This window comes from Hyla sarda, chromosome 13 (genome assembly GCF_029499605.1).
Source record: "Hyla sarda isolate aHylSar1 chromosome 13, aHylSar1.hap1, whole genome shotgun sequence".
NCBI lineage: Eukaryota > Metazoa > Chordata > Amphibia > Anura > Hylidae > Hyla > Hyla sarda.
The window spans coordinates 14,844,206-14,979,052 of NC_079201.1; the positions used below are offsets into that span (position 1 = coordinate 14,844,206).

Sequence of the window (134,847 nt, forward strand, 5' to 3'; positions counted from 1 at the left end):
GTCAAGGCACTCCTGGATATACAAATTGATCCCATCCTTTCCTCGTGGGGAAAAAAATCCCTTTGTCTATGACAGTAACCATGTGACCAGTGCAGCCAATCACTGGCTAACGTGGTCTCTGAGTATACCGCTGAGCACAGTGATTGGCTGTAGTAGTCAACTGGGATTTTTTTGTACAATACAGAATAATTATATATTATATATTATATACATGATAATTCTGGTGCAGCAGCCTCTTATTGTTCTCAATGGGATTCTTCTTCACTGCTTGCACTGTGAAATATTCATTCTGCAGACTTCATTTCCATCAATGGTGAAGGCGCATGTCTGCCCGATCCTAGTGCCGAAGGATTTCAGTGGCAATCGCAGCAGACAGAGTCTCCGCCCCCAGAATATCACCGGGCAGAGATTCTGTAGTGTGAATGTAGCCTAAGTCCATGTTCACAAAGCGCAATTGTTGCAAAATGTTTGCCCGGAAAATTTCCTTTCTAATTAACCACCCAAGTGGCCAATATGTTCTTGGAGAAAAGTGGTATACAGCCCACCAATGAAGAGCTTATAAACTATTACACGAAATCTCACAATTTAGGTCACTTTTATTACTCTCAGTAAGAGGCGCAATGTGCCAATATTGGGTTAAATGCTGTAATTTCATTTGTAGCTTTTTCATTGGCTTTGAAGTCCAAACGTCATCTGTCTTTCATGTTATGTTTCTTCTGGAATGATCTCAATAGTCTCCTGTAAAAGAAAATCATCCGTTTAAGGTGGACTTTATGTATTTTGCATAAGACATTTTGCGCCAAATCGACCTTGAAGTGATCGGAGCACAACGAACACAGACTGGTTCCATTGACTTTGAATAGGGTCCGTTGGGTTTCTGTCTGGAGTATGGAAAACAATTTTTTTTTTCATCAACTGGTGCCAGAAAGTAAAACAGATTTGTAAATTACTTCTATTTAAAAACTCTTAATCTTTTCCAGTAATTATCAGCTGCTGTATGCTTTATAGGAAGTTGTGTAGTTCCTCCTAGTCTGACCACAGTGCTCTCTACTGACACCTCTGTCCATGTCAGGAACTGTCTAGAGCAGGAGCAAATCCCCATAGCAAACCTCTCCTGCTCTGGACAGTTCCTGACATGGACAGAGATGTCAGCAGAGAGGAACTACAAAAAGATAAGAACTTCCTCTGGAGAATACAGCAGCTAAGTACTGGAAGGGTTAAGATTTTTAAATAGAAGTAATTTACAAATCTGTTTAACTTTCTGGCCCCAGTTGATTTATTAAAAAAAAGTTTTCCACCGGAGTACCCCTGACGTGCAGGATTCCCATAATCCAAATGGACTTTGATAATGGAGCTCAATGCGAGCTTGGCCTTTGGTAATATATTTATTGATGTTTTTTAGTTTAGTTGTATACATTTCGTATAAATTGTCGCGTAACAACGAAAGTAACACAAATCTTACCGTTTTAACTTCTACCATTGGTCCAAGATTCCAGAAAGGTATTCCTAAACGTATTCCTAAACCTGTAGAGAGAACCGTATTACGTTTTAAATGATCGGATTGTAAAGAGGTAAATACACTACAGTATAAGCCTACAAAACTTACCCTTTAAGGCACCCAAAAGTGTTCCACTGTTAAGTTTCTTTATTAATATCTCAAGGTTCTTAGTCTGGAAACATAAAAAGGTTCAAATAAATATGTAAAACTTAAAGGGGTACTCTGCCCCTAGACATCTTATCCCCTATCCAGTGGGGACCCCCATGATTTCCCTGGTGCACCCGGAGTTCGTTTAAAGCGTCGGGTACAGCGCCGGAGGTTTGTGATGTCACGGCTGTGCCCCGCTCGTGATGTCACGGCCACACACCCTCAATGCAAGTCTATGGGAGGGGGAGTGGCTGCCGTCACGCCCACTCCCGTAGACTTGCATTGAGGGGGCGTGGTCGGGGCATGGAGCGAAGTTCGCTCCGTGCACCAGATGTCTGGGGTGCCGCAGCCGAGATTTCAGGGGTCCCCAGCAGCGTGACCCCCGCGATCAGACATCTCATCCCCTATCCTTTGGATAAGATATAAGATGTCTAGGGGTGGAATACCCCTTTAATCTGGGTAAACATGTTAAAATAAAATTAGACACCAGGGGGTGTCAGGAGTGTCTTTAAAGTGTGCCTCTCACTTCATAAAATCTTTGACACGTCATAGAGATGTTGTTTTGGGTCAGTCCCCCAGCGAGTGATCAGTCCCCCAGCGATTGCTAGAATGAGTGACAAGTGTTCGGTCGTGCACTGTTTCTCCCCGCTCCATGCGCGTGCAACAGGAAACAGTCCCATAGACTTTCCATAGAAGTCCATCTTGGTGGTGATTGCTAGAATGAGAGGGAGAAGTGCTTGGATGCGCACTGCTTCATTGACAGAGCTGGGAAAGAATGATTTTAGTGCTCACTTTTTCAAGCTTTATCTAGCCAACGGTGGGGTTCTCAAAGCTGAGACCCCATTATTTTCAAGATAAAGCTGGAAGAAATAAGCTCTAAGCATGACATGTCAAAAACCACGCCCCCTTAATGCCAGTCCAGCCCTGACGACCTTTACACCCCCTCCCATAGAGTTGCATTGCGTGGGTGTAATGTCACAAGGGACGTGGCCGACCCCCGCAGCGTGAAAACAGCGTTTGGAACATTTACTTCCGAACGCTGGCCGGAGGAGTACAACTTTAAGTGACAGTGCCCATTTGAGAACTCCACCCAAGAAAGTTTGGAGATTGAATGGAGATTGGGCAGTCCTCCCATGGCAACACACTTAATGTTCTGATTGGATTTTGACTTATTCCTAAATTCGTCACTTACATCAAGATCACCAGAATGTCCAATACTGCTTTCCCAGTCGTGTATATCTGGATCTCTAAAATACAAGAAAAATGTTTGAATTACTATAACATCTAATGATTAAGGTATAAAAAAATGTAATATTTTCAGTGTCCCTCTGGGACGCCCGGTGAGGGATGTGGTTCGGTGCCATCCAGCTACATGTGCATTTTATACATTGGGTATGACTTGTAGCTAAAGGATTTATACACAGACTTAGCTAAGAACCTTCTGGAGAGAAGAAAGGAGCTTGTTTAAAGCCACCTGTCTAATGAGGGAAGGGAAGTTCAGGCAGTCCACCGTAGCTTCTCTAGTGAGAGCATGTGTTGAGACAGCCTCTCTGCTGAGAGGCCTGCAAGATAACTTCCTCAAGAGGTGGAGAGTGATCCTGCCAAAGAAGGTGGTGGAAAACAGCTTGAAAAGATACTGCCTAAAAGCCAAAACGAGCCATTTTGACCAGTGTAACACATACTGTGATTGGCCATCCCACACGTCATCTGCACTCCTTCTGGATTGCCACACCTATACTTGTTGAAACTAGTCATTGAAATTTTGATTAAAGGGGTAGTCCTCTGGAAACAATTTTTTTAATCAACTGGTGCCAGAAATTTTAACATATTTGTAAATTACTTCTATTTAAAAATCTTAATCCTTCCAGTACTTCCCAGCTTCTGTAGGCTCCACAGGAAGTTCTTTTCTTTTTGAAAAACCTTTCTGTCTGACCAAATTTCAACTAACTGAATAAGATGATAGTAGTACAAAATACTTAGATGAGGATAGTCAACAAGAACATTCTAAGGTCCACACCTACCCACATGACAGGAATTGTAACTCCAGTTTGTTATTATTTATCTCTGGATGAATTTTCACATTTGTTTCCTGGAAAAACAACAATTATGATAAAATCATGAGAGGGATTGACTCTTTTACAACTTGAGGACCTAACTGGACTTATTTTATCACTTTTCTGCATCTGGGATGTTTCAGAAGTATCATGTTGAAAGGGTATTTCTATCTGGGACATTTATAGCATTTCCATGTGACCTGCCCCTTTTTCGAGATTAAAGCAGTACTCCGCCCCTAGACATCATATTCCCTATCCAAAGGATAGGGGATAAGATGTCTGATCACGGTGGTCCCGCCGCTGGGAACCCCCGTGATCTTGGCTGTGGCACCCCAGACATCCGGTCCATGGAGCAAGCTTCGCTCCATGCTGGATTACTGGCAATGCGGGGCAGAGGCTCGTGGTTTCACGGTCATGCCCCACTTGTGAGGTCACGGCCATGCCTGATCATTGCAAGTCTATGGGAGGGGCGTGACGGCGTGATATCACGAGCGTGGCGTGGTCGTGACGTCACAAGCCTCCAGTGCTGAACCCGACGCTCTAAACGAATGTCAGGTATAGCACGGAGATCGCGGGGGTCCCCAGCGGCGGGACCCCCGCATTTAGACATCTTATCCCCATCCTTTGGATAGGGATAAGAAGGTCAACAGGGATTTATGAAACACCAAGCCCAATATTCTGAATACTATGAACATGGGGATGTGCGGCCATGTCTGGTTTTCAAAATCTGTGCTACAGTGCTCGATAGCAGAGTGCAGCACTTGGCTATTAGCCCTCTACATTAGTGTTTGTGGTTAGATCCCTTATATCTCTAGGATACAGTTTTAAACAATGTTTACTTACAAACAATACGTCAAAGACAGATTTGTCTGATTTAGAAGCATATCCTTGTAGTTTTGCCTTTACTGTCATCATTTCGTTTTCATTATTACTGTTTAGCTGTGGCATCTCTGTAATAGTTAATATCAGACTGGTTGGGTCTGTTTCATGCACCTGTGAACACAGAAGATTTAGTATTTGCTTAAACTCACCCTTTTCTAACACTATACCACTTTAATTTTTCCGTATATGGGGCTATTTAAAGCAAATTTTTGCACTGTGATCCGTAGTTTTTATCGGTACTGATTTTTGTTTTGATGGGACTTTTTGGTCGCTCTTTGTGACCAAAAATTTACTTTGGTATTTCCTTACAATTACACCATTGACCATGCGGTTTCATTAAAGGAAAACTGTCACACTGATCACCCACACTAAAACCAATACACAGCTTATAGTGTGGGTGACCACGAGTGCAAAGAGCACTTACCAAATTCCGTTCAGTGGCTCCTGTGATATTGCCCGAACAAAGTTCCCTGCTCAACTCGATTAATTGCGCTCAGGAGGCGGGGCCCCGCCAGCTGCCTGTCCCTGCTTCTTTCTGCCTCCTGAAACAATCTGCCTCTATTAGCATATTCTAATTCTGCGCTGCGCTTTGAGGCAGGAGCGCAAGCACAGTTAGTTTACAGACAGCTCTCCTGGCCTAGTGACGTGAGTCACATGTCACGTGAGCGCTGCGCTCCAAGGCCGGTCATGCGCTCTGGCACAGTAGCAGAGCGCGCTGGCAAATAGAGCTCTCATGTAACTAGAATTTGAGAGCTGTCTGTGAACTAACTGCGCTTGTGCTCCTGCCTCAAAGCACAGTGCAGAATTTGAATATGTTAATAGAGACACATTGAATGTATTACCCCCAATACTGTATCCAGGCCACCCTGAGAGGGTGTCTGTTTGTACAATTCTGTTCCTGCTTTGGGCTAGAGAATTGTCTAAGGCAGAAGAGAGAAAATTTGTACAAGTGCTCCTCTGCAGTCACTTGATTCTTTGTGGGCTACTGTCTGGAGTCAGTGCTGTGTTGCTTACAAATCAAGACAGTTTTTGCCTTATGCCCTACGATAGGTATTTGTAACCTAGCTTACATAGCTAGCTCATGCATCCACCTTTAAAGGGGTACTCCCACCCTAGACATCTTATCACCTATCCACGGAACGGAAGTCCGTGACATCAGGACTCCGCCCCCGTGTGACGTAACGCCCGTCCCCTCAATGCAAGTCTATGGGATGGGGCGTGACGTCACATGGGGGCGGAGTCCTGACGTCACAGACTTTCTTTCCCATAGTCGCGACTCAGACCCTCCAGCGCTTCCAGAGAAAAAACAGGTGGGTGGCGCATGCAGTACTGCGGGGATCCCCAGCGGCGGGACCCCGGCGATCAGAAATCTTATCCCCTATCCTTGGGATAGAGGATAAGATGTCTAGGGAGGGAGTACCCCTTTAAAGGGGTACTCCACTGGCCAGCTTTCAGAACATTTAGTTTAGAACGCTGTGTGCAAGGCCGCTGCGGGGTTGGCCACACCCCCTCGTGACATCAGGCCATGCCCCTCAATGCAAGTCTATGGAAGGGGGCATGGCGGCATTCACACCCCCTCCCATAGACTTGCATTGATGGGGAGTGGCCTGATGGCACGAGGGGGCGTGGCCGACCCCTGCAGCAAGCACACATCGTTCAGAACTAAATGTTCCAAACTCTGGCCAGTGGAGTACCCCTTTAAATCCTATAACTACTGACTTCCCTGTGCTGTAAGGAGTTTGTTTGTACTGGTGTGCATAGAGGATTTCTATTAAAGTTGTTCCTGTTTTTCCAAGTTGCATATACCAACACAGGTACACCAGCACCACCAAGACACCTCACCATAGTGCACCCCAGTGTCAACCACTTTCGTAATTGTGTACACCCCCAATTACAAAAGTTGCAGGGGACATACGGGGTCTGGCCAGGCACAGGAGACTTTGTTAGAAGGACCCAGCTGCCATGAACTACTACAAGTATCCTTCTCATGGACTCTACAAGAATATACCTTAGGTGTAGAAATTGTAAAACGCTTTTAGTGTTGCTCGCGAATGTTCGCAATGCAAATTTTATTCGCAAACATCACATATTCGCGAATATTCGCGAATATAGCACTATTGATTCACAATTCCGAATATTTTTTTTTTTTTTCACAGTACACATCACAGTGATCATCCCTCTCTGCTTCCAGCTTGTGTGGTGTAAAGAAGGCTCTAATACTACTGTGTGAGACTGCCGGGCGAATTTTCGTATATGTAAATTTTCGCATACGTGAATTTTCGCGTATGCGACATTAAATCGCGAATATTACGAATATGCGAATTTAGCGAATATATGACGAATATTCGTCCATATATTCTCGAAATATGGCGAATTCGAATATCGCCTTTGCCGCTCAACACTAGTCGCTTTGACTGTAATAAAGTAATATGTAACTTACATCAGGAAGTAACTTTTGAAGCTCATCGGGTGAAAGCTGCAGATTCTTTTCTTCCTGAAGAGACAACATGAAAAACATATTATTTCTGTACTATTGGCTAATAAAGGAGAGAATTAGGGCAATAGACCATGAATAATAGAACTTTGTGTGCAGCTGAATTTTGCATTAGATACAGAATGTTAGTTAAAAAATTACTCAATGCTTTGCCATTTCTAAACTTTGTTCAAACAGGGTTCAAAGTGTTCAAACATGGGTCAAGCCCTCTTGCTCTATAAACTTTCTTTCTTGTTGACATCTAGACTGTATTGGCCGCTTTACTTGTAGTATTTTAAAAGTTTGGCCAATATTTCATCAGCTACCATTGAAGTGAGAATGGTAACTGAGCTGCAGTACCCAACACGGCCACTATACAATGTACGGCGCTGTCTTCTTCCTTCTCCGTTCACTGTCCATGTGGGCATTGTGGCTCTAGGAAACAGCTGATTTGTGGGGGTGTGAGGTGCTGGATCCCCGCCGATCAGATATTGGTGGTCTAGCCTGAGAATAGCCCATCAGTGAAAAAATCCTGGAAAACCCCTTAAACTTTTTTGAGAGTAAATTAAATTTGTATGGATTTCACTTAGAATACTACCATTATACAATAACTAAGTAATTAAACAAATAATTAAACAATAACTAAGGACCGCCCTTACAGGTGGGATTCTGGATATTTCCTGAAAGGGTATCGTTCATGAGGGGAAAAAAAATGCTGGGTTCCTGCGGCAGTGGACGTGACAACATGGCCACGCCCCTTGCAATGTGACGCCACGCCCCCTCCATTCATGTCTATAAGAAGGGGCGTGTCAGCCGACATGCCTTCTCCCATAGACATGAATGGAAGGGACGTGGCATGACGTCATGAGGAGCGTGGCCGTCACAATCAGGGCCTCCGTCTCCGAGCGTTCTAAACAAAATGTTCAGAACGCTGGAGCATCGGAGTACCCCTTTAACTGGTGCTGAACCTGTCAGTGTGTTTATCCTTTTAGGGCTCCTAATTCCCTTTTTTATGTTGCTCCCACTGCATGCAGTTCACTGAGAAGGAGGGATATTTTACTTGCTTGCCCACACATATGAAAACGTTCTCCCTCACTCCTCAGAGCTGACAATTGGCTGCTTTGTGCACTGAGGCTCTGTGACATGCTTCCAACTCACACAGCAGGCTAATTGACTATCCAGAAGCCTGCACAGAGCCCTGCTTGTCCTGCCCACACTTCCCGTATCTTGTCTCAGCCGAGACATACAGGGACAAGAGAGTGTTCTGGACAGTGGAAAGACCCTATTGGTGAGAAATATAGAGCATCTTTCAGCTAAAAATGTCCACATTTTTTAACCAATATATATAACAAATATACATATAACTTTATTACCTACATTATATATAAAGTTTTTGCAAATTACAGTGCCGATTAAAATCTGGATAGTTGCTGTGATCATGAAACAGCAGTAGCCAACCTCCATGCTGCAGCTTACCATCTTTTTGTTGAGTTTTGTTAAATAGTTGTCGGCCAACAACATAGTATTGATATAATCCTTTAATAGGCTTATTCCATTTCCTGGCATCTCATCGTGTGTTTGTTCTGAGAATACTTCGGAGTCTCCAACAACCAGCTGGAATATAATAACGAAAAATACAGCGTAACATTATATAATATATGTGTCCCTGTCACTTTGATAAACTTTTGATATGTCTAACGTATTGGCCCCATCTGAATACTAGAATGGTCTATGGGACTGAGCTCTCTGTCTGTAGGACTGAGACAGGACTGGGCAAGAATGGGCTTGGTGGGCACTTCTGGCTCTATCTAGTGACCGGTCGAGGTCTGAACCCTTGGCTGTCCGGGCATGCTGGGAGTTGGAGTTTTACAACAGCTAGAGGCTCACTGGTTGGCAAACATTGCTGTACAGAATGAATGTACAAAGCTTTACATTCTATGTGCTGCCACCTCTGGTGGATCATATGTAAGCGTATGAGAGGAAGGTCGCATGATCCTTCTCACACAGGTTTTTCGCTAGAAAGTTTTGTAGGAAGAATTAACAAGTTCAACCCTCTCATACCATAGGGCTGATACAAGCTAGTCTGAGTTTGACTTAAAGGGGTACTCCGGTGCTTAGACATCTTATCCCCTATCCAAAGGATAGGGGATAAGATGCCTGATTGCGGGAGTCCCGCTGCTGGGGACCCCCGGGATCTTGCATACAGCACCCCGTTTGTAATCAGTCCCCGGAGAGTGTACGCTCCGGGTCTGATTATCGGCGATCACAGGGCCGACGGCGTGTGACGTCACGCCTCCGCCCCCGTGTGACGTCACGCACCGCCCCTCAATGCAAACCTACGGGAGGGGGCGTGATAGCTGTCACGCTCCCTCCTGTAGGCTTGCATTGAGGGGCGGAGCGTGACGTCACTCGGGGGCGGAGGCGTAACGTCACACGCCACCGGCCTTGTGGTTGTCGGTAACCAGACCCAGAGCGAACACGCTCCGGGGACTGATTACAAACGGGGTGCTGTATGCAAGATCACGGGGGTCCCCAGCGGCGGGACTCCCGAGATCAGGCATCTTATCCCCTATCCTTTGGATAGGGGATAAGATGTCTAAGCACTGGAGAACCCCTTTAAGCTAAGCTGAAAGTCTAGTCAGCCTGGGTTACTTATGGTGATTCTCACAGCATTGTGTAAACTATAAGTACACCCACAAGCTGCTTTAAAGGGGTACTCCGCCCCTAGACATCTTTTCCCTTATTCAAAGGATAGGGGATAAGATGTCTGATTGCGGGGGTCCCGCCGCTGAAGACCCTCGCGATCTCGGCTGCGGCTCCCCAGACATCCGGTGCACAGAGCAAACTTTACTCTGTGCCAGATGACTGGCGATTCGGGGCGGAGGCTTGGGACGTCACAGTCACGCCCCGGTCATGACGTCATGCCCATGCCCCCACAATGCAAGTCTCCAGGGGGCGTGGCTGTGACATCACGAGTGGGGCGCGGCCGTGACATCACAAGCCTCTGGTGCTGCACCCGATGCTCTAAACGAACGCCGGGTGCAGCAGGGAGATCGCAGGGGTCCCCAGTGGCGAGACCCCAGTGATCAGACATCTTATCCCCTGTCCTTTGGATAGGGGATAATTGTCTAGGGGCACAGTACCCCTTTAAGTCCCCAATAAGGGGATATTTTCTAACATCTCTAATATGTACCCTACAGGGAAATAAGTCAGAAGGGAGAAGAAAGGATTATGTGTCCTCCAGCAACTACTCAACTACAGAGCCAGTGCTGCATGACTTCCACACCACAAACCTTACTACCCTACATCCTGCTATAGGGTACTGTAGCACACAAAACCGTGAGTAATGCAAGTCTTCTAAATTGTCTACTACCACAGGTGTCACCTCCTGAAGATCCCTTTATATGGGCTGTATAGGTAATTTGTCATCTTCGTCATACCTAGACACTGTCTACACTTGTATTTAAGCTACCAAGGCGGAATCCTACCCCCTCTCGTATAAGGGCAATTCTGTGTAATCTTTCCTGTGTCCTACAAAATAATACATTCCAGTAAAGCCAGTACATTATTCAGGTTCATACCTGAATCATCATGGACACCTGCACCCAGACAGTAACTATTCTTCACATGCAGACCCCATTGACTGTCAAGGCCACAAGGAAAGTGACCACAGGGTCCAGCTGTTGCCCCCCTAGCTACTGTGACATCATCAGAGAACTAAAACTTCCAGTCGGCCCTAGGTCACATGTGCCATCTCTCGCCATGGGTGCAACACTAATATGCTAGTGTCAATCAGAGATGTAGCTATAAGGGGTACAAAAGCCTCCACGTCTTGGTGCTTGTAGTGGCCCAAAGGCCACTCTTCTATATAAGAATCTGAGGAAGGGTTTTGAACCCGAAACGCGTCATTAGTCTATAATAAAGAATCATTGTTCCATTGATTTCGTTGGGAGAAGCAGCGCCTATAAGAGGGACACTTTCATTCTACCTTCTTCTATATAAGAAGACAGCCATATTAAATGGTAGATTTTGCATTGGAGCCAAAGTTACACAACTCTACTTAAAAATATCCAGAACTTGTTGAGGATTCTTCGAGAGTCGCCTCTATTATGGCCAGTGTTTTATATAGTCATTCGGGTTTTCTGACCCTTTTTACTTTCGATATCTTCAGGATAGTTTTCAGTTTCTATTTCATATTACTTACGTTCAGGTATATTTCCAGACAGTCGGCATTGATTTGGCCAATGGATTTCCAAAGTAACTTTTTGTCGCCTGATGGATCGATGATGAAATAGCCTACAAAGAGTGGATTTAAAAAAACAAAACAAAAAAAAAACATTTAAAAAAAGGGTCAAAAGTTGCACCATCTCCATCATGCACTTTTTAAAAATGATTAATTTATTTGGAAACTACTGCTATTACAATCACTGCCTGACTTTAAAGGGGTATTCCATAAAAATAAAAAATTTTTTTGATCATATCAACTGGCTCCAGAAAGTTAAACAGATTTGTAAATCACTTCTATTTAAAAAAAAATCTAAAAAAATCTTAATCCTTCCAGTACTTATCAGCTAATGAAGTTGAGTTGTTCTTTTCTCTCTGACAACAGTGCTCTCTGCTTACACCTCTGTCTGTCTCAGGAACTGTCCAGAGCAGGATAGGTTTGCTATGGGGATTTGCTCCTTCTCTGGTTCCTGAGACAGACAGAGGTGTCAGCAGAGAGCACTGTTGTCATTCAGAAAATAACAACTCAACTTCAGCAGCTGATAAGTACTGGAAGGATTAAGATTTGTATATAGAAGTAATTTATAAATCTGTTTAACTTTCTGGAGCCAGTTGATATGAAAAAAGAAACAAAAAAACATTTTTTCATGGAATACCCCTTTAAAGGGGTACTTTTAATTTAGGATGTCTGGCTCTTCTAGACAGGTATACTGCTTCGTGTGTCAAGCACACTTCGTGTGCTTGACACACGAAGCAGTATACCTGTCTAGAAGTATATCTGTCCTATGTACCCGCAGAGTTTCCTTACAATGACGAAATCTGACCCTAAATGGTGAGTGCGGCACTGCATCTTTTCTTTGTGATACAGTACTTTTTATTCATCCCATATGCCCTGCTGCCAACATTAAAATAATAAACTTGAAATTTCCGCCAGTTGCTCCCCTGGTGTGGCCAATATTGGTCTCGCATCCTCCAGCAATGGTCTTCTTTCTGGTTTTGGGGCCTGACGCATCCCACCGCCAGCGGCAGCGAGGTACCACCACGGCCGGTCAGGGCCGGAGACCTATGAGCAAAATAGGCAACCGCCTAGAGGGCCCTCTTGATAGGGGGCACGGTCTGCCTGCCTCAAGAAAAGTAACACAACCAACATCCGAACCACTCGCTCAGCCAGCAGCATGAGGAGGAGGTATGTTACAGTGTGTCACCCCAGTAGTAAGCGCATTACATGTGAAGGGGGCTTGTTACATTGTGTCACCCCAGTAGTAAGTTGAGGCAAGTCAAAGGGTGGGCCAATGGGCGGAGTCAAGAGGCAGCAAATCTAGCTTTTGCCTAGGATTGCAAAAATCCTTGCACCAGCCCTACGGCTCAGAGAGCACTTAGTCAGAAAAGAACAACTCAACTTCAGCAGCTCATAAGTACTGAAATGATTAAGATTTTATAATAGAAGTAATTTACAAATCTGTTTAACTTTCTGGAACCAGTTGATATATATAAAAAAAGTTTTTTTCCTGGATAACCCCTTTAAATCAGCTTAGAGGAAAGTTCAGCAGAGGAGAAATAAGGGCTGGAGACTGAGCTCTTCAGCCTGACAGATTGAGAAGGGAATCTAAGATGACCTATACATAAATATTTCTGTACCATAATAAGTATAGAGTAAGCATAAAAAAAATAATAATCAATTAAAGGTGTCCTTAGTCTTTAAAGGGCAACTCCGGTGGAAAAGAAGTAGAAAACAAATGTTTTCAAATCAACTGGTGCCAGAAAGTTATACAGATTTGTAAATGACTTCTATATAAAAACCTTAATCCTTTCAGTATTTATCAGCTGCTGTATGCTCCACAGGAAGTTGTGTAGTTCTTTCCAGTCTGACTACAGTGCTCTCTGCTGACACCTCTGTCTATCTCAGGAACTGTCCAGAGTAGGAACAAATCCCCATAGCAAACCTCTCCTGCTCTGGACAGTTCCTGACATGGACAGAGGTGTCAGCAGAGAGCACTGTGGTCAGACTGGAAATAACTACACAACTTCCTCTGGAGCATACAGCAGCTGATAAGTACTGGAAGGATTAATATTTCTTTATAAAAGTAATTTACAAATCTGTATAACTTTATGGCACCAGTTGATTTGAAAAACATTTAATGCTCAATGATATCAGGAATGGTCCATATAATGGTCAGAATGGTGGCGCTCGGTAATGTCCAACAACTGTTTTAATGCCCCCAACAGTTCTGCACATTTTCTTTACCGTACAATGTTCTGAATCTGGAAAATGGTGTCATATTATAGATTAGATTGTATTTTAAAGGTTTTGCTACAAGATCTGGCCTGATCATGGGCCTTAGGAGCTTTTTACTTACCCTTCCAAGCTTTATTCAGAATGCCTATAATTTTGCGAACAATACCGCACACCTAAAAAGAACATGTGTCAATAAAGAGTTAACTGAAAACCACAAAGGGAAGTATATAGGACATTTGAATAATGAAATCTAAAGGGGTAAATATTTGGGAATTCTATATCGGATGTCCAACAAGGCTGTGTTCCTACATTGTGACAGAGGTATAACTAAAATATGCTGGGCCCCAGGGCAAAATCTGTTATAGGACCCTCAACTATGATGCTTTATTTATGGTACTGGTCTGTTCATATAGATCATATACTTGGGTTCCTGAATAGCAGCAGTGGAAGTTTTAAAGAACCCCCGTGAACAATGGATAAGAGGCTTTAAAGGGGTACTACCATTGAAATTTTTTTTTTAAATCAACTGGTGCCAGAAAGTTTAACAGATTTGTAAATTACTTCTATTAAAAAATCTTAATCCTTCCAGTACTTATTAGCTGCTGAATACTACAGAGGAAATTATTTTCTTTTTGGAACACAGAGCTCTCTGCTGACATCATGACCACAGTGCTCTCTGCTGACTCCTCTGTCCATTTTAGGAACTGTCCAGAGCAGCATATGTTTTCTATGGGGGTTTTCTCCTACTCTGGACAGAGATGTCAGCAGAGAGCACTGTGCTCGTGATGTCACAAAAGCTCTGTGTTCCAAAAAGAAAACCATATCCTCTGTAGTATTCAGCAGCTAATAAGTACTGGAAGGATTAAGATTTTTTTTTTTTAATAGAAGTAATTTACAAATCTGTTTAACTTTCTGGCACCAGTTGATTTAAAAATAAAAAAAAGTTTTCCACTGGAGTACCCCTTTAACCAATGGATTAAAAGGGGTATTTTGGCCAAAGACATCATATCCCCTATCCAAGGGATAGGGGATAAGATGTCTGATTGTGAGGGGCCCGCCACTGGGACCCCCCCGCAATCTCCATGCAGCACTGTGCATTCCATGCTGGGCTGCTGATCCAGTCTAGGAAACCTCTGTGTTTCTGGGAGATATGATGTCACACTATGCCCCCTATATTCATGTCTATAGGAGGGGGCGTGATGGCCGTCACGCCCCCTCCCATAGACATGAATGGAGGGGGCATGGTGTGACATCACGAGGGGGTGTGGCATGACATCACGTCTCCAGTCCCGGAAACACAGAGGTTTCCGAGACTGGAGTAGCAGCCCGGCATAGAATGCGGGTGCTGTATGGAGATTGTGGGGGATCCCCCTGTGATCAGACATCTTATCCCCTATCCTTTGGATAGGGGATAAGATGTCTTTGGCTGGAATACCCCTTTAAGCAACCGTGGGGTTAAAATAAACAATAAAAGTTTATTTGGATGTGGACAACGCGTTTCCAGAGACACATTTCTCTCTTCCTTAGGACCTGAGGAAAAAGTGTGTCTCCCAAAATGCGTTGTCCAAGTCCAAATAAAATGTTATTGTTTTTTGTACCAGATGGTTGCTGAATCCGTCAGTTGGCGTCTTTCATACATCCCTTCTTCACGGGGGGAACTCACAAGTACAAAATTCATAAAATGTGGCTTACCTTTGCCTTCGACGGTTCCAGTTTTTTCCCGTTTCTTCAAGAAAATGTTCACATAAAAGACAAATTACAAGTACAGCATTGCAGAGGTACTGGCTCACAGAAGTTCAATGTCTTAAAGGGGTATTCCAGGCCAAAACTTTTTTTTATATATATATAAACTGGCTCCGGAAAGTTAAACAGATTTGTAAATTACTTCTATTAAAAAATCTTAATCCTTCCAATAGTTATTAGCTTCTGAAGTTTTCTGTCTAACTGCTCAATGATGATGTCACATCCTGGGAGCTGTGCATGATGGGAGAATATCACCATAGGAGCTGGACAGCTCCCAGGACGTGAGTCATCAGAGAGCAGTTAGACAGAAAACAACAACTCTGCTTCAGAAGCTAATAACTATTGGAATGATTAAGATTTTTTAATAGAAGTCATTTACAAATCTGTTCAACTTTCCGGAGCCAGTTGACATATAAAAAAAAGTTTTTGCCTGGAATACCCCTTTAATACTATCCAAATTTTGATAGTAGTTCTACAAAGCATTAGGGCAAAGCATTAGGTGGCTTATAGAGGCAACTTAAAATCGGTAAAGGATAACAAACTACTGACCACTGGTCATCTTTAAAGGGGGGATCTGGTTCACCAACCATTGTTAAAATAACATATCAGGGAATTATTAGTTGTTAGTCAGGAATCCCATGATCACGTCTAGAATAAGCCGGCCAAAATGGCAGCAAAGGGCCTATCGTGTTCTGGAGACCCCGTATGTTTATAAGCTCCACAGACAAACCAATGGTTTCTTATCAAGGCATGACTATTAGAACTGGCCAAAGTGGACAATCCTTTTATACTGAATTTGTATCAATAATATATTGCTTCTACATAAACACTACTTACTGATACTAATTATTTTTCTAATCCGTTTTATTATCTAAACATAAATTGTTCTCAATCTATTTTTTGTACATGATTAAGGCGGTGACCTTCATGCCTGAACTAGTAAAGGGGTTGTCCAGCCAAAAACAACTTATCCCCTATCTTGTCCCCTATCTTACCTCTTTTCCCCCTAACCTATCCCTGGTAAGTGTCTGATCGCAGGGAGTCCAACTGCTGGGACCCCCCCCCCCCCCCCTTCGATGTCCAGAATGAGGTCCTGGCTCTCCATGCATCCTGGAGCTGTAGATGCTACATCCTCTATTCATTTCTATGGGAGTGCCAGAGATGGCCGAGTATGACACTTGGGAATGAGAGAAAAGGAGACCAACGGGGGGCGAGACTGAGCTGAGGAAGGGGGTGGCTCCCCCGAAACGCGTCATCTCTGTACTTTTATTGTTTTATGCTTTAAATAAACCATTCCAGTGTTTTGAAAATATCCCTGGCTTGGGATTTGCTTCTCATCACACCAGCAGCGCCACTTCAAGGGTCATTTTTTCTTCTCTGAGTATGAGACTTGGGCGCTCTGATAGAAAATCCTACTGCAGTATGCAGATAGTCGGGTCTCTGTTCTGGAGATTGCGGGTAGTCCCATCAGTCGGTTATCCACTATCAAACACTTATTTTCTACCTTGACAAGTTTCTTTTGGCTGGTCAACCCCTCTAACCTGTGCTGGGTTCAATGTGTAGAGATGGAGAAGGTGAGTTGCCCTTGTCACCAACCTTCTATCAGTATTGCATCCTGTATTATCTGCCCCCAGGTTTATAATAGAGGTATTATCCTTCAGGGTAATCCTGTCTGTGACTACTGAAAGGTGAAATGTACAGAAAGGGAAGTATTAACCTACTGTGAGGCCCAGTGGCTAGCAGGACTGGGGCAAGTTATTTTTGGTACCCTAGGGTTCAAATTATACAAATGCTGGCCTCCCAACCCCCATCCCTAGACTTAAATCGGCACTCTCATGCTTTTTCACTCCTTATGGTAATTAAAAAAAATCTTTCTAATGTACTTTGTTTAAAAAAAAATTAAGTTTTCTTTTTGTTTAAAAAAAGCTGCCACGAGGTGTCTCCCTACTTGTCCAGAGCACATTTCCCCCCATCTCTTGCACAGACTTTGGATTCCTGCTGGCCTGTCCGAAGTCCAAAATCAGGAAATACTGTCTGGAGTGCTGAGGGTGTGTGTGTGTGCAGCCTTAGCCAATCATAACTCATCTCACACTGAACTGCTCTGGGCTGTGTGTAGCAGAGTGAGGGAGGAAGTTCTCCCCTGGATGGCTTCAGATGATGTCACACCTGCTGGGGAACGCCCCTTCCCTGTCTGTGAATCTGACTGAGCCCAAATTACAGAGCAATATCAAGGTAGAAAACTAACAAATAATAAAAATAAAGGCAGGGGGTGGTTTATCATTATGGGGGTAGTGAACTGGGAGGATTATAAAATTTAACAAGATCATGAAATGTACTCTTTAATCCCCCTCTTTTCCACTCGTAAAAACACCCTTTAATGTGCCTGAGAGTTCAGCAATAGATTTGCACAGGCTATATTGGCAAATGGGTTCTCTAACTGGTTGGCAGAACATGTGATCTGCTCTCGGGCCTAAATAATACACCGCTATGGAAACCATATCAAGATTTATATAAGCATTCCGCAGAATGTAGAAGTGAATATAATTACGTCTGGTGACTCACTGGAGGCTGCTTTTCTGATTCGCTTTCCTTCTCCATTTGTCCCGGAACGCTGTGACAACTTCTAAGAACCATGATCTGTCTCTGTAGAATTTGTTGTACAAATATCTTAGGCGCCATCCTCACTTTTTTTTTAACATACTCGCTCCCCTTTCCCATCCATAGTGTGCCAAGTGGTAATAATGCCACCCTTGTTACCCCAGAAATTTACAGTGGTCCCCAAACAATAACTTTGCCCCTTTTTATGACCCAGACAGTAATAGTGCTCCTACACACTAATAATCTTTTGATGAAACAGGAAGTGGGATCCACCAATAAGTTCCATGAAAATACCAAAAAACAGTCATTGCCATTAATGGAGTAGTCCAATTTATCCCCTATGCAAAGGATAGTGGATAAGTGTCTGATTGTCAGAGGTCCAACTGCTAGAACGCCCCCACAATTTCCTCCATGTATCTCTATGGGGGAGCCGAAGCGCTGCCCTCAGGTATCTCTGGTTCTCCTATAGAGATGCATGGAGGAGATGTATCGACTATCACTTCGTATCGACAATCACATGGGGAGAGCTGGGGCACTGGCAGGAGATGATGGGGACGTCCCAGCGGTTGGATCCCCCTCAATCAGACAAATATAAGATGTCTGATCGCAGGTGTCCCACCGATGGGGACCCCCGCAATCTCCCTGCTGCACCCGGCATTCGTTTAGAGCGTCGGGTGCAGCGCCGGAAGCTTGTGATGTCACGGCCACGCCCCCTCCCATAGACTTGCATTGAGGGGGCGTGGCCGTGATGTCACTAGCTTCCGGTCATGCCCCCTCCTATAGTCATACATTGAGGGGGCGTAGCCGTGACTTCATGAGTGGGGCTTGGCTGTGACGTCACGCGCCACTGCCCTCCATCGCCAATCATTTGGCATGGAGCGAAGTTCGTTTCGTGCACTGGATGTCTGGGGTCCCGCAGCCAGAGATAGGGGATAAGATGTCTGATCGCGGGGTTCCCGCCGCTGGGGACCCCTGTGATCAGACATCTTATCCCCTATCGTTTGGATAGGTGATAAGATGTCTAGGGGCCGAGTACCCCTTTAAACTGTCCTTTTCTTACACTTTGACTTTAAAAATATTAAATGGGCACTGCCAGATCCAAAAACTTTTTATATCTTGTTGCTGATAAAAAATAAGACCTTTTGTAATATGGTAGTTTACATTTTTTTTGAATATTTAGAAAATTCCACCACTAGGGGTCCCCATACCTACTGGGACACTAACCAGTCCTGCAGCAACATCAGGCATGAGCAGACGCACCAATCATCTTCCACCAGCACATGGTAGGGACACCCCCCTCCCACCACACACCAATCACCTCCCACCACCACATGGTAGGAACAGGCCCCCTTCCACCACATACCAATCACCTCCCACCACCACAAAGAGGGACATGCTCCCTCCCACCACACACCAATCACCTTCCACCACCACAAAGAGGGACATGCTCCCTCCCACCACACACCAATCACCTTCCACCACCAAAAGGGTGGGACACGCCCCCTCCCACCACCACAAGGGAGCCCCCTCCCACCACACACCAATCACCTCCCACCACCACATGGTAACATAGTTTGTAAGGTTGAAAAAAGACCAGAGTCCATCTAGTTCAACCTATATCCCTAATGAGTCCCTACTGAGTTGATCCAGAGGAGGCAAAAAACCCTCATACTAGAGGTAAAAATTCCTTCCCGACTCCAAATATGGCATCAGAATAAATCTCTGGATCAACGTTCTGTCCCTAAATATCTAATATACATAACCAGCAATGTTATTATTCTCCAAAAATGCATCCAGACCCCTTTTAAATTCTATTACAGAGTTCACCATGACCACCTCCTCAGGCAGAGAATTCCACAGTTTCACTGCTCTTACAGTAAAGAATCCCCGTCTGTGCTTGTGTAGAAACCTTCTTTCCTCTAAACGTAGAGGATGCCCCCTTGTTATAGATACAGTCCTGGGTATAAATAGATCATGGGAGAGATATCTGTACGGTCCCCTGATATATTTATACATAGTTATTAGGTCTCCCCAAAGCCTTCTTTTTTCTAAACTAAATAACCCTAATTCTGATAATCTTTCTGGGTACTGTAGTCCTCCCATTCCCCGTATTACTCTGGTTGCCCGTCTTTGAACCCTCTCCAGCTCCACTATATCTTTCTTGTACACTGGTGCCCAGTACTGTACACAGTATTCTATGTGTGGTCTGATCAGTACTGTGCACAGTATTCTATGTGTGGTCTGACCAGTACTGTACACAGTATTCTATGTGTGGTCTGACCAGTACTGTACACAGTATTCTATGTGTGGTCTGACCAGTACTGTACACAGTATTCTATGTGTGGTCTGACCAGTACTGTGCACAGTATTCTATGTGTGGTCTGACCAGTACTGTACACAGTATTCTATGTTTGGTCTGACCAGTACTGTACACAGTATTCTATGTGTGGTCTGACCAGTACTGTACACGGTATTCTATGTGTGGTCTGACCAGTACTGTACACAGTATTCCATGTGTGGTCTGACCAGCACTGTACACAGTATTCCATGTGTGGTCTGACCAGTACTGTACACAGTATTCTATGTGTGGTCTGACCAGTACTGTACACAGTATTCTATGTGTGGTCTGACCAGTACTGTACACAGTATTCTATGTGTGGTCTGACCAGTACTGTACACAGTATTCCATGTGTGGTCTGACCAGCACTGTACACAGTATTCCATGTGTGGTCTGACCAGTACTGACTAGTGATTTGTACAGCGGTAGAATTATTTCCTTGTCATGGGCATCTATGCCCCTATTGATGCAGCACATATTGATGCAGTAGCTGCCCAACACTGGTCACTACAGCTAAGTTTACTATTAACTAAGACACCTAAGTCCTTTTCGCGTCAGTTTCCCCAAGTGTGCTCCCATTTAATATATAACTCCGTCCCCGATTTCCCCCCCATATGCATTACCTTACATTTATCAGTGTTGAACCTCATCTGCCACTTCTCAGCCCAAACCCCCAAACTATCCAGATCCATTTGTAACAGTGCACTGTCCTCTATCGTGTTTACCGCTTTACAGAGTTTAGTATCATCTGCAAATATTGCTAGTTTACTATTCAACCCCTCCTACTACACACCAATCACCTCTCACCACCACATGGTAGGGACACGCCCCCTTCCCCCAGAGGCATAAACATTAGATGTACATGGTCAGGATTAGGTACTGAGTAACATATACATTTTATTTTTTGTGGGATCTGGCAGGTACGCTTTAAATATAGGTTTTTCTGATCAATAAAATGATCAGTCGTAATGCAGTTTTGGTTGTTTTATATAGTAATGCAGATTCTGTTTGTCTTGTATATAATACTTACTGATTGGTGTCACGACTTCTTACAAAGACGTCACAATCCTGCAAGGAATACACTATTTTATCCCTTTTCACATTGAGCTGCAGGATTGTGACTATGTCCATATCCAAGAAGACATAATCATTCTGTATCCATTTCCTTCCCTTCTGGTAGAACCTAAAGAAACAAAATGCACCACCTGTCACCTGTACAATCTGCTAAAATAATAGTTTCTCTTTTCTTATAACTTTATTTTTTCTTCAGAAACACGGCCAATACTGGGGGCTTCAATATCAATGTGTTCTCACCTCCCTCACGCTTCCCTCAGCTCACAAAAAAATCCTCTGTCACCTGCCTGTCCCCCTTTCCCTACCCCCACACTAGCTGTTCTCTGCACTTGCCTCCCAGACAGTTAAATTATACTTTACCATGACATTGGTCGGGCGACAGGATGTTTAAAACTCCCGGGCAATCTTCACAGCCTAAGGCCAAGTTTCCATTGCAGTTTTTGAGCCAAAGTCAGAAGTGGATCCATAAGGGAGGAGAAGTATAGGTCCTTCCTTTATATGTCCTATTCCTTTTGAATACACTTCTGGCTTTGGCTCAAAAACTGCAGTGGCAATATTCCAAAAACTGCCAGAAAAAAAGTGGAAACTTAGCCTTAAAGTAATGTGATAGAAGACGTCCCATAGGCTTACAGTCCGGTACATCTGCTGATCACTCTATTCTCTACTACGGAGACAGTCCTAAAATCTACTATATTTTTATTTGACATACACTTAACACGTGTACCAATTTAATATCTCCAGCCATTCGGAAGTTATACTGGAACATATATATATATATATATATATATATATACACACACACACATATATCTATACATATATACATGTTGATTCCCTTAATGTATATAAAAGTCTCCATCATATCTCCTCTGTCTCGGCTTTCTTCCATGTTAAGGTCCCTTAAGCTATCCTGGTAAGGACCTCAACATGTATAGTTTAGAAGAAAGACGAATATGATAGAAACTTTTATATACATAAAGGGAATCAACACGGTAAAGGAGGAGAAGATATTTATATAGGAGAAAATCATAGTGTTACATTAGAGGGGAAAGGTTTGTGCAGTAATATTAGGAAATAGGAAGTATCAATTTTCTGAGAGAGTAGTGGATGCATGGAATAGCCTTCCTGCTGAAGTGGTAGCTGCAGATACAATGAAGGAGGTCAGGCATGCATGGGATAATAAGCATAAGGCTATCCTTCATATAAGATAGGGATAGACATAAGGCTTTCCTTCATATAAGACAGGTATATGCATAAGGCTATCCTTCATATAAGATAGGGATATACATAAGACTATCCTTCATATAAGATAGGGATAAGCATAAGGTTATCCTTCATATAAGATAGGAATAGGCATAAGACTATCCTTCATATAAGATAGGAATAGGCATAAGGTTATCCTTCATATGAGATAGGGATAGGTATAAGGCTATCCTTCATATAAGATAGGGATAGACATAAGGCTTTCCTTCATATAAGACAGGTATATGCATAAGGCTATCCTTCATATAAGATAGGAATAGGCATAAGGTTATCCTTCATATGAGATAGGGATAGGTATAAGGCTATCCTTCATATAAGATAGGGATAGACATAAGGCTATCCTTCATATAAAATAGGGATAGGCATAAGACTATCCTTTATATAAGATAGGGATAGGCATAAGGCTATCCTTCATATAAGATTGGGATACACATAAGGCTATTCTTCATATAAGATAGGGATAGGCATAAGGCTATCCTTCATATAAGATAGGGATAGAAATAAGGCTATCCTTTATATAAGATAGGCATAAGGCTATCCTTCATATAAGATAGGGATAGGCATAGGCATAAGGATATTCTTCATATAAGATAGAGATAGGCATAAGACTATCCTTCATATAAGATAGGGATAGGCATAAGGCTATCCTTCATATAAGATAGGGATAGGCATAAGGCTATCCTTCATATAAGATAGGGATAGGCATAAGGTTATCCTTCATATAAGATAGGGATAGGCATAAGGCTATCCTTCATATAAGATAGGGATAGGCATAAGGCTATCCTTCATATAAGATAGGGATAGGCATAAGGCTATCCTTCATATAAGATAGGGATAGACATAAGGCTATCCTTCATATAAGATAGGGATAGGTATAAGGCTACCCTTCATATAAGATAGGGATAGGTATAAGGCTATCTTTCATATAAGATAGGGATAGGCATAAGGCTATCCTTCATATAAGATTGGGATACACATAAGGCTATTCTTCATATAAGATAGGGATAGGCATAACGCTATCCTTCATATAAGATAGGGATAGAAATAAGGCTATCCTTTATATAAGATAGGGATAGGCATAAGGCTATCCTTGATATAAGATAGGGATAGGCATAAGGCTATCCTTCATATAAGATAGAGATAGAAATAAGGCTATCCTTTATATAAGATAGGCATAAGGCTATCCTTCATATAAGATAGGGATAGGCATAAGGATATTCTTCATATAAGATAGAGATAGGCATAAGACTATCCTTCATATAAGATAGGGATAGGCATAAGGCTATCCTTCATATAAGATAGGGATAGGCATAAGGCTATCCTTCATATAAGATAGGGATAGGCATAAGGTTATCCTTCATATAAGATAGGGATAGGCATAAGGCTATCCTTCATATAAGATAGGGATAGGCTTAAGGCTATCCTTCATATAAGATAGGCATAAGGCTATCCTTCATATAAGATAGGGATAGACATAAGGCTATCCTTCATAAAAGATAGGGATAGACATAAGGCTATCCTTCATATAAGATAGGGATAGGTATAAGGCTACCCTTCATATAAGATAGGGATAGGTATAAGGCTATCTTTCATATAAGATAGGGATAGGTATAAGGCTATCCTTCATATAAGATAGGGATAGGTATAAGGCTATCCTTCATATAAGATAGGGATAGGTATAAGGCTATCCTTCATATAAGATAGGGATAGACATAAGGCTATCCTTCATAAAAGATAGGGATAGACATAAGGCTATCCTTCAAATAAGATAGGGATAGGTATAAGGCTATCCTTCATATAAGATAGGGATAGACATAAGGCTATCCTTCATAAAAGATAGGGATAGACATAAGGCTATCCTTCAAATAAGATAGGGATAGGTATAAGGCTACCCTTCATATAAGATAGAGATAGGCATAAGGCTATCCTTCATATAAGATAGGGATAGGTATAAGGCTATTCTTCACATAAGATAGGGATAGGTATAAGCTACCCTTCATATAAGATAGTGATAGGTATAAGACTATTCTTCATATAAGATAGGGATAGGTATAAGGCTATCCTTCATATAAGATAGGGATAGGTATAAGGCTGTCCTTCATATAAGATAGGGATAGGTATAAGGCTATCCTTCATATAAGATAGGGATAGGTATAAGGCTGTCCTTCATATAAGATAGGAATAGGTATAAGGCTATTCTTCATATAAGATAGGGATAGGCATAAGGCTATCCTTCATATAAGATAGGGATAGGTATAAGGCTATCCTTCATATAAGATAGGGATAGGCATAAGACTATTCATCATATAAGATAGGGATAGGTATAAGGCTATTCTTCATATAAGATAGGGTTAGGCATAAGGGTATCAGCTGCTGTATGCTCCACAGGAAGTTATTTTATTTTGTGAATTTATTTTCTGTCTGACCCCAGTGCTCTCTGCTGACACCTCTGTCCGTTTAAGGAACTGTCCAGAGAAGGAGCAAATCCCCATAACAAACCTATCCTGCTCTGAACAGTTCCTAAAATGGTCAGAGGTGTCAGCAGAGAGCACTGTGGTCAGAAAGAAAGGAAATTCAAAAAAGAAAAGAACTTTCTCTGGCGCATACAGCAGCTGATAAGTACTGAAAGGATTAAGATAAGATTTTTTAATAGAAGTAATTTACAAATCTGTTTAACTTTCTGGCACCAGTTGATTTAAAAAAAAGTTTTCCAGGGGAGTACCCCTTTAATATATATATACGTTCTCTACAGAACAAAATGTCACGGCACTCATCAGTCGATGTCAGACAAACTTCTTTATTCCAGCAGCAATCACAGATACAGAACAGTCCTCAGACATCAAGCGGTTAGTCCCGTCTCTGTTTGTGGACTATTACTTATATAGAATGCTAACAGGGACTGTACTTACATTTTGTCTCCATAGTTGATTTGGATGGGAAATGTTATTTCTATGCTGTTGTTTAATATCTGAATTCCTGGTAAAACTTCCAGCTCCACATTGGTGACTGACAGGCTGAACACAAAAAGAGATTTCTGGTGAGGACATCACAACACTACAGTTTCTCATATCCAATCTGACACTACAGTCATTTAAAGGGGTACTCCGCTACTCAGCATTTGGAGCAAACTGTTTTGAACGCTGGAGTCGGTGCCAGGAGCTTGTGACGTCATAGCCCCGCCCCCCTTATGTCACGCCCCGCCCCTCAATGCAAGTCTACGGGAGGGGGCGTGACAGCTGTCACACCCCCTCCCATAGACTTGCCTTAAGGTGGCGGAGCATGACGCCATGAGGGGGCGGGGCTATGAGGTCACAAGCTCCTGGCGCCAGCTCCAGCGTTCGGAACAGTTTGTTCCAAACGCTGAGCAGTGGAGTACCCCTTTAATGCAGAAAAATACCTATGTATCACTATTTAGCATTAAAGGGGTACTCCGTTGCGTGATGCCCATCCCCTCGTGATGTCACGCCACGCCCCCTCCATTCTTGTCTATGGGAGGGGGCATGACGGCCGTCCCACTCTCCCTCCCACTCTCCCTCCCTCACTATTATATAGTGACGGTATGATGGTGTTATTCGGACACTATGTGGTGTCATGGTGTGGCAGTAATATTTGGTAACAGCATGGCGGTGTTATTCAGTAACTAATGGGTGGTCGTGGTGTGGCAGTAATATTTGATAACAGTATGGTGGTGTTATTCAGTAACTATCTGGTGGTTGTGGTATGGCAGTATTATTTGGTAACAGCATGGCGGTGTTATTCAGTAACTAATGGGTGGTCATGGTGTGGCATTATAATTTGGTAACAGTATGGTGGTGTTATTCAGTAACTATCTGGTGGTTGTGGTATGGCAGTATTATTTGGTAACAGCATGGCAGTGTTATTCAGCAAGTAATGGGTGGTCGTGGTGTGGCAGTATTATTTGGTAACAGCATGGCGGTGTTATTCAGTAACTAATGGGTGGTCGTGGTGTGGCAGTAATATTTGATAACAGTATGGTGGTGTTATTCAGTAACTATCTGGTGGTTGTGGTATGGCAGTATTATTTGGTAACAGCATGGCGGTGTTATTCAGTAACTAATGGTTGGTCGTGGTGTGGCATTATAATTTGGTAACAGTATGGTGGTGTTATTCAGTAACTATCTGGTGGTTGTGGTATGGCAGTATTATTTGGTAACAGCATGGCAGTGTTATTCAGCAAGTAATGGGTGGTCGTGGTGTGGCAGTATTATTTGGTAACAGCATGGCAATGTTATTCAGCAAGAAATGGGTGGTCGTGGTGTGGCATTATAATTTGGTAACAGTATGGTGGTGTTATTCAGTAACTATCTGGTGGTTGTGGTATGGCAGTATTATTTGGTAACAGCATGGCGGTGTTATTCAGTAACTAATGGGTGGTAACAGCATGGCAGTGTTATCCAGTAAGTATCTGTTGGTCATGGTGTGGCATTATAATTTGGTGACAGTATGGTAGTGTTAGTCAGTCACTTTTTGATGGTCATGGTGTGGAGGTATAATATGGTTACAGTATGGTGGTGTTATTCGGACACTATCCAGTGGTCATGGAGTTTTATTTGATAACAATATGATTCTGTTATTCTGTGACTTTTTAGACGTCGTGATGTGGCGGTAATATTTGGTAACAGTATGGTAGTGTTATTCAGTCACGTTGGGGTGGTATTATTTAGTAACAGTATGGTGTCCTTATTTGGACACTATGTGGTGTCATGGTGGGGCTGTATTATTTGTTATTAGTGTGGTGTTGTTATTTGGACATCATTTGGTTGGCATGTTGTGGCGGTATTATTTGGTAATAGTATTGTGGTGTTATAGTGGTCTTGGTGTGGAGATATTATTTGGTAATAGTATAGTATAATATACCATTATATACTATACTACATATATTATATACCAATATCTGCTATATTACATATATTACATAACATTATCTGCTATATTACATATATAACATACCATTATATTACATACCATTATCTGCTATATTGCATATATTACATACCCTTATCTGCCATATTACATATATTATATACCATTATCTGCTAAATTACATGTATTATACACCATTATGTGCTATATTACATATATTACATACCATTATCTGCTATATTACATGTATTACATACCATTATGTGCTATATTACATGTATTATATACCATTATCTGCTATATTACATATATTATATACCATTATCTGCTATATTACATATATTATATACCATTATCTGCTATATTACATGTATTATACACCATTATCTGCTATATTACATATATTATATACCATTATCTGCTATATTACATATATTATATACCATTATCTGCTATATTACATGTATTATATACCATTATGTGCTATATTACATGTATTATATACCATTATCTGCTATATAACATGTGTTATATACCATTATCTGCTATATTACATGTATTATATACCATTATGTGCTATATTACATGTATTATACACCATTATCTGCTATATTACATGTATTATATACCATTATTTGCTATATTACATATATTATATACCATTATGTGCTATATCACATGTATTATATACCATTATTTGCTATATTACATACCATTATGTGCTATATTACATATATTATATACCATTATCTGCTATATTACATATATTATATACCATTATGTGCTATATTACATATATTATATACCATTATGTGCTATATTACATATATTACATACCAATATATTACATACCATTATCTGCTATATTACATATATTATATACTTACTCATTTGACTTTGTTTTGCCATTTCCTTTCCCATTCTTCTCTTCTGTAAAGTGATCCCTCAGCTCCGACTCCTCAATTTCATTCAGAGAATCCGCAATAGCTTTAATGTATATAAAGAAGAGACAGTCATTTCAGGAACATACATGGGTGAATATATAACTAATACTGCGCATCGTCTAAACTCATTAAACCCCTTAAGGACGAAGCGATTTTTTGTTTTAGCAAGTTAACTTTTTCCTCCGCGCCTTAACGCTTTCCATTTTCTTCCACCTACAGACCCATATGAGGCTTGTTTTTTTTTTTTTTTATAAGTCACCAATTGTATATTGCAATAACTCATTTTACCACAAAATCACAATATCTAAAAAGAACTCCCCAGCAATTTTTTTTTTGAGTGGGAGTGGGGGTGGGGGGGCTGGAGGGGTCTCTCTCAGTTCCTCCATATGGACATGATGACATCACACAGTTCCTCCATATGGTCATGATGACATCACACAGTTCCTCCATATGGACATGATGACATCACACAGTTCCTCCATATGGACATGATGACATCACACAGTTCCTCCATATGGACATGATGACATCACACAGTTCCTCTATATGGACATGATGACATCACACAGTTCCTCCATATGGACATGATGACATCACACAGTTCCTCCATATGGACATGATGACATCACACAGTTCCTCCATATAGACATGATTACATCACACAGTTCCTCCATATAGACATGATGACATCACACAGTTCCTCCATATAGACATGATCACATCACACAGTTCCTCCATATAGACATGATGACATCACACAGTTCCTCCATATGGACATGATGACATCACACAGTTCCTCCATATGGACATGATGACAACACACAGTTCTTCCATATGGACATGATGACATCACACAGTTCCTCCATATAGACATGATGGCATCACACAGTTCTCCATATGGACATGATGACATCACACAGTTCCTCCATATGGACATTATGACATCACACAGTTCCTCCATATGGACATGATGACCTCACACAGTTCCTCCATATGGACATGATGACATCACAAGTTCCTCCATATGGACATGATGACATCACACAGTTCCTCCATATAGACATGATGGCATCACACAGTTCTCCATATGGACATGATGACATCACACAGTTCCTCCATATGGACATGATGACATCACACAGTTCCTCCATATGGACATGATGACATCACACAGTTCCTCCATATGGACATGATGACCTCACACAGTTCCTCCATATGGACATGATGACATCACACAGTTCCTCCATATGGACATGATGACATCACACAGTTCCTCCATATAGACATGATGACATCACACAGTTCCTTCATAGGGACATGATGACATCACACAGTTCCTCCACATGGAAATGATGACATCACACAGTTCCTCCATATGGACATCATGACATCACACAGTTCCTCCATATAGACATAATGACATCACACAGTTCCTTCATATGGACATGATGACATCAAACAGTTCCTCCACATGGAAATGATGACATCACACAGTTCCTCCACATGGAAATGATGACATCACACAGTTCCTCCACATGGACATGATGACATCACACAGTTCCTCCACATGGACATGATGACATCACACAGTTCTTCCATATGGACATGATCACATCACACAGTTCCTCCATATGGACATGATGACATCACACAGTTCTCCATATGAACATGATGACATCACACAGTTCCTCCATATAGACATGATCACATCACACAGTTCCTCCATATAGACATGATGACATCACACAGTTTCTCCATATGGACATGATGACATCACACAGTTCCTCCATATGGACATGATGACATCACACAGTTCTTCCATATGGACATGATGACATCACACAGTTCTTCCATATGGACATGATGACATCACACAGTTCCTCCATATGGACATGATGACATCACACAGTTCCTCCATATGGAAATGATGACATCACACAGTTCCTCCATATGGAAATGATGACATCACACAGTTCCTCCACATGGACATGATGACATCACACAGTTCCTCCATATGGACATGATGACATCACACAGTTCCTCCATATAGACATGATGGCATCACACAGTTCTCCATATGGACATGATGACATCACACAGTTCCTCCATATGGACATCATGATGAAATCACACAGTTCCTCCATATGGACATTATGACATCACACAGTTCCTCTATATGGACATGATGACATCACACAGTTCCTCCATATGGACATGATGACATCACACAGTTCCCCCATATGGACATGATGACATCACACAGTTCCTCCATATAGACATGATCACATCACACAGTTCCTCCATATAGACATGATCACATCACACAGTTCCTCCATATAGACATGATGACATCACACAGTTCCTCCATATGGACATGATGACATCACACAGTTCCCCCATATGGACATGATGACATCACACAGTTCCTCCATATAGACATGATCACATCACACAGTTCCTCCATATAGACATGATCACATCACACAGTTCCTCCATATAGACATGATCACATCACACAGTTCCTCCATATAGACATGATGACATCACACAGTTCCTCCATATGGACATGATGACATCACACAGTTCCTCCATATGGACATGATGACAACACACAGTTCTTCCATATGGACATGATGACATCACACAGTTCCTCCATATAGACATGATGGCATCACACAGTTCTCCATATGGACATGATGACATCACACAGTTCCTCCATATAGACATGATGACATCACACAGTTCCTCCATATGGACATTATGACATCACACAGTTCCTCCATATGGACATGATGACCTCACACAGTTCCTCCATATGGACATGATGACATCACAAGTTCCTCCATATGGACATGATGACATCACACAGTTCCTCCATATAGACATGATGGCATCACACAGTTCTCCATATGGACATGATGACATCACACAGTTCCTCCATATGGACATGATGACATCACACAGTTCCTCCATATGGACATGATGACATCACACAGTTCCTCCATATAGACATGATCACATCACACAGTTCCTCCATATAGACATGATGACATCACACAGTTTCTCCATATGGACATGATGACATCACACAGTTCCTCCATATGGACATGATGACATCACACAGTTCTTCCATATGGACATGATGACATCACACAGTTCTTCCATATGGACATGATGACATCACACAGTTCCTCCATATGGACATGATGACATCACACAGTTCCTCCATATGGAAATGATGACATCACACAGTTCCTCCACATGGACATGATGACATCACACAGTTCCTCCATATGGACATGATGACATCACACAGTTCCTCCATATAGACATGATGGCATCACACAGTTCTCCATATGGACATGATGACATCACACAGTTCCTCCATATGGACATCATGATGAAATCACACAGTTCCTCCATATGGACATTATGACATCACACAGTTCCTCCATACGGACATGATGACCTCACACAGTTCCTCCATACGGACATGATGACATCACACAGTTCCTCCATATGGACATGATGACATCACACAGTTCCTCCATATGGACATGATGACATCACACAGTTCCTCCATATAGACATGATGACATCACACTGTTCTTCCATATGGACATGATGACATCACACAATTCCTTCATATGGACATGATGACATCAAACAGTTCCTCCATATGGACATGATGACATCACACAGTTCCTCCATATAGACATGATGGCATCACACAGTTCTCCATATGGACATGATGACATCACACAGTTCCTTCATATGGACATGATGACATCACACAGTTCCTTCATATGGACATTATGACATCACACAGTTCCTCCATATGGACATGACCTCACACAGTTCCTCCATATGGACATGATGACATCACACAGTTCCTCCATATGAACATGATGACATCACAGTTCCTCCATATGGACATGATGACCTCACACAGTTCCTCCATATGGACATGATGACATCGCACAGTTCCTCCATATGGACATGATGACATCACACAGTTCCTCCATATAGACATGATGGCATCACACAGTTCTCCATGTGGACATGATGACATCACACAGTTCCTCCATATGGACATGATGACCTCACACAGTTCCTCCATATGGACATGATGACATCACAAGTTCCTCCATATGGACATGATGACATCACACAGTTCCTCCATATAGACATGATGGCATCACACAGTTCTCCATATGGACATGATGACATCACACAGTTCCTCCACATGGACATGATGACATCACACAGTTCCTCCATATGGACATTATGACATCACACAGTTCCTCCATATGGACATGATGACCTCACACAGTTCCTCCATATGGACATGATGACATCACAAGTTCCTCCATATGGACATGATGACATCACACAGTTCCTCCATATAGACATGATGGCATCACACAGTTCTCCATATGGACATGATGACATCACACAGTTCCTCCATATGGACATGATGACATCACACAGTTCCTCCATTTGGACATGATGACCTCACACAGTTCCTCCATATGGACATGATGACATCACACAGTTCCTCCATATGGACATGATGACATCACACAGTTCCTCCATATAGACATGATGACATCACACAGTTCCTTCATAGGGACATGATGACATCACACAGTTCCTTCATATGGAAATGATGACATCACACAGTTCCTCCACATGGACATGATGACATCACACAGTTCCTCCACATGGACATGATGACATCACACAGTTCTTCCATATGGACATGATCACATCACACAGTTCCTCCATATGGACATGATGACATCACACAGTTCCTCCATATAGACATGATGACATCACACAGTTCCTCCATATAGACATGATGACATCACACAGTTTCTCCATATGGACATGATGACATCACACAGTTCCTCCATATGGACATGATGACATCACACAGTTCTTCCATATGGACATGATGACATCACACAGTTCTTCCATATGGACATGATGACATCACACAGTTCCTCCATATGGACATGATGACATCACACAGTTCTTCCATATGGAAATGATGACATCACACAGTTCCTCCATATGGAAATGATGACATCACACAGTTCCTCCACATGGACATGATGAGATCACACAGTTCCTCCATATGGATATGATGACATCACACAGTTCCTCCATATAGATATGATGACATCACACAGTTCTCCATATGGACATTATGACATCACACAGTTCCTCCATATGGAAATGATGACATCACACAGTTCCTCCACATGGACATGATGACATCACACAGTTCTCCATATGGTCATGATGACATCACACAGTTCCTCCATATAAACATGATGACATCACACAGTTCTCCATATGGACATGATGACATCACACAGTTTTTCCTTATGGACATGATGACATCACACAGTTCCTCCATATGGAAATGATGACATCACACAGTTCCTCCACATGGACATGATGACATCACACAGTTCTCCATATGGTCATGATGACATCACACAGTTCCTCCATATAAACATGATGACATCACACAGTTCTCCATATGGACATGATGACATCACACAGTTTTTCCTTATGGACATGATGACATCACACAGTTCCTCCATATGGACATGATGACATCACACAGTTCCTCCATATGGACATGATGACATCACACAGTTCCTCTATATAGACATGATGACATCACACAGTTCCTCCATATGGACATGATGGCATCACACAGTTCTCCATATGGACATGATGACATCACACAGTTCCTCCACATGGACATGATGACATCACACAGTTCCTCCATATGGACATTATGACATCACACAGTTCCTCCATATGGACATGATGACCTCACACAGTTCCTCCATATGGACATGATGACATCACAAGTTCCTCCATATGGACATGATGACATCACACAGTTCCTCCATATAGACATGATGGCATCACACAGTTCTCCATATGGACATGATGACATCACACAGTTCCTCCATATGGACATGATGACATCACACAGTTCCTCCATTTGGACATGATGACCTCACACAGTTCCTCCATATGGACATGATGACATCACACAGTTCCTCCATATGGACATGATGACATCACACAGTTCCTCCATATAGACATGATGACATCACACAGTTCCTTCATAGGGACATGATGACATCACACAGTTCCTTCATATGGAAATGATGACATCACACAGTTCCTCCACATGGACATGATGACATCACACAGTTCCTCCACATGGACATGATGACATCACACAGTTCTTCCATATGGACATGATCACATCACACAGTTCCTCCATATGGACATGATGACATCACACAGTTCCTCCATATAGACATGATCACATCACACAGTTCCTCCATATAGACATGATGACATCACACAGTTTCTCCATATGGACATGATGACATCACACAGTTCCTCCATATGGACATGATGACATCACACAGTTCTTCCATATGGACATGATGACATCACACAGTTCTTCCATATGGACATGATGACATCACACAGTTCCTCCATATGGACATGATGACATCACACAGTTCTTCCATATGGAAATGATGACATCACACAGTTCCTCCATATGGAAATGATGACATCACACAGTTCCTCCACATGGACATGATGAGATCACACAGTTCCTCCATATGGACATGATGACATCACACAGTTCCTCCATATAGATATGATGACATCACACAGTTCTCCATATGGACATTATGACATCACACAGTTCCTCCATATGGAAATGATGACATCACACAGTTCCTCCACATGGACATGATGACATCACACAGTTCTCCATATGGTCATGATGACATCACACAGTTCCTCCATATAAACATGATGACATCACACAGTTCTCCATATGGACATGATGACATCACACAGTTTTTCCTTATGGACATGATGACATCACACAGTTCCTCCATATGGACATGATGACATCACACAGTTCCTCCATATGGACATGATGACATCACACAGTTCCTCTATATAGACATGATGACATCACACAGTTCCTCCATATGGACATGATGACATCACACAGTTCTTCCATATGGACAGGATGACATCACACAGTTCCTCCATATGGACATGATGGCATCACACAGTTCCTCTATATGGACATGATGACATCACACAGTTCCTCCATATGGACATGATGACATCACACAGTTCCTCCATATGGACATGATGACATTACACAGTTCCTCCATATAGATATGATGACATCACACAGTCCCTCCATATGGACATGATGACATCACACAGTTCCTCCATATGGACATGATGACATCACACAGTTCCTCTATATGGACATGATGACATCACACAGTTCCTCTATATGGACATGATGACAGCACACAGTTCCTCCATATAGACATGATGACATCACACAGTCCCTCCATATGGACATGATAACATCACACAGTTCCTCCATATGGACATGATGACATCACACAGTTCCTCTATATGGACATGATGACATCACACAGTTCCTCTATATGGACATGATGACATCACACAGTTCCTCTATATGGACATGATGACATCACACAGTTCCTCTATATGGACATGATGACATCACACAGTTCCTCTATATGGACATGATGACATCACACAGTTCTTCCATATGGACATGATGACATCACACAGTTCCTCTATATGGACATGATGACATCACACAGTTCCTCCATATAGACATGATGACATCACACAGTTCCTCCATATGGACATGATGACATCACACAGTTCCTCCATATAGACATGATGACATCACACAGTTCCTCCATATGGACATGATGACATCACACAGTTCCTCTATATGGACATGATGACATCACACAGTTCTTCCATATGGACATGATGACATCACACAGTTCCTCTATATGGACATGATGACATCACACAGTTCCTCCATATAGACATGATGACATCACACAGTTCCTCCATATGGACATGATGACATCACACAGTTCCTCTATATGGACATGATGACATCACACAGTTCCTCCATATAGACATGATGACATCACACAGTTCCTCCATATGGACATGATGACATCACACAGTTCCTCTATATAGACATGATGACATCACACAGTTCCTCTATATGGACATGACATCACACAGTTCCTCCATATGGACATGATGACAGCACACAGTTCCTCCATATAGACATGATGACATCACACAGTCCCTCCATATGGACATGATAACATCACACAGTTCCTCTATATGGACATGATGACATCACACAATTCTTCCATATGGACATGATGACATCACACAGTTCCTCTATATGGACATTATGACATCACACAGTTCCTCCATATAGACATGATGACATCACACAGTTCCTCCATATGGACATGATGACATCACACAGTTCCTCTATATGGACATGATGACATCACACAGTTCCTCTATATGGACATGATGACATCACACAGTTCCTCCATATGGACATGATGACATCACACAGTTCCTCCATATAGACATGATGACATCACACAGTTCCTCCATATAGACATGATGACATCACACAGTTCCATTTGTCCGATCCATGATGAGAATCTCCGATTCCCCCACATCCCAGCGGTGATCTATAGGATGAGATCTGGTGACTGTGGAGGCCATTGGAGTGTTATTATTTGAGATACTTTTCCCTATATCATCTCAAACTAGTTTGCCCATTCTCTTCTGACATCAAAATTATTATCCTCCACACAACGGCCACGCTGTATATATTTTCTTTTTCAGACCATTCCCTGTAAACCCTAGAGATGGTTGTGTGTGAAAATCCCAGGAGATCAGCAATTCGTGAAATCCTCAGACCGGCCCATCTGGCACCAACAACCATGCCACGTTCAAGATCACTTAAATCCCCTTTCTTCCCCATTATGCTTGGTTAGTTGTCTTAATGGATTAGGTTGCTGCCATGTGATTGGCTACTTAGCTATTTATGTTAACAAGCAGGTGTACCTAATAAAGTGGCAGTAAGTGTATGTGTAGACATAAACAGGTATAGTCATGTAAAATTTACCCTTCTCAAAGACATCTTTGCAGATCTGAACCTTCACCATGTGTTCACCAGCCGCTCGGCTATGGAGGAGTAAATCATATACGAGCCCGATCACTAGGATTGTCATCATCTTGAGATCTGTTTGAAACGAGAAGCGAAACGATATTTATCTACCATGCCGACATATCGAGCATCGCTGACAACACGTCATATGGTGCCCAAAAATATTCTCCTTTGTTTCTCAACCGAACACGTTTGTTTTTTTGTGCCCTAATGTAGTTTGTAAACGTTATAGGACAGTTTCTTAGTATTATGCCTTTTGTATTGAGTTCTGGATAATAGAAAGTGCTATATAAATAGTAATAAAAACGCACATACAATAAAGATCATTTCGGATGGTGTCCTATGAGGATAGCTATTATCCTTGCATGTATACTTTGTAACGTTCTTACTGACAGGCAGCGCTTGCTCTTCTGGCAGCGTGCGGACGCTTTGGTTACTTTTCCCGATGCAGTTTGTTCTGGTAATTTAGATGCCTGCAGAACGTTTAGTTGTCTTTGTTTGTATATGATGAATTGTTTTTGCGGGTGCTTCTATTTTCGCTGAGACTTATAAAGAGATCCTGCCCCTCCCTTACTGGCGGCGTGGCTGCACTTCTCTACTATTTATTATTCTTATATTATTTTCAGTTTTTCTTTGAAATTTTTTACCCTTTTATGTACTAAATTAATATATTTGGCTGCACCTCAAATCCCTGACTGCATTTTTACCTGAAAATACCTTTTAAAGGGGTACTTCGGTGCTCCAGCGTTCAGCCGGAGGCGGTGATCGTGGCGTCACAACTACGTCCATTGTGACGTCACGTCACGCCCCCTCCGTTCATGTCAGTAGGAGGGGGCGTGTCGGCCGACACGCCCCCTCCTATTGACATGAATGGAGGGGGTGTGACGTGACTTCACAAAGGGTGTAGTTGTGACGTCATGAACACGGCCTCTGGCTCCGAGCGTTCTGAACAAAATGTTCAGAACGCTGGAGCACCAGAGTACCCCCAGGAACCTGACGTTTGTTTAGACTGCCAGGTGCTGCAGGAGATAGTGGGGGGCCCCAGCGGCGGGACCCCTGCAATCAGAAATATTATCCCCTATGCTTTGGTTGGGGGATAAGATGTCTAGCAGCAGAGTACCCCTTTAAGTGTTCCTCCTAATTCATCCCTCTGACAAGCTTTATTCACTTAAAGTGGTTCTCCACCATAAGGTAATTTTAGCATTTACCTGCCAGACAGTAATGGACATGCTTAGGAGGGATCCGTGCTTGTCTTTGGGGTAAATGGCTATGCTGTGATTCCACCATAACACTGTGGTTATCTATTTGGGAAATGTCTATTTCCTGTTGGAGTTCCTTCCCTTCGACTACAAGTCCCAGAATTCCTTGTTTGTGAGTGTAAGATCACTTACACACCCTTGCTCCCTTCTATGCAATAGACTAGTGTTTTCCAACCAGGGTGCCCCTAGCTGTTTTAAGACTACAATTCCTTGCAGAATGATCTCTCTCCAATCTAGCGATCACTCCCCCCCCCCCCATTCCCCCATTGAAGCACTGCCATGCTACCTGACTAGTGATTTAAAGGGGTTCTCCACCATAAGGTGATTTTAGTCCGTACCGGCAGACAGCAATGGACATTCTTAGGAAGGAACCGCGCTTGTCTTGGTGCGAAATGGCCATGTTGTGAGATTATCATAACACTGTGGATAGCTTTTTGTGAACTGGTATTTCCTGTTTGAGTTTTCTTTTTTTGCCTACAAATCCCATAATTCCATTTTCCTCCCTCCCATACATCAGCCACCCCACCCATTGAAACATAAATGAGCTGCATCCATTCAAAAGACCTGTGGTTTTCAATCAGGGTGCCTACAGCTGTTGCATTAGTTGCAGATTGATCTCTCTCCCACCAAGCGATCGCTCCACCCATTGAAGCAGACAGGCTCCCTGTCATCAGCTGACTAGTGAGTCAGGTCTCGGCCGCATTGCAACCTGGGAAAAATCTGAGACAACAGTCATTTTGTATGCTGTTAATAATAAATATTGGGGTGAAAAATCACATAAGAATTGTGAGAAAACCGTCACACACAGGTACAGACACTATATTATTAACTGCATTAACTTTACAGCCCCTGTAGCATAGTCAAATAAAAAAAAATCCTTGAATATCCCTTTTAATGTCTCGGGCCGCACTGCAACCTGGGAAAACCTGAGACAACACCAATTTTTTATGCAGTTAAAAATTAACTTTGGGGGAAAAATCACATAAAGATTGTGAGACCACTATGAAACACAGGTACAGACACTATATTATGAACTACATTAACTTTGAAGCCCCTGTAGCACAGTCAAATAAAATAAATCCTGGAATACCCCTTTAATCCAAGTTTGATTAAAAGCTTAGCCATTAGCCTAGTTTTAAATAAGTCTTGGGTAAAACTGCCGCCATCTAACACATGCAAAAATATTATTATACCCTCAAGAGGTCAATAAGATATTGTGTAAATTCATAGTTTTTATTTCAAATTAAAATACAAATTTCCGCAGCCAGAAAATAGTTTCGGAATTCAGGAATTAACAGTCCCTCCTTATCTCTTGAAATTTTATCTCTGCTTTTACTCGCAATTGCCGTACTTCAAGTAGTCGCAGGACAAGGATGTGCAGAAGTATACACTGAGGACAATTGTAGGATCCGCTCTGTAATAACATCGGTCCTCCTACTCAACGAACTGAAGTATATACATTTCTGTATCAAATTCCCATGAAAGCTAAAATGATGTTTTAACATAAAAGTATAGTAGATAACAACACAATATCACAGTACCTCTTTCATGGATGGGTCCAACGCCTTGTCCTGTATCTGCAGATCAAACCGTTGACTGAATATTTCACGCAATATATACCCAGGGACAAAAATACAAATAGTGTTCAGTGAAGTATATGTAATATCAGGACACGGTTATCTTCACGATCACTGATGTCCTTCCAAAAACAGAGATTAGTAAATGTCAAATTCATCTCTTGTAGATTGCGCTTGATGCACTTGGTCACTATTAACCCCTTAAGGACCCAGGGTTTTTCAGTTTTTGCATTTTCATTTTTACCTCATCACCTTCTAAAAATCTTAACGCTTTCAATTTTGCACCTAAAATTCCATATTATGGCTTATTTTTGCGCCACCAATTCTACTTTCCAGTGACATTAGTCATTTTACCAAAATATCCACGGTGAAGAGTAAAATTTAATTCATTGTGTGACAAAATTGAAGAAAAAACGCCATTTTGTAAATTTTGGGGGCTTCCGTTTCTACGTAGTACATTTTTCGGTAAAAATGACATCTTATCTTTATTCTGTAGGCCCATTCGTTTAACATGATCCCCTACTTATATAGGTTTGATTTTCTATTACTTCTAAAAAAAATCATAACTACATGCAGGAAAATTTATACGTTTAAAATTGTCATCTTCTGACCCCTATAACTTTTTTATTTTTCTTCATATGGGGTGATATGAGGACTAATTTTTTGCGCCGTGATCTGAAGTTTTTATCGGTACCATTTTTATATTGATTGGACTTTTTGATCGCTTTTTATTCATTTTTTCATGATATAAAAAGTGACCAAAACCATCAGTGCCGCACACTATTAGCCCAGGGTCCCGGCTTTCATTAGCCGCCGGGACCGACCCGGTATGATGCGGGGTCTCGGCGTGACCCTGCATTATATACCGGGAACGGGCGTAGGGCGTACAGGTACGCCCTGCATCCTTAAGATGTTAATAACAATATACATATAAGGACATTGTTTTTGGTGACATTTATAGATACAAAAGGATATGGAGAGAACTGTGTGATGTCATCATGTCCATATGGAGGAACTGTGTGATGTCATCATGTCCATATGGAGGAACTGTGTGATGTCATCATGTCCATATAGAGGAACTGTGTGATGTCATCATGTCCATATGGAGGAACTGTGTGATGTCATCATGTCCATATGGAGGAACTGTGTGATGTCATCATGTCCATATGGAGGAACTGTGTGATGTCATCATGTCCATATGGAGGAACTGTGTGATGTCATCATGTCCATATGGAGGAACTGTGTGATGTCATCATGTCCATATGGAGGAACTGTGTGATGTCATCATGTCCATATGAAGGAACTGTGTGATGTCATCATGTCCATATGGAGGAACTGTGTGATGTCATCATGTCCATATGGAGGAACTGTGTGATGTCATCATGTCTATATGGAGGAACTGTGTGATGTCATCATGTCTATATGGAGGAACTGTGTGATGTCTTCATGTCTATATGGAGGAACTGTGTGATGTCATCATGTCCCTATGGAGAACTGTGTGATGTCATCATGTCCATATGGAGGAACTGTGTGATGTCATCATGTCCACATGGAGGAACTATGTGATGTCATCATGTTCATATGGAGGAACTGTGTGATGTCATCATGTCCATATGGAGGAACAGTGTGATGTCATCATGTCCATATGGAGGAACTGTGTGATGTCATCATGTCGATATAGAGGAACTGTGTGATGTCATCATGTCCCTATGGAGAACTGTGTGATGTCATCATGTCTATATGGAGGAACTGTGTGATGTCATCATGTCCACATGGAGGAACTATGTGATGTCATCATGTCCATATGGAGGAACTGTGTGATGTCATCATGTCCATATGGAGGAACTGTGTGATGTCATCATGTCCATATGAAGGAACTGTGTGATGTCATCATGTCCATATGGAGGAACTGTGTGATGTCATCATGTCCATATGGAGGAACTGTGTGATGTCATCATCTCCATATGGAGGAACTGTGTGATGTCATCATGTCCATATGGAGGAACTGTGTGATGTCATCATGTCCATATAGAGGAACTGTGTGATGTCATCATGTCCATATGGAGGAACTGTGTGATGTCATCATGTCCATATGGAGGAACTGCGTGATGTCATCATGTCCATATGGAGGAACTGTGTGATGTCATCATGTCCATATGGAGGAACTGTGTGATGTCATCATGTCCACATGGAGGAACTGTGTGATGTCATCATGTCTATGTGGAGGAACTGTGTGATATCATCATGTCCATATGGAGGAACTGTGTGATGTCATCATGTCCATATGGAAGAACTGTGTGATGTCATCATGTCCACATGGAGAAACTGTATGATGTCATCATGTCCATATAGAGAACCGTGTGATGTCATCATGTCCATATGGAGGAACTGTGTGATGTCATCATGTCCATATGGAGGAACTGTGTGATGTCATCACGTCCCTATGGAGAGAACTGTGTGATGTCATCATGTCCATATGGAGGAACTGTGTGATGTCATCATGTCCATATGGAGGAACTGTGTGATGTCATCATGTCCATATGGGGGAACTGTGTGATGTCATCATGTCCATATGGAGGGACTGTGTGATGTCATCATGTCCATATGGAGGAACTATGTGATGTCATCATGTCCATTGAGTATGCCACCAAGAAGGAAGGCAAAAGGGGTCTGACCCGGGGCTAGCAAAGTTGACCTAATAAAGTGGCCAGTGGGTGTAGCTATTCAACATACACGAGTTGATATGCCGTCTCTTTTGCGTCATTCTTCGGACACTATTGAAGAATGAGTCCCATTACCTTGTGCCCTGATATCACGAAAGAGTTCCAAGTCCCTGTTATTTGAACAGTTTCTGGATACAGTTCTCTCTTTGTCACTTCGCAGTTACTTCCTTTGGAAAACACAGGACATTAGAGCAGTGACCGAGATCTTATCAATGAGCAACTTTATTGTGAAATCAGCAGAAAAGCAAATATGAAACCAAAAATTCAGCGACTTTATTTGTTTGGTTTTGCTTTATTACCAGAATGTGTTGAAAATAACACCTGAGACACTGATCCGCTGTCTTCTCTATCACATATCAGGCATAAACTGATGGCAAAGAAATACATTACAATATACTAGATCAAGTAAGAAGCAATCAATTCTTCCAAAAACAGCACCACCTTGTCCTCAGGTTGTGTGTGGTATCGCAGCCCAGTTCCAATAGTGTCAATGGAGCCGATTTGTAATACCACACACAACCTGAGAACAGGTGTGGCGCTGTTTTGGAGGAAATCACCTATGTTTGGATAACCCCTTTAATCTTCTCCATGAGCTGGCACCGTCAGGGCTGGTGCAAGGATTTTTGCCACCCTAGGCGAAAGCTAATTTTGCCGCCCCTTAATCCTGCACATTGGCTCCGCCCTTTGACACGCGCCACCCTACTAGGGTGACACACTGTAACAAACCTTGTAATTACCTTACTACTAGGGTGACATACTGTAACAAACCTCCTTGTAATTACCTTACTACTAGGTTGACACACTGTATCAATCTTCCTCCGTATGTAATTATAGTACCGGGAGGGGAGGTACAGGTTCTTTGGATGCTGGCCTACTGACTTTCATGCAGTGTGCAGAGCGGCCCCCACATCAAGAGGGCACTCTAGGCAGCTGCCTATTTTGCCTATAGGCAGAACCGGCCCTGCTGGCACCATCTTGGGCACCTCAGTGGCGGTCGGTGAAGAACCACAGCGCTCCATTGACTAGTCACAATATAGAGCCTATCACATAATCTAGGACTCAAAGAAAGCACCCATCTGCCTCTTAAGTACCGCCCACCACCTCAGGCACTAGTCACCACCGCCTCCTGTGCCTCACTCGCACAGTCGTAGGCTCACGGCACATATGGTACTCATGTTTCTTATATGTTAATTGAAACTATAGTGGAATTTGGGGATGTCTTCATACCAACAATCTCCGCAGTCTGAGAGTAAAACAGCAGAGCCTGGACAGTTAAATCATACTTGACCATGACGGTACTAGATGCCCCATCCAAGTGTATGCGACGTCCATTTCATTACCTAAACGCGTTACTCTTGGGCTGCGTAGATTGCCCAGGACCTTGAAACATCCTGCTGCCGACCCAACTTCGTGGTAAAGTATGATTTAACTGTCCAGCAGGCAGGTGCAGAGAATAGTTAGTGCTGGTGCAGAGAGAGGGAATGGGATGGCCAGGGAAAAGAAGAGGGCTGAGAGAAGAGTGAGCAGAGAGAGAAGACATCAGCGGGGGCAGGGAGAGGGCATGGCAGGACTTCTGCAGTTAGGACAAGCCGCCTATTGCTGATAGGGCTTCAGAAGATTAGAAAAGCTGAGTGGCACGCAGTATGTTTTATGTAATGTGTTATGTTTCCTCTGTTATGTATGTCCAGTGCCACTAGACGGCTCTGTAACTGGGAAATTCTGAAATAGTATAGCAATATCAGTTATTTTAATCCTTGTTGTCACATATGTAAAAACTTGTTGGTTTTTCGTTCGGTCTCCATGTTGTTTGACCAGTAAAAATCCAGATACCAATGTTGTCGCATGGTATTAAAGGGGTACTTCACTGGTAAACTTTTTTTTTTTTTTTTAAATTAACTGGTGCCAGAAAGATTAAACAGATTTGTAAACGACTTTTATTAAAAAATCTTAATCCTTCCAGTACATATCAGCTGCTGTTATGATCCACAGGAAGTTCTTTTCTTTTTGAATTTCCTTTCTGCCTGACCACAGTTCTCTCTGCTGACACCTCTGTCCATTTTAGGAACTGTTCAGAGCAGGATGGGTTTTCTATGGGGATTTACTCCTACTCTGGACAGTTCCTAAAATGGACAGCAGAGAGCACTGTGGTCAGGCAGAAAGGAAATTAAAAAAAGAAAAGAACTTCCTGTGGATCATACAGCAGCTAATAAGTACTGGAAGGATTAAGATTTTTTAATAGAAGTAATTTACAAATCTGTTTAACTTTCTGGCACTGGTTGATAAAAAAAAATAAAAAATGTTTTCCAGTGGAGTACCCCTTTAATTATCTGTTATAGTTAAGTACAAGACTTAACAGTTTGAGTGCCACCCAGCTTTTCCAGGTTCTCCCGAAGACATTCAATATGGCTGCTTAACCACACAGACATTCTTTTTAGGAGACTGGAAAAGCAGGGTGGTAGGCAGTATTCAGTTGCAGGTATTACAGTACTCACCCAGTCTCCTGATCAGATTATCTGTCTGGCGAAGCAGCCATATTAGAGACATGAAGAGAAGAATACAATAGCTATAGCACAGTACCTATATTATTACCAGAGTACTTCTCACTATTTATTTTGGATAATGTACAGTAATACCATCACCTCCCTCATCTCTATTTTTCCCCAAAAAGAATTCACATTGGGAGAAACCACACAGGACTATTGTTTTTTGTCTAAAACTGCACCACAGTGCCATCTAGAGTCCTTTTCCCGCACTGCATTAAATATACCATTACTGCCTACTCCTTCATGGCACACTATTCTGTAGACTAGTGTGTTTTCCAAACAGTGTGCCTCTAGTTGTTGCACAACTACAACTCCCAGCATGCCCGGACAAACAACGGCTGTCCGGGCATGCTGGGAGTTGTAGTTTTGCAACAGCTGGAGACTCGTGAGAGATCAATACGTAATGCTGTAAGTGCACAGAAGTGCCTTTCTGCCATCTTAAAGAAGTATTCCGGGAATTTATTATTATTATTTATTATATTTTCTTATGTATTACAGCATAGCCCATTACTATAGAATAGTGTAGAGGTTCTTGGGTACGCCTTGCCCTTACCTGTTTTAGCTGACATGGCAGGCATGTATTTTTTTTTTTTTTTATAGCCGTTTCTGATTACAAATCCATCACTGAAATGTCTTGATAATGCTGCCTACATTTCCAATGAATCCTCTGGCTGTGCAGAGTAATTGAGTGGGGTGTTTGATCACTGCACCTAGTCATCTAACTAGGCTGCTTTTGCTGGAGGTCATCCAACTAAACTGGTAAGACTCATAAGCTGGTTGAGGACAGTTCACATTATGTTTGTTTTCATATTCCCCAAAAAATATTGCTATGAGGCAAAGTGATTTGATCTATAATCACAATTAAGATGTTTAACTTAAAGGGGTATTCCAGGCCAAAACTTTTTTTTATATATATCAACTGGCTCCGGAAAGTTAAACAGATTTGTAAATGACTTCTATTAAAAAAATCTTAATCCTTCCAATAGTTATTAGCTTCTGAAGTTGAGTTGTTTTTTTCTGTCTAACTGCTCTCTGATGACTCACGTCCCGGGAGCTGTGCAGTTCCTATGGGGATATTCTCCCATCATGCACAGCTCCCGGGACGTGACATCATCATTGAGCAGTTAGACAGAAAACTTCAGAAGCTAATAACTATTGGAAGGATTAAGATTTTTTAATAGAAGTAATTTACAAATATGTTTACCTTTCCGGAGCCAGTTGATATATAAAAAAAAAGTTTTTGCCTGGAATACCCCTTTAAGGACCAAGCCCATTTTGGCCTTAAAGGGGTACTCCGGTGGAAAACCTTTTTTTTTTAAATCAACTGGTGCCAGAAAGTTAAACAGATAGGTAAATTACTTCTATTAAAAACTCTTAATCCTTCCAGTACTTATTAGCTGCAGATTCTATTAACTGCAATGGAGGCTGAGCTGAGGTAACCAGACATCCCCAGTACACAATGATCAGAGACAAGGCTTCCGGATTTGCCCGTTATTTACATCTAGGCACTGCGACTCTGCAGAACAGCGGATAGGTGGGGGTGTCGGGAGTCATTACCCCGCCGATCAGCTTTTGATGGCTTATCCCATGAAGAGACCATCTATAATTTTTTGTACGTATATAGAGGGGTGCTTTAATACATATATTTTATTTATATAATCTAAAAGCTTATATTAACCCACAACCTATTTAAATAAATGTCAAACAGTCCATCATACCATAACAGTAATCATCCTCCGTCCTCATAAGGCAAGAATGGGTTGATAAACTAAGGTCAATGATGCTCTGTGCTGGTGGGGCTGTTACACTGTCCCGACGCATTTCTGTCATACGAGGTGACTTCCTCAGGGGATAAAGAATCAGTCCCCAGCACGAAAGCAGTCCCCTCTCGTGAAGTCACGCCATGCCCTCTCCATTCATGTCTATGGGAGGGGGTGTGACGGATGTGGTGTGACGCGGGCCCATTAACGCTACCCAACCAAGGAGCGATCGGGGTTAATTATTAAGAAATAACATATCTCAGTCTATAGACTGTAGGTTCTTTATTGATGGAATTCTTAAACAGTCTTTATTCATTCATCCGGCAGAGAAATAGTTGGTTTTTACAGGGCACATGGTATTTTTTGTGGATGACTGTCAATCACCATTGGTATTATTTATTGCCCATAGTTCATATCTGCAAAAAACAAAAATACAACCAGTAAGGGCAGAATTTGGGAGAGACTTAGGCTGGGTTCACACTGCAGAATTTCTACCAGAGATGAAGCCAACGGCACTAGGACCGTGCGAACTGCATTGCTCCCCCCATAGACTGCAATGCATTTCTGGGTGAATCTTTTGGGAGATCTGCTCAGAAATGCATTGCCATCTATGGTGACGGCAATGTAGTCCGCGTGGTCCTAGTGCCGCCGGCTCGATCTCCGGCAGAAATTCTGCCGAGAAATTCCACAGTGTGAACCCAGCCTTAATGTAAGGGTTTAAAACATTCCAAGAAAGATGACTTTTCAATATATAGTTACGTAATTTATAAGAGTCCATCACATTCAACCTATATTGTGTCCCTACTGTGTTGATCCAGAGGAAGGCAAAAAAAAAAACCTTATGAGGCTGATAATCTTACTCCTATCCCGATCTTATATGAAGGATAGCCTTATGCCTATCCCTATTTTATATGAAGAATAATCTTATGTCTATCCCTATCTTATATGAAGGATAGCCTTATGCCTATCCCTATCTTATATGAAGGATAGCCTTATACCTATCCCTATCTTATATGAAGGATAGCCTTATACCTATCCCTATCTTATATGAAGAATAGCCTTATGCCTATCCCTATCTTATATGAAGGATAACCTTATACCTATCACTATCTTATATGAAGGAGAGCCTAATGCCTGTCCCTATCTTATATGAAGGATAGCCTTATGCCTATCCCAATCTTATATGAAGGTTAGTCTTATGCCTATCCCTATCTTATATGAAGAATAATCTTATGCCTATCCCTATCTTATATGAAGAATAGCCTTATGCCTGTCCCTATCTTATATGAAGGATAGCCTTATGCCTATCCCAATCTTATATGAAGGTTAGTCTTATGCCTATCCCTATCTTATATGAAGAATAATCTTATGCCTATCCCTATCTTATATGAAGGATAGCCTTATGTCTATCCCTATCTTATATGAAGGATAGTCTTATACCTATCCCTATCTTATATGAAGGATAGCCTTATGCCTATCCCTATCTTATATGAAGGATAGTCTTATGCCTATCCCTATCTTATATGAAGAATAGCCTTATACTTATCCCTATCTTATATGAAGAATAGCCTTATGCCTATCCCTATCTTATATGAAGAATAATCTTACTCCTATCCTGATCTTACATGAAGGATAGTCTTATGCCTATCCCTATCTTATATAAAGGATAGCCTTATGCCTATCCCTATCTTATATGAAGGGTAGTCTTATACTTATCCCTATCTTATATGAAGAATAGCCTTATGCCTATCCCTATCTTATATGAAGGATAGCCTTATGCCTATCCCTATTTTATATGAAGAATAATCTTATGTCTATCCCTATCTTATATGAAGGATAGCCTTATGCCTATCCCTATCTTATATGAAGGATAGCCTTATGCCTATCCCTATCTTATATGAAAAATAATCTTATGCCTATCCCTATCTTATATGAAGGATAGCCTTATGCCTATCCCTTTCTTATATGAAGGATAGCCTTATGCCTATATCTATCTTATATGAAGGGTAGCCTTATACTTATCCCTATCTTATATGAAGAATAGCCTTATGCCTATCCCTATCTTATATGGAGGGTAGTCGTATACTTATCCCTATCTTATATGAAGAATAGCCTTATGTATATCCCTATCTTATATGAAGGATAACCATATGCCTATCCCTATCTTATATGAAGGATAGCCTTATGCCTATCCCTATCTTATATGAAGGATAGCCTTATGCCTATCCCTATCTTATATCAAGGATAACCATATGCCTATACCTATCTTATATGAAGGATAGCCTTATGCCTATCCCTATCTTATATGAAGGATATCCTTATGCCTATCCCTATCTTATTGAAGATTAGCCTTATACCTATCCCTATCTTATATGAAAAATAGCCTTATGTCTATCCCTATCTTATATGAAGGATAACCATATGCCTATACCTATCTTATATGAAGGATAGCCTTATGCCTATCCCTATCTTATATGAAGAATAGCCTTATACCTATCCCTATCTTACATGAAGAATAGCCTTATGCCTATCCCTATCTTATATGAAGGATAGCCTTATGCCTATCCCTATTTTATATGAAGAATAATCTTATGTCTATCCCTATCTTATATGAAGGATAGCCTTATGCCTATCCCTATCTTATATGAAAAATAATCTTATGCCTATCCCTATTTTATATGAAGGATAACCATATGCCCATACCTATCTTATATGAAGGATAGCCTTATGCCTATCCCTATCTTATATGAAGAATAGCCTTATACCTATCCCTATCTTACATGAAGAATAGCCTTATGTCTATCCCTATCTTATATGAAGGATAACCATATGCCTATCCCTATCTTATATGAAGGATAGTCTTATACCTATCCCTATCTTATATGAAGAATAGCCTTATGCCTATCCCTATCTTATATGAAGGATAACCTTATACCTATCACTATCTTATATGAAGGAGAGCCTAATGCCTGTCCCTATCTTATATGAAGGATAGCCTTATGCCTATCCCAATCTTATATGAAGGTTAGTCATATGCCTATCCCTATCTTATATGAAGGTTAGCCTTATGCCTATCCCTATCTTATATGAAGAATAATCTTATGCCTATCCCTATCTTATATGAAGAATAGCCTTATGCCTATCCCTATCTTATATGAAGGATAGCCTTATACTTATCCCTATTTTATATGAAGAATAGCCTTATGCCTATCCCCATCTTATATGAAGGATAGCCTTATGCCTATCCCTATCTTATATGAAGAATAATCTTACTCCTATCCTGATCTTATATGAAGGATAGTCTTATGCCTATCCCTATCTTATATAAAGGATAGCCCAGTGGCGTTGCGACCCGGGTGCGGGGGGTGTGGCCCGCACCAGGTGACACCAACCTAGTGGGGTGACACCAAGACGCTCTGCAGCACCCACACCCCCTCCCCAGCTACACTGACACCCCCCTATGTGCCCGACCGGCCTCCCATCCGTCAGCACCCCCCCTGTGCTGTGTGTGCGGTGCGCCCGTCCGTTAGCAACCCCCCCCCCTTCTTTCAGTGCGCCCGTCCGTCATCACGCCCCCCCCTCACCTTCACCAGTACTGTGCCCGGCCTCCGCTCCCACGTCTGCGCCGGCCTGACGTCACACCGCATGGCCGCGCAGGGGGACGTCAGTTACGTCACTCGGATTGCGCCCGGTGAGAAGGATCGCTGCGCTGGATGGGTGAGTGTGCGTGTCTGTCTCTATCTATGTTTGTGTGTGTGACTCTGTGTGTGTTTGTGTGTGTGTGACTCTGTGTATTTGTGTGACTCTGTGTGTGACTGTGTGTGTGTGTGACTGTGTGTGACTCTGTGTGTCTGTCTGTGAGTGAGTGTGTGTCTCTCTGACTGTGTGTTTGTGTGTGTGTCTCTCTGTGTTGTATGTGTTTTTTTTTTGTGTGTGTGTGTGTGTGTGTGTGTGTGGGGGGAGACTTTGACGCATTGTGGGGAACCTGCGGCCTAATGTGGGGAGTCTATGCTACCTAATGTGGGGAGTCTATGCTACCTAATGTGGGGAGTCTATGCTACCTAATGTGCGGAGTCTATGCTACCTAATGTGGGGAGTCTATGCTAGCTAATGTGGGGAATCTGTGCTACCGAATGTGGGGAAACTGCTACCTAATGTGGGGAATCTGTGCTACCTAATGTGGGGAAATTGCTACCTAATGTGGGGTAACTGGTACCTACTTAATGTGGGGAAACTGGTACCAAATGTGGGGAATCTATGCTGCCTAATGTGGGGAAAAGATGCTACCTAATGTGGGGAAACTGCTACCTACCTAATGTGGGGGAACTGCTGCCTACCTAATGCTCCCCCCCTGGCAGTAGCACCCTCATCATCTGCCAGCAACTACCCCCCCCCCCCCCCCAGCAGCAGCACCTCCATCAGCAGATCCTGATGGTGGATGATGGCGGTGCTCCTGCCAGGAGGATGATCCTGCCGATGGATGATGGGGGTGATACTGCCAGGGGGGATGGCCAGTAGCACCCTCATCATCCTTCAGCAACACCCCCCCCCCAGTAGTAGCACCCCGATCATCCACTAGCAACACCACCAATACCGCCCTCCCGTGGTAATAGCATCAGCTAACGGATGTTGAGGGGTGTTACTGCGGTTGCACTGTATGGCAACGTTATATTCAGAGGGTGCAGTTTGTGGTAGTATTATATTCAGAGGGCACAGAGGGTGGTAGTATTATATTCAGAGGGCGCAGTTTGTGGTAGTATTATTAGAGATGAGCGAACTTACAGTAAATTCGATTTGTCACAAACTTCTCGGCTCAGCAGTTGATGACTTATCCTGCGTAAATTAGTTCAGCCTTCAGGTGCTCCGGTGGGCTGGAAAAGGAGGATACATTCATAGGAAAGATTCTCCTAGGACAATATCCACCTTTTCCAGCCCACGGGAGCACCTGAAAGCTGAACTAATTTATGCAAGAAAAGGCATCAACTGCCGAGCCGAGAAGTTTGTGACGAGTTGAATTTACTGTAGTTTGCTCATCTCTAAGTATTATATTCAGAGGGCGCAGTGGGTGGTAGTAATATATTCAGAGTGTACAGTATGTGTTGGTATTATATTCAGAGGGTACAATATGTGATAGTATTATATTCAGGGGTACAGTATGTGGCAGATTTATATTCAGAGGGTACAGTATGTGATGGTATTATATTCAGAATGTACAGTGTGTGGTATTATTATATTCAGTGGGTATGGTGTATGGAAGGTTTATAATCAAAGAGTATAGTGTATAGTAGTATTATATTTAGAGGATACAGTGTCTGGCAGGTTTATAATAATACTTGTTTTCATATAGAGGATGAGAATGCGCTGACATAGTGAGGAGACGTCTGGGCGTCACATTCTACAGACAGAAGATTTAGCTGGACCAGGCGGTATGTACCATCTGAATTAGATAAGGGAAGACTATAGAGAAGATATCACCTGTAGTCACTGATATCATTGTACATTCTCCTCACTATAGAGAAGACGTCACCTGTAGTCACCGATATCATTGTGTATTCTCCTCACTATAGAGAAGACGTCACCTGTAGTCACTGATATCATTGTGTATTCTCCTCACTATAGAGAAGACATCACCTGTAGTCACTGATATCATTGTGTATTCTCCTCACTATAGAGAAGACGTCACCTGTAATCACTGATATCATTGTGTATTCTCCTCACTATAGAGAAGACGTCACCTGTAGTCACTGATATCATTGTACATTCTCCTCACTATAGAGAAGACGTCACCTGTAGTCACTGATATCATTGTGTATTCTCCTCACTATAGAGAAGACGTCACCTGTAGTCACTGATATCATTGTGTATTCTCTTCACTATAGAGAAGACGTCACCTGTAGTCACTGATATCATTGTGTATTCTCTTCACTATAGAGAAGACGTCACCTGTAATCACTGATATCATTGTACATTCTCCTCACTATAGAGAAGACGTCACCTGTAGTCACTGATATCATTGTGTATTCTCCTTACTATAGAGAAGACGTCACCTGTAGTCACTGATATCATTGTGTATTCTCCTCACTATAGAGAAGATGTCACCTGTAGTCACTGATATTATTGTGTATTCTCCTCACTATAGAGAAGACGTCACCTGTAATCACTGATATCATTGTGTATTCTCCTCACTATAGAGAAGACGTCACCTGTAGTCACTGATATCATTTTGTATTCTCCTCACTATAGAGAAGACGTCACCTGTAGTCACTGATATCATTGTACATTCTCCTCACTATGTCCTATCAGAGCTGTAGTCGCTTGTCAGTTCTACAGTTATGGTCAGTGAAACTACAACTCCCAGCATAACCTCACCACTGCTCAAAGGGGTACTCTACTGGAAAACATTTTTTTTTTAATCAACAAAGTTAAACAGATTTGTAAATTACTTCTATTTAAAAGTTTAAAATTTATACTTCTATGTATAAGCGATTCACAGGAAGTTATTTTCTTTTTTAATTTCTTTTCTGTCTGACCACAGTGCTCTGTGCTGACACCTCTGTCCATGTCAAGAACTGTCCATAGTAGGAGCAAATCCCCATAACAAACCTATCCTGCTCTGGACAGTTCCTGACATGGACAGAGGTGTCAGCAAATAGCACTGTGGTCAGATTGGAAAGAACTACACAACTTCCTGTGGAGCATACACCAGCTTATAAGTACTGTAAGTATTAAGATTTTAAATAGAAGTGATTTAAAAATCTGTTTAACTTTCTGGCACCAGTTGATATAAAAGTAAATGTTTTCCAGTGGAGTACCCCTTTAAGTAATTCTGGGAGCTGTATATTTAAATGGTGAAAACTTCTTTAACACTTTCCCATTCTGTGGCAACTGGTATATCTGATTATTATACTGGAATTTCTCACAATGCGCTACAACAGTGGTGTCTGTCACAACAGGCTAAAAACTTACTGGGGGGAGGGGGGAAGTATGGGGGTGACACCATTTTCTACCGCACCGGGTGACACCAACCCTAGCAACGCCACTGGGATAGCCTTATGCCTATCCCTATCTTATATGAAGGATAGCCTTATACTTATCCCTATCTTATATGAAGAATAGCCTTATGCCTATCCCTATCTTATATGAAGGATAGCCTTATGCCTATCTCTATTTTATATGAAGAATAATCTTATGTCTATCCCTATCTTATATGAAGGATAGCCTTATGCCTATCCCTATCTTATATGAAGGATAGCCTTATGCCTATCCCTATCTTATATGAAGAATAGCCTTATGCCTATCCCTATCTTATATGAAGGGTAGCCTTATGCCTATCCCTATCTTATATGAAAAATAATCTTATACCTATCCCTATCTTATATGAAGGATAGCCTTATACTTATCCCTATCTTATATGAAGAATAGCCTTATGCCTATCCTATCTTATATGAAGGATAGCCTTATACTTATCCCTATCTTATATGAAGGATAGCCTTATACTGATCCCTATCTTATATGAAGAATAGCCTTATGTCTATCCCTATCTTATATGAAGGATAACCATATGCCTATCCCTATCTTATATGAAGGATAGCCTTATACCTATCTCTATCTTATATGAAGGATAGCCTTATACCTATCCCTATCTTATATGTAGAATAGCCTTATGCCTATCCCTATCTTATATGAAGGATAGCCTTATGCCTATCCCTATCTTATATGAAGGATAACCATATGCCTATACCTATCTTATATGAAGGATAGCCTTATGCCCATCCCTATCTTATATGAAGAATAGCCTTATGCCTATCCCTATCTTATATGAAGAATAGCCTTATGCCTATCCCTATCTTATATGAAGGATAGCCTTATGCCTATCCCTATCTTATATGAAGGGTAGCCTTATACTTATCCCTATCTTATATGAAGAATAGCCTTATGCCTATCCCTATCTTATATGAAGGATAGCCTTATGCCTATCTCTATTTTATATGAAGAATAATCTTATGTCTATCCCTATCTTATATGAAGGATAGCCTTATGCCTATCCCTATCTTATATGAAGGATAGCCTTATGCCTATCCCTATCTTATATGAAGAATAGCCTTATGCCTATCCCTATCTTATATGAAGGGTAGCCTTATGCCTATCCCTATCTTATATGAAAAATAATCTTATACCTATCCCTATCTTATATGAAGGATAGCCTTATACTTATCCCTATCTTATATGAAGAATAGCCTTATGCCTATCCTATCTTATATGAAGGATAGCCTTATACTTATCCCTATCTTATATGAAGGATAGCCTTATACTGATCCCTATCTTATATGAAGAATAGCCTTATGTCTATCCCTATCTTATATGAAGGATAACCATATGCCTATCCCTATCTTATATGAAGGATAGCCTTATACCTATCTCTATCTTATATGAAGGATAGCCTTATACCTATCCCTATCTTATATGTAGAATAGCCTTATGCCTATCCCTATCTTATATGAAGGATAGCCTTATGCCTATCCCTATCTTATATGAAGGATAACCATATGCCTATACCTATCTTATATGAAGGATAGCCTTATGCCCATCCCTATCTTATATGAAGAATAGCCTTATGCCTATCCCTATCTTATATGAAGAATAGCCTTATGCCTATCCCTATCTTATATGAAGGATAGCCTTATGCCTATCCCTATCTTATATGAAGGATAACCATATGCCTATACCTATCTTATATGAAGGATAGCCTTATACCTATCCCTATCTTATATGAAGGATAGTCTTATGCCTATCCCTATCTTTTATGAAGGATAGTCTTATACCTATCCCTATCTTATATGAAGGATAACCATATGCCTATCCCTATCTTATATAAAGGATAGCCTTATGCCTATACCTATCTTATATGAAGGATAGCCTTATGCCTATCCCTATCTTATATGAAGGATAGCCTTATGTCTATCCCTATCTTATATGAAGGATAACCATATGCCTATCCCTATCTTATATGAAGGATAGCCTTATGCCTATCCCTATCTTATATGAAGGATAGCCTTATGCCTATCCCTATCTTATATGAAGGATAACCATATGCCTATACCTATCTTATATGAAGGATAGCCTTATGCCTATCCCTATCTTATATGAAGAATAGCCTTATGCCTATCCCTATCTTATATGAAGGATAGCCTTATGCCTATCCCTATCTTATATGAAGGATAACCATATGCCTATCCCTATCTTATATGAAGGATAGCCTTATGCCTATACCTATCTTATATGAAGGATAGTCTTATACCTATCCCTATCTTATATGAAGGATAGCCTTATGCCTATACCTATCTTATATGAAGGATAGCCTTATGCCTATCCCTATCTTATATGAAGGATAGTCTTATTCCTACGGCTGTCCGGGCATGCTGGGAGTTGTCGTTTTACAACAGCTGGAGCCACACTGGTTGGGAAGCTCTAATCTAGAGGGGGAGGGGGGAGTCAATATTCATTACTGACCCTTTAAGGATGCAAACATAATAGTGTACATTTATATTAGGAAATATATTTGCTATCTTACCTTATTCACGCGTTTAATACAACAAGATCCTAAAAAATAAAGAAATTAATTAACTAAAATAAATAAATAGATCAGAAGTGTTACAGTGTGTTCTTACATGATGATTCTGGGGGCTCCTTATACAATAGGAAACATAGAACAACAAGACCATAAGTGACAATTAATGCAACATAATAACACATCATACAGATACTTACATCCAGGATATCAATGTCGGCATCGCTAAAGTCTATGTTCATCAGCCTCGGTAACGGTATTCCATTGCCAACAATGGCTGAAATGTAGCAAATAATAAGAACATTTTGGTTAAAATCATACTAAACATTAAGTACTTCTGAGGGGAAAAAATGTGTTCAAATCAACTGGTGCCAGAAAGTTAAACAGATTTGTAAATTACTTCTATATAAAAATCTTAATCCTTCCAGTACTTAATAGCTGCTGTATGATCCAGAGAAAGTTGTGTAGTTATTTCCAGTCTGACCACAGTACTCTCTCCTGACACCTCTGTCCGTGTCAGGAACTGTCAAGAGCAGGATAGGGTTACTATGGGGATTTGCTCCTGCTCTGGACAGGTGGCAGCAGAGAGCACTGTGGTCAGACTGGAAAGAACTACACAACTTCCTCTGGAGCATACAGCAGCTGATAAGTACTGGAAGGATTAAAGGGGTACTCCGGTGGAAAATGTTTTTCTTTTTTTAAATCAACTGGTGCCAGAAAGTTAAACATATTTGTAAATTACTTCTATTTAAAGATCTTAATCCTTCCAGTAATTATACAGCAGCTGATAAGTACTGGAAGGATTAAGAGGGGACAGCCGTCATGCCCCCTCCCATAGACTTGCGTTGAGGGGGCGGGGTATGACATCATGAGGGGGCGGGACTATGACGTCACAAGCTGCCGGCGCGGGCTCCAGCGTTCTGAACAGTTTGTTCCAAACGCTGAGCAGCGGAGTACCCCTTTACGACGCCAGTATAAGAATTAGCACATGGTGCTCAGCCAATATTGGCACCTTGTTATAGACCGCACACTGGGGCCCAGGGGCCCAATAAAACACATACATGACATAGCAAATGCTTACTGTTTATCGATGGCAGGAATGCAAGGTTGATTAAGTTACCCACTAATCCCTCTAGTACAGAAACCTGCGAGAGAGAAATGAAAATATAACATCCGGTCTACAAAAGGTGATTATGTTGTTGTTATGATCTTACAGGTGGGAACTTCCATTGCTTAAATTGGCCCTGTTGGAATCAAAAACTTTTTATATTTTGTACATCTTGGCAAAACATTAACCTTCCTAATATACATAAAAAGTATGTTATCTCCTTTTAATAGAAATCATGGCTTAAAGGGGTACTCCGGTGGAAAACTTTGTTCTTTTAAATCAACTGGTGCCAGAAAGTTAAACAGATTTGTAAATTATTTCTATTAAAAAATCTTAATCCTTCCAGTACTTAGCAGCTGCTGAATACTACAGAGAAAATTGTTTTCTTTTTGGAACACAGTGCTCTCTGCTGACATCTCTGTCCATTTAAAGAACTGTCCAGAGTAGGAGAAAATCCCTATAGAAAACATATGCTGCTCTGGACAGTTCCTAAAATGGACAGAGATGTCAGCAGAGAGCACTGTGCTTGTGAGGTCAGCAGAGAGCTCTGTGTTCCAAAAAAGAAAATAATTTCCTCTGTAATATTCAGCAGCTAATAAGTACTGGAAGGATTAAGATTTTTTAATAGAAATAATTTACAAATCTATTTAACTTTCTGGCTCCAGTTGATTTAAAAAAAAAAAAAAAAGTTTTCCACCGGAGTACCCCTTTAAATGTGCCCTGTCGGAATCAAAAACTTTTTATATGTTGTACATCTTGCCAAAACATTGACCTTCCTAATATACGTAAAAAGTATGTTATCTCCTTTTTATAGAAATCATGGCTTAAAATAAAAGACCACTAGGTGTCCCCATACCATCCGGAACATCATCCTGTCCGGCTGCAGGATCCTCTCTGTCCAAGCTGAAGCACAGGCAGGGACAAAGTCTAGGAAGTGAGGGCAGGACTAGCACGTCTCTGTGCTTACCCTTGTCCCTGTTACAGAGCAGCCTGTGATTGGATAAAGAGACCCAGCACAGAACAGCAGACTCAGGGAGGAAGTGAATGCATGGTGAGTGAGGGTGGGCTCAGTGCTTGGACACGCCCCTTCCTGAGCAGTAGATGTCAGAATGAGTGAGCAGCAGAACAGAGGGATTTGTGAGCCAAATACAGAAGCTAGACATATAAAAGACATATAAAGCATCTGCATGTTCTAGTAACATATAGAAGCATTATTTTTTTCTGTGATATGACAGGTACGCTTAAAAATAAAATTACTTTTATCAGCAAGCAAGACAAGTAACATTAATTTACGTACATTTTTTTTAAATTCTTCACCTTATTCAAGATATCTCCTCACTGTTAGCAAAAGTCTAAAATCCTGTCCCGATCCTGTCCAGCCGATACGTGCGAGCCATGTTACGCCTGAATGGAAAGATTAAAGGGGTACTCCGCTACTAAGCATTTGAAACAAACTGTTCCGAATGCTGGCGCCAGCGCCGGGAGCTCGTGATGTCATAGCCCCGCTCCCTCATGATGCCTCGCCCCCTCAATGCAAGTCTAAGGAAGGGGGCGTGACGGCTGTCATGCCCTCTCCCATAGACTTGCATTGAGGGGGCGGGGCTATAACGTCACGAGCTCCCAGCGCTGGTCAATAGCCCTGACCGGGGGAGGTGTATAGAGCCACAATTGAACAGTCAGTTTTTTGGGGTTGTCAAGTCTGTAAAAATTGATGATCAATCCTTGAGATAGGCCTAAATTTGAGGGGATCCGACTCCAGATTTGCCCCTTTCACCTGCACTGGACAACACTGCAGTTTCTTGTGCTGCTGCAGTGTCCCATTGCGTGTGTTTTTTAGCAATCCTTTTTTGTGGTCAGACGTGCTTCCTCTAAGCCAGCACTTTACTGTTCTTGTAGGTTGCAGAAGAGAAAAAAACATCTCATTCTGTGTAACGGCTGTGGTAAGGTGGATCCACTGACCTGTGGGGATGATGACGTGAGTCGTACCAGGGAGTGGAGTCTAAGGTGCCGCTGGTTTTCACCAGAGCCCGTCCCAAAGTGGGAAGGACTTGCTGCGGCAGGCGGCACCTAGGTCGCTACCCCTGGTAAGACTCGTCCCCTCAGGCAGACGAGGAATAACGTGGCACAGGAAGGAAGAGGATCAGATGTAGTCAGGATTGGCAAGAGGTCAGGGCAGGCGGCAAAGGAGCAAGGTCTGGTCATGTAGCAAGTAGGTAAGAAGGCAGTTGGCACAGGAGCAAGGTCAGAATACGAAGCAAGGGTCAGATACACAGGAAAGACACAGGAAAACGCTTTCTCTTAGGCAACTAGGCAACAAAGATCTGGCAGGGGTCAAGGGGAAGTGAGAATTACTTATAGCGTCAGCGCCTAATTATTGGTGTGCTGGCCCTTTAAATCTCAGAGATCCGGAGCCCGTGCACCCTAGGAAGTGGGGACGTGCATGCCGGCAGTGAGAGAGTGCAGTGGAGCCGGGAATGCAGCGGGGAGCGTGTCCGCCGCCCGGGAGGCTGCAGGCAGAGCCCGTGCCGGAGACAGCAGTGCCGGCGGGGTAAAAGTGCGCCTGCGGCCAACATGTCTGGCCACGGAGCCACTTGTAACATTCTATTTATGGTTACAATGAGACAACAAACATATGACTGACATATGGGGCACCTGCACCACCTCCCTTCACGTTGTATACAATTATACGCAGCAATACTTACATCAAATTTCCCAATTGAACTGGAGACTACAGATACATGCGTGCTAGGAAAAGAAGAGGGGACATGTCATCTGATAGTAGTGGATTACTTCATCATTGGATTCAATGTTTACAACAAATTCCTTACACTTTGTAAAAAAGGCAAAATAACTCAATCTAATCCTATGTAACGTGGTGTGTTAACTTTGTTTCTCTACTTCAGTGTTCCCTACTTGTGGCCGTCTAGCTGTTTTAGTTTTGCAACAGCAGGAAGGTTACAGTTTGGATGCTGTTCTGTTGTATATAAAATAATAGGTGCATTTAACTATTTATTGCTGCACTGTGGTGTTAGTTGTTGCTGGTGAAGTATTTATTGCTGCACTGTGGTTTTGGGTATCACTGCTGGAGAAGTATTTATTGCTGCACTGTGGTTTTGGGTATCACTGCTGGAGAAGTATTTATTGCTGCACTGTGGTTTTGGATATCACTGCTGGAGAAGTATTTATTGCTGCACTGTGGTTTTGGGTATCACTGCCGGAGAAGTATTTATTGCTGCACTGTGGTTTTGGATATCACTGCTGGAGAAGTATTTATTGCTGCACTGCGGTTTTGGATATCACTGCTGGTGAAGTATTTATTGCTGCACTGTGGTGTTGGTTGTCCCTGTTGGAGAAGTATTTATTGCTGTAGTATGGTGTTGGTTGTCACTGGTGGAAAAGTATTTATTGCTGTACTGTTGTTTGTTTATAGCTGGAGAAGTATTTATTGCTGCACTGTGGTGTTGGTTTGTTGCTGGTGAAGTATTTATTGCTGCACTGTAGTGTTGGTTTGTCACTGATGGAGAAGTATTTATTGATGCACTGTGGTGCTGGTTTGACGCTGGTGTAAAAGTATTTATTGTTGTACTGTGATGTTTGTTTATTGCTAGAGAAGTATTTATTACTGCACTGTGGGGTAGTTGTTGCTAAAGGAGAAGTATGTATTGCTGCACTGTGCTGTTGGTTTGTTGCTGGTTAAGTATCTATTGCTGCACTGTGGTGTTAGTTGTTGCTGGGGGAGAAGTATTTATTGCTGCACTGTGGTGTTGGTTTGTTGCTGGTTAAGTATTTATTGCTGCACTGTGGTGTTGGTTTGTTGCTGGTTAAGTATTTATTGCTGCACTGTGGTGTTGGTTTGTTGCTGGTTAAGTATTTATTGCTGCACTGTGGTGTTGGTTTGTCACTGATGGAGAGGTATTTATTGCTGCACTGTGGTGTTGGTTATCACTGCTGGAGAAGTATTTGTTGCTGCACTGGAGTGTTGGTTTGTCGCTGATGGAGAAGTATGTATTGCTGTGCTTTGGTGTTGGTTGTCACTGGTGGAGAAGTATTTATCGATGCACTGTGGTGTTGGTTTGTTGCTGGTTAAGTATCTATTGCTGCACTGTGGTGTTGGTTTGTCACTGATGGAGAGGTATTTATTGCTGCTCTGTGGTGTTAGTTGTTGCTGGGGGAGAATTTTTTAGTGCTGTACTGTGGTGTTGGTTGTCACTGGTGGAGAAGTATTTATTGCTGCACTGTGGTGTTGGTTTGTTTGTTGCTGGTGAAGTTTTTATTGCTGTACTGTGGTGTTTGTTTATTGCTAGAGAAGTATTTATTACTGCGCTGTGGGGTAGTTGTTGCTGAAGGAGAAGTATTTATTGCTGCACTGTGGTGTTGGTTTGTCACTGATGGAGAGGTATTTATTGCTGCTCTGTGGTGTTAGTTGTTGCTGGTGGAGAAGTATTTTTTGCTGCACTGTGGTGTTGGTTATCACTGCTGGAGAAGTATTTTTTGCTGCACTGTGGTGTTGGTTATCACTGCTGGAGAAGTATTTATTGCTGCACTGGGGTGTTGGTTTGTCGCTGATGGAGGAATATGTATTGCTGCACTGGGGTGTTGGTTTGTCGCTGATGGAGGAGTATGTATTGCTGTGCTTCCGTGTTGGTTGTCACTGGTGGAGAAGTATTTATTGCTGCACCATGGTGTTGGTTTGTTTGTTGCTGGTGAAGTATTCATTGCTGCACTGTGGTGTTGGTTTGTCGCTGATGGAGGAATATGTATTGCTGTGCTTCCGTGTTGGTTGTCACTGGTGGAGAAGTATTTATTGCTGCACTGTGGTGTTGGTTTGTTTGTTGCTGGTGAAGTATTCATTGCTGCACTGTGGTGTTGGTTTGTTGCTGATGGAGAGGTATTTATTTCTGCACTGTGGAGATATTGAAACTGGAGCACATGTCTATAGCTATCCCTCTCCCCATCCTTTCTATATACTGAGCTGTTGATATGTGATCTTTACTGTACATAGGCCACATATCAAAGGTAGTATGCTGGGTACTCCTACATGAGTCCTGGAAATTTAGAGGTCGTTGAATATCAGAAGGAGACTATGAAGACAAGGACTTACTTTTAGCCACATATTAGGCACATAATAAGCAAGTAACAACTTGTCATGTAACGGAAGGTTAGTTTTAAGTTCAGTCCACAGCCAGAACCCTGAAGTTACTACAAAGAGGGTGTCCATTATCCTATTGGACCCTATGAGCTTTATCACTCAGGACCAAGACATCTGCTTATCTAGTTCACACCATATTTTTTATTGTTTTTAAACAAAATATATTCCTTCATTTGTCTATCATTACCTCTCCACAGACATTGAGATCTTCAGTTTATCTCCTGCTACAGAAAACCGAGCTTCTAACTGTGCGTCCTAGAATGAGATCCACAATGTGACATAAAGCAGATTGCTGAAAAGAATTGCTTGCTTGACTGTACGTTGTTATGTTAGTTTTTACATTTACTTAATGGGACATTACAGTAAGTGACTCATCTCTACCACTGATGATCGAGAGAGCCCAATATAGGTGTTTGGGTGCACATCCCATACAACTGGTCCATTGTGTCTCCTGTATGCAGTATTTTAGGGGTACTCCACTGCCCCAGTGTTCAGAACATTTAGTTCCGAATGATGAGTGCGGGCTCCAGCCCCCACCCAGCATTCGGAACTAAATATTCCGAACCCCTTTAAGTTGAATAGGGAAACTGCTTAAAGGTTTTTTTATATATTTATTTTTTTTTTTTTCATATCAACCGGCTCCAGTAAGTTAAACAGATTTATAAATTACTTCTATATAAAAATCTTTCCAGTACTTATCAGCTGCTGAAGTTGAGTTGTTCTTTTCTGCCTGACAACAGTGCTCTCTGCTGACACCTCTGTCTGTCTCAGGAACTGTCCAGAGCAGGATAGGTTTGCTATGGGGATTTGCTCTTACTCTTGTTCCTGAGACAGACAGAGGTGTCAGCAGAGAACACTGTTGTCATTCACAAAAGAACAACTCAACTTCAGCAGCTGATAAGTACTGGAAGGATTAAGCTTTGTATATAGAAGTAATTTATAAATCTGTTTAACTTTCTGGAGCCAGTTGATATGAAAAAAAAATTTTTTTCCACTGGAATACCCCTTTAAATAGTTTCTCCCATTCTCTGTAATGTATGGACGCCCACCACTTCACTGCTAAAGGGAGACATAGAACTTTTGTGGCCAGGATCATTAAGCTTTTTTAGAAGTCAGTCTCTTACCAGTCAAACATATGTACATGCTCTACTTAAAGATGTATACCAGTATCAAAAAAGTGTATTTAAAAAAGACCCTCACCCTAAGATATATAGCTTACTAATACAGTGTTATCACACATTGTGCTGGTTTCAGCATGTATTTGTGTGATTCAACCCTGACAGGAAGTTTTATAGTCCTCTCATTGTCAGTGTGGTGCTGCCTCAGCAGCTCCCAGGCTTCTCCTGCTCTCTTGACAGAAAGTTATGTAGTTCTCTTATTATCAGTGTGGTTTTGTCTCAGCAGCTTCACCTCTCCTCTCCCTCTCTCCCGAGACAACGCATCATCCTCTGCTGTTTTAGAAACTGTGGCTGGATCTTGTCTTCTCTGAGCTCTAGCCTCACCCCCTGAGGATATTGTCACCTCTAACCAGCCCGTACAGCTACATCACCATCTCCCTGTCTTATGTGTATATATATATATATATATATATATATATATATCTTTGTTAAGACATCGAGGGAGAATGAGGCAGTGGCGTAGCGTGGGGGTGCAGGGGGGGGGCGGCCGCACTGGGCGCAACATCTGGGGGGGCGCGCTCGCACTCGCAGCTCTCTGCCCCTGCCTGGCTCACTTACTCTCTCTGCAGTGCTGGCTGTGCGAATCCGATCCGAGCCGCCCACTGTGGAGGGGGGGGGGGGGGGGTGCCAGGTGTGCGGTGGGTGCGAAGAGAGAGCGAGGGACTATCTGGGGGAGGGACAGTGCAGCGGCTTTGGGATGTTCTTTGGGATGTTCCCGGTCTGCAGGTCAAGACTGGCATGTTGAGTTGACCAGATGGATTGAAGTTTGGTTGGTTCAACAGTGACGAGACAGATTTCGATCCATATGTAGCTGCTCCAGCTCAACATAAGTTGATGTAAGCCAGTGGGGTCTAGCAACCTTTCATTTATTTATCAGTATTTTCATAACAAACAATACATGTGCTTAGGGGGTAAGGGTTTCTTTAACTAATCTAGTGGAATAGACTCGAGTGCTAAAATCCACGGGTTAGGGGGCGCAAATTACTTGCCTTGCCCCGGGTGCTGACAACCCACTCTACGCCGCTGGAATGAGGTGCTGCCTCGTTCTGAGCCACAGGCAGAGGAACAGACAGGGAATGAATAGCATGTGCCGCAACCTGACTGATTGTGTGATAGTCTGCTGCGAAATGTGATGTTCTGCCACAGCCCTTGCAAGACATTTGCACTATTTCTTATCCTGTTGGTCATTTTGCTCTTTTTACCCAATATAATAGCTTGTATCACAAAGATGTCACCTATTTAGGAGTCTGAGATGCGTCTTACTTACCACGCCAAGGACACAGAGTGAGGTCAGCGAGGAGTCCGGGTTGGAGACCAGGATTTCTGTTTTAACAAATAATATCACAAGACCTTTCTTGTTCTGTAGTTTAACAACTGGAGGTCTGGGAACAGTAATCTTTAAGAGGAGCGGCCTTTCTTGTCTATACATTGCAGCCACCTATATCAGAAAGACAAAAATCGGACGCAGTTAGGGATGTAAGTATATATATATATATATATATATATATATATATGTATATATATATATATATTTATACATATATAACTCCATACACATGCCCCCCCCCCCAATAGACTTGCATTGAGGGGGTGTGACATCATGTGGGGCGTGGCCATGACATCACAACCCCCGCAGCCCACACCCAGCATTCGGAACAGAATGTTCCTCTAGAGGGGTTATCCAGGAATAGAAAAACAAGGCTAATTTCTTTCAAAAACTGCTCCTCACTGTCCTCATGTTGTGTCTGATATTGCAGCTCAGTTTCATTGAAATGAATGGAGCCAAGTTGTAATGCCACACACAACCTGGGGACAGACGGGGAGCGGTTTTTGAAAGGAATTTGCTCTGGTTTTCTATTCCTGGATTACCCCTTTAAATGTTGCTGGTCTATACGAAAGGTTCAATCCAAAGCATCATGATTTTCTCAGTAATCTAGAAACATGGCAAAAAATGCCTTGAGGTGAAAGATCATTAGATGCTCTCTATATATAATATTATTCAAGCAATATTTAGGAAGCATTTATACTATTGCCCTTTATTCCTACCTTTGGAATGACTCCCCCGAGAACAGTTGTAGTAAGTGGTGGAACTCCAGGGACCTGTATACGGCAATAAGTCGGTCTGTTAGCTCTGAATAAGACGTTCCACCATCATGAGCTGACATTTCTATGAAATACATTCATATAGAGGTTGACTTGAAAGAATATACATGGTACTATGACGTAGACTTGTCTTCTGCTAATTATGTTCGCTATGCCAGGATGTATTTGACACCCCCTACTAGACATGGAGGATTAAACCCCCCCCCCCCAAGTAGGCAGGTAGTACCCCCAGATTAACCCCTTCCTGGGGTACTGGGACTACTACCTGCCTACTGGGGGGTAGTACCCCTAGATTAGACCCCCCACACCGGCTGGTACCTCTGCTGCTGCAGTTGCCGGGAATTCAGGGCAGAACCTTCCCCAGTCCCCAGATAAGGGCTTGCACAGCTACGCGTAACGCGCAGTAATGATGTTCGTGCACGTCACGGTCTCAGAATACCTAGGGCCGGCGTCAGGACGTAGTAACGCTGGCCCTTGAATTCTGGGAGCTTGACGTGAGTGAACGTCAATACGAGGCTGACGCGCGTGGCTGTACTGCACTTAACTGGGGGCGGGGACATCCTGAGCTGCCGAACCGGAATAGGGGCAGAAGGACCGCCCGGCACAACAAGCACCGGCTCTGCTCGGGGCCCCAAGCAATTGCTTGGTTTGCCTTTCCTGTAGCGACGGACCTGTCCAGTATGATAAAATGGAACTTTACGTTATGTTAAATGCTGGAGTTCCTGTTACTTACATCTCCGTTTGTTATTTCAAGGTCCATCAGACCTTCTTTTTGCAGAGCAGTCAAAACACATCCCAGGAAATTGGCAGAGAGACCAAGTTGGGATTCAGAGGCTTCTTTCATTGGTGGCAAAGAAATGCGCTCACTGTTGCCAAGAGGGTAGTCAATGAGGCCACCACCCAGCTGACTCACCACTGTCTATGGCAAAATAAAATATCGCTATAGTCAACTGTTTACAAATAGTAAATAAACTTTCATTCTTAATTTTATTAGATGTATCAATTTAATTTCAAATATGTTTAAACAAAAAATTTCAATGCAGGCTTCTGCATTGAAATCATCATGCTCACCATGACTAAGACCATACCAGTTCAAAACCTGTCGGCACTGGATATCATTGTGCCTAGTCAGTAACAAGAATTTTACTATGATATAACAATAAAGAAGTCAATTTTATGGAGATAAAGATTGACCATTTTTTTCTGTATCACGCCCACAATACTCATGTATAGTCATGAAATGCTATAGCTGGCTCTATTAATGCATGGTTGCCTCCATGGCAGCTCATCAAGCAAATCTCTATACCAAAGAACTGGAAGTATATGTAAAAGGGACTCAGAAGTAGGTGCTGCACTCAAAAGAAAAATACAGAAGACATTCTTAAAGGGGTAGTCCAGTGGTGAAAAACTTATCCCCTATCCTAAGGATAGGGGATAAGTTTGAGATCGTGGGGGGTCCGACCGCTGGGGCCCCCTGCGATCTCTCTTCCAGATAGCGGGTGTCGACCCCCGCACGAAGTGGCGGCCGACACGCCCCCTCAATACATCTCTATGGCAGAGCCGGAGATTGCCGAAGGCAGCGCTTCGGCTCTGCCATAGAGTTGTATTGAGGGGGCGTGTCGGCAGCCGCTTCGTGCGGAGGTCGACACGCCCCCTTCCCGCGGGCTGTCGGGGTTCCGTACAGGAGATCGCGGGGGGCCCCCGCAGTCTGCAACTTATCCCCTATCCTTAGGATAGGAGATAAGTTGTTCACCACTGAGTCACCACTGGATATCTCCTTTAATAAACATTTTGTGGTCCAGTCTTTTGGATTCAGCAGATAACACCATTACCATGTTTTGGGGGTTTTATTCCCCTTCATCAGATGATAGCAAACTAATGGAAAAAACAAAAAAAAAGCACATTGGCCCTGATTTACTAAAATCCGAGTTCTCTCTCTGGAGTGTTTTAGATTTCCGCAAACAAGTAGCACTGTCCGCTCTTTCACCAATGACCTCAGGTGCACACCTGCGCAATCAGACCCGCCGGTCCCGCCCTGGCTTCACCAATGTAATCCAAGAAGAAAGATGTCCGGCGCTGGAAGTGCACTTAAAACTTGCTTTTATTTGCTTGATAAGGAGTCACAGTACAGGTAGGAACATCTTTAAAGGGTTACTACCCTGGAAAATAGTTTTTTAAAGCAACTGGTGCCAGAAAGTTAAACAGATTTGTAAATTAAAAATGAAAAAATCTTGATCCTTCCAGTACCTATCAGCTGTTGTTTGCTCCACAGGAAGTTATTTTCTTTTTGAATTTCCTTTCTCTCTGACCACAGTGCTCTCTGCTGACACCTCTGTGCATTTCAGGATTTGTCCAGAGTAGGAGCAAGTCCCCATAGCAAATCTATCCTGCTCCAGACAGTTCCTAAAATTAACAGAGGTGTCAGCAGAGAGCGCTGTGGTCAGAGAGAAAGGAAATTCAAAAAGAAAAGAACTTCCTGTGGAGCAAACAACAGCTGATAAGTACTGGAAGGATTAAGTTTTTTTTAATAGAAGTCATTTACAAACTTTCTGGCACCAGTTGATTAAAATAAAAATGTTTTCCATGGGAGTACCCCTTTAAAAAAAAAACTATTTATAGAGTTGGTGTTTGACATCTGAATATTTAGCTTTTAGCATTCCGTAAATTGACTTACATTTAAATCCAATTCAATGAACTGTCCAGTGACTAATGGAAGACTTGATACCGTATACTGAATACTGCCTATTAACCCGAGGGGAACCAGCGCTGCAAAAAAATAAGTATACAACAAAGTGAGCGGCTTATTTCAGAAAATAACATGTATTGTTCCAAGGAAGCTTTAATGGCAAATGGAGGGGGGAGGCAAACAGTGGCAAAACTTTTAATGAGAGTTTGCGCAAAAATGTGTGAATTTTCGCGACTGCACCAGGCACAGCCCATGATAAATTGCCACAACCCCCCTCCCCCTTTTAATACTCAGAGTGGAAAGATATTTAAAGAGGTACTCCGCCCTTAGACATCTTATTCCCTATCCAAAGGATAGGGGATAAGATGTATGATCGCGGGGATCCCAGCGGTCGCCCCCCCCCCCCCCCCCCCCCCCGTGAACTGAAACTTATCCCCTATCCTTAGGATAGGGGATACGTTTTTCACCACCGGACTACTCCTTTAAACCTTTCAATATGTTACATATAAAATTTGATCCATATAAGAAGATTCTGCAGCTGCTGAAGATTTGCCTGTCCACAGGCCTGACATCCATATACTGGCCCAAGCCTGACATCCATACTGGCGCTGGGGTTGCGTACATAGATGTGCGTGAAGTACCTATTTAGAACATCGCAGTGTGAAAGGAATAATGTATATATTCAGCCAACTTACAGTTCACAGTGAGGAGGAGGCCATTGACCAAGTCTAGCACTATGTTCACCACCGGACACAACTGCGGGTATGAAAAAAAGATAGCTCGATAAATAACGTCACTATGGTGTGGAAATTCATTCAGTTTTAGTAATGAGTATAGTATGTGTGATGTCTGTCTTGGTTTCTGTTCAGACGCAGCCCATGTTCAGTTTCCCTACAGCTCCCCCACAGGAGAAATAAAGTATTACACAGTGCCTATTCATTTTACTAGGTTGTCTTGTGTAATGTCAGACAGGATAGTTCATTTTGAAAGAGAAACTCTTTTTATAACTCTTATATAACTTTTTTTTTTTTAAATCAACTGAGGCCAGAAAGGTAAACATATTTTTAAATTACTTTTAATTAAAAATCTTAAACCTTCCAGTATTTTTTAGCAGCTGTATACTACAGAAGAAATTCTTTTCTTTTGGGATTTCTTTTCTGTCATGACCACAGTGCTCTCTGCTGACACCTCTGTCCATTTCAGGAACTGTACAGAGCAGGAGAGAATCCCCATAGCAAACATATGCTGCTCTGGACAGTTCCTAAAATGGACAGAGATGTCAGCAGAGAGCACTGTGGTCGTGACAGAAAAGAAATCCCAAAAGAAAAGAATTTCCTCTGTAGTATACAGCTGCTAATAAGTACTGGAAGGATTAAGATTTTTTAATAGAAGTAATTTACAAATCTGTTTAACTTTCTGGCACCAGTTGATTTAAAAAAAAAAAAAGTTTTCCACCGGAGTACCCCTTTAATGCTCTTGAGCCTCAGTGCAAATTTAGTTCCAGGGCCCCCACCTGCCATGTGCCACTTATAAGACAAGAGTTTTCCTATGTAGTGGAGGGGTCTTTGGGGCAACTTAGGTGTGCCTGATACCTCTAAAACCCCTCAAGTTACGCCCCCTGATCTGGATAGAGAACAATAGTCAGTGAGATATGCATCTACAAGTCCAAAAAGTTTCCTTTCTTCTGAACATATTTCCCCTCTTGCCAATTCTTAAAGGGGCACTCCTCTGCTAGACATGTTATCTCCCATTCAAAGGATAGGGGATAAGAGGTCTGAAAGCGGGGGTCTGGCTGCTTGGGTCCCCCACGATCCCTCTCAGCACCTGGTGTTCTAAGCAAACGCCGGGTTCCTCCGTCAGTGGTCGTGCTGTCATAGCCACGCCCCCTCGTGACACCATGCCCCCTCCATTCACGTCTATGGGAGTGGGCGTGTTGGCCGACACGCCCCCTCCCATAGACATGAATGGAGGGGGTGTGGTGGTGACGTCACTATAACAACCTCCGGCTCCGATCGTTCTGAACAAAATGTTGGAGCACCGGAGTACCCCTTTAATCATGTTTACCCACTTTTTTTTAAGTCGGAGTAATTACATTATAAGGACGAGTATGTTTTTAAAAAAGACAAGATTAAAATTAAGACAAGACAAGAAGCTTACCACTCCCGGTAAAATATTTCGAAGAAGGTTGGTGAGAAGCCCATCCAGAATCCCCGATAGTAGTCTATGTCATGGAAAACACAATGGGCCTTAGATTTTTTTTTAAATATTTCCTACCCAAACATATGGAGGAGACTGTACTCACTGCTCCTCACCCTCTTAGTAGCCTTATGTTTATCCCACCAAGTAGAGCTTGGCAATCTTCAATGACCAACCGGGGAACTCCTGATGTCTCCTGGGTCAGTCTGGTCCTTGCCGTAATGTTTACTTCCACCAAGATGTCAAGAAATCCTAGAAGGCTTAAAATACCCCATTAGGATTGGTGTTAATATACATTTCCAAAAATACAGATGAGAGAATAATCTACTTGGAATGTTTTTTTGGTCTATGCTCTTACCTGTTACCATTGATAGCCACTTTTGTGTAGAGGTTGAGATGAACTCCAATACCCGGCAAAAGATGCAAAGATACTTGTGGAAGTGTAAGGTCTATAATTTTTAGTCTGAAAGAAATAGTAGGTATTCTTTATAGCACTTACATTATAGATGCATTGCATACCATACTTTGTACAAAGAATTAAAGGGGCATTCCGGTGAAAAACTATTTTTTTTTTAATATCAACTGGCTCCAGAAAGAGATCTTAAACAGATTTGTAAATTACTTCTATAAAAAAAATCTTAATCCTACCAGTACTTTATCAGCTGCTGAAGTTGAGTTGTTTTTTTTTTTTTGTCTGACCACAGTGCTCTCTGCTGACACCTCTGTCTTTCTCAGGAACTGTTCAGAGCAGGATAGGTTTGCTATGGGGGATTTGCTCCTACTCTGGACAGTTCCTGAGCAGTGCGGCACTTAAAATGGATGATCGGATCACCCGCGGCGCTGCCGCAGGAATACAATCATCTGTAATGGTGGCCGGAGGTCCCCTCACCTGCCTCTGTCCATCTCCAGGGGTCTTCTGCTCTGGTCTGAGATCGAGCAGAGCAGAAGATGACCGATAACACTGATCAGTGCTATGTCCTATGCATAGCACTGAACAGTATTAGCAATCAAGTGATTGCTGTAATAAAATGTGTAAAAAAAATAGTTTAAAAGTATTTTAAAAAAAGTAAAAAAAAAAATTGAAAAATCCCCTCCCCCAATTAAAATGTGAATCGGCCCTTTTTCCAATTTTACCCCCAAAAAGCGTGAAAAAAAATAAAATAAATAATAAACATATTTGGTATTACCGCGTGCGTAAATGTCCAAACTATCAAAATATAATGTTAATTATACCGTATGGGGCGTAAATGTAAAAAAAATTAAAAAAAAAGTCTAAAATTGCTGCTTTTTTATCACATTTTATTCCCAAAAAGATTTATTAAAAGTAAAATATAAGCAAAAGTGGTACCAATATAAACTACAGATCATGGCACAAAAAATGAGCCCTCATACAGCCCCGTATACGGAAACATTTTAGAATTATAGGTGGTTAAAATAGGGCAATTTTAAACATACTAATTTTGTTAAAATTGTTTCAGATTTTTTTTAAAGCGGTACAATTATAGAAAAGCATTCAATATGGGTATCATTTTAAACGTATTGACCCACAGAATAAAGAAAACATGTCATTTTTACGGTAAAGTGTACAGCGTGAAAACAAAACCTTCCAAAAGTTCATAAATTGCGGTTTTCTTTTCAATTTCCCCACATAAATAATGTTTTATTGGTTGTGCCATACATTTTATGGTAAAATGAGTGATTTCATTGCAAAGTAAAATTGATGATGCAAAAAACAAACCCTCATATGGGTCTGTGTATGAAAATATGAAAGAGTTATGATTTTTAGAAGGTAAGGAGGAAAAAAACAAAAATGCAAAAATTACACCGCCACCCCCCCCCACCCCCTCTCAGCACTCCAGGCTGCACTTCCTGTGTTTGGGCACACGCGGTTCAGAAGGCTTGGAGCACCGGACGCGGTCCAAGCCTACTGAACTGGATGTAGAGAAGGCTGAGGTATGGGAGTACCCCTTTTAATGTGGTAGATTTTGCTTCAAAACTGCTTTTCTAAGGCCACATTCACACTATGGAATTTCCAAGTGGAGAAATTCCACTTGAAAATTCTGGTGCAGCAGCCTCACATGGTCCTCAATGGTCCTCAATATTCTTCAGGAACTTTACAATCATTTGTATATCTTACCCAGTTATACCCTGTATTGTGCCGAGAAGTCCTCCATTGCCAAGTATTCCAAGAAGTCCTCCTCCTCCAAGCAGTCCACCAAGCAGACCACCATTTCCTAGGATGCCACCATTAATATGAGGATCTGCATAACCAGGAGGACCTCCTCCACCACCACCCCCCACCCCCAAGAAGGCCACCAAGTAGCCCACCACCACCACCCCCAAGAATGCCACCAAGAAGGCCACCTCCTCCACCACCACCTCCACCACCACCACCTCCAAGAATCCCACCAAGAAGGCCACCACCACCTCCTCCTCCTCCACCACCCCCACCACCACCAAGAATCCCACCAAGAAGTCCACCTCCGCCACCCTCTCCTCCTCCAAGTACACCTCCTAACAAACCACCTCCTTTTCCACCTCCCAGGACACCACCCAGAAGACCTCCACCTCCTCCACCACCAAGCAGCCCACCAACCACACCCCCAAGAGGGTCACCACCACCACTACCCATGGCCGGCATGTTCAAATTGTTCTGCGAATTTCTTCCTTTCATTTGGCCTGAGACAGCTGGAAATGAAAAACATGTATATTAGGAATATAATATTTTGGAGCACAATTAAATGCCTTGTTCCTCTTGGCTGTGTGGAACTGATTTACTGTATATGTTCTTTGTGTGATAGTCAGAGCTGGTTCTGTAATGTACATTTTGTATTTTTTCTGTTGTGGTGTCTGTTCAGACACTAGGTTGTGTCTGAACAGTTTTCTTTGCTATTCTCCCTGGCTAGGGAATAGTTAATGCTATTAGCCATATGTGAACTCCGGTGGGGTTATGTAAACCCTAGCTCTGCTGGTACTAGCTGTTGGTTGATTACAACTAGCTGTTGGTTGGTACCTTTACTATGTACTGTATTGTTAATTTATGTTGACCTTGAAACCATTGCACTTTAGTGCAGGAAGGGGACCGGTTCCTAGTTGTCATTCACCGCTAGGGTGTCTGGGTAAGTAGGCAGGGAGAGTGTTTATAGGGGACAGCTTAGGACTCACTTCTCCCTCCCCCTTTCATGACAGGCCCAAGGATTTTTACCACCCTCGGCGAAAGCTAACTTTGCCGCCCCCCTTGACCCCGCCCAGTATATCCGCCATTTGACACACCCCACCTTACTACTGGGGTGATACACTGTAACAAACCTCCTTCTCATGTAATCTCCTTACTACTGGGGTTACACACTGTCACAAACCTCCTTCTCATGTAATCTCCTTACTACTGGGGTTACACACTGTAACAGGGGGAGTGGTGCTGGCTGTGAGCGGGTGGCTTGTATGCTAGCTGGCAGGCAGAGCAACACCCCCCTCAAGAGGGCAGATGCCTATTTTGCCTATAGGCAGAGCCGGCCCTGGTGAGGGGTATTATTCATTTACTGTGTTGTTGTACAATTAGTATTCAGACAGGGCGGCATTCATGATTGTTGTTGGTAAGTGAGTTTTGAAGTGAATTTCTCATTTTCTTTGCATTGGTTTAGCTTACCGTATATACTCGAGTATAAGCCGAGTTTTTCAGCACGATTTTTCGTGCTGAAAACACCCCCCTCGGCTTATACTCGAGTGAACTCTCCGCCCTCAGTGGTCTTCAACCATCGGCTGTCCGGGCTTGCTGGGAGTTGTAGTTTTGAAACCTCTGGAGGTCCGCAGGTTGAAGACCACTGCGGCCTTCAACATCATCCAGCCCCCTCTCACCCCCTTTAGTTCTGTACTCACCTCCGCTCGGCGCTGGTCCGATGCTGCAGGACTGTCCGGTGGGGAGGTCGTCCGGTGGGATAGTGGTTCCGGGCTGCCATCTTCACCGGGGGGGTCTCTTCTCCGCGCTTCGGGCCCGGCCCCGGAATACTCATGTTGCCTTGACGACGACGCAGAGGTACGTTCATTACCAACGTCCCTCTGCGTCATCGTCAAGGCAACGCCTCTATTCCGGGCCCGAAGCACGGAGAAGAGGCCTCCCCGGTGAAGATGGCAGCCCGGAACCACTATCCCACCGGACGACCTCCCCACCGGACAGTCCTGCAGCACCGGACCAGCGCCGAGCGGAGGTGAGTGCAGAACTAAAGGGGGCGAGAGGGGGGCTGGATGATGTTGAAGGCCGCAGTGGTCTTCAACCTGCGGACCTCCAAAGGTTTCAAAACTACAACTCCCAGCAAGCCCGGACAGCCGATGGCTGCCCGGGCTTGCTGGGAGTTGTAGTTTTGAAACATCTGGAGGTCCGCAGGTTGAAGACCACTGTATCAGACATTGACAAGGGGATGATGAAGGGGGGGGGGGGATTATGACAAGGGGATGATGAAGTGTGTGGGATGAATGATGACAGGGGGATGATGAAGGGGAGGTGTGGGATGATGACAAGAGGATGATGACAAGGGGATGATGAAGGGGGTGGGGATGATGACAAGGTGATGATGACAAGGGGATGATGAAGGGGGGGGGGTGGGATGATGACAAGGGGATGATGACAGGGGGATGATGAAGGGGGGTGGGGATGATGACAAGGGGATGATGAAGGGGGTGGGGATGATGACAAGGGGATGATGAAGGGGGGTGTGGGATAATGACAAGGGGATGATGAAGGGGGGTGTGGGATGATGACAAGGGGATGATGAAGGGGGGTGTGGGATGATGACAAGGGGATGATGAAGGGGGGGTGTGGGATGATGACAAGGGGATGATGACAAGGGGATGATGACAAGGGGATAATGAAGGGGATGATGACAAGGGGATGATGAAGGGGGGGTGTGGGATGATGACAGGGGGGATGATGACAGGCGGTGATGATGAAGGGGGGATGATGACAGGGTGATGATGACAGGGTTATGATGATGAGGGTGTTAATGACGGGGGTCTGGATGATGACAGGGGGGATGATGTATTTCCCACCCTAGGCTTATACTCGAGTCAATAACTTTTCCTGGGATTTTGGGGTGAAATTAGGGGCCTCGGCTTATATTCGGGTCGGCTTATACTCGAGTATATACTTTTATCATACTATCAAGGGGGGGGGGGTTGATAAATTTGGCACACATAAGAAAAAAATAAATAAATCATTACAGAACACCACTTTGTATGATTCCTTCTCTCCTCTGTGACTTTTCTGCACAATAAGTTGCGGTTTATGCGGCAGTTGTGACTTTTTGAGTAACTTTTTAAAAGTGCTCTCCAGAGGTATTTTTGTAAGCCAGGTCTACCCTGGCTTAAAGGGGTACTCCGCTGCTCAGTGTTTGGAGCAAACTGTTCCGAATGCTGGAGCTGGCGCCGGGAGCTTGTGACCACATAGCCCTGCCCCTCATGACGTCACGCCCTGCCCCTCAATGCAAGTCTATGGGAGGGGGCGGGACAGCCATCACACCCCCTCCCATAGACTTGCATCGGGGGGCGGGGTGTGATGTCATAGCCCCACCCCCTCATGAGCTCCCGGCGCAAGCTCCAGCGTTTGGAACAGTTTGGTAAAAATGCTGAGCAGCGGAGTACCCCTTTAAGATTAGGACTTTTTGAAAGGGGGGTGCGACTTATTAATGCCTATGCGCGACATTCGCACTTCATTAATTCTCCACAACATCCTGGTTGTCCAGCACAATATCTAGGTCGGCAACTAGGGGGATGCAAAGTTTACGGCTACACCCAGGCCCCGGGTTATTACTTTGGTACACAGGTCTGGGACCACCCATTTATAGGTGTGTACTTGTTCTGTATAACTGGAGATTATTTCCCAAAATGCCCAAAAGATCCCCACCAATTAGAAACATAGAAACAATACATTATAAAATGTAGGACTCACCATTATTTAGCGCTCCTTTAGATACTCGAAGCACAGCCCCATTGTTTCCCATGGCAGCATTAAGACAATGAGCCTGGATAATCAATATACACGTGAAACAGACTCGCCACAGTTTGAACATCTTTGGATCAATTTATCTGAAAAAGATTCAATTACGATAATGTTAATGCATCTATCTATCTATCTGTGGTGTCCCAGTACCGAATGTGGCCCTGTCAGGTGAACATTGCCTCAGGTGCCTGTGATGGGCCCCACTTCTCAAGGTGCTGCATTGTATTGCACTCTAGTTTATTGTATGTTGATTTCTGATGTATTTGTTATGTTGCCTTTAATAAATGTTGAGCAGTGGTGGAGATAATCCAGGAAAAATAGAAATTACCATCGGGCGCTTCTCCTCCTTTTGGAGTCTCTTCACCGGGTCCCGGCAGCACAGATTATCTGTGCTGCCGGGACCCGGTGAAGAGACTCCAAAAGGAGGAGAAACGCCCGATGGTAATTCCTATTTTTCTTGGATTATATCCACCACTGCTCATCAATTATCCAGCCGACCGAGAGGGACCTGGAAAGGAAACCGTGGCTGCTGACCTCCACTTCATTTGCGATTCTATATGCCTGCAGAGGTGTTGTGCTCTAAGCACAACGTTATCCAGTAAGCCTCACATTTTTTGCGCACATTGAAGCCTAAACAATAAAACTGTCTGCACTAGGAGCGCACCTGTCTTTTTGTCTTTTTATATTTAATAAATGTTGGACATGCCTTTAAGGAGTGATGATGCAGAGTAAGCCATGTGACCCTGATGCCCAATGGGATGCCCCCTAGCCAAAGCCTTAAGTAGTGTAGGGGGGAGGAGTTAGTCAGTTTAAGAGGCGAGGAAAACTGAGGTACAGTGTGGAGAGGAGTTAGGAGAAATCTGTGCTAACCTGAGGAGTCCTGAGGAGAAGCAAAAAGCTTGTAACCACACATCTACAAATGCCCCACCGCCCAGGTCCAGTCTGGAAATCTAGGATAGCAGAAGATAGAAAGCCTCAGGCAACTCCAGTCCAAAAGTCTACAGTCCAAGCCTGGCAGTAAGTAAGTTAATTCCAGGGAAGCACTACTGTTAGTCTCAAGGCAGCGTGGGAGGCCTCAAGTCTAAAGTCTAAAATCTACAGTAACTAATATTCAGTCAAGTGAAAAGCACTACAAGTACAAACAAGGCAAAAGGCTCCATAGGGTTACTCTGCATTTCCCCTGCTCTGATCTGTACTGTAAACGATTACATCATCAATCGTCACCTCAGTTAAAGACAGTTTTCCGTAACCCTGCATCTGATGTCTTTATTGCCCAGGAGAACTGCTGTACTTTAGAGTGTGCTGGTTAACGCTACCCTGGTGTCACAAACTGTCTATCTGTCACCAATACAATAGCCATTGTTCAACACACAGACAGTGCACCACATATCTATATTTCTATCTATCTATCTATCTCATATCTGTCTATCTATCTCATATCTATCTATCTCATATCTATCTATCTCATATCTATCTATCTATCTCATATCTATCTATCTCATATCTATCTATCTCATATCTATCTATCTCATATCTATCTATCTATCTATCTATCTCATATCTATCTATTATCTATCTATCTATCTATCTCATAACTATCTATTATCTATCTATCTCATATCTATTATCTATCTCATATCTATCTTCTATCTCATATCTATCTATCTTTCTATCTCATATTTATCTATCTCATATCTATCGATCTCATATCTATCTATCTATCTCATATCTATCTATCTCATATCTATCTATCCATCTCATATCTATCTCATATCTATCTGTCTATCTATCTCATATCTATCTATCTATCTATCTATCCATCTCATATCTATCTATCTCACATCCATCTATCTATCTCATATCTATCTCACATCCATCTATCTATCTCATATCTATCTATTTCATATCTATCGATTTCATATCTATCTATCTTTCAATCTCTTATCTATCCATCTAAAGTAAAGAATGGAGGAGGAATTAAATATGTAAACATATTTCATTTTGAATACCCCCCCCCCCCCCCCCCCACACACACACACACACACACACACTTTTTTTTTCAAAGTGATTTATCTTACATTTATTCCTTATATTAATCACACGTATGAAAAGCTTTGGAACATTGATAAGACACCAAAATGTGCCAAAGTGTTTAACCTTCCTATTGAAAACTCACAGCCTAAAGAAAGACACCAAAAACAGTGTAACAAAATAATAAATGACTGGGATTGTGATTAAAAAAAAATGAAAACCATGCCCACATTTTGGGGGGAAATTTTCATAGAAATCCAATAGTAGGTCCGAGGTCTTCGAAGCGTTTAAGTGGTAATTTTTATTTTCTAGCCACTTTCAATCAGTAGGGGGCTACTAACCACCAAAACCCAACTTGACCATTCTTGGCTCTTATGGTCACTGATTATACTTATCTTTAGAGCTTAGGGACCCCATCAAATTCATATATTTATGTAAAATTCTAAGCGTGAAATCATATGGCTTACCTTTTTATAAATCATTGAAGAAATTCACAAGTCTTTGTGTTCATCTTCTAGTCCAAAGAGCAATGAACTGATAGCGAGTCTTATATCCTGAACCCGGTTCCAACCTATAATCCTTCTTAGTGGAAACAATGCAGGATCCACCGGTGTGACCTCAGGTTTCCAAAGAAAATCACTTTGGGGGAAGTCAGGGGATATTACAACATAACAGGTTGTGCGTTTTCCTGGACTGTAGCCAATGATATCATCATCACACATGGTCACCGAATTATTGTCCGTGACTTTGATAGTACTATGAGCACTGGACTTCGATTCTCTGAAGAGACCTTAGTGGGGACCAAAATAAGTCAAGGATGGGGAGAAAAATACTCAACTATTCTTTTCCTTCGACACCCCTCCCCCCCCCCCCCTTAATCTTCATGCCCTATGTATTATGGAGTATAATACGTCTAAGAGGAAAGGAAACAAGGCATGGCATAGGGCAATATATCCAATTAACCTTTTAATGATTCAGGGTTTTTCTGTTTTTGCACTTTAATTGTTTCCTCTTCACCTTTAAAAAATCATAACTCTTTCAATTTTGCACCTAAAGATCCATATGATGGATTATGTTTTTGCACCACCAATTCTACTTTGTAATGACATCAGTCATTTTACCCAAAAATCTACAATGGAAAAAAAAATCATTGTGTGACAAAATTGAAGAAAAAACGCCATTTTGTAATTTTGAGGGCTTCCGTTTCTGCGCAGTACATTTTTGGTAAAAATGACACCTTCTTTTTATTTTGTAGGTCCATAGGATTAAAATGATACCCTACTTATATAGGTTTGATTTCTGGAAAAAATCATAACTACATGCACTAAAATGAATACGTTTAAAATTGTCATCTTCTGACCCCTATAGCTTTAAACATTTTCTGCGTACGGGGCAGTATGAGGGCTCATTTTTTGTGCCGTGATCTGAAGTTTTCAGCGGTACCATTTTTGTATTGATCAAACTTCTTGATCGCTTTTTATGAATTTTTTCATGATATAAAAAGTGACCAAAAATACGCTATTTTGGACTTTGGAATTTTTTTGGGCATACGCCATTGACCGTGCGGTTTAATTAATGAAATATTTTTATCATTCAGACATTTCCACATGCAGCGAAAACACATAATTTTATTTTTATTTACACAGTTTTTTTTTTAAATGGAAACGCCCGCGGCCCCGCGTTATAGAAAGGGAGTGGACTCAGGGCGTACAGGTACGCTCTGAGTCCTTAAGTGGTTAAAAGAGCAGGAAAAGTAAAGGGGTACTCCGTTGCCCCAGCGTTCAGAACATTTAGCTCCAAACACTTGGAGCGGGCGACGGGAGTCTTGACATCATAGCCACACCCCTTGTGATGCCCTGCCCCCTCCCATAGACTTGCATTGAGGGGGCATGATGTGACATCACTAGGGGTGTGGCCGTGATGTCATGACCCCCGCCGCCCACACCCAGCGTTCTAAATGAACACTGTGTATTGCACAGCGATTGTGGGGGTCCCAGCTGTGGGACCCCCTGCGATCAGACAAAAAGATCACAATGTACAGATATATGAATGGACAGTACAGAGATCTTTCTAGTGATCTTTTCATACCTAGGCTGGTAACCATGACAACGGGGCATCCTCTACGTCCAGAGGAAAGTTTCACCATCATCACAGACAGAGATTCTTTACTGTAAGAGCATTGAGACTATGGCACTCTCTGCCACGTTATGTTGTGATGTCTCATAAAAATAAAATAAAAATTCAAGGGGGTGGTTGGATGTTTTTTCTGGAAAAATATACTACAACCGGTTATGGATACTAGGTTTAAATGGATAGAACATTGATCCGGAGATTAAAGGGTTACTCCATTCCCCAGCATCCGAAACATTGAGTTCCGAATGCTGAGTGCAGGCTTCCGTCCCTCATGACCATACGCACCGCCCTCTCAGTGAAAGTCTATGGGAAGAACTTCCTCCCTCACTCTACTACGCACAGCCCTGAGCATTGAGATGAGCTATGATTGGCTAAGGCTGCACAAACACACTCTCAGCACTCCAGACTGCATTTCCTGATTTTGGACTTCTGCTAGGCCAGCAGGAGTCCAAAGTCTGTGCAAGAGATGGGGGGAAATGTGCTCTGGACAAGTAGGGAGACACCTAGTGGCAGCTTTTCTTAAGCACAAATAAAACTTAGAAAACTTTTTTTTTAAACAAAGTACATTAGATAGATTTTTTATTTACCATAAGGAGTGCAATAGCAAACATTTGTTTTAATGATAGTGCCTATTTAAAGCAATTTGTTACAAAAAAAAAGTTCTGAGACCCCTACTGATTGCTAAATATAGTTATGGGAACAACTCTACGGCTCACTGCGTACTCTGACTGATTGCTTGAGGTGGCCTCCATAACCAATCAATATTTTTGAAATGTCTGTGTGACATGTCAATAGTTTTTTTTTTGTGTGTGTGACAGTAATGCTTTAGATAGCCATCTAGTCTACGACAACTACGTGTGAAATTGGCCAAAAACAAAAAATTTTTATTACGGAGTGCCATAGACTTGCATTAGCTGAGCGAAGCAGAAGTGAATGGACATGAAGCAGCACACTGTGTCCAAATGATAGTTACCCTTACAGTAGGCAATCAGAGTATTATTATATAATTAACAATATGGCGATGCACTGGATTTGGATCTTTGGCTCTCATCATGAAAAGCTACCCCTATTCACAGGATAGGACATAACTAGTGGATCTGGCCGCTGGTCCATGCCCCCTCGTGATGTCACGCCACGCCCCATCCATTCATGTCCAGGGGAGGGGGCGTGACACCTGCCACGCCCCCTCCCATTGACATGAATGCAGGGGGCATGGTGTGACGTCACGAAGGGGTGTGGACGTGACATCACGTCTCAGTCTCGGAGGCAGCGCCTCCTTTGGACAGGAGATAAGATGGTGTATAATGCCGGAAAACCCCTTTAAGAATGGAGCAAAGTTAGAGATGGGCAATGGAGCACTTGTGGATGGGGAGAACTTTTAATTAGAGGTCCCCAACCCAGTCCTCAAGGCCGACAACAGTACAGATCTTTATGTGAGTGGTATAGAGCAGAGGTCCTCAACCCAGTCCTCAAGGCCACCAACAGTCCAGATCTTTATATGAGTGGTATAGAGCAGTGGTCCCCAACCCAGTCCTCAAGGCCACCAACAGTTCAGATCTTTATATGAGTGGTATAGAGCAGAGGTCCCCAACCCTGTCCTCAAGACCACCAACAGTCCAGATCTTTATATGAGTGGTATAGAGCAGAGGTCCCCAACCCAGTCCTCAAGACCACCAACAGTCCAGATCTTTATATGAGTGGTATAGAGCACAGGTCCCCAACCCAGTCCTCAAGGCCACCAACAGTCCAGATCTTTATATAAGTGGTATTGAGCAGAGGTCCTCAACCCAGTCCTCAAGGCCACCAACAGTCCAGATGTTTATATGAGTGGTATAGAGCAGAGGTCCCCAACCCAGTCCTCAAGGCCACCAACAGTCCAGATCTTTATATGAGTGGTATAGAGCAGAGGTCCCCAACCCAGTCCTCAAGGCCACCAACAGTCCAGATCTTTATATGAGTGGTATAGAGCAGAGGTCCCCAACCCAGTCCTCAAGACCACCAACAGTCCAGATCTTTATATAAGTGGTATTGAGCAGAGGTCCCCAACCCAGTCCTCAAGGCCACCAACAGTCCAGATGTTTATATGAGTGGTATAGAGCAGAGGTCCCCAACCCAGTCCTCAAGGCCACCAACAGTCCAGATCTTTATATGAGTGGTATAGAGCAGAGGTCCCCAACCCAGTCCTCAAGGCCACCAACAGTCCAGATCTTTATATGAGTGGTATAGAGCAGTGGTCCCCAATCCAGTGCCCAAGGCCACCAACAGACCAGATCTTTATATGAGTGTTATAGAGGAGAGGTCCCCAACCCAGTCCTCAAGGCCACCAACAGTCCAGATCTTTATATGAGTGTTATAAAGGAGAGGTCCCCAACCCAGTCCTCAAGGCTACCAACCGTCCAGATCTTTATATGAGTGGTATAGAGTAGAGGTCCACAACACAATCTTCGAGCCCACCAGGATTTGGATTTTTTCCTGTTCCATTACAATAGAGTAACTGAAAAAACTGAAAAGTTTGGTGGGCCTAGAGCACTGTGTTGGGGACCACTGTTCTATGTGGCAAGACATATTTGAAAAAAGACATGTAGAATTTGGTAGATAGAGATTGGTTAAAGCATAGATGTTAGAAAAGACATGAGAGGTAATGGGATTCAGAAGGCGAGGGCCTTATATAGCTCTGTTCACAGAGTACCATCCAGCTTCCAAAAAAGGTATGTATGTTATATAGCATTAGGGGGAAACGTTAATACAGTACTATATTATGTATCATTCCCATCAGAACATCAAACTTTACTGGAAAGTTCTGTATAGGAAATAAATGGATAGAAAGTAGAAAACTCTCTAAATACTTTTTATAGAAAGGCTGAAATACAGACACCTTGTCTGCTGGAGACCCCATAGCAATTTTCCCTATTGTTTTTTTTAATCACTGTAATATGAACAAATCCTTTTAGTAATCCCTGGGGAGCCTAATCTTTAGATAAAGGGACTGCAAATACAATGTACTTTTCTACCTTGTTATGAAACCATACACGTCAGTTAAATAGAGACTGTATTTCCGTAATCCATTTTAAGAGCCATATTTTCTTTATCCTAATCCACTTATCAGATGTACATAAAGTGAATTATAATTGTGGTAATCATATGTTTTATCATTCATTAGCTCATCATAACTGATAGGATGGGAATGGGCACAAAATCAGGTTTATGAAAATTCGATTCCAGAAAATCTGATAAAACGCTTAACACATAATAGCACACTATGAGCCAAGAACATTTAAGACTGGAATATATTGTCCTTGTATTGTAACTCAGTGTCTGGGACATGACAGGTTGTAAGGAGACTTTATTCAACGTTTGTATGTGATCTACCTAGTATAGTGATGACAAACTTGGCCACAAGAAATTAATTAAAAGAGTTTTGGCCATATCGGTTATTTCCACACAAAATCTTAAGAAATAATGCAAATCGCTCATTCTGCTACTATTTTTTTAAGGGGACCCCTCGCATAAAAAAAACCAGTCCAATCTGCAGGTAGCATACTATAGAGCAGGAAGAACTAAGCAGATGCTATATACAGTGACCCCTCGACCTACAATGGCCCCGACATATGATGAAATCGACATACGATGCTTTTTTATGTCGGGGCCATTGCATTAAGTGCTATCTGGCAGCGCCAAATGCTTAAGCTGCTGCCGGATAGCAGCTTAATGTTCCCCGTGTGGTGCGGTAAGTATTACTTACCCCTCCATGATGCTCCGGGGTGCCCTCTGGGTCCAGCGCTGGTCTTCCGGTGTCTTCTCGGCCCTCTCTGATGACGTCAATACGTTGCTGCACACGTCATCCAATAGGAATGGCGTATGCAGCGGCGTAATGACGTCGCTACGCAGGCCCAGTAAGGCCTTGCGGAAGAAAGCAGAGGACCGGAGAAGACAGCAGAGGACCGGAGAAGAAAGCAGAGGATCAGAGAAGACAGCGGAGGACCGGAGAAGACAGCGGAGGCCGGGGACACCATCTTAAGCGGCGGGGACAGGTGAGTACAGCTTCCTATACTTTGCATTGCACGAATCCCTCAACATGCGATTGATTCGACAAACGATGGCTCGTTTGGAACGAATTACCATCGTATGTTGAGGGACCACTGTATAATACAGTACAATCTGTAGGTATCAGGTTATAGGGCAGGGGGAGCTGAGCAGATGCTATATATAATACAGTACAATCTATAGACATCATGTTATAGAGCAGGAGGAGCTGAGCAGATGATATATACAATACAGTACAATCTGCAGGTATCATGTTATAGAGCAGGAGGAGCTGAGCAGATGATATATACAATACAGTATAATCTGCAGGTATCATGTTATAGAGCAGGAGGAGCTGAGCAGATGATATATACAATACAGTACAATTTGCAGGTATCATGTTATAGAGCAGGAGGAGCTGAGCAGATGATATATACAATACAGTACAATCTACAGGTATCATGTTATAGAGCAGGAGGAGCTGAGCAGATGATATATACAATACTGTACAATCTGCAGGTATCATGTTATAGAGCAGGAGGAGCTGAGCAGATGATATATACAATACAGTACAATCTACAGGTATCATGTTATAGAGCAGGAGGAGCTGATCAGATGATATATACAATACAGTATAATCTGCAGGTAACATGTTATAGAGCATGAGGAGCTGAGCAGATTATATATACAATACAGTACAATCTGAAGGTATCATGTTATAGAGCAGGAGGAGCTGAGCAGATGATATATACAATACAGTACAATCTGCAGGTATCATGTTATAGAGCAGGAGGAGCTGAGCAGATGATATATACAATACAGTACAATCTGCAGACATACAATACAGTACAATCTGCAGACATCATGTTATAGAGCAGGAGGAGCTGAGCAGATGATATATACAATACAGTACAATCTGCAGGTAACATGTTATAGAGCAGCAGGAGCTGAGCAGAGGATATATACAATACAGTACAATCTGCAGGTATCATGTTATAGAGCAGGAGGAGCTGAGCAGATGATATATACAATACAGTACAATCTGCAGGTATCATGTTATAGAGCAGGAGGAGCTGAGCAGATGATGTGTACAATCTGCAGGTATCGTGTTATAGAGCAGGAGGAGCTGAACAGATGATATATACAATGCAGTACAATCTGCAGGTATCCTGTTATAGAGCAGGAGGAGCTGAGCAGATGATGTATACAATACAGTACAATCTGCAGGTATCATGTTATAGAGCAGGAGGAGCTGAGCAGATGATATATACAATACAGTATAATCTGCAGGTATAATGTTATAGAGGAGGAGGAGCTGAGCAGGTGATATATACAGTACAGTACAATCTGCAGGTATCATGTTATAGAGCAGGAGGAGCTGAGCAGATTATATATATGATACCGTACAATCTGCAGGTATCATGTTATAGAGCAGCTGAGCAGATGATGTATACAATACAGTACAATCTGCAGGTATCATGTTATAGAGCAGGAGGAGCTGAGCAGATGATATATACAATACAGTATAATCTGCAGGTATAATGTTATAGAGGAGGAGGAGCTGAGCAGGTGATATATACAGTACAGTACAATCTGCAGGTATCATGTTATAGAGCAGGAGGAGCTGAGCAGATTATATATACGATACCGTACAATCTGCAGGTATCATGTTATAGAGCAGGAGGAGCTGAGCAGATGATATATACAATACAGTGCAATCTGCAGGTATCATGTTATAGAGCAGGAGGAGCTGAGCAGATGATATATACAATACAGTATAATCTGCAGGTATAATGTTATAGAGGAGGAGGAGCTGAGCAGGTGATATATACAGTACAGTACAATCTGCAGGTATCATGTTATAGAGCAGGAGGAGCTGAGCAGATTATATATATGATACCGTACAATCTGCAGGTATCATGTTATAGAGCAGCTGAGCAGATGATGTATACAATACAGTACAATCTGCAGGTATCATGTTATAGAGCAGGAGGAGCTGAGCAGATGATATATACAATACAGTATAATCTGCAGGTATAATGTTATAGAGGAGGAGGAGCTGAGCAGGTGATATATACAGTACAGTACAATCTGCAGGTATGTTATAGAGCAGGAGGAGCTGAGCAGATTATATATACGATACCGTACAATCTGCAGGTATCATGTTATAGAGCAGGAGGAGCTGAGCAGATGATATATACAATACAGTGCAATCTGCAGGTATCATGTTATAGAGCAGGAGGAGCTGAGCAGATGATATATACAATGCAGTAAAATCTGCAGGTATCATGTTGTAGTGTCCCAGCACCAATAGCTGTCCCGTGGCTTTGGACTGTCTCGGGCAGCTTGGCAGTACAAGATAATCGGCCCACTTATGGACCCACCGTTTGTATTGCAAAGTAATATATTTCTTTGAATTAATTATGGTATTATTATATGTATATATATTTTTCCATGTTACTGTACCTTTAAATGAGAGAAGTGAACTCCATTTGACTCTGCCTGACAATGGGGACCCCAAAAGTCTCCCCTGTGTAGTGTAGTGAAGGGAGGAGTTAGTCAGTTCCCCCTAGTATGGCTCCTGAGCAGCAGCTTAGCTCAAGTGTGCTTTGTGTCGTGTGCTCTCAGGAGAGGCCTAGCTCAAATCTTATCTCTCAACTGGCAATCCTGAAAGAATTACTCGCAAGTAGGAAGTTCATGCCCCTGCGGAACAGTCTTCGGTACCTTGCCAGGACCCTAGCTACCAGAATTAAAATTTTCCGTCGCACAAGTCAGTATAAACCTGTTTGGTGTAAGCACCACAAGTCCCATCAAGGCAACAGGGCTCCCAAGGGGTTACGCTGTACTCTCTTACCTAAAGCCAGCTGTACTTGTAATACCATCTGTACCAGCTCAGTGATTGAGAGATATATATATATATATATATATATATATATATATATATATATTTATGTATATATGTATTGTGATGACTCGCTCTTGCAGATAGGTGCGGTTGCTGTATAGAGGCAAGGAAACAGTACTTTTCAAATTAAAGTTCAGTGTTTTATTCACACTTGGCAAACAGTCTTTAAATGTAGAACCAAGGAAAACGCAACAAAATCCAACTGTATTCCTTAGGTGTTTGTTCACACCTGAGTCCATGCCATGCGGCATCAAGCAAGTCTTTTCCAGGCCTCCAGGCAGTCGGCCGACCATCTTCCAACCTCTCAGGGAAGGATTCCACTCTCAGCTCTCTCTGGCAGTGTGAGCTGCAACTAGTAAATCCCCCTCAGCTGGTGGAGCAGGCTGCCTTTAAGGCCAACAAAAGGCGGCCTGGATTGTGGGGAATGGCCCCCACCCTACACTTGGCCATTCCCAGTAAGAGTGGTCCCAGATAGGCCTTCCAGCCATACTACATCCACAGTGTCAGTCTGCATCACAGCACAGACACTGACTAAATACCGGCTCTTACTTCACCAAGGCCAGGAACCTTGGTGACACATATCGCCCATCAACCACCATGCCTTTCACCTTCTCATAATAGATAGATATGAGATAGATAGATAGATAGATAGATAGATCTATCCATCCATTTTTTTTGGGGGGGGGGGAGGGAGAGGGAGGGGGGGGGGTCTTTTCCAGTGGGACGCTGTTGCTCCTAGTCTGATGGTATTGTGTCCTCTGCTGAAAATAGTTCTACTGTAACAAAGTCACATGATGAAGCGTCATCTGGCGTCACGTCATCTGGTTGATCCTCTAGTGCTCGATCTAATAGAGGCACTGTCAATGGATCCACACTCAGGACGCTCTCGGCTTCAATCATGTTCCTCTTAGATGTTGTAGTAAGAACCTACGAAGTGAAAGAAGAGCCGGACACGTTGTAACCTTCATATTCACTGACATATAAAGGCCCCAGACACAACAAATCTGCTACATGTGAACAAGACCTTGTAAATCTGGATTTCATATACTGACCGGGAAGTCCCAATATAGCAGAATCTGGCTTATGCAGGAGAACACCAATACGACCCACTCCAGGATGGTCAGCGTAATTCGGGAAGACTGAAAATAAAACAGAAATATACATTTGACTTTGTCCATTTTGGTCTTCCCCTTTATTCACCATGCAGTGGTGGGAATTACTGGGATTGGGATCCCATAACCATGTGAAGAAGTTCGCCCTGTGTGGTAGAATATACATACCTGTGTGCAGTACTCGCTTGTACAGGTGTATAATGTCATCATTTTACAGGATAACCCTGAAAGGAGGATGTATATAGGAAAATAACCTCAACCCTGCAGAATGGGGTCATATTTTAGTAGAAAAACACTGATCACGATCAGAAGTGACAAGATAACCCGGCTCCACCACCATCAATGGCAAAGGACAGAACCTAAAAAGACATTATGGTGTCTGAAAGGATTTACTGGAGTTTCCTTTAATCCCATAACATAGTGAATTGTAAAGGATACGGCTAATGTTTGCCAGCAAGATGGTCACCGACAGCACCGTGGTGGTAAGGCGCCTACATCTCCGGTCCCTGGAGCCTGGATACAGCTGAGATGCCACAGATATTCCACCGTATATGATGGTACTGGATAAAACCGCCAGGTAGCTGTCATTGAGCATTGCTGAATCCTAGAGGAAAACAAAGAAAATATGACATTTCACAATATACATATGCTGTCCTAGATGACCAATCATCAGACAACACATAGAGCTCCATATCATTATACACCATTACCAGATATATGATTGTCCTGGATACTTAATATCTGCCAATGGTAAGTATCCAGGATAATCCTACATCTGCCAATGGTGTTATTATATTATCTGTAGTCTTATACTGGGCCTTATATATCATTGTGAGGGGGTGTGAGCTCAGGCCCATTCTGTCCCAAGACCTACAGATCAGCAGGTTATCTGACAATACATGGCCCCAGCTGTGCTGCTCTTCTCCTGGGTAAGGGGGCTTCATAGGTGACCAGCTAAGGGGCCCTAACACCACAGAATCTGTATAAACAAACCTGTATCAATGGGGTTATGATGTTTCCAATACAGGTCATCCACCCGAATGTCAGCAGCCATGTTTGGTAGGTAATTCCACAAAGGCTTCTCTTCAGGGCCTGGATCTCCATGGACTTGTAGATGATGTATAAAATCCCGGCCTCTGAAATCCATATACAGAACAGTGTATAGATGGTATATATACCACACAAAGCATATACATGTCTGAAGATACTGAAGATACTAATACTGAGAACATATACAGGACATATAATTCAGTAACATATGGTGGATCTGCCAAAAGTTATCTGAAAACATGTGCTGAAGCTGTCATGGCGGCCATGTTAGTAGTTACTCAAGCAGCGGCGCAGCTATAAAGGTGGCAAGGGTCACAGTTACCCCCCTGTCACTACACTATATGCTGCGGCCTGTGGCTGCATAGATGGTCACACAGACCAATCAGTACAGTACTACGTTTAGGGGCGGACTGACGGGAGGCTCACCCGGACTAACCTGAATACCTAAGCTTATAGTGCGGGGGAGCCTCTTTTTAAGGTTGTTTCTCTTACCCCATTACGTTCAGCTGTTCAGAAGATACGAGCAAACTGTCTAAATGCTATTCCTGAGAATCTAGCAATAAGGAGCGTTCCTAATGGGCTTTTAGCAACAATAACAAGTCTTCACTTCGGCTGTTGGTCCCGCCCCTTTATTATTATTCACTGCTATGGGTCCGCCCCTGCATTAATATTCACTGCTCCTTGGCCCCACCCCCTTCATTACACCATCCCTGTACACTTCTCCCTTCCAGCACCCTCCCTGACACCCTCCCCCCACCAATGTGTACACAGAGCTAGGACCCCAAGACCAGGCCAAAGCTTCCCCATGCTCCTGAATGGCACATTTGCTTAGTACAGCAACCACATGCCTGCCACTGCAGGGATTAATATCTGACTTCTGAAGTCTGCCTGTGCATAAAGTAATCCAGCTAAAAGCAGATATGCCATTCAGGAGCATGGAAAAGTTAGGTGACAATATCTGACCTAGCTTTTCCATGCTCCTGAATTGCATGTCTGCTTGATGGCTGATGGGCGTGGTCAGGTGGGCCTAGACTAAACTTTTGCACCTTTAGCTACGTCTTTGTACTCAGGATGGCACTATTAATAATTCCTATAGATACACATAGTGCACTTACCTAGCAGGGAAGATACGGTGGAGACTATAGTCAGCACGATGGATTCCGGATATTCTGCTCCAGTGTCGCTGAGGAGAAATAGATTCCATGTATAACATTAGCAGAGCTCCGGGCCGGTCACTAGTCACAAGGGCCGGTCACTAATAACAAGGGCCGATCACTAATAACAAGGGCCGATCACTAATAACAAGGGCCGGTCACTAATAACAAGGGCCGGTCACTAGTAACAAGGGCCGATCACTAATAACAAGGGCCGATCACTAATAACAAGGGCCGGTCACTAGTAACAAGAATCGGTCACTAGTAACAAGGGCCGGTCACTAGTAACAGGGGCCGGTCACTAATAACAAGAATCAGTCACTAGTAACAAGGGTCAGTCACTAATAACAAGAATCAGTCACTAGCATAAAGGGCCGGTCACTAGTAACAAGAATCGGTCACTAGTAACAAGGGCCGGTCACTAATAACAAGAATCGGTCACTAGTAACAAGGGCCGGCCACTAGTAACAAGGGTCGGTCACTAGTAACAAGAGCCGTTCACTAATAACAAAAATCGGTCCCTAGTAACAAGAATCAGTCACTAGGAACAAGAATCCGTCACTAGTAACAAGGGCCGTTCACTAATAACAAAAATCGGTCCCTAGTAACAAGAATCAGTCACTAGGAACAAGAATCCGTCACTAGTAACAAGGGCCGTTCACTAATAACAAAAATCGGTCACTAGTAACAAGAATCAGTCACCAGTAATAAGGGCCGGTCACTAGTAACAAAAATCAGTCACTAGTAACAAGAATCGGTCACTAGGAACAAGAATCGGTCACTAGTAATAAGGGCCGGTCACTAGTAACAAGGGCCGGTCACTAGTAACAAGAATCGGTCACTAGTAACAAGGGCCGGTCACTAGTAACAAGGGCCGATCACTAGTAATAAGGGCCGGTCACTAGTAACAAGGGCCGGTCACTAGTAACAAGGGCCGATCACTAGTAATAAGGGCCGGTCACTAGTAACAAGGGCCGGTCACTAATAACAAAAATCAGTCACTAGTAACAAGAATCAGCCACTAGTAACAAGAATCGCTCACTAGTAACAAGGGCCAGTCACTAGTAACAAGAATCGCTCACTAGTAACAAGGGCCGGTCACTAGTAACAAGAATCGCTCACTAGTAACAAGGGCCGGTCACTAGTAACAAGAATCGGTCACTAGTAACACTAACAAGAAACATCTATTGTTTTCTTAAAGTGCACCTGCCAGATCCCACAAAAAAAATTAAAATAAATGTTACTCAGTACATAATCCTGACCATGTACATCTCATTTTCTGCCTCCATCACCTATATTAACTATAAAAATACCTCCTTTCATTAGCTCACTGTATTAGAAATCCTCTCAGGGGAAGGGGGCGTGCCCCTTCTTGTGGTGGTGGGAGGTGATTGGTGTGTGGTGGGAGGGGGCGTGTCCCTTCTTGTGGTGGTGGGACAACGGAATGGTGTATTGTAGGATTCCCACCAATGTCCCTATAGAGTCTCCAACCTGATGCTGATGACCCCTGTCCGGTAATGGCCTTGTGCGATGGTCATGGTGAAGGTGGTAAGGACACCCACGAAGGTCCATAATGCCCAAAACAATGGCAGGATAGCCAGGGTTGGGCTCGTCATATTAGAAGAAGAAATATTTATCACTCTCAGGAAAACTGAGCGCTCTCAATCTGAACTAACAGAAAGTGAAGGGTTTGCCTGTATCCTGCAGTGGTATAACCGACCACCATCTGTGATGTCATCACATTCTATACCTGATGATGTCACGTCCTTGGTTGCTGATGTATTAGAAGTATTACAATTATCCATACAGCAAATCTGTATTATATATGGAAATATCACAAATAACCCCTAATATAAAGTTATTATCAAAACTACCTACAAGAAGAATTCTTGTGATCCTAAGGGCTGCAGAGGAGATGTGTTCTCTACTACTGCCCACTGCCAACAGGAGACGTCTGTGCCCACAATGTGCCCTCTATGAGAGCTCCGGCGTCTCTACAACCCCTCACAAAAACCAACTTACAGGACCTCACCAGCTTTTATACGTCGTAGGAATTACAAATCTTATACTTATACCCCAAAAATGTTGGTTTAATAGGTGAACGTTTTGGCCTCATGGGACATCCCTCCAGCACGAAAGGGCCGGACCATTTCATTTACCATATAATGTATTGAGAAATAGAACAAAATATATTTGTGGGGTGGAATGAAAAAAGGTAGAATACCGCCATTGTGTAGGTTCGTTTTAATAGGAAATAAAAAAACAGGATGTATCCGTACTCTGGGGGGAGATTTATCAAATCCTGTGGAGAGGAAAAGTGGTGCAGTTGCCCATAGCAACCAATCAGATCTCCTCTTTCCTTTTTCAGAGGCCTTTTCAAAAATGAAAGTAGCGATCTGATTGGTTGCTATGGGCAACTGCACCACTCTTCCTCTACACAGGTTTTGATAAATCTTCTCATTGGTGTCTATACTAAATATGATCAGTGAAGGGTTAATGAAAATAATGATTAAATCTAATGATATAAAAGATTACAATATTCCAGTTTGTAAACACTTGGAGGCAATGGGGGAGATTTATCAAAACCTGTGAAGAGGAAATGTTGTCCAGTTGCCCATAGCAACCAATCAGATCGCATCTTTCATTTTTCACAGGCTGTTTCAAAAATGAAAGAAGCGATCTGATTGGTTGCTATGGGCAACTCAGCAACTTTTCCTTTGGACAGGTTTTGATAAATCTCCCCCAATGAGCGGTGGCTGTGTGGAAAGTAATTCAGGGCCCTTGTGGTTGCCAATGACAACAGCACCATTTGGTGTAAAATTGGGCGCTGGATAACAGGGTTATATACAGCCCAACGTGTACAGTGAGATAAAGGAGTAAACATTGATGGGGTAGTTAAGGATTTGGGCAACCTTGGGTCCAGACATTTATGTGTTACCGTGACACGTACCATCTACCTTATTATTGCAGATTCACTTCCCCTGTCATGGCAGTAGTACAGGGCAGTGGCATCTTTCCACAGGATAATGTCCTGCCACTCTGGAGAAATTGTTTAAAGGGGTACTCCGGTTTTAAATCAACTGGTGCCAGAATAGTTAAACAGGTTTGTAAATTATTTCTATTTAAAAATGTTAATCCATCCAGTACTTATCAGCTGCTCTATACTGCAGAAGAAGTATTTCTTTCTAGAGTTCTTTCCAGTCTGACCACAGTGCTCTCTACTGCCACCTCCGTCCGTGTCAGGAACTGTCCAGAGTACAAGAAAACCTCTCCTGCTCTGGAAAGTTCCTGACATGGACAGAGGTGTCAGCAGAGAACACTGTGGTCAGACTGGAAAGAACTACACAACTTCCTCTGGAGCATACAGCAGCTGATAAGTCCTGGAAGGATTAAGATTTTTATATAGAAATAATTAACAAATCTGTTTAATCTTGCTTTCTGGCACCAGTTGATTTGAAGAAAAAAAAAAATCCGCTGAAATACCCCTTTAAGAACGGTTTGGGGAACATGAGGAAGGGTTGAACATGGTGACTTGGCCTCCAAATTCCCCAAATGTCAGTCAGATCTAGAATTTGTAGGATGTGCTGGAAAAACAGGTCCAAACCATGGAAGTCACAACTCACAACTTAAAGTGCATCTGTTAGGGGGCATTCACACCTCGTTTTGGCAATATGGCAGCCGGATCCAAACGTGGCGTGACTGCCCCCTTACACACTTTGGAGTTGTGACACTTTATTGTAAGGGTTAACAAACATCTTGTGAAGTTCATGTTTCATGCAGTCATGTATTCAGTGCATTCGGAAAGTTTTCAGACCCTTTTAGGCTTTTAGGCTTCAAGGCTTTTAGGCTCAGGGCACCCCTTTGAAAAAATTTTTTTCGCTGGGCACCCCTACCAAAGTTGTCGAGCAAAAAAAAGGGAAAATCGCCGCAATGCACAAAATGCACAATGTCTATTTATCTGTGGGTATGTAGATTACAGTGCTGCTTTATACAGCAACTCACAAATAATGTCTTCCCTAATCAGCGTCGTTCCCTTTTCTTCTCCGTCTGGTCCTCGCCATCATGACAATTTCTTCCAGCCACAATTCTTCACTGTTAAACCTGTGTACATAGGTGGCAGAGGGTTGTAGAGGAGTGTACATGGGTGACAGATGGGTGTAGAGGAGTGTACATGGGTGACAGAGGGGCGTAGAAGAGTGTACATGGGTGGCAGAGGGATATAGAGGAGTGTGCATAGAGGAGTGTGCATGAATGACAGACGGGTTTAGGGGGTGACAGAGGGGTGTACATGGGTGACAGAGGGGTGTACATGGGTGACAGATGGGTGTTGAAGAGTGTACATGGGTGACAGAGGGGTGTAGGGGTGAAAGAGAGGTGTTCATGGGCGACAGAGGGGTGTAGAGCAGTGTACATGGGTGGCAGGGGGTTGTGGAAGAGCGTATATGGGTGGCAGAGGGGTGTACATGGGTGACAGAGGGGTGTAAAAGAGTGTACATGGGTGACAGAGAGACATAGGGGGTAACAGAGGGGTGTACATGGGTGACAGAGCGGTGTAGAAGAGCGTACATGGGTGGCAGAAGGGTGTAGAGGAGTGTACATGGGAGGCAGAGGGGTGTAGAGGAGTGTACATGGGAGGCAGAGGGGTGTACATGGGTGACAGAGGGGTGTAGAAGAGCGTACATGGGTGGCAGTGGGGTGTAGAGGAGTGTACATGGGAGGCAGAGGGGTGTAGAGGAGTGTACATGGGAGGCAGAGGGATATAGAGGAGTGTGCATAGAGGAGTGTGCATGAATGACAGACGGGTTTAGGGGGTGACAGAGGGGTGTACATGGGTGACAGAGGGGTGTACATGGGTGACAGATGGGTGTTGAAGAGTGTACATGGGTGACAGAGGGGTGTAGGGGTGAAAGAGAGGTGTTCATGGGCGACAGAGGGATGTAGAGCAGTGTACATGGGTGGCAGGGGGTTGTGGAAAAGCGTATATGGGTGGCAGAGGGGTGTACATGGGTGACAGAGGGGTGTAAAAGAGTGTACATGGGTGACAGAGGGGTGTAGAAGAGTGTACATGGGTGACAGAGAGACATAGGGGGTAACAGAGGGGTGTACATGGGTGACAGAGCGGTGTAGAAGAGCGTACATGGGTGGCAGAAGGGTGTAGAGGAGTGTACATGGGAGGCAGAGGGGTGTAGAGGCGTGTACATGGGAGGCAGAGGGGTGTACATGGGTGACAGAGGGGTGTAGAAGAGCGTACATGGGTGGCAGAGGGGTGTAGAGGAGTGTACATGGGAGGCAGAGGGGTGTAGAGGAGTGTACATGGGAGGCAGAGGGGTGTAGAGGAGTGTACAGGGTTGACAAGGGGGAAAAGGGGGTGATAGAGTGGTGTACATTGGTGATAGAGCGGTGTTGGGGGTGGACAGGAGTGTACATGGGTGACAGGAGTATAGATGGGTGACAGGAGTGTGGTAGCCTGGGGGTGTAGGGTATATGGGGTGTAGCTGTGCGGTAACTACCGTATATAATGGAGTGTAAGCCTACCAGAATATAAGATGAGGCCCCTAATTTCACCCCAAAAACTCAGGAAAAGTTATTGACTCGACTATAAGCCTAGGGTGGGAAATACATCCCACACCCCCCTTCATCATCACCGCCTGTCATCATCCCCCCTTCATCATTACCCTGTCATCATCCCCCCTTCATCATCATCACCGCCTGTCATCATCACTGCCTGTCAATCCAGTGGTCTTCAACCTGCGGACCTCCAGATGTTGCAAAACTACAACTCCCAGCATGCCCGGAGTTGTAGTTTTGAAACATCTTGGGGTCCGCAGGTTGAATACCACTGTGGCCTTCGTCATCATCCAGACCCCCCCCCCTTTAGTTTTGTACTCACATCCCCTCGGTGGGAAGGAAGGGTGAGCTGGTCCGGGCCATCTGTGCTGCAGGGACCGTCAGGTGGGGAGGGATAGTTGTTCCGGGCTGTCCAACTTCACCGGGGGCCCTCTTCTCCGCTCCGGGCCTGCCCCGGCCTCGTGACGTTGCCTTGACGACGACACACAGGGACGTTCATGCGCAGGGACGCATGAAGGCATGCGTCGTCGTCAAGGCAATGTCACTAGGCCGGGGCCAGCCTGGAGCGGAGAAGAGGGCCTCCCGGTGAAGATGGACAGCCCGGAACAACTATCCCTCCCCACTTGACGGTCCCTGCAGCACAGATGGCCTGGACCAACTCACCCTTCCTTCCCACCGAGGGGAGGTGAGTACAAAACTAAAGGGGGGGGGGGGTCTGGATGATGATGAAGGCCGCAGTGGTCTTCAACCTGCGGACCTCCAGATGTTTCAAAACTACAACTCCCAGCATGCCCGGACAGCTGATGGCTGTCCGGGCATGCTGGGAGTTATAGTTTTGCAACATCTGGAGGTCCGCAGGTTGAAGACCACTGAACAGGCGTAGAGTTCACTCGAGTATAAGCTGAGGGGGGTGTTTTCAGCCAAAAAATCGTGCTGAAAAACTCGGCTTATACTCGAGTATATACGGTAAAGGGTGCTTGTTTAACCCTTATCACTCATGACGCCAGGGTGAGGGTTTTCTCTATATGCTTGTCCTATCGCCACCCGTCCCAAGAGTGATAGAGAGGTATTAAATAAATGGTTTGTCCACAACCGGAGATTTTGCAGAGAACTGTCGGAACTTTTACTGCAGCTTTTATGCAGGGTTAAACAGGAACAGTCCATATAACAAAGTCTATTTGGAGTTTGACAGCTGGTTGGGACCTCGTTAGTTTTATAGAGCTTAGGAGGTTAATATGCGCTGTTCCACTAGATTTAGGGGATTGGTATTAGGTCCAGTAGTCACGCTAGGTTTAGCTGGGATTGGTAGTTAAATTCACGTTTTCGCAAGTTGCGGAATTTGCAGGCTTCTGGCCTGGTATCCCTTCAGGAGGTCATTTAAGGGCGCAGCCACTGTAGCAAAATGGGGGATGAATCTCATATAGTAACCCACCATTCCAAGAGACTATTTCACCTGTCGGGTAGTGACAGGTCAGGGCCAATTCCCGATGACCTCTATTTTGTTTACCTGGGGTTTGACAACTCCGCACCCAATGACATACCCCAGGTATTTGGTCTCTTCTAACCCTATAGCACATTTTTGGGGGTTAGCAGTTAACCCGGCCTTCCTAAAGGAGTCTACCACTGCCTGTACTTTAGGAAGATGACTTTCCCAGTCTGTACTGTGAATAATGATATCGTCCAGATAGGCTGAGGCATACCGATGATGTGGCCATAGTACATTATCCATTAGCCTTTGAAATGTATCGGGAGCTCCATGTAAACCAAACGGTAACACCTTGTACTGAAACAAACCTTCTGGTGTGATGAATGCTCTTTGGCATCCTCCGTCAAGATCATCTGCCAGTACCCTTTGGTGAGGTCCAAAACAGAAAAATACAGAGCCTGTCCTAGCCTTTCAATAAGCTCATCAACTCGGGCCTTCGGATATGCATCTTAGACACCCTTATTAAGTTTGCGGAGATCGTTGCAGAACCGCAACGTATCATCTTGCTTGGGTATTAAGACTATCGGACTGGCCCACTCACTCTTTGATTCCACGATGACATCCAGTTTTAACATCTGCTGTACTTCTTCAGAGATGGCTTGTCGCCGCGACTCAGGTACCCGGTATGGTTTCAATCGTATTTTCACCTGGGGTTCAGTTACAATGTCATGGCGGATGATAGAAGTACGTCCAGGAAGATCCGAGAACACATAGGTGTTCCTACTGACAAATTCCCTGGCCTCCTGAGCCTGTGAAGAGGAAAGGCTGTCAGCAATTTTCACTGTGGCAACTGCTTCCCTCGCACCAGACTGAGGGATGGGAAACTCCACCCCTAACAAACTTGGCCGGGGACTGTCATCCACACCAGTTTCCTTATCTTTCCAAGGTTTCAACAAGTTTACATGGTACACTTGCTCTGACTTCCTTCGCCCGGGCTGGTGTACCCTGTACGTCACCTCCCCTACCTTTTCAATCACTTCGTAGGGACCCTACCACCTAGCCAGAAATGTACCGTTGGTACTAGAACCCGATCTCCCGGGTTCAAATTCCGAACCAGAGCCTGGCGACTATAGACTCTGCTTTGAGCTCGCTGAGCTGCCTCCATATGTTCCCTTTCCCTTTCATTACCTTTGACATAAACGGGGTGCCCTAGTCAGTCAATACCTCTTTAGGTAAGCCCACTCAGGAAAACAGTTCCTTTAGCTCCTTAGCTATAAGTTTGGCCGAGGTATGTCTTAGAGGTAGCGGTCTAGTGGTTTGGCAGGTTGGGCAAGATTCACAATACCTTTCGACCTCTTTATACACACTGGGCCAGTAAAGGCGCTGCAAAATTTGGTCCTGCGTCTTCAGCTGGCCCAGGTGCCCCCCTAAAACATGCTGATGGGCTAACTCTAACACCAGCCTCCGACATTCTCACCCCGAATTTGGTTTACCCGGAACAGCATCCCTTGATGGACCACAAAACGGGGGTTATAGTCTGGGATCCCCCTGTTGTTGTGGTGCACCTTCAACAATTTATTAACCTATAGATTCCCCTAAGGGAATCCAAAAATTACCCTATTTTGCCATATATATACATATACTTTATGGTGATCCCACAAGCTTTATTAACTAATAATTAAGGTGTGCTAAATAAACAAAACGACACACAGTTAAAAGGTTAAGCTAAAGAAGCAGCTTGATATGTATGATATATATATTGATTATGTGAATTGGCAGAAGATTCTCTGCTACTGTCAATAGTCACTGTTCATTGACAGTAGTCACCATTATTTGAGCTGAATGTGCCTGCAGTGCACATTCTGCATCCAAGCTGCGGCTAAGCTTCTGGTTTAAAAATTGTCCCTACTCTGCCCCCCTCAACATGTTTCGCTGCCCCTGTAGCTTTGTCAGCGCGGGTATGCGGCGTGTACTATTTATAGACTCCCCTCGCATTGATCTGATACCCTGCAAGCCTATCATAAATAACTTCCTCCTTATTCACCATTATGATTGGTTGTGAGTTTGATTGACACTCAATATGGCCTTTCAAAACTCAGCTGTCTCAGTGGCGTCTCAGATATTCTCATTGGTGTGGGTCCTATGACGTCACTTGCGCAGTCCCATCTGTGCCGTAACTTGTACATTGCCGATATTCTTCTCGCGAGACTTCGGGCCTGCGCGATTCCATCTGCGCCGCCACTTTGTTTTCACTTGCGCAGTCCCGTCTGTGCCATAACTTATACATTACCAATAGTCTTCTCGCGAGACTTCGGGCCTGCGCGATTCCATCTGCGCCGGCACTTAGTTTGTATTATACGGACCGTTCACACTACGCCTGCGCCGATGAAGCTGTAAGTATCCTGCACAAGTACTTATGTGCTGGGACTTAGACTCCACAGCGCTCTTACTTTTTAATAATGCTGACTTGGGTCCAGTCCACCCCGCCAGCCGAACACCCAGCCAACCCCATGGTAAGTATAATTTGCCTATGTTTTTCCCTTTTTGGGCTCATTAAGCTACCTGAACCCATACGTTACTCCATTCACAATAGTGTGTATATATTGTAGAATTAAGAGGATGGGAGGAAGATTGTGGTGCTGTCCCGTGGCAAGCCGTTTAAGGGCTCGCCATGAGACTGCACCACAGTAAGATAGGGAAGGCAGGGGTGTTACCATTATTGGTTTGTTAGATTTATGGGGGTCTATTGCTGTTATGTGTCCCATCATTTAGCCTATTGGAAATAACATTTAATATCTAGATATCATTGAAAAAGCTTAATAATTTATGCTTTAAATATGGCTGGTTTATAAAAATGCTGAGAAGGTAAAGCCTTCATTTAAACCTTGACGGCTCAAGGATTTAAGTCTGTGTATCCACTTGGCTTCTGTTTTTAATAATATTTTATCAATATTGCCTCCTCTTGGACCATTCTTAAGTTTTTGAATACCCCAAAAGTTAAGATTCAGGGCCTCCCCTTGGTGCACTTCTCTCATGTGCCTCGTCAGGGGAGTGTCTGTACCAGTCCTTATTGTACTCAAATGCTGGGATATTCTTCTCCTCAGTTGTTGGATTGTCTTACCAACATAAATCTTGGGGCAGCCACATTCTGCTATGTAGACTACTCCCTCAGTTTGGCAATTTATGAATTCTCTAATCTGAAATTTTCGTCCATCTACTGGATTAATAAATTCCTTTTTCTTTGGTAGAAATTTACAGAATGTACATCATCCACATGGATAAGACCCTCTTGTTCTCGTTTCTAACCATGTTGCCTCTCTTTTCTCTATATAGTGGCTTCTCACGAGGTGTTCTCTGATATTCCGTCCCCTTCGGTATGTGACACTAGGATATGGGGTAAGTACTTCCTTTATATCTGTATCGGTCAATAGTATGGACCAATATTTTTTCAATATGGCCATAATTTGTCTATTGTTTTGATCAAATGTCCCTATGCAGCGGATCAATTTCTTATCCTGCGTTGGTACTTTTGTTCTTAAAAGTTCAGATCTTGGAGTGGATCTGGCCCTAGCGAAGGCCCTATGTAGGACCTTCTTAGGGTACCCTCTCGCCATGAAACGTTGGTATAAAAGTTTAGATTCTATCAAGAAGGTTTCTTCACTGGAACAATTCTGCCTTGCTCTCAAATACTGACCAGTGGGAATGCCACTTTTTAATGGTCGAGGGTGACAGCTTTCCCATTGTAGGAAGCTATTAGTTGAAGTCTCTTTTCTATAAATTTGAGTTTTTACGCTGCCTCCAGGTCCGAAGGAGATTTTCAAATCAAGAAAATTAAGTGTCCCTGTGTGTATCTCTGATGTAAAGTGCATACCAATATCATTAGTGTTAAGTGCCTTAACAAACCTATTAAAGTCAGTGATGGTGCTACCCCAAAAAATTAAAATGTCGTCAATATAACGACCCCAAAATAAAATGTGCTGAGTGAACTCTCTATAAGTGTCCGAAAAAACCACAGTGTCCTCCCACCACCCTAAGAATAGATTTGCAAAATTTGGTGCACATGCCGTGCCCATAGCCGTGCCTCTTCTCTGTAAATAAAAGTGCCCATCAAAAATAAAATAATTATGTGTTAATAAAAATATTAGAAGTGAAGTGACAAACTGATTGTGACTAGTGAATTGTGTTCCCCTAGTGCACAAATAATTGTTCAATCGCCTGTATTCCCAATTGGTGCTGTATATTAGTGTAGAGTGCTTCTACATCTAAACTTGCTATAAGTGTATTAGGCGGAAAGGAAACCTCCTCGAGTCTGGAGACAGCGTCTCTTGTATCTCTTATGTAAGAGGGCAAAGTGGTAACAAATGGGGCTAATATTTGATCTACGTAGAAACTGATGCCTTCCGTTAGGTTATCATTGCCCGAAACAATCGGTTTTCCGGGCATGGGGATTTTTTGTTTATGCAGCTTTGGAAGCACGTAAAAAGTTGCCAGCGTTGGTTTGTTATTCATCATTGCCTTGAACTCGTCCTCAGAAATCAGTTGTTTTTGTTTAGCTTCCATCAAAAGGTTTTTCAGCTCAATGACATATTGTTTAGTTGGATTTACGGTCAGACGTATATACGTTTCTTTATCTTTAAGTAATCTGAAAACCATGTTCTTGTAATCCTCTTTCATCATGATCACGATATTGCCCCCCTTATCGGAGGGCTTTATCTCTATGTTATCATTCTCTTGTAGTTGTTTTAACGCATCCCTTTCCCTTTTTGTTAAGTTGTCAATGTGGGATCTGGATGTTAACTTTTCTAATTCTGCGCTGGTCATCTTTACAAACGCGTCAATATAACTATATTGACTAAAGCATGGCGTAAGTTTAGATTTAGGTTTCAGGCACGAGAAAGGTGGGCACACTGGGGTTCTCACACCTGTATCATTCTCATCCAAGAGATCTATCAGGTCTAATACTACTTGTTCATCTTGTCTGATAATAGAGCTCCCATCTCGAGCTCTATTTTTATGCATCTTATGTAGGGCAAGCTTTCTTGCGAACAAGTTAATATCTTTCACCCAATCGAAGGAATTGTACCTTGGACTGGGGGTAAACGACAATCCCTTTTTCAATATCTGCAATTGATCTGAGGTTAATACTAAACTTGTCAGATTACAGATCTGCATCTCTTGATCTTTTGTTATTAGCGTGGATGCGGTTGATTCTGCAAGTACCCCCACTTCTCTCTGTCCCTGAGTTGTATCCCCTCTCCTAAAAAATGAGTGGAGGGATCTTGATTTCCAACTCTCATAGGGGTTGATGTCGTGGTCCCTGCAATGGCTTGTTGAATTTGGGGTAAAGGTTGTGTTTGCGAGGAGGAGAATTTAACAATTAATACATTTTCCCAGGCCCGAGACAGTCAGGTCCTGGTGCTGTGCCATACCAAAATTTTCTCCTGTTACATTGAGGTCTGTCAACTCTGGCCCTGACGGCAGACCCTCCACATCTCCTACCATTACCCTCAGGGCAGACGACACCTCCTCTTCCACCGTAGTGGTAGTCACCCCAACTGCTATTGCTTCTGACTCGGGTTCCCAGGATTCGGGGGTCACCCCTGAGTGGGGCCAGTCTATTGGGGACACCCCTGCCTCGCAGGTCTATGGAACTCTTGTCTGGGGCCACAGAGACACATAGTTACATAGTTACATAGTTACATAGTTAGTACGGTCGAAAAAAGACATATGTCCATCAAGTTCAACCAGGGAATTAAGGGGTAGGGACACGTACCCTTGAAAGTCTCTCCCAAATATTAGTTCATACGGCAACTTTGTGACAACGGCCACCTCATGATTCCAGCAGCCAGTTGCTGTTGACAAAGGCGGTTGGATAGTCTTTTAGGTCCTCATGTATGCACAAAACTCCAGCCTGTCGTCCTGTGTACTCCGTGGGCGGCACCAGGTTGGACCTCACTAGAGTTACCATTCTTCCCGAGTCTATTAATGCCTCCACGACACTACCCCCCACTTTCACATGGCAGAAGTGACCAAAGTCTCCTGCCCTGGGGACACTGGTGGCACACAGTCTTTGAGCATACAGGGACGGGCGGAGAGCATAATTGGTGTCCATCGGTTCCTCCCTATGGGGACAATTAGCCCTTACATGTCCCAGCTCCTGACACCCCCAACATAGCAACAGGGCGGGGCTTTTAGGGCTTTCCAGCTGCCTGTGCAAGGGTGGAGACCTCCTGGGTTATACCACCCCCTCCCGCAGTTTCACTGTGGCTTCATACCTTTTCGACAAGGTCAACCATCCCCAGAGCATGCTAGGGGACGCCTGGCCAATCCAGCTCTGGAGGGAGTAAGCAGGACCCTCCAGAACATATTGGCCAGGAGTCAGTCCAGCAAGGCAGTGGGATTCAATACCTCCAGCTGTAGCCATTTCTGTAGGTGTTGTAAAAGATCGTAATATTGCAGCCTGGTAGCCTCAGCCAGCTTATATTCCCAATGTCGTACCCGCTGGGCCTGGACCAACACATTTACCCCCAGTTACCAGGATCTCACCCTTAACAATATCATAGTCAGCAGCCTGGTCGTCGGACAGGTCAAAGTATGCCTGGTGTGATCCAGACAACAGGAACGGAGCGATGACCTCAGCCCACTGGTCTCGTGGTAACTTCTCCCTCACACCCACTTTTTCAAAGACCGCTAGGTAGGTCTCGACATCATCCGAGGGGGTCATCTTGGGCATCGCCATCCGAACTGCTTTCCAGGCATCAGGGGTGGTCCAGGTCGTCACTGCGACTTGTAGCGCCATTATGTGCTGCAACAGTAGCTGGTTAGTCTCCTGCTGATGCTTGTTGGACTCCTGTTGTTGCTTGGTGGACTCCTGCTGGAGCCTGTTGGTCTCCCGCTGTTGCAAGTTGGCCTCCATGAACGTTTTTATAACAGCCTCCATTTTGGCAACACTGCGGTCTCTGGAGCACTGCTTTGCCTTGACTCTCTGGAGAAAACGCTGCAGCTGTCATTCGGCAGGACCATTAACCTTAGCAACAACTCCAACGGGTTAACAGTGTGCTGCAACTCAATCGCTGACCTCACTGCGTTGCCCGCATCCTCCACCAAATGCGATGACTCGCTCTTGCAAATAGGTGCGGTTGCAGTATAGAAGCGATGAAACAGTACTTTTCAAATCAAAGTTCAGTGTTTCATTCACACTTGGCAAACAGTCTTTAAATGCAGGACCAAGGAAAACGTAACAAAAGTCCACCTGTATTCCTTAGGTGTTTGTTCACACCTGAGTCCATGCCATGTGGCATCAAGCAAGTCTTTTCCAGGCCTCTAGGCAGTCGGCTGACCATCTTCCAACCTCTCAGGGAAGGATTCCACTCTCAGCTCACTCTGGCAGTGTGAGCTGCAACTAGCAAATCCCCCTCAGCTGGTGAAGCAGGCTGCCTTTAAGGCCAACAAAAGGGTAAACCACACTCCAAAATTAAGTGAAGCAAAACTTGTGGTTTATTTCATGATGTAGTAGACAAAGTTTCAGCTGTCTCTCCTGCCATTTTCAAGTTTCAAGTAGTTGTCTACTACATCATGGAATAAACCACAAGTTTTGCTCCACTTAATTTTGAGTGCTGCCTGCTATTTACTTTATATCAAGGGGACCGGGGCGTGAGGCTCTTTTGTGCCTGCACTCAAACCACATTCATTTTGGTCTGGATGTGATGCTTTTTATTGGACTACATATATATATATATATATATATATATATATATATATATATATATATATATATATATTAGAGAGAGAGAGAGAGATTAAAGCAATACATAAAGGGACAGTGACCAACTCTTTACTTATCTGCTGAACACCTGTAGCTCACAACTCTGTGCCAAAGAAACTAGATTTTTACAGGAACATTTAGTAAATTTTTATCTTATTATACAAATATCCGTGTTTTTTCTTGTACTCTTGTACTTCACCCCACAGGTATCACCTGTTTGACAAAAGAGTACTTGGGCCAACAGGATCCTCAGGTTAGCAAGACCACCCTGCCACACGACATTTAAAAGAGGATACTACTTCCAGCTAGCTACAGATTTGTAAATTACTTTTTTACTGTTTAAAAATATCTTAATACTTCCAGTACTTATCAGCTGCTGTATGCTCCAGCAGAAGTTGTGTAGTTTTTTCCAGTCTGACCACAGTGCTCTCTGCTGCCACCTCTGTCCATGTCAGGAACTGTCCAGAGCAGGATAGGTTTGCTATGGGGATTTGTTCCTGCTCTGGACAGTTCCTGACATGGACAGAGGTGTTAGCAGAGTGCACTGTGGTCAGACTGGAAAGAAATTCAAAAAGAAAAGAACTTCCTCTGGAGCATACAGCAGCTGATAAGTACTGGAAGGATTAAGATTTTTAAACAGTAATTTACAAATCTGTTTCATTTCAAAAAAAATTTTTCACCAGGGACCCCTTTAAGGACTTTAACCCCTTAAGGACCGAGGGTTTTTCCGTTTTTGCATTTTTGTTTTTTGCTCCTTGCCTTCAAAAAATCATAACTCTTTCAATTTTGCACCTAAAAATCCATATGATGGCTTATTGTTTGCGCCACCAATTCTACTCTGTAATGACGTCAGTCATTTTGCCCAAAAATCTACGGTGAAATGGAAAAAAAATCATTGTGAGACAAAATTGAAAAAAAACCCGCAGTTTTGTAACTTTTGGGGGCTTCCGTTTCTACGTAGTACATTTTTCGGTAAAAATGACACCTTATCTTTATTCTGTAGGTCCATACGATTAAAATGATCCCCTACTTATATAGGTTTGATTTTGTCGCACTTCTGGAAAAAATCATAACTTCATGCAGGAAAATTAATACGTTTAAAATTGTCATCTTCTGACCCCTATAACTTTTTTATTTTTCCGTGTATGGGGCGGTATGAAGGCTCATTTTTTGCGGCGTGATCTGAAGATTTTAACGGTACCATTTTTGCATTGATAGGACTTGATCGCTGTTTATTCATTTTTTCATGATATAAAAAGTGACCAAAAATGCACTAGTTTGGACTTTGGAATTTTTTTGCGTGTACGCCATTGACCGTGTGGTTTAATTAACAATATATTTTTATAATTCGGACATTTCCGCATGCGGCGATACCAAATATGTTTATTTAAATTTTTATTTACACTGTGTTTTTTTTTTTTTATGGGAAAAGGGGGGTGATTCAAACTTTTAATAAGGGAGGGGTTAAATGATCTTTATTCACTTTTTTTTTCTCACTTTTTTTTTGCAGTGTTATAGCTCCCATAGGGACCTATAACACTGCACACACTGATCATTGTTATCCCATAGGGACCTATAACACTGCACACACTGATCTATTACATTGATCACTGGTTTCTCATAGGAAACCAGTGATCGATGATTCTGCTGCTTGACTGCTCATGCCTGGATCTCAGGCACTGAGCAGTCATTCGGCGATCGGACAGCGAGGAGGCAGGTAGGAACCCTCCAGCTGTCCTGTAAGCTGTTCGGGATGCCGCGATTTCACAGCGGCTATCCCGAACAGCTCCCTGAGCTAACCGGCATGGTTTCACTTTCACTTTAGACGCGGCGTTCAACTTTGAACACCGCCACTAAAGGGTTAATAGCGCGCGGCACCGCGATCAATGCCGCGCGCTATTAGCCACGGGTCCCGGCCATGGCCCCGCGTTATAGATCGGGAGCGCACACATGACGTTCCAGTACGCCATGTGTCCTTAAAGGAAATCTGTCATCAGAATCACCCACACTAAACCTGTTACACAGGCTTGTAGTGCGGGTGATCCTGATTAAAACGCTTCTTACCTGGTTAAAAATGGTTCAGCGCTTCTTCAGATATCTTTATTTTTAGTTTTCTGTTATTCCCTGGCTTGGGACTCAGTGGGAGGTGTTATCAGCTCGGACTCGACTATACGTCATTCTAGCTGGGCGGAGAGGCCGCCCGGCTCATGAATATTCATGAACTTATCCTCGTAGTCTAACTCCTTTTTCTAGGTCTGGTGGGGAGGGCTGCGCATGCGCCGCATTCCGTACACCCGGAAGCGGCGTTCTCCCCCCGGCTTCACTCGAGCTGCGGCCCAATACAAGTAAGAAGACAGGCTGCATGAGTGAAAAGCCGGGTGTACGGAACGCGACGCATGCGCAGCCCTCCCCACCAGGCCTAGAAAAAGGAGTTAGACTACGAGGATAAGTTCATGAATATTCATGAGCCGGGCGGCCGCTCCGCCCAGCTAGAATGACGTGTGGCCGAGTCCCAGATGATAACACCTCCCACTGAGTCCCAAGCCAGGGAATAACAGAAAACTAAAAATATAGATATCTTAAGAAGCGCTGAACCATTTTTAACCAGGTAAGAAGCGTTTTAATCAGGATCACCCGCACTACAAGCCTGTGTAACAGGTTTAGTGCGGGTGATTTTGATGACAGATTTCCTTTAAGGGATTAAGGATCATTTCATTATATATATATATATATACTCTGCTCAAAAAATAAAAGGAACACTTAAACACCACAATGTAACTCCAAGTCAATGACACTTCTGTGAAATCACACTGTCCACTCAGGAAGAACACTGATTGACAATCAATTTCACATGGAACAGACAACAGGTGGAAATTGTAGGCAATTAGCAAGACACCCCCAATAAAGGAGTGGTTCTGCAGGTGGTGACCACAGACCACTTCTCAGTTTCTATGCTTCCTGGCTTAAGGTTTGGTCACTTTTGAATGCAGGTGGTGCTTTCATTCCAGTGGTAGCATGAGACGTCTACAACCCACACAAGTGGCTCAGGTAGTGCAGATCATCCAGGATGGCACATCAATGCGAGCTGTGGCAGGAAGGTTTGCTGTGTCTGTCAGCGTAGTGTCCACAGTATGGAGGTGCTACCAGGAGACAGGCCAGTACATCAGGAGATGCGGAGGAGGGCGTAGGAGGGCAACAACCCAGCAGCAGGACCGCAACCTCTGCCTTCATGCAAGGAGGAGCCGGAGGAGCAAAGCCAGAGCCCTGCAAAATTACCTTCAGCAGGCCACAAATGTGCATGTGTCCACTCAAACGGTCAGAAACAGCCTCCCTGAGGGTGGTATGAGGGCCCAATGTCCACAGGTGGGGGTTGTGCTTACAGCCCAACACCATGCAGGACATTTGGCATTTGCCAGAGAACACCAAGATTGGCAAATTCACCACTGGCACCCTGTGCTCTTCACAAATTAAAGCAGGTTCACACTGAGCACATGTGACAGATGTGACATTGTCTGGAGACACCGTGGAGATCGTTCTGCTGCCTGCAAAATCCTCCAGCATGACCGGTTTGGTGGTGGGTCAGTAATGGTGTGGGGTGGCATTTCTTTGGGGGGCCGCACAGCCCTCCATGTGCTTGCCAGAGGTAGCCTGACTGCCATTAGGTACCGAGATGAGATACTCAGACCCCTTGTGAGACCATATGCTGGTGCGGTTGGCCCTGGGTTCCTCCTAATGCAATACAATGCTAGACCTCATGTGGCTGGAGTGTGTCAGCAGTTCCTGCAAGAGGAAGGCATTGATGAAATGGACTGGCCAGTCCGTTCCACAGACCTGAATCCGATTGAGCACATCTGGGACATCATGTCTCGCTCCATCCACCACATACTGTCCAGGAGTTGGCAGATGCTTTAGTCCAGGTCTGGGAGGACATCCTTCAGGACACCATCCTCTACCTCATCAGAAGCATGCCCAGGCGTTGTAGTGAGGTCATACGGGCACGTGGAGGTCACATACACTACTGAGCCTCATTGTGACTTGTTTTAAGGACATTACATAAAGTTGGATCAGCCTGTAGTGTGGTTTTCCACTGTGATTTTGAGTGTGACTCCATATCCAGACCTCCATGGGTTGATACATTTGATTTCCATTGATAATTTTTGTGTGATTTTGTTGTCAGCACATTCAACTACGTAAAGACGAAAGTATTTCATACGATTAGTTCATTCATTCAGATCTAGGATGTGTTATCTTAGTGTTCCATTTATTTTTTTGAGCAGTGTAGTTACTAGCAGACTACAGTAGAATCTCCCAATAGCGGATACTCACGGGGAATAAAAAAGTGTCCACTATTGAGAGATGTCCCCTATTGGGAGAAAAAAACCTTCCTAAGTGTACGTTCAGATGAGTGGATTTTCATAGCGTATTTCGCTGGGGATCCACTGCAGAAGGACCCTCTGTATTCTGCCTTCACATGTGCCTGCTCATAGCGGACACACTGAAGCGATGTGTGAGTCGCTGTGCATACGCGGTTTACTCGCAAACATCGCGGCCGCTCCCCTGCTCAATGAGCTAGGCAGAGATGCCGCAATGTGCGAATATACTGCGCATGCGCGTGGCAACTCGCACATCGCACTGTGTCTGCCCATCCCCTGCGATCTCCGTGCAGTACCCGGCATTCTAAACAGTTTGTTTAGAACGTTGGGTTTAGGCACCTGGAGACGTAATGCCACGCCACCTTGTTACATCACTCCATGCCCCCTCTATTCATGTCTTTGGCATTAATTTAATCACCTTGGGTATAGGAGTTCCCTTTAGTATAAAAAGGTGTTAAGGTTTCATGTATGCTATGATTAAGGGTTTTTTGACCTGAAAGCGTTAGTTGTGGGGGTCTTTTCCTGTGCCTTTTCATATTTTTTGCATGTCCCTGTGCCTTTCTGCTGCTGTTTGGATTTTTTTTTATGGATTTATATTAAGTTTTCATGTTTTATTGACCTGTGCTGGCTCTACACAAGTATTTTTTCTATCCCAATGTGTTACACAAACCTAACTTTAGGATATCCCAATACAACACATTACTGTGCCTGGTTAACACACTCCAGAAAACTATGGCTGCTTCTTTATTTGTCAACAACATCTGTATGGCAATAAATGAAAAACTATGAACGTTTCTTGAAAATGAAATTTATTTTTGATCAAAAAACAAGGGAATTTATTTTAAAGAATTCACAAATGATAAAAGGACAGATAAGATTTTTGTGGTTTTATTCACATGCTCCACTGAAACATTTCATTTATGGAGAAAGAGGAATTAACTGAGGCTTATTATTTCATTAAAGTTAAGATTTGTATTTTGTAAGATCATTCGGCCCCTTTCTGTATTATAGAATTTTTTGTCAGCTATTTAATTGCTCCAGCTGCTCCAGCCACCGGAACCCCCTGTAAGGTCCCATTCACCTCCTAGACTCTGTAGGTCTCCACCCCATGACATTCCACTTCCTCCACTCTTTAGGCCTCCTTCACCCCATGACATTCCTCCTCCTTCACCCCATGACATTCCACTTCCTCCAGTCTTTAGGCCTCCTTCACCCCATGACATTCCTCCTCCTTCACCCCATGACAGTCCACTTCCTCCAGTCTTTAGGCCTCCTTCACCCCATGACATTCCTCCTCCTTCACCCCATGACAGTCCACTTCCTCCAGTCTTTAGGCCTCCTTCACCCCATGACATTCCACTTCCTCCACTCTGTAGGCCTCCTTCACCCCATGACATTCCACCTCCTCCACTCTGTAGGTCTCCACTCCATTCCCATCCTTCTCCAAAGTTTAGACTTCCAACATCACCTGTACTCCATTCCCATCCTGAATTCCCACCCAATTTTCCCATATCAAAGTCACCTCCTGAAACTGACCATTCAAACTTTCCCTCTCCATTACCTCCTGTCATTTCCCATCCATTGCTTTGTCCATTAAAACCCATACCTGACATACCTTCCCCATTTATGCCAAAAGAACCTCCACCCATGCCTCCTGCTATACCACCTGTTTTACCATCAAGACTACCTGAAATGCCTTCAACTACTTCAAATCCTAAATCAACTGTTTGAATACCTGATATACCTTCCCCAATTATGCCTTCACTACCAAAGTCTATGACCCCTTCTATACCTCCTGCTATACCACCATCAAAAACACCTGAAATACCCTCTATTACTTCAAAGCCTAAATCAATTGTTTGAGAGTCCTCCACAAAGCTTTGGACACCTGATATACCTTCTCCAATTATGCCAAAGGAACCTCCATCGCTACCAAAGTCTATACCTCCTACTATACCTCCTGCTATATCACCATCAAAAACACCTGAAATACCCTCTATTACTTCAAAGCCTAGATCAAGAGAATCCTGCACAAAGTCTTGTAAACCACCTTCCACAACAGTAGACACAAAGTCAACTGATTCTACATCAAATCCGCTAATGCCTTCCGTGAACTCACCAATGAACTGTTCTGCTACCTCTGAAATCATTCCAACACCCTCTTGAATATCTGACACGTCTATTATTTCTATGGTGTCAAAATCAATGAAACCTTCAGTTAAGTCTCCAACAAAGTTGACCGTGTCTACACCTTGTTGGATTAATTCACCAGTAAAGTCATCAATGTTAACTATTTCTTCCACTATATCTGACACAAAGTCCACTATTTCCAGTAACTCGTTAGACAGACCCTGTGCTACGTCGTTTATGACATCGTTGATGTTTGATACCATTTCCACAGCTACATCTATAACTTCTCCCACGTCAAAGTTTTCAATGACGTTACCTATTTCCCCTATTATTTCACCTATTCCTCCTGTGATAGAGTCCAGATCTGGAACCAAATCGAATATGTCTAACCCATTAACCAACTCAAGGTTTTCTGTTAAAGTATCTACTAAAACTCCAGGGATATCTAAAATACCATCAAACTCTCCAGTTACCTCAAAAAGATTATCTACCACACCAAAGTCAAGCATATCACTTACAAGATCTCCAGGTACACCTGAAATACTATCTATAAAATCAATGTCAACCATATCAGTTAAAATAGATCCAGGTCCATCCATAATGCCGTCTATCAATCCCATGCCTAGAAGATCATTTCCAAGTAAGCCATCTGTTAGGGAGCTTTGTCCCTCTTCTCCTGGACCACCACCACCCATGAGACCTCCAAGCATGTCCATTGGTATAAGACCTAAGAAAGAACATTATAATAAAACTTTAATATATGAATTCACTTAAATTGTAACAGATTAACATGAACATACAAACACAGGAACCTACCACCGGCCAATCCAACGGCTGTGTTCAACAGGCCAAGGGCTACTTCGAAGAGGGGACATATCTTTTTTTAGGAACAAAAAGGAAAAAAAACATAGTTTTCATGTGTTTTTTTGAAAAGCTATTTCATATTCAGGGAAACAGCAAAATACATTGTTTCCACTACTGGAGAGATACATTACTCATTTACAGAAATAGGGTCCTATAATGCTCAATGGCTTAAAGGGGAAACTATTTTTTTTTTCATATCAACTGGCTCCAGAAACAGATTTGTAAATGACTTCCTTTAAAAAATGTAAATCCTTCTGGTATTTATCAGCTGCTGAAGTTGAGTTGTTCAGTTGAAATAGTTTTTCACTGGAATACCCCTTTAACATGCCCATTCACTGCAGTACCCAACCCAACCACTTGGTGAGGTCGTGTCTAGCTGGAGGGCTAGTAGGCCCCGATGTGGCATATGATTTGGTGATGTACTTAGGAGATATGCAATAGTTAGATTGCTAAGTCTTGATCGGTGGTGTCACACTGTGGCCCTTCAGATGTTGCAAAACTTTAACATGTCCGGGCATGCTGGGAGTTGAAGTTTTTCAACATCTGAAGGGCCACAGTTTGACACCACTGGTCTAGATGAAGAGGATTTTACAAGAGGTAAGGAACAACATGAATGGGACTGGGCTGTGGATGAGCTGCAGAAGAAAACAAAACCACATACGCTAGAGTGTTGCTATTCCAGCAAGTCACATGGCTCCATTTTTTTCTTTAAGGGTCAACCAATCATGTCTGTAATAAGGATTAAGACACTTTTTTGGATAACTAAACCTATATTAATAATCCCAACCCCATCAGTGTTCCCAACAATGTGATCACAGGCTTCCATGGTTGCCGGAGGAAGACCTAGTGAAGGCCCCTATGTCTAGGCCTTGCCAGATTTTAACAGCGGCAGGCAGAAGAACGGCAAAAGCCCTCTACTAGGACCATAAAAAGTATTGACTGAGTAGGCCATCACTCCCACTTGTCTCCAAGGGTGGGGATGGGCAATTCGAGGATGGGTGACTTGCTGTGCACCGTACAGGAGTTCACGGGGAAGGGCGGGGGATCACAGCAGTTGGACCCTCTACAGGATAGGGGATAAGTTGACTTCCCTGGAGTACCTCTTTAACTTTTTTTTTTTCACCTCATGGTTAAGGCTATTGAAAAAAAAACTATCTCGTAAGGACAACTTAGATCATCTGGTGCCTTAAAAAGTCATAGTTAGATTTCGATTAAACTTGGGCAAAGATTCAGATTGCTACCATGGCCTTTTATCTAAAAACCCCGACCAAGGCAGAGAGGCTTCTTACTGCCACTCGGCACCCAACAACTTAGGTCTCTGACCAACTGGTTCCTTGACTACAATCCTGCGTAAAGTTATATCGATAAGCTCAAGTACAAAACCATTGTAAAAGAACTACTTTCAGCGGAAACCATCTTAAAAGCTCCTATGTACATTTTATTGGAGGCACAATTGCCGATTTTTACTATATCGATAATTTTTACTTACAGCACCGGGTGCCATTCCATGGAGTATACCTTGTGCGATGTCGAGTCCACTAGAATAAATGAGGAGATATATAGCAGTTACTATAAAGACTTCCTAGATAGTAAAATACCCCCCCCCCCCCCCCCACGTCAATGGAACTAAGCTGCAGAACTACACCCAACCTATGGACAGACAGGGAGCGATTTTGGGAATAAATTACCTGTGTTTTTCTATTCCTGGATAACCCCTAGGGATAGGGGATAAGATGTGTGATCATGGGAATCCCATTGCTGGGGACCCCCGCAATCTCCGCTCTGCACCTGGCGTTCGTTTAGAGTATCGGGTTCAGTGGCGGAGGCTTGTGACGTCACGCCAGTCATCCGGCATGAAGTGAAGTTCGCTCCATGCAACAGGTGTCTGGGGTGCCGCAGCCGAGAACGCAGGGGTCCCCAGTGGCGAGACCCCCGATCAGACATCTTATCCCCTATCCTTTGAATAGGGGATAAGATGTCTAGGGGCAGAGTACCCCTTTAAGGTTCAGTCACATTAGGACAACCTTGGCCCAAATGCCATGCTTGGAACCAACTGATCTTCGGCGGTGTCTGGTAATGCAGTAGAATGTCTTGGCACAACCTTTTTTAGGAGAATACCTCCGAAATAATCCAAAGCATTGCTATTTATGCAGTTTATATGCTCTCCAATTGTGAGCCTATACTATGATCGATCAATAAATCGAGGCTCTTTTAAGGCATACGTGGTCTCTGAGTTTTACACGCCAAGTAACTTACGGGCCAGTCAATTTAATTCCAGTAAAGATAGCTGCACACTCATCGACCACCAACTCTAAGCCTGAGCCATTATCTTCTAAGAGGACCTTTAGTGCTATATCGGCTTCAACGCTGACAGCCAGCATATCTCCAAGACCCCTAAAAAAAAGATAATAAAGAATAATAATACAAAATGATCATATAATAATAAAACATAAAATGATTGGTGAGAAATCTGTAATAATAAAATAATCTGAATCATAATACAGAAGAAGGATCTAAAATCATAACATAACAAGAAAACAAAACAAATTTGGAAAAATCAATAACAACAACAATAATAATAATAAAAGAATCATAATATAATAATAAAACAAAAATAATTGTGAAAAATCAGTAGTAGTAGTAGTAATAATAATAATAATAATAATAATAAAAAATATATAATAATAATAAAACATAAAATAATTGTGAGGGAAAATCTCTAATAATAATAATAAAAAATATATTTATATTTAAGCAGTATTTAGTTTCAGCCACACTATGGAATACATTTACATGGCTGTAAGTACTGCTGATCCTTAATTCACAGCATACCCAATCATATTATGTATATTAAATAAAACTATTTACCCAGAATCACCGCCAACACCAATCTTAGCTGTACATTCAATTAAAAATCCAAGACCTTCATCCAGTGGGGTTATTTTAATGCTTGGGAAGGTAATTTCGACGGATCTGTAAGACAAAACAATTAAGGAAGGATAAATTGGTCAGTGCAATCTCATTGACAATGCTTTTGATATTTTGATCTGATATATGTGCATGTGTATATATCACTAAACTGACCTGTTTTAAAGATGCTAGACACATGGCTGTGAGATAGATAGATAGATAGATATGAGATAGATAGATAGATAGATATGAGATAGATAGATATGAGATAGATAGATATGAGATAGATAGATAGATAGATAGATATGGGATAGATAGATATGAGATAGATAGATATGAGATAGATAGATAGATATGAGATAGATAGATAGAGATAGATATGAGATAGATAGATAGGTAGATATGAGATAGATAGATAGATATGAGAGATAGATAGATACATATGAGATAGATAGATATGCGAGATAGATAGATATGAGATAGATAGATATGAGATAGATAGATAGATAGATAGATATGAGATAGATAGATATGAGATAGATAGATATATATGAGATAGATAGATAGATAGATAGATATGAGATAGATAGATAGATATGAGATAGATAGATAGATATGAGATAGATAGATAGAGATAGATATGAGATAGATAGATAGGTAGATATGAGATAGATAGATAGGAGATAGACATGAGATAGATAGATAGATATGAGAGATAGATAGATACATATGAGATAGATAGATATGAGAGATAGATAGATAGATAGATAGATATCAGATAGATAGATAAATAGATATGAGATAAATATGAGATAGATAGATATGAGATAAATAGATAGATAGATATGAGATAGATAGATATGAGATGGATACATCTGAGATAGATAGATAGATACATATGAGATGGATATGAGATAGATATGAGATAGATAGATGTGAGATAGATATATATGAGATAGATAGATATGAGATGGATAGATAGATATGAGATAGATGTGAGATAGATAGATGTGAGATAGATAGATATGAGATAGATATGAGATAGATAGATAGATATATAGATAGATAAATATGAGATGGGTAGATATGATATAGATAGATAGATATGAGATAGATAGATATGAGATAGATTTTTATGAGATAGATAGATAGATAGATAGATATGAGAAAGATAGATATAAGATAGATAGATAGATAGATAGATAGATAAATATGAGATGGAAAGATATGAGATGGATAGATAGATATGAGATAGATGTGAGATAGATAGATGTGAGATAGATAGATATGAGATAGATAGATATGAGATAGATAGATATGAGATAGAAAGATATGAGATAGATATGAGATAGATATGAGATAGATAGATATGAGATAGATATGAGATAGATAGATATGAGATAGATAGATATGAGATAGATAGATAGATATGAGATAGATAGATATGAGATGGATGGATAGATATGAGATGGATAGATATGAGATAGATGGATAGATATGAGATAGATATGAGATAGATAGATAGATGTGAGATAGATAGATAGATAGATAGATATGAGATAGATATGAGATAGATAGATGTGAGATAGATAGATATGAGATAGATATGAGAGAGATAGATAGATAGATAGATAGATAGATAGATATGAGATAGATAGATAGATATGAGATAGATAGATAGATAGATATGAGATAGATAGATGTGAGATAGATAGATATGAGATAGATAGATGTGAGATAGATAGATAGATGTCAGAACAAAACATTGACATAGATAATTATTTTCCTTTCAATATATCGGATACCCCTGTGTATCCCAATGGCCCATATTCTAAGCCAATAAGGTCCATTGGGCATGTGACACATCCAGCAGGGCATTGTGACTATCATTTAAAACACAATTTCCAATGTAGAAATGAATAGAGACTTAAAGCATGCCTGTAAATATAAATAAAATAGACATGTCCTAGGGAGGTAGAAGTGAAAAGAAATTTCGGTTGGGGTCTGAACGAGCAGGGAGAGAGGTATGTGCTTCTCTTCGACTCTGTGTCTATGAGACCTTGGTGGCCCCGTAGACTTACATCCAGGTCATGTGACACAGAACCAGGAAAGAATGTGCAGACTACTCCCGGCTCATTCTCGTGATCGGACAGGGTCTGGACAAAACTTTTGATATGTCTCTATGACTTTTTGCCGAGGAAGCTCTTTTGTAGCAAACAGTTCTCACTTCAATGCAGAAATGTCGTTGATCTGAGTTAATAAAAAGGAGCAAAGAAGCCTCAAGGTGACCTTTATACATTGCTTACACACTTTTCTTAAGAGTGTTTCTGTGCAAAGATGACAAAACAATCTTCATTTCTGACAACCATCTCTAAAAAATATTGGGACTCATTTACTAAGCTGAAACCGACCGTTTTTTGTCTGGTTATTTTGGCGCAGAGTGTCTGAGACATGTCTGCGCCATCTGCGCCAGTTTCCGACAGTGTGCGCCTGAAAAATCCAATAAATCCGACATTGCACTGTGAAAAGCCAAAAAGGGGCGGGATTGGCCAGAAAAGGGGCGTGGTTTCACAATCGGACCGATTTACTATTGAATTCACAGAAAATCCTGTGGGTAAATGGCTGGAAATATCGACTTAGAAAAAGGTCAGAAAATGTTCCCGACTTTTCCCAATAGTAAATAGAGAGGAATCCTGCAAGTCTGAAACAACTTTTCCCACTAGTAAAAACCCGACACTCTATGTAAATGAGGCCCATTGTGGCTATCAGTACATAAGTTGGTGCCAAAATGTCATTAGACTGCCTATTTCCTAGAACCCTATGAGAAGGGTAAACACCATCAATGGGTAAATGGTGTAGTCTGGGTCAGGTTACTAAAAACAGGGGTCTAAATATAAGGCTGTGGGGACATGAATCAGGCTCAGAAGGTGGTTGGATACAAAGGGGTGTGAATCAGGCTCAGGGGGTGGTTGGATGCGAAGGGGCAAATATCAGGCTCAGGTGGTGATTGGATACATAGGGGTGTGAATCAGGCTCAGGGGATGCTTGGATATGAAGGAAATTGAATCAGGCTCAGGGGAAGGTTGTATATGATTGGACATGGATCAGGCTCAGGGGATGGTTGGATACGAAGTGGCAAAAATCAGGCTTAGGGGGTGATTGGATATCAATGGGCATGGATCAGGCTCAGGGAATGGTTGGATTTGAATGGACATGAATCAGGCTCAGGGGCATGGTTGGATACGAAGTGGCAAAAATCAGGCTCAGGTGGTGGTTGGATACAAAGTGGTGTGAATCAGGCTCAGGGGATGCTTGGATATGAATGGGCATGAATCGGGCTCAGGGGGTGGTTGGGGCATAAATCCGGCTTGCACCCCCTAATCCTAGCTCTTACACTCCTTCTGAAGTTATGTTCCTGCCCATTTGACTATTAAGGGAAAAAAAGGGCCAATAGTAAACCAAATACTGAAATTCATATATTTTTTCAAAAAGCGGGGAGGGGGTTTGGGGCATAACAAAAAAGTAAAACATTGGTTAAATCAGGGCACCGAAGGCTACAAAATATAAAAAAGTTAATTTGTTTACACTGAACTTAGGTCATCTTAGAGTTTTCAGAGTTAATATTCATACTGTTAACTGTTCCATAGAGCTAAAAGTTCACAATGTAATAATAAAATGAAACCATTAGACACAAAAATTCAATAGGACACCTAAGTCTGACTGATTTTTACTTGCCCCTTCATAGTCATTACACTGTCTAGGGTCTAGTAATTCATATGGCTTTATACATAACATAGTACACTGAAAGAAAACCAAATAGCATTGAAATAATACTATATCATACAAGGACCAGTACGTAGTTCCCTACATACCGGTCTTTGTATGATATACCATTACCATTCAAGAATTGGAATTTTTTTTATATTATGAAGTAAACAACAAACCAGCAAACTACTTTTATCAGTAGCAATGCTCTGTTTGGTTCTCTTTTGGTGTCCTATATAGTGAAACCATGTAGAATATATATAGTTAATATAATATTTGTAATATATAATGAGTGCATGTAATAATAATGCTACTTACCCAAGTGCTCCAGTTACTGTGCCTAGAACACTTCCCAATAAGTCTCCATCCAGTAATCCTCCAAGCAAATCACCACCCAGCAGTCCTCCTAACAAATCACCACCAAGTAGACCTCCAAGCAGTCCTTCATCTCCAAGAAGTCCTCCTAACAAATCTCCACCAAGTAGACCTCCAAGCAGTCCATCATCTCCAAGAAGTCCATCTAACAAATCTCCACCAAGTAGACCTCCAAGCAGTCCATCATCTCCAAGAAGTCCATCTAACAAATCTCCACCAAGTAGACCTCCAAGCAGTCCATCATCTCCAAGAAGTCCATCTAACAAATCTCCACCAAGTAGACCTCCAAGCAGTCCATCATCTTCAAGAAGTCCACCTAACAAACCACCACCAAGTAGACCTCCTACTAGTCCATCTTCTCCAAGAAGTCCTCCTACAATTCCATCATTGCCAAGTAATCCTCCTACTAATCCATCATCTCCAAGAAGTCCTCCTACAAGTCCATCATTACCAAGTAATCCTCCTACTAGTCCATCTTCTCCAAGAAGTCCCCCTACAAGTCCATTGTCACCAAGTAATCCTCCTACTAATCCATCTCCTCCAAGAAGTCCTCCTACAAGTCCATCATTCCCAAGTATTCCTCCCACTAATCCATCTCCTCCAAGAAGTCCTCCTACAAGTCCATCATTACCAAGTAATCCTCCTACTAATCCATCATCTCCAAGAAGTCCTCCTACAAGCCCATCATTACCAAGTAATCCTCCTACTAATCCATCTCCTCCAAGAAGTCCTCCTACAAATCCATCATTACCAAGTAATCCTCCTACTAATCCATCTCCTCCAAGAAGTCCTCCTACAAGTCCATCATTACCAAGTAATCCTCCCACTAATCCATCACCTCCAAGAAGTCCTCCTACTAAATCACCACCAACTAGACTTCCTACTAGTCCATCTTCTCCAAGAAGTCCTCCTACAGGTCCATCATTACCAAGTAATCCTCCCACTAATCCATTATCACCAAGAAGTCCTCCTACAAGTCCATTGTCACCAAGTAATCCTCCAACTACTCCATCATCTCCAAGAAGTCCTCCCACAAGTCCTTTGTCACCAAGCAATCCTCCCACTAATCCATTATCACCAAGAAGTCCTCCTACAATTCCATTATCACCAAGTAATCCTCCAACTAATCCATCATCTCCAAGAAGTCCTCCCACAAGTCCGTTGTCACCAAGTAATCCTCCTACTAATCCATTATCTCCAAGAAGTCCTCCCACAAGTCCGTTGTCACCAAGTAATCCTCCTACTAATCCATTATCTCCAAGAAGTCCTCCCACAAGTCCACTGTCACCAAGTAATCCTCCCACTAATCCATCATCTCCAAAAAATCCTCCTAGTATTCCATCATCTCCAAGAAATCCTCCTACTAATCCATTATCTCCAAGAAGTCCTCCCACAAGTCCATTATCACCAAGTAATCCTCCTACTATTCCATCATCTCCAAGAAGTCCTCCTACAAGTCCATCATTACCAAGTAATCCTCCCACTAATCCATTATCTCCAAGAAGTCCTCCCACAAGTCCTTCACTACCCAGCAATCCTCCCACTAATGATTCATCTCCAAAAAGTCCTCCCACAAATCCTTCACTACCAAGTAATCCTCCCACTAATCCTTTATCTCCAAGCATTCCGCCCACAAGTCCATCACTACCAAGTAATCCTCCCACTAATCCATCATCTCCAAGAAGTCCGCCCACAAGTCCTTCACCACCAAATAATCCTCCCACTAATCCATCATCTCCAAGAAATCCTCCCACAAGTCCTTCACCACCAAGTAATCCTCCCACTAATCCATCTCCTCCAAGAAGTTCTCCCACAAGTCCTTCACCACCAAGTAATCCTCCCACTAATCCATCTTCTCCAAGAAGTCCTCCCACAAGTCCTTCACCACCAAGTAATCCTCCCACTAATCCATCATCTCCAAGAAGTCCTCCCACAAGTCCTGCACCACCAAGTAATCCTCCCACTAATCCTTCATCTCCAAGAAGTCCACCCACAAGTCCTGCACCACCAAGTAATCCTCCCACTAATCCTTCATCTCCAAGAAGTCCACCCACAAGTCCATTATCACCAGTTAAGCCTCCCACTAATCCTTCATCTCCAAGAAGTCCTCCCACAAGTCCATTATCACCAGTTAATCCTCCCACTAATCCATCAACTCCAAGAATTCCTCCCACTAAACCATCTCCTGCAAGAAATCCTCCCACAAGTCCATCATCAAGTAGTCCTCCCACGAGTCCACCACCACCACCAACTAATCCTCCTCCAAGTAGTCCTTCCACCATTCCATCACCTCCAATAATTGTTCCTGACAGACCACCACTAAGAACTCCACCCACTATTCCACCACCTCCAATAAGTTCTCCTGTCAAATCCCCACTAAAAGCTCCACTCAAAAGCCCTCCTGTCAAACCACCTACTAGTCCATCATCTCCAAGAATTCCTCCTGTCATATCACCCCCGAGAACTCCACTCATCAGTCCTTCTGTCAAACCACCACTAAGAACTCCACTTACAAGTCCATCACCTCCAAGAAGTCCTCCTGCCATTTCACCTCCAAGAGCTCCACCCATCAGTCCTCCTGTCAAACTACCACTAACAACTCCACCTACTAGTCCATCACCTCCAAGAAGTCCTCCTGCCATTTCACCTCCAAGAGCTCCACCCATCAGTCCTCCTGTCAAACTACCACTAACAACTCCACCTACTAGTCCATCACCTCCAAGAAGTCCTCCTGCCATTTCACCTCCAAGAGCTCCACCCATCAGTCCTCCTGTCAAACTACCACTAACAACTCCACCTACTAGTCCATCACCTCCAAGAAGTCCTCCTGCCATTTCACCTCCAAGAGCTCCACCCATCAGTCCTCCTGTCAAACTACCACTAACAACTCCACCTACTAGTCCATCACCTCCAAGAAGTCCTCCTGCCATTTCACCTCCAAGAGCTCCACCCATCAGTCCTCCTGTCAAACTACCACTAACAACTCCACCTACTAGTCCATCACCTCCTAGAACTCCTCCTGTTAAACCACCTAAAAGGCCACCACTTTTTTTCTCACCTTTTTTCCCACCAGTTGTATGGTCTGAATCTTTATGGTCTTTATGCTTGTTGTTGTGTTTGCTTCCTCCTAATATGTCACCTACACCACCCTTTTTTTCTTTACCTTTTTGCCCTTTACTATGCTCTACACTGCCTGCACCACCAGCCATGTTAAAGTCACTTTCTATTAAATTTTTTCCCCAATTTGAAGACTCAGCATTTCCAAATCCCCCCTTAGATGATGAAGACCAACTTCCACCAAAGTCACCTTTAAACCCAGCTTGATTTTTTTCACTGCCAACACTTTCCCATGTTCCCCAGCCACCGGCAAGGTCACCAGAACCACCAGCGCCACCACTACTAAATGCACCATTTCCTTCACCAGCTACACTCCAGCTGAACTCTGATGGTTCTGCAGATTCAAAGCTAAATGTTTCCCATTGAATGTCAGGAGATCCTCCAAACTTCATGGCCCCATCTTTCATGTCTGATGAACTCCAGCTGGTCACTCCAGATTTGCTCCAGGAACTTTCTGGAATGTCAGACGTACTCCAGGTAGGGCCTCCTACAGATTTGCTCCAAGAACTTGGTGAGGATTTGCCTGCAACATAAAAGAAACAAATACAAACATTTCCATACTGTTGTGATCATTACTCTTATTTATAAATTCAGGATTGATTGCAATTAAAGGGGTACTTCGTCCACATACATCTTATCCCCTTTCCAAAGGATAGGGGAAAAGATGTCTGATCGCGGGTTCCCACTGCTACAGCACCCAGCATTCTAAACACTGTGTTAAGAACTCTGGGTTTCTACGGCCAGAGACGTGACATCACGACACACCCCCTCGTGATGTTAGGCCAAGCCCCCTCCATTTATGTCTATGGGAGGGGGCGTGACGGCTGTCACGCCCCCTCCCATAGACATGAATGAAGGGGGCATGCTTGACTTGACATCACGAGGGATGTTTCTGCCGCGGAAATTCAGATTCCATGACTTTTTCTTTCACGTCTATTCTTTCTGCGGATTCCACAAGGAAATGCTTTGCCGTAGAGACACGGTTATAGCACCCACCGGATTAGTCAAATGTGCGGAAAGTCTGCACCACTTTTCTGTGCGGACATTCCGCACACTTTCCACCGTGTGGACCCGGCCTTGTACTTTTGAAACTCCTAGCGGTCAGTTGGCATTATGAGGGGAGTTTGTGGCTGGCTAAACACCGTAAGGCTACGTTCACACGGCATAAGATTGGCAGAATGTCGGCAAACACTGAGAACACTCCACAAATAGCAGGTGCCGGTGTCACCGGCAGAACAGGCAATAGTCGGCAATGCATTTCTGAGTGGATTCCACTGGAAGAACTGACATGTCAATTCTTTTGCCAGTGGCGGGAATCGGAATTTCCGTGGCAGTGCAGCGGAATGACATTGAAAACAATATTTACATTTTTTTTTTTTTACAAAATTTTCTGCCGGATTCCACTTGGAAATTCCATCGTGTGAACATGGCCTGACGTGGTAGAATTGGATTGAGTTGGGCCTGCCAGACAAAGCCACCAATGTTTACCGATTTCTTTCCGCCAGTCGTCAATAGGACTATAGGTCCCTAAGGACCCAAGGCAAATGTGCATAGAAATCAATAAAATTAGGGACATCCATTATGTTAAATCGGGTTCTTTAGGGTACGTTCCCACCTGGCGTATTTGCTGCTGCATATTTTATTTCCCATTGAAGTCAATGGGTAGGAGAATACGCAGCAGCAAATACGCAGCAAAATACGCCAGGTGGGAACGTACCCTTAAGATAATTTTATTTTTCTATAATTCAGAGTACGGCACTGTTAAAAAAAAAATTACTTGAACTTGTCCAGGACATTCCTTCAGCGGGAAATATTTTGGCTGCGGGTCTTGCCAAGGCGACATTGTGAGACAGAAGAGCAAAGCTGCATAGAAGCAGCATTTTCCAGAAAAGCGTCATCCTCGGGCACTGCGGGTGAAAAAGAAAGATTCCGTAAGCTCAACGACAACCATGTAAAAGTATATGAACTATGGGGGAGATTTATCAAAACCCGGGAAGAGTAAAAGTTGACCAGTTGCCCATAGCAACCAGTCAGATTACTTTCAGTTTTCAGAGGCCTTTTCAAAAATGAAAGTAGCAATCTGATTGGTTGCTATGGGCAACTGGTCAACTTTTCCTCATTCCCCCTTTATAACTATATGGAGTCTATGGAGTCTGTCCATACAAAACTAGTTATATGTGAATGTTTTACTCCGGAGCTTCCCTCTAAGGGTGCGTTCACACGCTATTTGTTTTTGCGGGTTTTCCGCTGCGCATTTGAAAGGGGGCGGCCTCTTCTCAGCTGTCCGTAGCTGCGGAATTTACGCTGAGGAAAATCCACCGCAGTCCCTACTGACTTCAATGGAGCTTGTGGCGGATTTTCCGCAGTGTAAATTCCTCCGTGGAAAATCTGCTGCGGACAGCCGAGAGGAGCCTGCCCCCTTTCAAATACGCAGCAGAAAACCTGCAAAAACAAATAGCGTGTGAACGCACCCTAAAGAAGTGTTTCTCAACCAGCCGTTGGCTGTCCGGGCATGCTGGGAGTTGTAGTTTTCCAACAGCTGGAGGCACACTGGTTGGGAAACAATGCTCTAAACTCAAGCCTGATCTCTACCATGAAGTGCAATGTGCCTATATATCTCACCCAGTAGTTGTTGCCGTTTCAGTATTCTGATAGACCGTTGTGATACCGAGTCGAATCGGTTCAATAAGAAGGAGGGAATTCTTAACCCAACTAAACAAAACCTTAAAGAGGTACTTCGGAGAACCAAAAATGCTTTCAAATCAACTGGTGCCAGAAAGTTATACGGATTTGTAAATTATTTCTATATAAAAATTTTAATTCTTCCAGTACTTATCAGCTGCTGTATACTACAGATAAAGTTATGTAGTTCTTTCCAGTCTGACCACAGTGCTCTCTGCTGACACCTCTGTCCATGTCAGGAACTGTCCAGAGCAGGAGAGGTTTGTTATGAGTATTTAACAGTACCTGGCACTGACAGAGGTGGCAGCAGAAAGCACTGTGGTCAGACTGGAAAGAACTACACAACTTCCTCTTGAGCATATAGCAGTTGATTAGTACTGGAAGGATTAAGATTTTTACATAGAAGCAATCTACAAATCTATATAACTTTGTGCCACCAATTAATCAGTCACTTACGTTTTTTTATTCCCCCTTTGGAGTACCCCTTTAACCTTATTTCTCATAAAGAAATGAGAGGAAGTTGTGTAGTTCTTTCCAGTCAGATTACAGTGCTCTCTGTTGACACCTCTGTCCATGTCAGGAACTTTCCAAAGGTTTGCTATAGGGATTTGCTCCTGCTCTGGGCAGTCCCTGACACGAAGAGAGATGGCAGCAGAGAGCATTGCTGTCAGACTTGAAAGAACTACACAACTTCCTCTGGAGCATACAGCAGCTGATGAGAACTGGAAGGATTAAGATTTTTATATAGAAGTAATTAACATATCTGTTTAACTTTCTGGCACCAGTTGATTTGAAGAAAAGGACAGGGGTGTCAGCAGAGAGCACTGTGGTCAGACGGAAAGGAACTACACAACTTCCTGTGGAGCATACAGCAGCTGATAAGTACTGGAAGATTTTTTATATAGAAGTAATTTACAAATCTGTATAACTTTCTGGCACCAGTTGATTTTAAAACATTTTTTCCCTCCAAAGTACCCCTTTAACCTTGCTTAAACCGTTATAATTTATGCCTAACTAGCATAAAAGTCCTCCACCTATGCCATACAAATATATATATCTATGATGTGTGTGTATATATATAATGTATCATCCCTTCCAAAAAAGGCTACATAACACTAGATATGGCACATCCATATGTCCAATCCTTATCAATAACTAAAAGTTATTCAATGACAATAATATATAAATAGTAATGGCATAAATAGTAAGTACCTTGCTCAGTCTCGTTGTGGTGGTTTCGTTTCAATGTACTAGGAAATCTTGTTTCTTCCTACCTTCGCCACTGAGGATGAAGATGGCAAATGGCTCCTTTTATACCGATAGATGGTCGGGGCACTTAAAGAAATAATCCCGATGGATGACAGACAAGATTATGTCAGGACGCCAAATTGTATTCTGAAAGGTGTCCAAGGTAAATAGTCAACAAAGCGAAGAACAAATAAGAACGTGTCAAGAGTTTGGAGCGTCCCGATTCGAGTATTTTTAATGTATTTAGGACAGTTTCACATTTGCCGATACAGTGTACGAGTTCATTGTTTATACCTATACCAGTGTACCCCATTGCATCAGGCCATCTTGTTTACAAAGGTTAACATGGAGGTCTTGTGGTAAACACTGAGCCCGATCTCCATCATCCTTCTCCATGACTTTGTCCACTAAGGGTATGTAAAAGTGGTTGGAGCTACAAAAGGCAACACAGAGGTCTCCAATCTGTGGACCACCAACTTTTACAAAACTCCAACTGAGATCCACAGTGTGGAGACCACTGCACTAGACATTACTTTGGGAAATAGCCTTTACTATATACCGTACTTTTCGCCATATAAGATGCACTTTTTCTTCCCCAAAACTGGGGGGGGGAAAGTTGGTGCGTCTTATACGGCAAATACACATTAAAACCCTGTCCTATCGCGGCGGTCCCTGCGGCCATCAACGGCCAGGACCCGCGGCTAATACAGGACATCACCGATCGCGGTGATGCCCTGTATTAACCCTTCAGATGCGGCGGTCAGCTTTGATCTGAAGGGTTAATACAGGGCATCACCGCGATCGCTTCAAAAGTGACACTAACCCGGCTGCTCAGTCGGGCTGTTCGGTACCGCCGTGGTGAAATCACGGCGTCCCGAACAGCTTACAGGACACAGGGAGGGACCTTACCTGCCTCCTCGGTGTCTGCTCCGTGCCGGGATCCCCTGCATGGCTGGCGCTCTCCTTCGTCATCATTACGTCGTCGCGCACGCCGTCCCGTCATCCAATAGAAGCAGTGTGCGTAGCGTCATGATGTCGGCGACGGAGAGAGAGGATACCGGGCAGCAGAGACGTTCCAGAGCGACAGGGACACCCCAGGGACACGGCGACAGCAATGGACGGCGACATCCAGGGCAGCAGTGACGAGCGCTGACGGGTCCGGAGCGGCGGGGACACGTAAGTATTACCTCCTATACCAGTGGTCTTCAACCTGCGGACCTCCAGATGTTGCAAAACTACAACTTCTAGCATGCCCGGACAGCCAACGGCTGTCCGGGCATGCTGGGAGTTTGTAGTTTTGCAACATCTGGAGGTCCGCAGGTTGAAGATCACTGTCCTATACTTTACATTGTATTTTGGTTCAGAATCTTTTTTTCTAGATTTTCCTCCTTTAAAATTGGATGTGTCTTATATGCCGGAGCGTCTTATATGGCGAAAAATACGGTACTCGGATTTGAGGATTTGAGCAATCACCTTGAGATTTCCCAAAAGTCAGACTTCACTTGCCCTATAAGAACACTTCTTTACAACCCTCTATATACCAGAGTCCCAAATACAGGCTATTTACCAAGTTCTCAGAGGCTTACTACACCAAGACCTCATCATTGAAGGTCCAAGTTTACCTTTTAAGCAGCCCCAGAAATTCTCAGTGCCTTGCCACACCACAACCTTGTCAATATAGGCACTCCCTATTCATAGTCCCAGTATGGTAGCCATGGGGTGTTAGGAGAAATACCTTATCACTTTGTGACGCCAGGGCACTGTTATCCTATACAGGGTCTCAGATTAGAGACAACTTCTTCTGGGCCAGAGAACGGAAGTAAATGAACACACTGACGTCAGGTCACGGATAACTGTCTTTACTGAGCTGAGTGCAGATGGTATTACACAGACAGTCTGGTTTTGGGTGGGAGGATGCAGCGTAACCCCTTGGGAGCCCTGTTGCCTTGCTGAGACTTGTGGTGCTTTCACCAAATGGATTAATACTGACTTGTAAGATGGGTAGATGAATCCTGGTAGGTAGGGTTCTATCAAGGTATTGTAGCCTTCTCCGCAGGGCATGAACTTCCACCATACGGGAGATCCTTGAAGAATGACGGCGTTAAGTAGATTTGATTTCGGCCTTCCCTTGAGGCTTCCACACACAACACACCTGAACCACACTGTAGCTCAGGAACAAATGGACTTAGACTGGGGCAACTCCTCCCCCACACCACTATATAGGGGAGAATTTAGGGGTTCCCAATGCCAGGCAGGGTCACATGGGGTTTACACAGCTCCTCTGTTAAGGGGACAGTAACACATGAATAGCACATGTACAGATAACAACAATAGAGCAGGGGCCGCTGTGCCAACCGCTGACTCCAGTGGTCATGTGCAGGTAAGATATAGACATTATAGATCATTACTAAGCAGTGTAAGCTGTGAATACATCACAGCGGTGAGATCAAATACCCCACAATAAGCTCATGTGCTCTGCGGTGTCTATTTACTTCTAGTTATCTGTTATCTTCTGCCTCTCCCTGTACATAGACATCTATGGGCAGCATGTAAGTGATCCCTTGATGAATTGCTTGTAAAAACTACATGGAGCAGATATTAGAGTGAATATGGAGTTAGGGGCGGGGTCAGGAAAGGAGCCTGACAAGTGGAGAAAAAGCCATTTTTCTCTTATAAGATATATTATAAAATTTGATTACATTCTCCTATACTATTTATTTATGCAACATTTGTACAAATGACATTAATCTTTTGAATCTGACACACGGATTCTTTAAAGGGGTACTCCGTAGCTCAGCGTTTGGAACAAACTGTTCCGAACGTTTGACATCATAACCTTGCCCCCCTCATGATGGCATGCCCCGCCCCTTCAATGCAAGTCTCTGGTAGGGGGCATGACAGCTGTCATGCCCCCTCCCATAGACTTGCATTGAGGGGGCGAGGCGTGATGTCCCTCTACTTCTAGGGGACCCTTAATATGTAGCATATCCTATTCCTAGAAGGGGTTTTGTGGGACTTTTTTTTTATAAGTAAGAAAGGGTGCTTCAACAATAAAAATAAACAATACTTACCTGCCCTCCCCTTCTTCCAGAAAGCCCTGGAGGGGACAGAATGGGAACGGAGGGGCCCCATGACAGGGGTATTATGCGGGAAGGTAGGGGTTAAATGTGAGGAGTTTAGAGGAGGGAGCTAGGGAAGCGCGGGCTTTTAGTGAGGGAGTAGGGAGGAGTTAAGGAGGGTATATAGGAGAGGGCATTGGTACGGGGGGTCACAATCTGCGTGGCTGAAGAAGTGTCCCTACCTGTGCCATGGCAGACATGGAGGCGATTCTGCGGCGCGTGCGGGATGAGGTCCTCCGGTGCGGCTCCCAGTGGCTGGAGGACGCGCTCCCATCCCTCACCGCCTCTCCGGTGCTTTCGGCGGGGGAGTCCGGGCCCCGTTCTAGCGGTCGGCGCTCTCGCCCGCCGGAGCGCCTGTCACCTGCAGCTTCCCCTATTCCCAGGCGCCGACGGGTGAGTCCTTCTCCGGCCGCTTCCTGCCGTGGGTCCGGAGCGTCGGGCGGGGGGCGGTCCGGTCAGGCACCCCTCGGTCGGCCTGTTGTGAGGAGCGGTGCGGGGCGTGCTGTCGGCGCGCCCCTGGGCTTCGGTGAGGGACCGGCGCGTGGTGCGGCCCGCTCTGGAGGGCGGGCCCGGCGGAGATCCGGAGCTGCTGTTTCCTCTGCCCCTCAGTCGGGGGGGCAGTCTCCTGCAGGCCTGGTTGCTACCCGGGCCGTGATTCATGTTGCGCCCTCTGCTTCCTCTTCCAGGGGGAGCAGGAGGGCTGGTTCTGCGGTGTCCCCTGCTGCTGCTGCTGGCAGGGGGGCGGTGCTTCTGGGAGGAGACGAGATCGAGGCTGCTCTCAGTGAGGTCAGTGAGGATGATCTGCTGCTGCTGGCTGGAGAATCTACAGAGACCCTGGACCCGCTGTCTTGTCCCCTGCTCCCCTCCGGGGTTGTAGCAGGTGTTGGCGTCAGCGGGGTTCGGTCGCCGCCACTGTCCGTCCAAGCCGCTGGTGGGGCGAATTCTGCTGCTGCGGAGTCGTCGGATGGGGTCCCCCCGGTCCTTTCCTTGGAAGATGTGTCTGTCACCCGTGATGTCCGGAGTCGCCCTTCTTCTGGAGTTACGGCCGCTGGTTCCGAGCCGGTGAGGTCGGGTGAGTCTACCACTGTCTCCAGTCTGGGGGGTTTTGGGGGGGGGGGGGGGGGCGATTTACAATTGTTTTTTAATGGCTTGCATGCTTTACTGCGGGGGAGTGGTCTGGGGGCGGGGGGGGTCCCAGGTGTCTCCGGTACCTGTTTGGGGGGCTGGGGGGGTGCAGCAGGCTGGGGAGGGTGCTGGGGTGTCAGGACCGGTTGGGGGGACTGGGTCGGGCTCATCGGTAGGGGCCCCTGTGGTGGCGGCGTCGGGCTCTGGGGGAGGGGTTCGACTTGCGGATGCGGCTAGGGGGGAGATTTATGTTTGTTTTGAGGGCCCATTGGGCGCTCATCTCAAGGCGGAAGTCCGGGATAAAATTTGGAAGCGGGAGTATGTCGACATTTTTTCGCTCCTGCCGCTGGATAAGTTCAACTTGGACAGGGTCCGGCCGGACGAGTCTAAGCGGTTGGAAAAGGTGGAGGAAGAGCGTCGGCGGTATCGGCTGATACCGCGGACGTTCTCCAATTGGCTTCAGGCCTTCGCCATTTTGGCTAGCGTGGTGGGTGAGAAGGCGCCGGAGTCCTGCTCCGGTCTCTTCTGCTACATGGATGCGGTGGGGGAGGCGTATCGGATTTATGGGGGCTCGGCGTGGCTTCGGTACGACGAGCAGTTCCGGCAACGCATGGCGGTGCGTCCGGATCTGCGTTGGGAGCATAAGGATATCGGTTTGTGGATGCGGCTGATGGCGGCTCCTCGTAGCGGGACCGGGCCGCAGTCCTTTCGGGACGGTGTCGGGGGTTCGGGTTTGGGGTCAGGGCGGTCAGGGGGGGCCGGGCGTGGGGTTTGTTGGCAGTTCAACGAAGGGAGCTGCAAGTTCGGGGCGGATTGCCGGTTCAAGCACGAATGTTCCGGTTGCGGGGGTGGGGGACACGGTTTGTCACGCTGTTTCCGGCGTGGGAAGGGTAAGCCGGGAGAGGCTGACCAGAAGAGGGGTGACGCCGGTGCGGGTGGAAAGGATGTTGCCTTTCCTCGCGCTTTACCCAAATAGGGAGGCGGCGGAGCTGTTGCGTTTGGGTTTTGCGGAGGGTTTTCGGATCCCCTTTTCCGGGTCGGCGGGTTCGGGGGGGCAGGTGCGGAATTTGGTTTCGGCGCGGGCCCGTCCGGAGCTGGTAGAAGAAAAGCTTTTGCGCGAGGTGGAGCTGGGGAGGATGGCTGGTCCTTTTGCTGGCTCTCCTATTGAGGGTTTGCGGGTGTCGCCTTTGGGCCTAGTTCCCAAAAAAGAGCCTGGCAAGTTTCGCCTCATTCACCATCTCTCCCACCCTGAAGGGGGATTCGGTGAATGACGGCATTGACCCGGTTTTGTGTGCGGTGTCGTACACTTCTTTCGACGCTGCGTTGGTGTGGGTGCGGCGTTTTGGGCAGGGGGCTTTATTGGCGAAAACTGACATAGAGGCAGCTTTTCGCCTGCTGCCTGTTCATCCTGACAGTTTTTACTTGTTGGGTTGCTGCTTAGGTGATAGTTTTTTCGTTGACCTTTGTTTGCCCATGGGTTGTTCTATCTCGTGTGCATTTTTTGAAAAGTTTAGTTCGTTTTTAGAATGGGTGGTGCGGCGGGAGTCCCAGTTGGACTCGGTGTTGCACTACTTGGATGACTTTCTTTTTTTGGGACCGGCCGGGTCTCGGGTTTGTGCGGTGCTGTTGCAGGAGATGGAGCGGGTCGCAACGTGGTTTGGCGTCCCGTTGGCGCCGGACAAGACGGAGGGCCCGTCTACGGCGGTTAAGTTTCTGGGGATCGTTATTGATACCGTGGCGATGGAGTGTCGGTTGCCGGATGAGAAGCTGAGTGAGCTGAAAGAGGAGGTCAATAGGGCATGCAGGGTTAAGAAATTGCAATTGCGGGAGGTCCAGTCACTACTGGGTCGTCTCAATTTCGCCTGCAGGATCATGCCTATGGGGAGGGTTTTTTGCCGGCGGCTTGCGGCGGCTACCGCGGGGGTTTCGCGGCCTACCCACTATGTCAGGTTGTCGGCAGACTTGAGGGCGGACTTGCGGGTTTGGCAGGATTTTTTGGGCAGGTACAACGGTCGGTCAGTGGTGATGGGTTGCCCGGTTTCTAATTGGGATTTGGAGTTGTTTACCGACGCGGCGGGCGGTTGTGGTTTTGGGGCCTATTTGCAGGGTCAATGGTGTGTGGGTCAGTGGCCGGAGGTCTGGCGGGTGGCGGGTTTGACGCGGAACTTGGCTTTGCTTGAATTGTTTCCGATTGTGGTGGCGCTGGAGGTGTGGGGGGACTTGTTTCGCAATAGGAGGGTCTGCTTTCATTGCGATAACATGGGGGTGGTACAGGCTATCAATAATCAGACGGCGAATTCTCCGCCGGTTGTTACGCTACTGCGTCACCTGGTGCTGCGGGGTTTGGAGCTTAATTCGCATGTTGTCGCTTTGCATGTGCCGGGGGTGGTTAACTCAGTCGCTGATGCTCTCTCTCGTTTGCAGTGGGACCGATTTCGGGAGTTGGCACCGGAGGCCGAGGAGCGGGGGATCCCTTGTCCGGAGTGGCTGTGGAGGCTGGTTTAGCTGTGGCGATGGGCCTTGTGGGACGGTCTGTGACCAGGTCAACGTGGGAGTCTTATAGTCGGTGGTGGGCAGAGTGGGAGTTATTGCTTCGGCAGCTTTACATTACGGGCGCCCCTTCGGAATGGGAGGCGGCTCTTTTATTTTATGTGGGCAGG

General features: G+C 43.4%; 4 protein-coding genes and 1 long non-coding RNA gene across 8 annotated transcripts; 1 reads left to right on the forward strand and 4 right to left on the reverse strand.

The window, feature by feature from the left end:
* Positions 1-594: 594 nt before the first annotated feature.
* LOC130297676 (uncharacterized) lies at positions 595-16,186 on the reverse strand. The gene is made up of 12 exons (XM_056550389.1): positions 16,164-16,186; positions 15,207-15,240; positions 13,636-13,687; positions 11,259-11,350; positions 8,531-8,668; positions 7,022-7,075; positions 4,543-4,692; positions 3,667-3,734; positions 2,838-2,892; positions 1,607-1,670; positions 1,463-1,524; positions 595-738 (listed from the first exon to the last, which is right to left on the reverse strand). Exons 1-12 carry the CDS (start codon positions 16,184-16,186, stop codon positions 706-708), a joined length of 825 nt encoding a protein of 274 aa, XP_056406364.1. The 3' UTR covers positions 595-705.
* A 705-nt stretch (positions 16,187-16,891) lies between these two features.
* On the reverse strand, positions 16,892-44,531 carry LOC130297702 (uncharacterized). Of its 4 annotated transcripts, none has more exons than XM_056550469.1 (8): positions 44,370-44,531; positions 40,271-40,325; positions 37,429-37,545; positions 28,302-28,401; positions 25,440-25,544; positions 21,224-21,376; positions 17,820-17,900; positions 16,892-16,938 (listed from the first exon to the last, which is right to left on the reverse strand). In XM_056550469.1, the coding sequence occupies exons 3-8, from the start codon at positions 37,535-37,537 to the stop codon at positions 16,908-16,910; spliced, it is 579 nt and encodes a 192-aa protein (XP_056406444.1). In that variant the 5' UTR covers positions 37,538-37,545; positions 40,271-40,325; positions 44,370-44,531; the 3' UTR covers positions 16,892-16,907. The 4 variants fall into 4 exon arrangements, with proteins under 4 accessions (XP_056406444.1, XP_056406443.1, XP_056406442.1 ...); XM_056550468.1 differs by having other exon boundaries at positions 40,271-40,306; positions 44,370-44,530; XM_056550467.1 differs by lacking the exon at positions 40,271-40,325 and having other exon boundaries at positions 44,370-44,529.
* A 2,791-nt stretch (positions 44,532-47,322) lies between these two features.
* Positions 47,323-93,332, reverse strand: LOC130297694 (BPI fold-containing family B member 4-like). The gene is given in 18 exon segments (XM_056550447.1): positions 47,323-47,748; positions 56,904-56,932; positions 57,101-57,177; positions 57,982-58,045; positions 60,711-60,753; positions 63,345-63,412; positions 65,603-65,773; positions 66,382-66,435; positions 67,172-67,357; positions 69,113-69,204; positions 69,820-69,880; positions 71,282-71,345; positions 71,437-71,580; positions 71,679-71,783; positions 73,458-73,619; positions 73,621-74,008; positions 77,262-77,398; positions 93,212-93,332. Coding segments are annotated over 16 exon segments (1,824 nt in total). The 5' UTR covers positions 77,383-77,398; positions 93,212-93,332; the 3' UTR covers positions 47,323-47,748; positions 56,904-56,908.
* LOC130297705 (uncharacterized) lies at positions 50,970-73,591 on the forward strand. The gene is made up of 3 exons (XR_008849644.1): positions 50,970-51,049; positions 52,680-52,758; positions 73,462-73,591. It is a non-coding gene; the product is annotated as an uncharacterized LOC130297705 (long non-coding RNA).
* An 18,548-nt stretch (positions 93,333-111,880) lies between the features above and the next one.
* Positions 111,881-124,548, reverse strand: LOC130297677 (uncharacterized PE-PGRS family protein PE_PGRS54-like). Its single transcript, XM_056550390.1, has 6 exons — positions 120,840-124,548; positions 116,715-116,819; positions 116,103-116,240; positions 115,336-115,384; positions 113,799-113,859; positions 111,881-113,709 (listed from the first exon to the last, which is right to left on the reverse strand). Exons 1-6 carry the CDS (start codon positions 124,418-124,420, stop codon positions 111,881-111,883), a joined length of 5,763 nt encoding a protein of 1,920 aa, XP_056406365.1. The 5' UTR covers positions 124,421-124,548.
* Positions 124,549-134,847: the final 10,299 nt, after the last annotated feature.

What these genes read in the sequence shown, in the direction of transcription:
- LOC130297676 (XM_056550389.1), bottom strand. Translation starts at nt 16,186, where the DNA reads ATGAAGGTCACCGCCTTAATCAT. An exon ending in TTCAAAAGTTACTTCCTGAT is followed by an intron (nt 4,693 to 7,021) that starts GTAAGTTACATA and finishes CTGTGTTCACAG; the next exon opens with GTGCATGAAACAGACCCAAC. An exon ending in GACATTCTGGTGATCTTGAT is followed by an intron (nt 1,671 to 2,837) that starts GTAAGTGACGAA and finishes TTATGTTTCCAG; the next exon opens with ACTAAGAACCTTGAGATATT.
- LOC130297702 (XM_056550466.1), bottom strand. Translation starts at nt 44,320, where the DNA reads ATGGTCAAGTATGATTTAACTGTCCAGGCTCTGCTGTTTTACTCTCAG. An exon ending in TCAGACTGCGGAGATTGTTG is followed by an intron (nt 37,546 to 44,256) that starts GTATGAAGACAT and finishes CGTTTCAAACAG; the next exon opens with ATCTCAAGATGATGACAATC. An exon ending in AATCAGAAAAGCAGCCTCCA is followed by an intron (nt 16,939 to 17,819) that starts GTGAGTCACCAG and finishes TTCACCTTTCAG; the next exon opens with TAGTCACAGACAGGATTACC.
- LOC130297677 (XM_056550390.1), bottom strand. Translation starts at nt 124,420, where the DNA reads ATGAAAGATGGGGCCATGAAGTTTGGAGGATCTCCTGACATTCAATGG. An exon ending in ATGGAATGGCACCCGGTGCT is followed by an intron (nt 113,860 to 115,335) that starts GTAAGTAAAAAT and finishes TCCTAAAAAAAG; the next exon opens with ATATGTCCCCTCTTCGAAGT. An exon ending in AGCCGTTGGATTGGCCGGTG is followed by an intron (nt 113,710 to 113,798) that starts GTAGGTTCCTGT and finishes GTTCTTTCTTAG; the next exon opens with GTCTTATACCAATGGACATG.